Here is a 144,179-nt window from a genome sequence, read left to right as displayed (position 1 = left end):
TTATTCTCTCTGGAGGATTTACAGTTCTGCACACTTGATATTCAATATTTTTACAAGGAATTGGATTGGCTTATTTATTAATTTTTCCCAGGACATGGTTAGACCTCCTGATCTGCAGATTCATGTTTTTTCTGACATATTTGCACTTATTTCTGCTATACCTAAGCTTTAATAGCTAGGTGAGCAAGGGCTCCTTAATTATGCAATTTTTCCATGTTTATTACTACAGATTAAATTTTAGTCAAATTAGGAAAAAAAATTCTGTTGGTGTATTGATTGAAACCACACTAAACAATGAACAATTATATGCCAACAAATTAGACAACCCAGAAGAAATGGATAAATTCCCAGAAACATACAACCTATCAAGACTGAATCAGGAAGAAACAGAAAATCTGAACAGATCAATTACTAGTAAGGAGACTGAATCAGTAATCAAAAACCTTTCAACAAACGAAAGTCCAGGACCAGATGGCTTCACTGATGAATTCTGCCAAATATTTAAAGAGGAATTAATACCTATGCTTCTCAAACTCTTTCAAAAACTGGAAGAGGAGGGAACACTTTCAGACTCATTTCACGAGGCCAGCATTACTCTGATACCAAAACCAGACAAGGACACCACAAGGAAGAAAATTACAGGCCAATATCTCTGATGGACATAGGTGCAAAAATCCTCAACAAAATACTAGCAAACCGAATCCAACGATACATTAAAAGGATCATACACCATGATCAAGTGGGATTTATTCCAGGGATACAAGGATGGCTGAACATCTGCAAGTCAATCAATGTGATACAGCACCAACAAAATCAAGAATAAAAATCACATGATCATCTCAATAGATGCAGAAAAAACATTTGATAAAATTCAACATCCATTTCATGATAAAAACTCTAAACAAAATAGGTATAGAGGGAATGTACCTCAACATAATAAAGGCCATATATGACAAGACCACAGGTAACATCATACCCAATGGTGAAAAGCTAAAAGCTTTTCTTCTAATATCAGGAACAAGACAAGGATGGCCACTCTTACCACTTTTATTCAACATAGTACAGTCATGCGTTGCTTAATGACGAGGATACATTCTGAGAAATGCGTCATTAGGGGATTTCGTTGTGCAAATATCATAGAATGTACCTACACAAACCTAGATGGTACAGCCTACTAGACACCTAGGCTATGTGGTACTAATCTTATAGGACCACTGTCGTATATGCGGTCTATCATTGACCGAAACGTCATTATGCTGCACACAACTGTAGTGGAAGTCCTAGAGCATTCAGGCAAGAAAGATAAATAAATAAAAAGCATCCATATCACAAAGGAAGAAATAAACTGTCTCTATTTGCAGATGACGTGATATTATATATAGAAAACTCTAAAGACTTCACCAAACTCTTAGAACTAATAAACAAATTCAATAAAGCTGCAGGATATAAAATCAATATACAAAAATCTATTGTGTTTCTATACACTAATAATGAACTATCAGAAATAGAAATCAAGAAAACAATACCATTTACAATTACATCAAAAAGAGTAAAATAGCTAGGAATAAATTTAACCAAGGAGGTGAAAGATCTATACACTGAAAACTATAAGACATTGATGAAAGAAATTGAAGACACAAATAAATGGAAAGATATTCTGTGCTCATGGATTAGAAGAATTAATGTTATTAAAATGTGCATACTACCCAAAGCAATCTATAGATTCAACGCAATCCCTGTCAAAATTCCAATGGCATTTTTCATAGAAACAGAAAAAACAATATTAAAACGTGTATGAAACCACAAAAGACCCCAAATAGCCAAACCAGTCTTGAGAAAGGAGAACAAAGCTGGAGGTATCACACTTCCTGATTTCAAACTATATTACAAAGCTATAATAATCAAAACTGTATGGAAGTGGCATAAAAACAGACATATAGATCAATGGAACAGAGAGCCCAGAAATAAACCCACACATATATGGGCAATTAATTTACAACAAAGGAGCCAAGAATACATAATGGGGAAAGGATAGTCTCTTCTATAAATGGTGCTGGGAAAACTGGACAGCCACACGCGGAAGAATGAAACTGGACCGCTATCTTATACCATACACAAAAATTAACTCAAAATGGATGAAAGAGTTAAACACAAGACCTGAAACCATAAAACCCCTAGAAGAAAACATAGGGAGTCAGCTTCTTGACATCATCTTGGCAATGATTTTTTGGATTTGACACCAAAAGCATAGGCAACAAAAGCAAAAATAAACAAGTGGGACTACATCAAACTAAAAAGCTTCTGCACAGCAAAGGAAACCAGCAACAAAATGTTATTTCATCCTACACATATGTTTATATTTTATATGATCAAACTAGCTGTGGAGAAAGGGGTAGGATTAGGGATGGTGGGATGGTGGTGAGAGGGAAGAGGGAGAAAAAGTGTGCAAACAGGAAAAAAGTTGTTGTAGGAAGATGGAAAAATATGTATTGTATGTCAAGTGAAAAAGTAATACATAAAATTTCACTTATGACCTCACTAAGAGTATGTATTAATAGAACAGGTGCACAGACAAAGACTGAATGAGAACGTGGGCAGCTTTTGTCTTGGGCGCCTCTTGTGTTTACACACACGTCAATAAAGTCCTTTCTAACAGCTGAAACTGTGTTGATAATCTGAAGAAGTCTGAATCTCTAATACATTTAAGACAAAACCTTCTACTCTTCACAAATGAAGAAAGGAGACCCAGAGTCTCGCCACTTTTCTATGGCACCCGCTCACTTACAGCAAAAGTGCACTAACAGCCAGCTCTCCTGTCTCCCAGCACAAAGTCCTCATGCAGGACCGCCTATGTCACTCAAGCCTGTTCCATCGACGTGCTGCTCTACGACCGAGTCCATCTCACGAGGAGGGGAAGGCAGACCAAGATTAGCATTATCAAAACTGTGTCGACAGAAAGGCAAATACCGTGTCATCTCACCCAGACGTGGAACCTGAAAGAGCCAAACTCAGAACCAGAGACCAGAATGGTGGTTGCCAGGGGGTGGGGGTGGGGAAATGGGGAGATGCTGGTAAAGGTACAAACTCCCAGTTGTAGGAGGAATAAGTTCTGGGATCCAATGTACACACAGTGACTATACTTAACAATACTGTTTTGCATGCCTGACATTTGCTGAGAGTGGATTTTAAGTGTTCTCACCAGAAAAAAAGAAGGAAACTATGTGAGGTGATGGATGTGCAAATTAACTTGATAGTGGCAATCATTTCACGATGTATTCATATATTAAATCATCATATTGTATGCATTTAAAAAAAATCACATTGTACAACCTAAAAAAAATAAAACAAAAAATAAATAAACCACTCCCCTCCCTCCCCCCATAAAACAGTGTTGACCTGTATGGGGACAGTACAAATCATCAAAATCATTTTCTATAGGCAGCTGGAACACAATTCGAGATTACAGAAAATCAGGCTGCAGGCCAAATTGCAGAGGCCAACATCCCACCCATTTGGAACTAGTGTCACCGCCCCAGACAACACATCTGTCAGGTAGTGGCTTGGAAAAATAACGTGGTTGACATCCTTCAGCGATGAGGAGGCTGATTTTGAGCAAAAGCAAGGAGGTAAAATCACCATTAAGAATAAGGTCAACAAACTATAAGGTGAAGTTTCACATAGTAGAAACTCTGTGCACTCATTAGCTATAACAATTATCCATGTATGTTAAGAGAATAAAGGAAAATTACTATGAGAACCTAAAATTAAACAATGTCCTACGGCCTCTCAAAAAAGGAGTGGATACTGGAACTAAACTTCAGGTTCTCTAATTTCTAACGTAACGACACGGCCATCCACCAGACAACAGCTAGCTTTATGGATGAGAGAGGAGGCCAAGCCATAACTGGTCTTAGGTAGTTGAGCGACTAATAGGAGAAGAAAAAGTAGGAAAGGTAAGATGCATTGAGCAATTTAATCAACAGACCTGGGAATAACGAAGGGGTTCTACTCGAGTAAGAAGTGCGAGTGTACATGGTCTCACTGGAGGTAAAGGAAAACTGTTAGAGGAGGTCATCCAGAGGATATGGCCGCTGATTGACCCTGCAGCTGGACTCAGGCAATCAGAGGCTCCTCCCTGCTCCCCTGTATTGGAATGCACGCTGTGCCTACCGTCCCCACAGTGGGAGCTGTTCCAAGGACGCAGCCTCGAGAGAGCAAGGTGTTGCTGGGAACACCTGGATGGTGTTCGTGACTGAACCCGTTAAGGCCTCTAGATACACTTTAAGGTTGTGGTGGGGGGTGCAGAGATCTACTCGTCCTGCGGCCCCCAAGACAAGCCTTGTAGGTAAGTTCCCTTCCTTACCACACCTGCCACCCACCGACCTGGGGAGTCCGCCTCTTTCTTCCGTCTCTCCCTGCCCTCCGGGTGGTGGGGCTGGTTTCACATTTCACCCGGGAAACTTCCCAGGTTGCAAACCAAAAAACCTAACCCAGTGAGGGCAAAAAGCAGCGGTGCTATATTTGACAAGACTGTGAGAGATCGGTGTAATTTGGGACACAAACTTTTGGACGGACGAGGGCAAGAGACACGAGGCAGCAACTCAACAATCAGGTGTCTTCTCAGAATGACCTCCTCTCCCAAAGAACCATCATCACACAAAGGCTGTTTTAAACACTAATTCAAATTTAGGAACATTTCCAAAAATGCTGACATGATCTGCTTGTATTTCACTGTATTCGTATTTCCAGGGATTATCACAGCTTCTGGTACACGAGAGCCCCTCAAAGTATTTGCTGAAGCAAAGTGTCATGATTAGAAGGTTACGGGGTTTTTTGTTCAAGGTTTTTTTAGTTAGATAAGGTATTCTATTTTTTAAACATGTATATTGAGGTATAACTGATATACGAAGAACTGCATATACTGAATGTGTACAATGTTATAGGTGTGGACACAAGCAAACACTCATGAAACCATCACCAAAATCAAGACAATCAGCGCGTCCAACATCTCCCAAAGTGTCCTTGTGACCTTTTTGTTTTTTTTTCTAGTAAGAACGGTTCACATTAGATCCACTCTCTTAACAAATTCTGAAGTGCACACCACCGTACTGCTGACTACAGGCGCTGTGTTGTACAGCAGATCTCTAGAACTTATTCATCTAGTGTACCTGAAACTTGAACAGGGAGATGTCCAATAGGTAAGGATTAAGAATCAGTTCTTGCCCTCAAGTAGCCCAATATCTGTGGCAGGAGCTCAATACAACTATTATGACATTTTTTTTAATAGCATATCATTTGTGAGTTTAAAATAAAAATCATGCATGTTGTCATTCAAAACTTCTATACTAGCCTCACATTTAACAACTTAACAGGATTAGCAATGATGTTACATCTATTAAAAACCTAGAGCAAATATCATACTTAATGATAAATCTTTGGAAGAAGTACCACTGAACTAATCAACAAGATAAGATGCCCTCAATAATGACTACCATCCAATGTTTTACTGGGAGTTCTAGCTAATGCAATATGAAAAGACAAAAGATAGAAAGAAATAACAGGTGTAGATACTGGAGAATTTGTTACTGTTCAGGAATAAACTTGGTAGGTATGAATCAATAAATAAAAATAGTAGAGATTCTCTATACCAGTAATAACTAACTAGAAAATGTAACAGAAATTATGATAACAATGATGATGACAATGACAACGATGATAGCTGACACAGTGAGCAAACTCTGTGACAGGCGCCACGTTAAATGCTTCTCCTGAGCTTCTCATGGACTCCACACACCACTGCAATGAATTTGTCATCCCCACTTTTTAAATGAGGAAACTGAGTTTTTGAGATGTTAAGTAACAGCTAGAGAGCAGAAAACATAGATTCCAAATTCAGTTCTGATAACAAAGTCCATAATCTTAACCATTTTGTATAGTTCCCTCCCCCTCCAGAAAGCTATGATTCCCTTTCTTTGAGAGTCTATAAAATTCCATCAGCCAATAGAACACCTGCCAGGATCAACACTCGCCTCCTGTCTGTCGGTTACTAAGACAAGAGCCCTCAGGAAACTGGAACTCTCTTAGAGACACGCTTTACCAGCAGCATTCTTCTCTCCATCTTCCAGACCAGACGCAGGTTCCAATGCGTCATTTGTACCCAAGGCAGCCACCTCTGCCCCTTGGAACAGAATGACCTTTTTAAAACTAAAACTGGGGTAGACGATTAGACTTGAGTTCCAAGTGGGATCAAAAAGGATGAATTTTCTCGGAATGAAAGAAAATAAATTAGCTTATTCAAACATCTATAGAGAACCTGCCATCCAAAGGCACCATGCTAACTGTCACAGGGGTTTCAAATTGCTTCTTAGTCCTCTTCCCCTGTGAGTTTATAACCCAGAGGTGATCTTATAGAAAACCATCCTCATGCTCTTTTACAAACAAGTTAGCAGGCGCTTTTAACCCATTGTGTGCTCATTGAGAATATTATTCACACCTGTGGTTTCAGGTACTCCCCATAAAGTGATGATGCTAAATCCAGAGCTTTTCTTAAACTCCATAAGCCAGTATCCAACCATCTACCAAATATCCCACAGACTCCTCACACTCAGCTGATCTAACAATGTAACTCATCGCACCTGCCCGGACCCTCTCTTCCTTCAGTTGAACGTACCTTCTAACTCTCTAATTCCATCTGCCCCCTTGCATCTCCACTTCCACAAGGTGACACTAGTGACAATCAGGATGGCTGCAATTGCCTTTTGATTAGTTTCTCTGTCTTCAGAATGACTTTTTCAAAGGGAGAGATAGACTTTAATCAAGTACTCATTAATAAATGAAAAATTATGACATGTGAAGTACTATGAATAAAATGTCCAATTGCTATCAAAATGGGGTTGGGCTCTGAAGGAGAAACCATAAGGAACAGAAGGAAGAGCGTCACAGGCCAAGAGAACAGCCTTGCAAAATTCACACACACACACACACACACACACACACACACACCATTCAAAAGCCTTCAGTGGCTCCCAATAATGTTTAGAAACAATCTCAATGTAAGAATCATTCCATTGAAAAGCCCTTACTAATAGGTGAGTAGAAGAGAGGAGCTGACATTTTCAGTCAGACGCTTAAGGCCTTCGTTTGACCGTTTTTAAATGCATTACTCCACACTCTATGAGGTAAATGCCATTATTGCCCTATTTTAGGAAGGAGGAAACGGAGGCTGAAAGAGGTGGAATGAGCTGCCTGAAGTCACATTGCCGTTAAAAGATTTAAAGAATAACTCAGAGAAAAGGCAACAACTGAGCAGAGGGGATGGAAAGGAGACGGATTCCAGCAGATGACAAAACCAACAGGAAATAAACGGGATGGACGAATCTTAGTTGAAAATGTTCTATTTTTTTCACAAAGAATTGAAAAGTTCTCAGGAAACAAGACCTACTCTCCGCATCGCCAAGAAGAGGCCACGTCTGGCTCCTTCCGTCCTGCCGCGTCTGGGCTCCCGGCTGAAGAGACCACCCAAGCCAGTGCAGTCACCGGGAGGCCCCCCTCAGGCACACAAAGCTTCCCTGTGACAGGACAAACGGGACAGTCCTGGCTGCCCTCGGGAAAGAAGGACCACCCGCCGTCGGATCCTCGACTGCAACAGGCTTGTGGAAACAAGCACCGAGATCGCCAGCCGTCAAGTCCCAGCCTGATCTGCGAAGGGAAGCCCCCTCGCCTCCCCCCGCACCCCGGGAAGCCGCCCAGGACCCCGGTAGGTCCTCATTCTTAAATCCACCGAAACGGCTTGTTGGGAATTCCTCCGCCCTCACCACCACCACTGCCAGGGAGCACGAGACCGAGACACCGGCAGGTTTGCTTCTTCTGTGTGTTTGCTAACTATCCACCCCGTTTATCTCTGTGCCCACCCCCACTTCTCCACCTTCCCGTTCACGTGAAATACACACGTGTCTTTTATCTGAATATGTTTATACAGCACGTACTGCTGTTTCACGTGCACGTATCTCAATGCATGTACGTGGTATCGCCTATCTCACTATTTCGGTGCCACCTCCTATCCTGTTTTAAAGATCCCATTCATGCCGCTTTGTGTACACTGAATCCACTGCTTTCTATCGATGCCTCACACCCCATTATAAACACCCACATTGTCCCAAGTCTCCAACACCACAGAATGACTGCAACATCCACTCTGGACTTGTGTGAGAATCTCCCTGGGATGTGTGCCCTCGGGGGGGCATTGCTGAGACAGGGTGTGTGTACACACAATTCAGCTGAATAGGGCCCAGTGGATCTCCACAACGAGGCCACCAATCTCAGGGGCAGGTCCCTGAGTAGAAGCCAGTGTGTGAATCATAGCTACTCTGCTTGCTGGCCGTGTGACTTGAGAGATTATCTGACATCTCTTAGCACCATTTTCTCATTTACGAAGTGTGAACAATTACAGCGCCTATCCTATAAAGTGACTATGAGAATTAAATGAGAGAATAATAGACAGTTTGGCTATCATTGATTATCATTTTCTCCCCATCCAGTACGAGATTTGTGATTTCCCAGTGGACTCTGAATCTCACACTGGAAGGTCAGCAGAGCACACAGAAAGAGCAGCAGATTGAGTTTCAGGCCCAAAGAGGCTGCTGTTCTCAGAGCAGGAATCTGAGTGCAGCTGCCTGCTCTGGGCCAGGGCCCCTTCCCTGCAGCAGAACGCCCACGCGGGGTGGGGACTCCACTCAGGCAATCCAGCCTGCGTCCTGGCGTCCAGCTCACAGCTGGTGCTCCCTGGGCCTTATGTGCCACTGCCCTGCACACGCACGGTCCGAGGGCCACGCTGATCTGCCCCTGGAACCTGGAGAAGGCGACCGAATCACAAGGGGTCAGCCCATTCGCAAGCCCGGCAAAGCCCACCCTGTTCCCCGATAATTCTGTGAGGGGAGCAGCCGCGAGGGGCTCCCCTGCGTCAGTCCTTCCAGGAAGATCCAGCCGTGTGTCTGTCGTGAGTGTGGCTGCCACAGCTCGCGCTGCCGTGCGTTCGGGCATCTGTCTCAGCTTTGGAGCCACGTCCCTGACCGAGCACAGTGGGAGCCTGGGACCTGGCCGTTTACCAGCACGTGGGCCTCCTCTGAGGGCAGTCTCTGCCCAGAGCTCCCGTGGGGCTGTCCAGACCTCGTCAGATCCAGTCCTGTCCGAGGCTCTCCCTATCCAGGCCTGCTTCCCCACCCTTGTACCTTTCACAGGCACCCCCCAATAAACCTACTGGACTCCTAACCCCATCCCAGAGTCTGTTCCCAGGAGGACCCACTGGCACTACACGTATTTATACAGTGGCCCCATTACCACGTGACACTCTGACTTTAGGAAGCGACTGCTGGGCTCTGCGATGACACCTGAGGCGTGAACGCCGGGTCTGAACCGTGTGCCAAGGCGCCGGCGGCATCCTCACCCGCCAAGACCACAGAGACCTTCAAGACAAGTGAGGAGCGCTGATCCGCATTATCTGCTTTGCGATGTCACCCAGTGTTTACTGAGTACTAAACATTTATTCTACACAAGCTAATTCTGCTTGGAAGAGTTCCCTTTATTCTTCTATTGATACATGAAAAAATTTTAAATATACTATCAGCTGGGAATGAAGATCAGAGAGGGCGTCAATGTCATTGTAAATTACTTTAACTTTCAGATTTTGTTTAAAGTGCCAAAAGTGTCATATATTATCACAAACTGTCATTTCACACAATTCCTCATCTATGAACGTAAACGGAAGTCAGCTCACAGCCAGGTCTCAGCCAGGCGCAGTTCCGCCCCCAGGGCACATCTCCCCGAAGCTGGCGGTCACGCTGGGAGGGCGCAGGCGCTGCCGGCGTCCAGCAGAAAGAGGGCAGGGACGCTGAGAAATACCCTGCACTGCACAAGACGGCCCCCACAAAGAACTGTGAGGCCCAAAACGTCAGGAGTGGAATCTTTGGTTTAAAATTCTAGAAGAAGTGTTCAGTGTCCTGACCGTCTTATCGAAACCTGAAGTAAAGGAAATATTCCGCCCATAACCGCACAGTGATTGTTTGACATACTAAACAATATCTCCCCACTTCCTCAGAAGAAATGATCTAGAACACTGAATAAAATAGAGTTCACTGCCCCTTGTACAAAGAAGTGGTCTTTTCAAGAACATTTTCCAAACACCATATGCGATGGAAACGCAGGGAGAACGTTCGATGGCCAGGGCTCTGTCTCTATAACCAGAGTCCTCCCGCCACCCTGGTGACACTCTCAGGCGTGAGCGTCCACTGCCGATCTTGTCAGTCAACGTCATCGTTTGATTTTTTTAACGAGCAAGTTTACGCGAATCGTCCTGGTCGTGTTCGGTGAAGCCCGGTGCCCAGCCGGGCACCTATTTCCTTTAATTTATGTGGTTATGTGCTTAAAAAACAACTGCACGTTTAGAATAACTGAAACTTAAACTGGTCCTCTGCAGGCCAAGAGCATAGTATTAAGTTTAGATAGTACATAAATCAACGCCTTGATTTCCTCACGGTGAAAGAATTTAAAAGAAACCCGAAAGACCCCACGTGGCTTCCCTCGGCGGTGGAGGGCGCCCCCACCGTCAGGGGCGGGGAGGACGCCGGCTCCCCGGACGCCCGGGCTCTGACCGGGGCACACGCACCGGCGCCTCCGTCCAGCGCCTCGGAAGCGGGGCGAAACCCCGCGGTTCACCCGGCTCAGGAGCACGCGCGGTGGGCTGTGCGCGCACGGAGAGGGCCCCCTGGGAGGCCGCGCCGAACGCCTCTCAGGACATCGGCCGCACGGAAGCGACGCCCCCGCTTGTCCCCAAGATCGGCGACTGCGCTTGAACGCGCCGAGCTCCTCCGTCCGGTGCCCTCGCCGTGCGGATCCGCGGTTCTGCGCGGGGCGCCGCTCTCCCTCCCGACAGCGCCACCGCCCGTCCCAGAAGTTCAGGTTTCTCCAAGTGCGGGACATCGCCAGCAGACGCAGTAATGTGGATGAATAAAACGGGGACCAAGGAGTCTAAGAACACGAAAGGTCCTCCACCCTCTCGCCCTGCCCCAGACCCCGCTGTTGGCAAATTCCGCCCCCTTTGCAGAGGCCGGGACGCCGGTCCAACTGTGCGCGCCCCGGGACGTTGTGGCCCACAGCTGTCTCTGCAGCGCCCCTAAGTGCCTGTCAACCTGCCCGGCGCACGTGTGTGTGTGTGTGTGTGTGTGTGTGTGTTAGTGCATGTGTGTTACTGTGTTAGTACGTGTTGGTGTGTGTGTTAGTGTGTATTAGCGCACGTGTTTGTGTGTCTCTGTGTGCATGTGTTAGTGCGTGTGTGTTAGTGTGTATCTGCGAGTTTGTTAGTGTGTCTGTGTTAGTGTGTTAATGTGTCTCTTGTGTCAGTGTGTGTTAGTGTGTGTCTGTGTGTCACTGTGTGTTTGTGCATGTTAGAGTGTCTCTGTGTGTTAGTGTGTCTGTGTGTTGGTGTGTGTTGGTGTCTTTTAGTGTCAGTGTATGTCAGTGTGTGTCTGTGTGTTAGTGTGTGACTGTATGCAGGTGTTAGTGTGTTAGTGCGTGCAGGCTGGTGCATGTGTTCCCCTGAGCGCCCGCGCCCGGTCTCGGTCTCCCTGTCGCGAGTCGGGCGGGCCGGGCGGCAGGTGCGGCGGCTCTTACCTGGGCTCCGGCGAGGACGCAGCCGCCGAGCAGCAGCCACCCCCAGGCGCGGGGCGACGCCCCCGGCGCGGACATGGCCGGACCTCGGACCCCAGACCCCGGAGCCGCAGACGCTCCCCGCGCACTCCGCCGGCGTGGGGGGCACCGGGATGCGCGGACCCCGTCCCGCCCGCGGAGCGCGGGTGACCGGCCGGCGCGGCGCCCTGCGCCCGCGCTCCCCGAGCCCCGCCCCGCCGCGCGGCTCCGCCCCCTCCGCCGGCCGGTCCGCGGGGGCGTCCGGAAGGTCCCCCGCGTGCGGACGCGCTGACCACCGCCGCTCGGGACTGGACGGGCAGGGGCTTCTGGAGGCTCCGCGCGCCCTGGACCTGTGGCCGCGCGCCGGACAGTCCTGCGACGCTCCGAGTTTTTTCCGTACCCTGTGACGACGCTGCGCGCGCGTGTGTGTGAGTGCGCGGGTGTGAGTGTGCGTGTGGGTGTGAGTGTGCGTGGGTGAGTGTGTGTGAGAGAGAGATTCAGCAGGAATCTCTGGGTCAAAATTTCCTGGTATCGCTTTGTGAGTTTGGGATCCAGGCATTAAAGAAGGACAGCCGATGGTCTTGAACGGTTTTTTTGTGTATAAACACCTCCGTTTGGGACAAGGCCTCTTCCTCTATTTTTCGTAGAGGCTCGACCATCAGGATGCTGGAGCCCTTGCCTCCCAGACGCCGAGCTGGAGAAGGGTCCGTGCCCGGGTCTGACACGGTCCCTCGGCTCCTCCTGACAGCGAGGACGGAGACCGTCGCCGTCGGCTTGGCTGTGAGCGCCAGAGTGAAGACTGGGCGCGCTTTTAAAACTTAGGATTGTTAGTAGCTGGCCAGCTCTAAAACACCAGAAAGAGACGAATTTTATTTCTGTTTCTGCCTGTCTCCGGGTGTTCACTCCTGTCTCCACTTTAATAGCATTGTTGACGCTGTGTACATGTGTGTACACAATCCCGTGTGCTTCGTGGAAGAAGCGAGATCCGAACCACACAACACACACACACACGTGCACACACCTGCAAAGTCACCACGTAAAGTTTACTTTCCACTTATTCTATCGAAAATTTAAGGGATTTTTTAACTCTTTTTCAAAATAGAACTCTTCATAGTCCCATTATCTAAAATCTTCAGTTTGATTAAATTATTACCTTGTGCACTACCCTACTCAAGGCGAGAATAATGGTAATAGTAATGACACTGACAGATAGCATGGCTTAAGTACCCTATCACATTCCAGATGCTCTTCTAAGTACTCCCCACAGAATTAACTCGTCTTCGCATTGCCTGTGAGATGGCGTCACTTATCCGCTTCGTAGATGAGGACACAGAGGCTGAGCCACCTGCCCCAGGTCCAGATACCCCGTCACTGTGGCGCGTTCGTCCCCTGTTCTCCCGTTTGTGCGGCAGCATCGTTACAACTTGTTTTCCATATTCCTTAGGCCTCACAAAACCAGAGGCCCTTTTCCAGCCATGTTTTCTTTTTGTTTCTCTGTTTGTGCCCTTCCCCCAACTTGAGGATAGTTCACTGTGCATCATGGCAGTGGTTCTGACCGGGGCAGTTTTGTGCCCCAGGGCACATCTGGCAATTTTTGGTTGTGTTGCATTTTTTTTGGTGTGTCACACTACATGTTTCTAGCATGTTAGGTAAAATTAAAAATAATTAAACAAATTGCTGTGATATCATCAAGATATTTGTTACTCCTACCATAAAATATTATAATTGCTTATATTACAGGTAAACTTGGAATAATTAGTTGAGTATTACAAACTGATAACTTTAAAAAACCTTTGTGCAAAGTCAATGGAATGACTTACCTGCCAAATCTCTTTGCAAATGACATCTGAGGATCCTTAAATCAGTGAAGGACAGGTGGCAGCTCTGATCACTCCCCTTCACAAAGGAAAAACAGGATCTTGGTGATAAAGGGACTCAATTTCAAGCAAACTGTAGTCCCACGTAAATTATCTGGTTAGTTCTGGGAAAGTTAGTTTTGTTTTCTGCTGTTATTGAGTTGTTTTTGTTTTTGTCTTTTACAGGTCCACTATGTCACGTACTGAACACTGCATCAGAATGAGCCGGATGCTTGTGAAAATGCAATTCTTGGGCTTTACCGGCTGAATCCCAATCTCCAGGACTGGGGTTCAGGAATCTGCGTTTTCAACAAGCTCCTGGGTGATTCTCACACGAGATAAAGTTTGGGCACCACTGTCTAGACTGACTGGTCCACGTGGCTACTGTGGGCTTCCTGGGCAGCTGTGAGGTCTGTTAGCCCAAGAGGTGTCCTCTTTGAAAAGTGCGTCATCCTCTGCGGTGAAGGGGCGGGTGGTAGGTCAGCAGACCCCCTGCTCTGTAAGGTGGAGATACAGGGACAAGCAGCGCTGATGTCCCCACAGGTGCCGATGGACAGCCTTCTGTGTAGGAGGACACTTTCGTCTTTGTTGTGTGTCCATCTCTGCGTACAGGTGTATTTTCTTGTTTTAACATTGTGCTTCCTCCTCTGTCTTTGTTGTGGAGGACTAAGGACTTGCAGTTGTCTGTCGCTTTCTCGGGCTCCATACTCTTTGCCAAGCTTCTCTTGAGCAGACCACCACTGTCGCTAGAGCCTGATCTGGAGGGCTTTATTCTGGGAGCAAAGATCCTGCTGTCAGCTGCTCTGTGCTTGGGGGAAGGGCAACTAAAATGCTAAAACCAATTAATGAATTTGAAGTTAATTAATCAGTCACCAATGTAAGGTAACTGCCTGGATGATTTAAGTCCTTTCAAGCTTTTGGATCCCAAGCTTGGGTATGGTGGTTGCTGCTGTTGCTGTGTGTTTGTCTGTGTGTGTGTGTCTGTGTGTGTTTGCAGTTCTATCTGCTTTTAACATTCCAGGAATTTCTCAAAAATTTTAGTGTACCAATCTCATTCTTTGATATTTTCCGGTATGATGAAGTTTGATTCGTTGAAAAAATATATATTCATTTCCTCTCATTTCTTTTCTTTTTAAGCATTTTTTGTGTGTGTGTGTGAGGAAGATCAGCCCTGAGCTAACATCCATGCCAATCCTCCTCTTTTTGCTGAGGAAGACCGGCCCTGAGCTAACATCTATTGCCAATCCTCCTCCTTTATTTTCCCAAAGCCCCAGTAGATAGTTGTGTGTCATAGTTGCACATCCTTCTAGTTGCTGTATGTGGGATACCGCCTCAGCATGGCCAGACAAGCGGTTCATTGGTGCGTGCCCAGGATCCGAACCCAGGCTGCCAGTAGCAGAGCTTGAGCACTTAACCGCTAAGCCACGGGCTGGCCCCCCATTTTCTTTCATTTCTATGGGGACTTGAGCAGGAAGTAGAAGTAAATGTCTAGTCTCAGTGCTCCCTCTCTTTCTGGAAGCCTAAGGTAAAATACATATTTAAAATTCTTAGTCACATTTTTTTGTTATAATACATGTTCCAAGAGCAAATTTTGAAAATGCAAAAAAATGACAAAGAGGAGAATAAGAGGCGCCCAAGGTTCCGTTACCTAATCTTTTGTCCACTCACGATTATTTTAAAGCAAAATTGACCTTGTACTGTACATAACATTTTTAAAGGATGAGAAACAGACTCAATAAGAATATTGGGCTGCGTGGGTTTTATTATTTAATTTTCTGTACTTTCTATATGTTTAGTATATGATAAGATAGTCTGGAAGCAAAAGTTATAAAACTATTCTAGAAACAAAAAAATCAACGTGATGACTTTCACTGAGCATGTATTTTTATGTAAATCATTGAATATTGCCTTAAAATAAATTTTTTAATCAAAATTGTTGTTAAAAGGATATGTGTTGGTTTGCGACCTCGGGAGCTGCCCTGATGAAGTTTGAAACCAGCCCCCGATCACGGAGAACAAGGAGAGACTGAAGAAAGAGGCAGACCCCCCCCCAGGTCGGTGGGTGGCAGGTGTGATAAAGAAGGGAACTTACTTATGAGGCTTGTCTTAGGGGCCACAGGATGAGTAGATCTCCACAATCCTCCCAGAATCTTAAAGTTTATCTAGAGGGCTTAACGGGGTTCAGTTACGTACACCGTCCAGATGTTCCCAACAACACCTTGCTCTCTCAAGGCTGCATCCTTGGAAGAGCTCCCACTGTGGGAACGGTGGGCAGAGCATCCATTCCAAGGACAGGGGAGGGGGGAGCCTCCGAATGCCAGGGTCCAGCTCGAGGGTCAACTGGCGGTCACATCCTCTAAGTGACCTCCCCCAACACGATGCTCAAATTTAAGGCTTATTGGGGATATTTAAAAATTGAACCTATTTATAGTCTCAGTGAAGCATTTTTTTTTGCAAACTTGCTCTCATTGGTATTACTTTTTAGAGTCTTGTCCATTTAGCAAAGATGACATATCACTATTGCTTTAACTTTAATTTTTATTTTATTAATCAGGTTGGTTATTGCATAGCTTTATTGGTTGATTGTATCACTTCCTTTCAAAATCTCCTGTTCTTGCCTCTTGAGGGGAGAAATGAATGGCACACAGTCTGAAGCCTGGGTTTGAATTCCAACTCTGCCCCTTCCCAGCCTCGTAACCCGGGCAAATTCTATAATGGCCTTTCTGATCTTAATCTCCTCTGTTGTAAAATGAAGAATATAAGAGTAGGTCCCTCAAAAGTTTGTTGGAAAAGTTAAATGAGTTAACAAACACAAAACACTGAGAACAATGTCTGTCTGTGGAGGTGCTCACTGAGTGTTGGCGTATGGTTAGTGTTGTTTTGTTGATGGCTATTATTATGATTAATGATTTTAGTCCTGTGACCAGAGTCTGTGAACAGGCGAAGGATAGTGGTGAGTCTGGATGTTCCTCATTTATACAGAAAAGCACTGTCTATGTTTAGAACATTACATCTTTTTCTGGTATAAGTACCAAAAGGTTTTCCAGTTTTATTTTCAGGCTAATTTGCACATTTAAACATTTGTAATGTTTACTTGGTGCAGAAGTTTTTAAAAAACTTTTATGTATCTAAATCTATCAAACTTTTCTTCTATAGTTTCTTTCTTAGCTTTTAGGCCAAGAAAGAAATTACATTCTAAAAATTAGAATATCTTTTCACCAGATCTTTTTCTGGTTCTTTTCTACTATTTCATATTTTACATTTAACATTTTAAAGTATTGAATTTTTTTAATGGTGATTTACCAATTTTCCCAAGTACCTAACCTGTTAACACAGCATCATTTATTAAAGAATCTGTGGTTTTAATGGGGAAGATATTTTGAAGGGAGGTAGACAACAGAAGTTTGCTGATGGCTCTGAAATCACAACTTCAACTCCATGTAAGGCTGAGATGCTAGAAGAGGTTTAGAAATTAATAGAGCACCTCTCCATTTTACCCATGATGGAATCCCATTCATCAAACCCCGATGTCAAAGGCCCTATCAGACAGTTCACAATGTTTCTTCTGAGTATCTGACTATTGGATTTGGAATGCTGTAAGAAATTAGGCATCCATAGCTCAGTCCTGTGGGCTTTCTGGTTGGAATTCGGGAAGTAGGCAGAGGGCAGTGGGGAAAAGCCTGACCATTTAAACAAGGGTACTGGTCAGGGTCCCTCAGAGGGGAAACGTGCTCCACAGGAGAGGGCTTCTGTCTGGACCCCAAACTGATGTGCAGTGGCACATATGCAAGTGGTGTGATGCCTGTTTAATCTGGAAGGTTGTGATTAATATAACAACTTGTCTGCACATGGAACATTCTCAAAGATAGACTATATGTTGGGAAACAAGGCAAGCCTCAGTAAATTTAAGAAGATTGAAATCCTATCAAGCATCTTTTCCAACCACAATTCTATGAAACTAGAAGTCAACTACAAGAAAAAGGCTGAGAAAATCACAAATATGTGGAGACTAAACAATATGCTACTGAACAACCATTGGATCAGTGAAGAAATCAAAAAATATCTAGAGACAAACGAAAATGAAAACACATCATACCAACTCTTATGAGATGCAGCAAAAGCAGTACTAAGAGGGAAATTTATAGCAATACAGGCCCACCTTGACAAACAAGAAAAAGCTCAAATAAGTAATCTTAAACTTCACCTAACAGAACTAGAAAAGGAAGACAAATAAAGCCCAAAGTCAGCAGAAGGAAGGAAATAATAAAAATTAAAGCAGAAATAAATAAAATAGAGACTAAAAAAACAGTAGAAAGGATCAATGAAACTAAGAGCTGGTTCTTGGAGAAGATAAACAATATTGACAAACTCTTAGCCAGACTCACTAAGAAAAAAAGAGAGAAGGCTCAAATCAATAAAATTAGAAATGAAAGAGGAGAAATTACAACAGATACCACAGAAATACAAAGGATTATAAGAGAATACTATGAAAAACTATAAGCCAACAAATTGGATAACCTAGAAGAAATGGATATATTCTTAGACTCATACAATCTCCGAAAACTGAATCCAGAAGAAATAGAGAATCTAAATAGACCAAACACAGTAAAGAGATTGAAACAGTAATCAAAAACCTCCCAAAAAGCAAAAGTTCAGGACCATATGGCTTCTCTGGAGAATTTTACCAAACATTCAAAGAATATTTAATACCTATCATTCTCAAACTATTCCAAAAAATCGAAGAAGGCAGAATGCTTCCTAACTCATTCCATGAGGCCAACATTACCCTGATACCAACGCCAGACAATGACAATACAAAGAAGGAAAATTACAGGCCAATATTGCTGATGAACATAGATGCAAAAATACTAACAAAATATTGGCAAATTGAATACAGCAATACATTAAGAGGATCATACACCATGATGAAGTGGGATTTATTCCAGGGATGCAGGGATGGTTCAAATCAATCAATGTGATATACCACATTAACAAAATGAGGAATAAAAATCACATGACCATCTCAATAGATGCAGAGAAAGCATTTGACAAGATCCAACATCCATTTATGATAAAAACTCTCAATAAAATGTATATAGAAGAGGGCCGGCCTAGTGGCATAGTGGTTAAGTTCGTTCACTATGCTTCGGCAGCCTGGGGTTCGTGGGCTTGGTTCCCGGGCACAAACCTATGAACTGCTTATCAAGCCATGCTGTGGCAGGCGTCCCACGTGTAAAGTAGAGGAAGATGGGCACAGATGTTAGCCCAGGCCAATCTCCCTCAGCAAAAAGAGGAGGATTGGCAACAGAAGTTAGCTCAGAGCTAATCTTCCTCACACAAAAAAAACCTACCATGAGATATAACCTTACACCTGTCAGAATGGCTATAATTAACAAGACAAAAAATAACAAATGTTGGAGAAGATGTGGAGAAAAGGGAACCCTCATACACTGCTGGTGGGAATGCACTCTGGTGCGGTCACTATGGAAAACAGTATGAAGATTTCTCAAAAAATTAAAAATAGAAATACTATATGATCCAGCTATCCCATTTCTGGGTATTTATCCAAAGAACATGAAATCAACAACACAAAGAGATTTATGCACCCATATGTTCATTGCAGCATTACTCACAATAGCCAAGGTGTGGAAGCAACCCAAGTGCCCATCAACTGATGAATGGATAAAGAAGATGTTGTATAAATATACAAAGGAATACTACTCAGCCATAATAAAAGACAAAATCATCCCATTTGCAACAACATGGATGGACCTGGAGGGTATGATGTTAAGCAAAATAAGCCAGACAGGGAAAGACAAACACCACGTGATTTCACACATACATGGAAGATAAACAAACACATGTACAAAGAGAGCAGATTAGTGGTCACCAGAGGGGAAGGGGGTGGGGGGAGGGCAAAAGAGGGAAAGGGGCACACATGTATGGTGACAGATAAAAACTAGACTATTGGTGGTGAGCACGATGCAGTCTATACAGAAACTGATAAATAATAATGTACACCTGATATTACACAATGTTATAAACCAATATGACCTCAATAAAATTATTTTTATAAAAAGATTACTATCAGACCAATAAATTCATTTTAGCAACCAGTGTTTTGTCAGGTGGAAGTGAAAATTCCAAACAAATGGAATTACATTATGTTCAGCTGGAAAATGTAACAAGGAAGGAAAGAAGGTGTGATGGTTTAAAAAATATAATAATAATAATAACAACAACTTGTCTCACAATGGTCATGTGAAATTTAGTGAGATAATGACAAAGGCAGAGAAACTTTTATCAGCTGTACAGAATTACGCAAATGACAGTAAGCTTGGTACTTACAGAATACTTTCATATACACTATCACATTCAGTTTACAATTGTTAATATGCAAAGCCTATTATAAAATTTGGAGCTTAAAGGGAAATAATGAAAGGGAAGCAACGGCAAATCTTAAATGTTTCCTACTGAGGATTAAAGAAAATAATTAATAAACTCAAGGCCCCCCTCAGTCAGGATAAAGCCTAAAGAAACTCAAGAAGTTGACAGTTACGTGTTGGGCACCATCCACCTCCTTTCTCTCGAATCGACATTCACCCTGGCTTGTTAAATACCAGTGATTTTCGTCTGATTCTTGAATAATTAGATGAGAACTTTGCCCCAGTAGCTAACACACACCCCACTTAACCTTGCCCTCCAAGACTTCTGCTCTCTGTTCTCTGTTCACATTCTCTATCTGTAGAGGTTTTAAAACATGTCCCCGAAGTTCTCTGAAACTCTTCCCGTTTGAAAGGTGGGGGGTCTATGTCTCCTCGCCTTGACTCTGGGCTCTGCGACTGCCCAGCCTATAAAGTACGGTGGGAGTGAACCCTGGCCTAAGAGACTGGCAGCTTCCACCTCCAGGGACTCACTTTCACTCTGGCCTCCACGCTCTGGGGACGTCCAAGAAGCCGCTGAGAACCCACGTGGAGACAAGGGGGATCTGGGCTCTCAACCTTACTGAGGTCCAGGCTACACCCAGCACAGCCGGCAGCTGAGCAAGAGAGCCGGGTGGGGAATGGGTCCTCCCAGCAGATGCGGCAGAGCAGTGACAGATTCTGAGCTCGTATGCAGTTGTAGTCACCTAAAGCCGTTACGTTTTGGCAAGTGGAGACGTCAGCTCGGTCTTCTGTTCCCACATCTGTCCCTTTTCCAGCCGTCCTGCCCATCCTCATGTCAGCACATTAGCCTCGGTAGAGAATGTCACAGATCTACTAAATGGCTTCTCACCTACTTTCTCATTTCTCCCACAAAGATAACTTCCTAGTAGAATCACATTTTTAAAAGAGATTCTTGTTGAACTAAAGGATTAGTCACATTTCGGGCAGTATGACATGTCTATGGGTGATTTATTTTGAGTCTTTCAGCACCGGGAGCCATATGCTCCCAAGAATGTACCAAATAACGGAAGAGAAACTTAACCTAGATGAGAAAAGGAATGACCCTTTAATTCAGGGATGAATTAGGAAAGAACATGGAAATGTCAGTGTAGTTGTTTCTCTATCTTTAAAACAAAAAAAGTGCGAGAAATCTTGAAGATCATTTGATTAAGACATTTAAGACCTTGAGAGCCATGACAGTTAGTTAGCAATTTATGCTACATAGTTTCTAGACTATGGACTAAAGCTCATTGTACGAAGTAAACACTGGTAAAATCAAAGAAACAGAACATATTATTTTTGCCCTAAAGAATTTATATGACAAAGCAAAATGTCAACATAGACAAAATAATGTCTTACAAACATATCTACAGGCTGCAGAGTAGGGGGTATCAGTCTGAGGCTGAGGTTAACTGAAGAAAGTTTCCAGGAGGTGGAAGGATGTGCAAAGCTTCTTAGGTGTTACAACAGACAAGAGGGCATTTATGTGTTTTGCGTGGCACAAACTCATCAAGAAGCTGGGTATAGTATATAAGTATTATATAATATAACTATGTTATATAATATATCTCAGGAAACAGGAAGGAAACAGGGAAGGTGAGGAGAAGTGGCAGGGGCTGGGAGCCCCTCATTACCTGGCTAAGATATGGACTTTGGAACAGCATGATAGCCAGTTGTCCCCCTACAAAGTAGAGACATTAGAAAGTTTTTATAGGAAAAAGCATTCTGTTTGCTCCATGTAGGGCAGATGCAATGAGGTACCAGGCAGCTGTGTCAGAGGACCATCTGTCACAGTAACTACAACACACCAGGTGCTGTGCTAGGCACTGGAGCTTTGAAGAGAATGATCCTGTCCTGTCTTCCAAGTTCCCAAGAGGGACACAGCCCTGTGTGGGTGAGAGAGGACTTCCAGAGGAAACGGGAACTGAGTGTGAAGATTGGCCACGTGTGTGTCAATGGAGGACCCTGAAGAGGGATTCACACAGAGGGAAAAGCATGTGCAGAGAGTGGGTGTGCGAGCCACACTGGGCTCTGCAGTATGAGCTGTGAGGCGGCGGAAGGGCAGTGGCAAATCCCGAGGACGGAAATGACCAGAAGGAAAATACACAGGAAGGGACAGAGCTGGAGGAAATGTGAAAGAAAACATTAGCAGGACTTGGTCACTGACTGGCACTGGCCGGTAAAAGGGCTGAGGGGATTAAAAACACCTTTTTGCAAGTGTTGGGGGTGGCGTTGGCTGTAAGGGGAGGCGGGAACAGGCACTGTTTGTGCAGGTGAAGATGCTAAACTTAACACTCCATGTCACACTTCACGCAACACTAGCACACAAAGGGAGCAGGTGGGGAGAATGTGGGGTTGGAAGAGAATGTGAGGTTGGAGATGGGGTTGCAGTGATTGCTGAAGGCAGACGGACAGTCCAGGCCCAAGTGGGAGCTGAGACCCTCAGTGGACGACTCACCTGAAGAGACTCAACATATGTGGGAATACAAAAGACTCCCTGTAGAGTCTGTAGACGCACATCCAATATATCCACGCATAGCATAATCCCCTGTGGGAGATCAAAATTGGCCACCCTGAAATATGTCTCTTTACCTTGATTATTTTTTCTGACAGACATTTGACCTCCCCCAAACTGCCTAAAGAATTTAACATAGAAGACCTGTTCCAGAAAGGAGCAACTATCATATGATGGCTGTAATATAATGTAAATAGATGTTACAATAGGAAAGGCACCAACAAGCCCAACTTATCAAAAATTCTGTCTCTTCCTGGCCACATTCTCTAGGTGGCTCTGAAAAGAGTTGCCAGACAAACATTTACATTTATCAGGGAAATCTCCATTTGTAAAGGTATCTCCCTCTCTGTACCAGGAAGAGGGAGGATGACCTCATCTCTAGAAATTTATCAATGTGGAAGGTGAGGCCTTAAATCTGCATAATAACCTTACTCTTGTTTACTGTGCTTTTCTGGTAATCTCCCATAACTGACTCCCCCCACCCCCAACATCTTCCTTTGTCTTTAGCTGAAGATAGTATTTAAGATGAGAATCTCTGCCGTTTTGTTGAGAAACTCAGTTTCCTGGGGTTTCTCCCATGTATATATGTTATTAAACTTGGTATTATTTTCTCCTGCTAACCTGTCTTTTAATTATTTGGCCAGCCAGAAGAACCTTAAGGGAAAGAGCAGAGGGGGATTCTCCCTCTTCCCCAACACCCCTCTATGCCTCCTTCAGACATCTGGATTACAATTAATGAATGAGCATAACATTACTAACCCAGAGCCACTGACTCTCGAATCATATCCAGTTGGTTTCTATTCTGGAACTATGAGGTCGACATTTGTCAAATATTTATTAAGATCTACTATGAAATTTGCTTTTATTTTCTCCACAAAACTTTTTTGCTCGTACAGAAAAGTTTGAGATACAAATACATCTGGTTAAATATTTGTCTAGACATCCAATACCTTCTGATAAAATATCTTGACTAGTTGAATATAACACATATACATCATATTTCCAATAAAACATAACTAGGCTTTAGAAATTAAAGAAACTATTCTTAGCAATTATATATTGAACTTCCACTGACCTAGTTTGAAAAACATTTAGATAAAATAGTTACTGTCTGATTTTTCCATGTCTAAAATAATTTTCCCTAAATCAACATAAATCAACGGGATCTGCATGAAAACTTATAGATAATATAATAAACCTAATTCCAAATTAACCACTAATATAATTTATTCTGAACCATCCCTTAGAGATCTGGGTAATGTTCCTATTTTTACAAGATTACCACGTTAAATTAGACATTTAAAAAAAAGAGATTCTAAGGAGAAATTCAAATAGCTCTTGCTATTCCTGAAAATACAAGAATATCCCATTGCAGAGTAAATAGACATTTCCTTTCATTTTAGTTGGTCTCAAAGATAGGTACTGATGACTAATTTAATAACTGGGCAGGTTTTGTGGTGGGTATTTCTCAGGATATTATAACATCACAAAAGAGAAAAGTCAATTCTAGCACTTCCACATTGAGGAATTTGGATACTACTGTTTAGAATTCGTGTTTTGTTTTGTTTTGTTTGCAGTAAACAAGTGCTCTCCTCGCCTCTGGACGCACAACTACTATAACATCATATTTCCGTAGTAAGCGGTAAACAGCAGCACCATCTGCAAACAAAACAGGTCGGATAACTAAAGGAAGCAGCTTGAGATTTAGGAGGAGAGTAATTTTCCAGGTGATTTACCTGGGGATCTATTGAAATCAAGTTTTATTTTCCGTGGGATTATTAATGAAGGTTTGAGGCTCCAGAGACAGAGAATGTCACTCTAAGGGCTGGAGGGATTGACGGGCGCAGAGGTTTGCAGCCCCTCTACACGCTGGGAAGGAAAGAAAAGCAGCAGGCCTGCCACCGTCTCCTCCGCCAGAGAGGAAAGAAAACCTCAAATATCTGTAAACGTGCTGCGCTGGGGGTGCCCGAGCCCACCGCCTTCCCTGTGGATCGTTTGCTAGCAGGACTTGTGGGCCTCAGAAGCTGTTGTATCCATGGTTAGGGTTCCTTGCAGTGAAAGGGCACAGACCGAGTTCAGCAAAGGGAGACACACGGCCGAAGGTCAGGGACGTCGGGCACAGCCCCCAGGCGTCGCCTCCCAGCGGAGAGCTCTCCCAGCAACGGGGCGCTGCCTCCAGGGGAGCTCCCCGACTCGGTGTCCAGGGTTTTCATTGACTCACCCGCTCCAGCCTCCCCCCCCAAGCAGAAACAGGCATTCCTCACCGATTGCGTTGTTCGCGTGAACTCGGGTCAAACCGAGGCCCGCAAGGCCTCAGGCCTTCGAAACGCTCCTCCCCGGCAGACGTCCCCAGAACGCGGAGCTCGCCGCCCAGGAGCCAGCCGAGGGCCAGTCCTGAGGACCAGGCCTCCTTGGGAAAGCGCGGGACTTCCCGCCGAGTCAACCCCTTCCTGCGCACGGCGATGACCAGAAACGCAGGAAACACACTAACGGTGTTCACTAGGAGTCGAAAGGTGACGGAGAGTCTGTCTCTGTCAAACGTTTTTAGGAGGATGTATCTTGACTATGTAGGTTGTTTATTATAAATAAACAGAATTTACAGATTTATGGGTGATATGGTTTGCTACAAAATGAGGGGTGATCATGCCAATAGTCACTCAATAGGATACGAAGAAGAGATGTTTCATAGCCAAAATTGCTCGCTTTGTTTGAACAACGTCTCTGCGAACATTGCTTAGAAAGAAACTCGTCTGTTGAATCTGCACCCGAAGTGCGTCCTCCCGCGTGAGAGTAGGGCCACGTTAGGAAGCCGTGCTCGGCGGCCTCGGACTTCTCCGGGAAGCCTGGTGCTGGCCTGAGCTTTTGACTCTTTAGTCGAGTTCGGTGCTGGTTAATTCAGGAGAGTCTGATGATCTTCAAGCCTTTGTTGTGTTATCACAAGGGACATAGTCGATGAGACAACTCTTCTCTGCCCAAAGACTCAAGTTGTTCTAGGCATGGATCAAATGGCACCAAATAGAGATAGCAAATAGCAAATAAATTAATTAGTAATATAACAACTTCGGGGAAGAGACGAGTCCCTTTAAATACTGTTAACAGAACGATCTAATTACATCCCCAGACCACAGCCGGTATATAGGTTCTTAAACGGGTTGGAAGTGGGTGGAGCACCGATCAAGGCTGCTACTGAAAACAAACGCTTCCAGCCCGCCGTTACTGGGAGCCAGCCATGAGCCTGTTGGTCCGTTTCCCGCGTGAGGTGTTTGACTCCCCAGCTTCTAGCGTCAGATCCTTGACGAGAACACGGGGGAGAGCTGAGTGGAACAGGGACTCTGCATACAGAAAATCAAGAAACATCACGATTTCATTAAGGACAATGAAGATATATCTGCTCTGGGACTTAGAATACTTCATTCTGACAGGAAAAGAAACTAATATTTTTTAACAAAATGCCTAAGATAGTAAATTCAGTTTTTTCCATGATTTCTATGTCTTAAAAAATGTTAAGAATCAAAGACCCCAAAAATTAATTTTCTATTGTTTGATTTTATTTTTAGGCTGGATGAATAAATTGCTTTCTAGTAATAAATCATATGTATTATTACTATTATTCATTGACTAATAAATATTTACTTTCAACAAATTTCTTCTGATATGTGATATTTGAAGACCAAGAAAAATGTGAGTACCCTCTCAAAGACAGGACTAAAAGCAGCTTGTTCATCTTTCCAACAAATATTTATTGAACATGTACGATGTGCCAGATGCTTTTCTAGGTTGTGGCAATACAGTAGTTTAAAAAAAGTCTTCATTCAAAGACCTTAAAATTTTTCTCATTGGCCGTTTGCAATAAAACATCAATGTTCAGCACACTGTGTTGGAGGTAAGGGAAGAGTGAGTGTAACCACAAGTCGTGACCCCCTCCCGGGTCACACACAGCCCAGACTTGTGGGGAAGTGCTATTCCAGAGTCTACACTTGACAACAAACTGCAAACTAACGTGAGCTCAACTCCATTTATGGACTAGAAATGAAAAGATGCACTTAGCTACCAGCCCTCCAGTGCTTCTGTTATCTTCTGGCATTTAAGAGAGTTAATAAACTGCCATGGTTTCTGCCAACATAACTGGCAGTAATCCACAATTGATTGAGTTAATTAAGCAGAACAATTGTCAAGAGCTAAAAATAATAAGGAAGAATTTTAATGAAACAGTTCATGATGCTATAGAGCAGCACCAAGGTTTGTAGAAAATCTATTTGGAGATTTTCCCTAAGCTGTGTGTGTGTGTGTATGTGTGTGCACACACGTATGCGCTTTCTTTTAATGTATCATTCTATGAAGTACGTATTCCTAACATTCAGAGTAATGGAAAATAAATTATTAGAAATTTACTCCTTTCCAATACCTCGAATGTGTAATACACACTAGTGCTTAAATTCAGATATAATGAAAGCATCTTCACATTATGAACACCCTATTATTATTAATCAGAATCTCTCGATTCTAAGAAGGAGGGGCAAAGATGTTGATGCCAAGGTTGTTTTATTCAATTCAACATAGTCATGTAAGGTTCACATCATCTTCCACGGCTTTCTCACATGTGTGCTCTGTCGCAAGCCATCTGGGCTACAGGACCTTTGAGGCTCACATCCATAAGTGTTACTAGGATCCAGATTCTGGGTTAGGACTCTCTACCCTAGGGTGGGTGCCAGCTGAACATGGCATTTGAAGCTGCTGGGGGTAGAAATATAACCGATCATCAGGGGAAGCAGAAGTTCAGAGACGTGGGAGGTGAATTGGTGTATCTCATCTTCTAGTAGTTTAGCCATGGTCTTTCACAGTTTTCTTTCTAAAGTCATGTTTATTTCACCACTTCTACTTGGCTTTATAGTATGACTCTTATCTCAATATGTCTAATCCAAAATAATTATTACTACTTGGCATTTAAAACCACACGATTCATAAAGATGCATTTTATGCAAAGATAGAAGATTTCAAGAGTTATGGTATCTGTGCACCAACAAAGAGCAGGTAGACAGGGAGATAAATATGACCTAACAGGTTATCCCAAGTCTCGATGGAATGGGACTCATGAGAGGACACAGCAGAAGAAAGAGATCTCACAGCAATGTTTAGGGATGGCATGGAATGTCACCTGACCCGGGACCTTCCTGAAAGTGTGTGTGGAGTTACAGCTTTGATGGTGTTGGAACCGACGCAATTGAAGGGTGAAGTCTCAAGCCATTGTAAGTTCATTCATGACTCCATCCACGACTATAGCTCATTTCCTGAGGAACATGGTGCAGTATTCACGTACTGGCTTTGATGGGAGACCCCTGCACCCAAACCCAGGCTCTGCCCACTGCTGGGATCATCTGTGATGCTGGGATAAATTATATAACTCTTGAGCACCAATTTTCTGCTCTTTGTAAGACAAAGGGGAGAAGAGGGATTCTATATCAGAGGGGCGTTGCAATGATGCAATCAGTGACTAAGACAGATGTGGTCACTCCTCTTCAGAATAGTCAAGTAAAAAGAAGATTATGATACTGTGACATCTTCTGGAAATACTGTTATGATGGTGGAATAAAGAAGCAAAATCACCGAATGTTATATTGCCTCAGTCATTTTCATTATGGAAAATGATCATCTAATTGCAAAGAACAGAGCCACACTTGTAAGGCGGGATAAAATTCTAATGTAATTAAGTGGCTTTTCATTTCCAAGGCCCAGGAACTTTCCCTAAAGAAATCAAAGCAGCAGAGTCAGGAGCTTTAGAGATCAGGAAGGTGGGGCAAAGAGGATAGTAGTGGGGAGACTTTTAGGAGGGTGTACAGTGGTATAAGTCAGGAGCTGACTGTCAGACTGGTTGATGTAATGTGACGTGATGTGATGATGTGATGCAATGATGTGATGTGATTGTGATATGATCTGATGTGATGGTGTGTTGTGATGTGATGATGTGATTGTGATGTGATGACATGATTGTGATGTAATGATATGGTGTGATGTGATGAGATCGTGATATGAGGTGATGTGATGTGATGATGTGATGTGATGGTGTGATGTGATGGTGTGATTGTGATATGATGATGTGATGATGTGATTGTGATGTAATGATATGATGTGATGTGATGTGATGTGGATACCTGAATGTGCGTTTGGAAAAACAGGACTGTTTCTTTAGGATTTAAGACCATAATTTAGCTGTATAATCTAGGGACCCTGTACTCCCCTTAGAGCTTATCTGTAAAATAAAAATATATCTTTTTGCCTCATAGAATGTTTTTTAAAAATAAAATTTAATACTGCATATAAAACTATTTTTAATAATGTAAGGTGCTATCTTTGCAAGCATAAGATTACAGGATGACCATGATGATAATAATTCGAATAACAATCCAGATCTCAAAAAACAGAAAACATTTAGTCAAATTATTGTCTCTTTGTCTATGAAACAATTGAAAAGTAAAAAAGAATTTTTAAAAAAGAGAACATAGACCACAAATTGCCATTTTAACTTAAAATTCTGCCAATTATTAATGATACATTTTTATATAGAGAATATGCATTCTTGAGATTTTGTACCTTACCTGTGATGGGCTAATGACGTGTCCCTCTCATAATTCATATGTAGAAGCCCTAACTCGCGATGTTTTCTGGAGGTAAAGACTTTGGGAGGTGATTAGGTCATGAGGATAGAGCCCTCGTGATGGGGTTAGCCCTTAGAAGAAGGGACACAAGAGAGCTGATCTCTTTCTCTCTTGTGAGGACAAGAAGGTGGCTGTCTGCAACCAGGAAGAGGACCTTTACCAGGAACCAAATCCCCGGCATCCTGACCTTGGACTTCCAGCCTCCAGAACCATGAGAAACAAACGTCTGTTGTGTAAGCCATGCAGCGTGAGGTGTTCTGTTATAGCAGGCAGAGGTGACTAAGACATCGCCGAATAAATTACGCTGATTAGCAGGCTCTCTCTCTGCCTGTCTTGCTCTGTATCTACCTCTCTGTGTCTTTCTCTCTCTCACTAATTTTTACTGATTGCAACGTGCCAAGTGCTGAGCTGAGAGCGTCCTGTGCATCACCTTATTTATGCCGCAAACTCAGTGAGCTATTGATGTGGACGGACCAGATGTGCATGAAGTACAGATGTATTACACGGCTGCGCCACGTCTGTGTCAACACTGTGTCCACAGCATCGGTACCATCACTGTGCGTACCTACATCTAACTCCACCGGTCACAGCACAAACACGACGTGGTGTGTACACACAGCAGTGAGCCGTGTGAGCGTGACCTGTCAGTGGTGCCAGAGGTGACTACCATGATGAACATAAGCCAAAGTCTGACCTTCTCTGGAGGAAGGTAGGAATTGGGACACTGTCTTGTGCCAGATATAGGGAACGAATTAACGACTTGACGATTCAAATGTTTTCTGGGATTTTCTGGATCTGAAGAGACATAAGAACATCAAGAGTGGAGAACAGCAATCTGGCTGCTTAAAATGCTCACAGAAAATGGTGGCAGTGAGAGCCCAAGTTCTGGGCCTCTGAGTGGGGCCCGGTGGGCAGTCTCTGCACGTGTGCCCAGGTGGGAAGAGCTGCTTAGTTCAATAGAAAACACTTCTCTGAAGTTTTTCCTCAGTTTAGCTCTATTGACCTAACCTAGTAATTTTGGCAATAAGTTATCTGTCAAACTTTTTTTTTGTTTTCTGTGTCTAGGTCTTCGTAGGTCTTTTACTATGAAGTTGGGAGAAGCCACATCAAGGCTGAAAGCCTGATTCCCTTTCAAATCCAGGGCCCTACAGAAAAATTTGAGTTAGGAGATGGATTGGTAACATGTGCTTGAAATTAGAACGAATCGCTGCAAAGAAAGAGAGCACACAAAAGAGACTGCAGCGTCCCCTAGCGTTGCTGAAACATCTGGACCTCAGCCAGGCTCTTCCCAGCGATCTCAGAGCTTCCTGCAACACCGTCTACGGGTGGAAATGCTGCACCAATTGCCAAAAAGGTGTGTTGGTTTGAAATCCTATCCATAAAATTATGTAACAATCTTAAAAGTACTAGTTTGAGGCCAAATGGTATCTCATTATTTTAATTTGCATTTCTTTGAATATTAGTAAGGGAACATTTTTTTACATGTTTATTAACCACTCTTACAGCTTGTTTTTTAAATGACCTGTTTGTGTCCTTTGCTCAATAGGTCATTTTAAAAATAATCATAGCACACGTACAACTAAATGAAAGGACAGTTTCTTGGAACAGATTGTTTCCCTGTGTTTTTTAAAGAAAGGTACTAAACACAGGAATTAACACTATCAGTAGTGACTGAAACTTGGAGACGACAAGTACACATAAAACTCCTCCGTCTGGTGTTTTAAAGCACAAGGCCTTTACTTCTGTTCTAAGAAGGGAGAGGAAGAGGTTAGAGGAGATTTTTCAGATGTTCACGCTATTTTTGCTTATGATCTTTTCTTTCAGTCCAAAACACTGAAACAGAATCAGTTTGCTATAAATATATAACAATAGTCTCTCCCTTTGGGGTTATCACCTAAATGCTTCATTGTCTTATGGGACTATATAACTTTTTAGTTTAAATAACAATTCATCTATTTACAAAAAAATTCTCAAAAGAAGGATGTGTGCGAGCGTGCGTGCACATGTGTTTAAAGAAAGCAGCGTTCAGAAGCAGCGCTGAATCAACCGTCTGTTGCAGTAACTCACTGTCTATCGCAGGACTGTTCCTTGTGGGAGAGAGAGTAGAATGGGGGGTGTTCGGGGTTCACCGTCCTGCTTTCCAAGGTCAGGTCACAAAGAGCTTCCATCACGTCTCTCCCAGACCTCCAGAACCCCGTCAGCACTCCTCAGCTGGAAATCTTGAGCCTCCTGCTCTTCTGGATTTCTCCATGTTACCATGCCCACTCTTCCTCGTTTTTCTGACACAAATATGCAAACTTCTCAAATCCACAGGCATGGCCGCTTTTCGAACTGAGACGTCCACCTGTCTCTGTGCACCACTTCAGATCCCCAGGGCCTGGTCCAGCCCCACCTCCTGACAACCAGGCCAGCCCACACGGAACTCCTACTCTGCAGAACTGCTGCTCGACGTGTCTTCTGTGTCCCCGGCTCTCTTGTTTGGGTACATAGCTATTCTTCACACGGATGTCTTCTCTCCCACAGTAAATATTAGGTGGAAACGTGGATCCCCTACTCCCAGCTTCTACGTGAGGGTGCTAGCCAGAGGAAAAGCCTGACCTCTCCCCACGGTCCACTCCACCCTCCTCGCAGACTGGTAGCGTCGTCTTGGCAGATGGACACTCAGCGTGGAGGTCTGTCTGGGTCAGAGCACGCAGACCCCCGAGGCTCAGTGCAGGGCCAGGTGAGGCCCGGGTTCCTCAGGAAGCGACAGTAAACTGTGTTCATCCACACCAGCCCACACACTCACACATGGTGTTCACGTTCAGCTGTTAGCCATCGACATGCTCCCCGTTCATTACTTCAACGGAATGTTGCGTTTCTAGATTGTTTTCCTGGGATCATTTATAGGCCAGAAAAAAGTTAGGTAAAGAGGCTAAACAGAACCATGTTTTCCTATGCTGTACAGTAAGGCTGGAATAACCCAAACTTCAGAGGGTTGTCACTGAATGTTGTGTGAGATTCACAAGAATCCTATTTAAACGTGGAAGCATTCAACTTTTGCAACAATTCTACCAGAAAATTTAAGGAATTCCTTACATCCTAAAGTGCCTTGAGGTCCCTGACGATGTTATTATTTCTCCTTGGCTATGCCTGCTGCTCCTCTAATCTCTGCCTTGTAGCCACATGTGAGTGGTTGAGCACAGATACCAGATTGTCGGAGGAGGTCACCAAGGACGTGACCACCAGTTGACCCTCGAGCTGGACCTGGGCAATCAGAGGCTCACCCCCTCCCCTGTCCTTGGAATGGACACTCTGCCCTCCGTTCCCACAGTGGGAGCTCTTCCAAGGACGCAGCCTTGAGACAGAAGGTGTTGTTGGGACCATCTGGATGGACAGTGTACGTGACTGAACCCCTATTAAAGCTGCTATATAAACTTTAAGATTCTGGCAGAGGGTGTGGAGATCTACTCGTCCTGCAGCCCCCAAGACAAGCCTGGTAAGTAAGTTCCCTTCCTACCTGCTACCACCATTCTGAGGTGTGCACCTCTTTCTTCAGTCTCTCCCTGCCCTCCATGTACTGGGGCTGGATCTGATTTTACCCCGGGAATTCCTGAGATTGTGAACCACCACAGATACACCCTTATTTCACATCCATGCTCTTTAACAAATTTCTGCCCAAGGTCTGAAAATCAATAGGTATACGCTGTACAAATAATAAAAGGAAAATTGTCTTTCTTTAGATGCAAATTACACTTAAAAAGAAGGAAAGAAAAATATTTATCACCTTACAACCTCTAACTACTTACCTTGGTGTAGTTTTCTCACTGATGAATTTCTAGACAACATAACAGCTTTACTGTAAAAAGCGTTGGTACAGAAATTGAGGGATTGGGCCAGCCTAGATCTGCCCATTATGAGAAGGGAAAGAGTGAACTGGTTGGTGCACAGGTGCGGTTCTTGGGCAGAATAAACTAATAACAGTGATAAGTCAGAGCTCCAGGTGTCCCCAGGGGACAGTTATGTGAAGGCAGGGCAAGGAGCTTGGGGTGGAATCCATGCTGGAGGCCCAGCTGTATGACCTGGGGCACACTGACAGCGTGAAGGAACCTCAGAGAATAACGGTGTCCTGTCAACGCTGGGCCAGTAAACCTCAGGTTGAGTAGGCAGCTGGGGCGAACTGTACAGCCATCCAGCAATCTGTAAGTACACAGTAGTATCGAAATTTCCCTGAAATAGCTTAAGTTCTTCCCACCTGTGTCTGATGGTCAACAACTAGGGCAGACAAGGGCCTATAGGCTGAAGAACCCAGCTCTTTGTGAGGGGCAGGGTGATCAGACTCAGGAATGCAGTCAGACGGGCTACCCAAGTCTCCTGTGTCCCTGCTGCAGCCACGTTCTCCGTGCGTCACCTAAACAGTTCCTGCACTGCCTGGGAAGCTGTTTGATTCTCTAAGGTTGTGGATATATGGCATCAAAATAGCTAGTCTATTTCTTCTTTTAAAAATCAAGTACGGTATAAGAAGTTTGGAAAACAGTTTGACAATGTCTTATCGTTTTAAACATATACTTACCACAGGACCTAGCAATCCCACTCCTATGTATTCATCCAAGAGAAAAGAAAACCCATTTCCACAAAGACCTGCATGTGAATGCTTGTGGTGGTTTTATTCCTAACAGGTAAAACTGGAAACAAGCCCACTATACGTCAACAGATGTGTGGATACACACATTGTGGTGTCGCTATACAATGGAATACTATGCAGCAATGAAAAGAAACCCATGCAACGATATGGGTGAACTTCAAGACACGGTACTGAGTGAAAGAAGCCTGACTCTGAAGGCTATAAGCTAAGTCTCTGCCTGCAGCTGCACATCGATAGTTGAGCAGAGATGCTGCCTACACCTTCATCACATCCACGCTCTTTAGAAAATTCCTGCCAGAGGGCTAAGAATCGAGTGACGTGTGCTCTGCAAACACGATTCCACGTAGACGACACCCTGGAGGAAACACGTCAGCAGCTGCCAGGCGCAGGAGACTAGACTACAAGGGGGCACAAGAGAATTTTTTGAGGTGATGGAAATATCCTATATCTTGATTGTGCAAGTCCTTACACAACTATATACATCTATCAAAACTCATAAAACTGTTTACCTAGAAAGTGTCAGTTTTATGGCATATAAATTATACATCAATAAACCTAACTTTAAAAAAAAGGAAAGGCTACTATTGAAATAGTCAGTTATTCAATGTTAGTTTTCATTTAATTAGAATTCTCCTGAGTCAGCTGTTGACCACTCTCCTAAATCTTATTACGGTAAACCAGAACATTTGAACAACTCTTGAATTGCCGCTTAGATTTCAAAGAGCTGTGTTTCTTCTCTTAGGGATTCATTGCTTTCATTTTCTTTTTTCCTGGGTAACCAGTAATTTAAATAAAGCGGTGTGGAGAAAATCAAGTCGACTTCACATGCAGGAACAAGTTGTTTCCGTGTGTCCTGAAGTCTCTTTATTTCCCTATAGCTCCTTTTCCTTTTCCTGAACCGGGGAGAGAGGTGAACTTACACGTCTTCATGACACATTGTCTGCTGTGAATTTTTTTTTTCATTTTATTTTTCAGACATACAGGGTTCCCTTCAAATTTTGTAAAATGTCCGTTTCTAGTATTCTTTTTCTCTGTTTCCTTCAATAATCCCCCTCTTCCATGGCTACCTATTTCTTAAGTTGAATTCTGCCCTCCATTTTACTCTGAAGTTATTTCAGTGTTTACTGAAACTCCTTTTTCATGGAAGGAATTTTTGTGACACTTCTTTGCCAAGTTGCCATAGGTGTTGTGTATAATAGGATATTCCTTTTCTACTGCTGCTAACAAATTATCACACATATAGTGGCTTAAAACAGTGCCCACGTATTCTCTCACCTTTCCTCTGGGCCAGAAATCTGGGTACGGGTTAGCTGGGTCCCCTGGTCAGGGTCTGCACAGGCTGAGACCGAGGTGTTGGCTGGGGCTGTGATTCTCATCGGGAGCTCGGGGTCCTTCCAAGCTTCAGGTTGTTGGCAGGATGCCGTTCCTGCGGTTGCAGGACTGAGGTGCCTGCTTCCTTGCTCACTGTCAGCCGAGGGTCACACTAAGCTCCTACAGGCTGACAACGTGGTCCTCCTACAACACGGCCAGAGGAGAATTTCCCTCACGGGCACATCCAGGCCCTCTTTTAAGGACTTACCTGATCAGGGCAGGTCTACCTAGAAAAATGTCCCTTTTGATTAGCTCACAGTCAACGGATTAGGGATGCTGATCGAAACTGCACACTCACTCGCTGGCCATATCCTATTGCTTAGAGGCAAGTCCCGCCAGGGGAAGGAACTGCTTGTCAGGGTGGGTCACTGAGAGTCATGCCAGCAATTGTAAGAACCGAATGACTGTACTATAGTTACTGTAAAAGACATCCATGGCTGTGTTGTTCTTTTAGATGTAGCAACATATAGATAACTGAGTGTGATTTATTCAAAATTTAAATGCAAATATAGTTATTTTGTATAAAAATACTAAAACTTTGATTAAAAATTCTATATTTTATTACTATCGTGACAAGAGATGCCAGTTTTCCTAATAAATGTTAAAAAGGGTAAAGAAACACTGCTGAGATATTTGCAAGCTCCAAATAGATTTTTTTTAACTAGACCTAATACATTTAGGGGGAAAAGGGAAAAGGAAGTCATATACTCAAGTAAGTGTTTCAAGTAAACTGTATTAATTCTCGCAGTAACCCAGTAAGGTGAGCATTATAACTGTACTGCACAGATGAGGCGCCTGGAATCTGAGAGGATGAACAACTTCCCCAAATCACAGAGCTGGCAGGTGGTGATGAAACTCCTGTCATACATAACTCACAGCTGGGGTTTTTATAAAGCCCCAGACGCAGGGAGAGAAAAGCACCGCTGAATTTCAAATATCACTGTTAATATCAGGCCCTACCTTAATTTATGTACAAGCATCTCATGAATTTAAGGTCTGCATCCTACACCTTTGGACTGCTTCCTCTGTGCCGTAAACTCCCTGCGCGTCTTCACAACTTGATCATAAACCATCCGTAGAAGGGGAACTTGCCAAGGAAGGCACGGCCCCCCGGAAAGCGACACATGCTGTTGACTGCATCCTTGAAGCTGTCCTGCAAATTAGTGGTTAGGGATTCTGTGGCTCATAAGGTCACGTAAGTCACCCACGTTCATCCAGCTGGTGTGGATGAAGTCGAGAAATGCCGACAGCACTGGGAAATTGGTCTGGGATGATTCTTCTCCCTTTGCATTTTCCCGGCGCTGGAGACTGTGGCTCAAGAATGCTGGGTGTGGAACGCCCCCTGCTAAGGGTCTTTTCACGTGGAACGTAAGATCTGTTTTTAATTGCTATAATCTAAATGTGTCGAACTTCACTGTTTTGCCTCTTCAGTGTGCAAATATCTTTCCAATAAGCAGAAAATAATTCCATTTTTGGTTTTATTACTGAAGTTGATTACCTGCAGAAGAACATAGGCTGAATTAATTACTAAATATTCCAGATACTCCAGGAAGCCCTCCGAGTCATGAAAGAAGTCGCTACAGAACTTGGACCTTCAATTGTGCAAACGTACATTTGCTGTGGCTCCTTTGTGTCCCATGGTGACAACAATATTTTGACAAAGAACATCATCTCTGTGTATTGGTCATACTTTTAGTTTTCTGTATATTTTACATTAACCAGTGCCGAGCCATCCTGTGTCTGGCCTGCACACCCAGGAGGCAGTACTGCTCTGCTTTACCACCCCAGGTGCAAGTCGGGACCACGGGCCACAGCCTGCGGCAACTGTTCAACCCAGCCGGCCTCGCGTTCCCCTGCCCTGCCTCGCCTTTCAGAGGATGCTCCAGCGAAGGCTGCGGCCTAGGCTCTCCCTCCCTCTGCTGCTGCCTCCTGACCAAGCCCGGTGTCCCCTGTGGCCCTGCGTGGGCCCTGCCTCTCGTTTCCGGGGGAGTGTGACAGCTTTTCTTTCAGCGGCGTTGATGCTCCGAGTCGTGTCTCGGTCACCTTCATAAAGCAAGACCCCGCACAAGACACAGTACTTCGTGAAGGTGCATTTTCCTCCCGTGAACGCCCCAGACAGCAGCTGCTGACTCGGTGACGTTCCTAAGCACCCAGGCTGCTGTCGACCACGGTTGTTCATGGAGACTCGGTGGCTGTGGTATGAACCGCGGGCACGAGGGGAGGGCCGGTTGCACGCAGGGACGACCGTGTTTCTTGCCTCATCTGCAGTTTCCACCACGTCTTCCCTGTAGGGTGGTGCTGGGCGACGCCGGGCCAGGCGCAGCCGTCAGCGTCTTAACTCTGATGCCCACGACCACGCTGCAAGGTTGCTATTGCTATCCCACTTCATAAACGAGTAAACCGAGGCTCCGTGAGGCTGACTTACGGGCCGCAGGGTTGAGGCAGTGGGAGCTGAGATTGAAACCCCCTCCCCAGCAAGGCTGCCGCTCCCTTATATCATGGCACCTCCTTGAAAAAATGAGAAATTCCAAACCAAGTTTAGCTTAGAAAAGAAGTAGTCAGAAAAAGGAACCATCTTTTTTAATATAAATGTGATTATTAAGTAAACCATATTTTTCTGAGTATTTTCATCATGGTGACTTTAACACCATTCATGTGTTTTATTAAAATGTTTGAACATTGAATATGCCCAATCAATTTTCTATGGGGCTGACATCATGAAAATGGGGGCTGCACGATTATTACTGAAAATATTTTGCTAGAGCTCGAAGGAGACCCAATTCTCACTTCAAGACTGCTTTGGGAAAGACCGAAACGTGGCTACTTGGTGAGATGTAAGTTAAACAAGACTTTTGTTTCCCCAGAAAACAATTTTATATTCATTTCCAATGTGTTTGCTAGCACAATACCATAGATCCGTGGAAGCTGTCTTCAGTAATTTCTCAATCCTCTAGACAGGAACCTGTCAGAGATTAATATAATGGTCAGGGTTTTACCTCTAATTTAAGAAGGAGACGGCACATGGCTTGTGAGGCTGACAGGCTGTCAGAAGAGAAGTCCTGACGGCACCAAAGGAACTTTTACGTCCTTTGTAGCAAAAACTGGTTAGAATCCAAAGAGAGCAGCTAAGCACGGGTCTCTCTGGTCTCTGCAGAGTACCAGGGGCATTACTTCTGTTTGAGAGAAGTGGCTATTATTGAATTTACTGAAACAGAAATAACTTTTCCTTGGAGAAGAGGGTCTTCTTTACATGGCGGTCACTATTTTCAGTAAGTAAAGATCTGCCAACTACATGGGTCAAAAAAGAAAAAAATAACGAAAAAGGAAAACTACCAAAATTTACACAATCATAGATCAGGCTCTGTTTAGAACGTCCCTGGTCTTAACCTCGCAATAAATGCTTGCCCGTGGATTCAGGACTTAGCCTCAGACTTAGGCTCCTCCTTAGCAGGAGCCTAATACAAGTCCAGCAACAATCCTTCAATAATTTGGCTACTTTTTTGCCTTCCTGTATTTTTCCACGTCCTTATGAAATTCTTGAACTTTCATGAAGAGGCCATTAAATTTCCAATAAGTATGCTTATATATATTTTTTACTCATTATAACATTTGCATGAAAGGCCTGGGTGGATCATTTAAAAATTTTTGCTAAATGCTTTTAAATCCACAGAGTGGTGGAACTGGGAAAGAGCAGATGCCTTGCAGAATCGGTTCTGCCTGGGAACCTGGAGTGGCTGCCGAGCTGGCTTCACAATTTAATTAAATTAAACTAAAACAGACCTGAATTCCGTTAGAGCTTCTGTTAGGCACCAAGGAAGGATACTGCTCTATGAGATCAAACATTCTGAATAACTGAGTTTTTCCCCATGTTAATCTGAATTCCTGGTTTTATGTGCATAGACGGCACATTAAAAACAAAGCACACTCTCCAGTCCCCGGGGAAGGAGGCCTCCCGTGCCGCAGGCAGGCACCCACCAAATGTCCCTTACACACTCGGAAGGGGCATGTCCCCTCAGCAGGGCTGGAGAGCTGTAGGGAAGAGAGCCCGCCAGGGCGTGCTCTGACCGTCAGAGACCAAGGAAGAAGGGCTGCGTCCCAGATGGGACCTCGACTTTCACAGGTGACCACAGGAGTGTTTTCTGTCTCCTGACTCTTACTTGCATGTGTGGGTTGGGGAGCAAGTGCAAAAACAACAGGTGACACCCTTGGGGACTCACAGATCAATTCACAGATTGTAAATGAGCTTCTGCTGATCAATTCTTGTGGCAACACGAAACTTCAAACAAGGGCAAGTTTTACAAAGATATTTAATCTTCAATCAGACAAAGCCTATCTGATGAAAACCACGTATTTGCCAGCCTGATTTTATTTATACTTACAAAACACATTAAAATATGGCAGCTAGCTTTTTTATTCACAGATGAACTATTCTAAAATAATATAGATACTAAAATTCCTTCTAAAGCTTACCTGGTTAGTTTTCTTTGTCATATTTTTTAAAGTGCTAGTTTACATTAAAAAGCATAGTATTTCAAGCGATACCATTTAACACTATATTATCTTGGCAAAAATGAATGAAAAACACAGAACAACATAAGGCTAAACATTAACAGCAAGTGCAGCTATCACGATGTGAGATATGGTGACGGGGGCACTGCTAACTCCTCTCAGAAGCATCAGTGTTGGAGTCGCACAGGCTGTGAGGAGCAGGCTCACCCAGGCCACCTGACGGCATTTATTATCTACGTGCGGGAAAGAAAGGAAACCCCAGAACCTACCTGGGCTTCGTGGAGGGCTGAGAAGTCACCCCTGTGCACAAGAGGGAGGAAGTGCTGGAGGCCTGGGCGCCTTGTCACCCTCAGAGGCCAGATCTCCCTCTCCCTACCCTACTGAGCACTCGTGGCTCAGCTCCTCTCTCCACTCTCTTCTCTGTCTCAGCTCACACACAGGCCCTGCTTCTGCTCTTTCTCTGGAAGTCAAAATGACCAAGAAAGAGGATTTGTTTGGCTCCATTGGTCACCATCTAACATGGAGCCCTTCTGTTGGACAGAGCCCTCAACCAGATCCCCTCACAGATCAGCTCTCGGGCTCCATTCATGCGGCCGGGACAGAGAGCTGCTGTGGCATCAAGAAGGGTTAGATCAATCGGGAAGGGTCATGGGCTTGTCCAGAAGAAACTGAAACAGTAGTGCTGGGTCCCCACAGTGCCATGGCCTTGTCTCCAGTTCAGGGAGTCTGCAAAAAAATGTTGTGGAGGACACAGCAAGGAGTCAGGGAGGGTCCTGCCGTCACAGGGCAGCTCCATGTTACTAATGAGGGTTGAAGTGGGATTTCCCTCTGGTGTCTCCCCACAGTTGGAGTTATCCTTCTGCCTTAGCTTCACCTCCCTCCCCGAGCCATTCAGCACAGCCCACAAGAGATGCTTGAAACTGGGTGCTCAAGCTAATCTTTCTTCTCCTTGAAGTTCACGGGGGCACACATCACTTTACAAAGAAGACTGCATCAAGTTTACATCTTAAAAAAAAATAAGATTTTGTAAATAACACAATTCTCTAAAAGTAAAAAAGTAAAAACAAATCTCTTTCTAAATTCACTTCAACACAGCATCCTTCAAATCAGCAAAGCTGTCCTGTTGCTAACTGAACACCATTCTCATCAGAGCACGACACTTACCTCGTCCACAGATGAACCTGCATCAGTCTTTCCCTCACATCTACGGTTCCTGGTTTTATCTCTGTTGCCACCACTGGACTGCAGGCTCCTCGAGGCTGGGAGTGGGGTCTTTCATCTCTGCAGCACCAGTCCCTAGCCAAGAGTACGTGATCCCGACAAGTTTGTTGATTGAATGAGTGCAAGTATGGCCATGCATTTAGGCCATTGGATGTCACAAGGGTGCTAAACCCAAGGTGATCTTCAAAGGAGCAATCGGTGGGGATAGACAGCAGCTTGCAGTGGGTGAGGTGAGGCTACTGTGAGGCAGCGATGACAGAGGCGCCTCCTTCTCAAAGTTCTGTGTAGAGGAAGAGGAGACGGGACGGCTGCACACAGAAGGTGCGGCAGGGCTGTGACTGCGAGTGGAATGTCCACTTGCCAGCGCCTTGGAGGCAAAGAGGGAATCGCACAGAAGCGAAAGTTTACTCCTCGGAGAAAGACCCCTCAGGAGACGGGAGCCTGAGGGACCTGGAGCCTGAGGAAGGAGAGGGCGTAACCCGGGAGGGGAGAAGGAGCCCCTCCTCCTGCGGGATGAGGCCGAGAGGAACACACACAAACTGAGAAACAAACTCATCCGGTCCACACAGCAGATTAACAGCATTGAATAAACATGACTGATGGCACCGTCGAAGAAGCAGGAAACGTCACACGAACCGTAAAACCAACATTTGCTTGGACTCAGGGTTTATCTTATTTTAAAAACAGTATGTTGTTGCTGCTCTGAAAACAGTAAAATTCTTTGTTCATACATATGTGCATATTGTTCTGGTACAATCGCAGGGACTGTCAATTCTCAGTCTGCAATTTTTAAAGTCAGCAAGTGTTGTAGCAAACTTAAAACCTGTAAATCTCATCCACACCATCATTTAGGCATAAAAGTCTCAAAACCATCAGTTTATTCTCTATTGCTATGTAAGTTAATATCTTCTCAATCAAAAAGAGCTTCCATGATACACAATTTAGGTTCCCTCTGGTTAATTAAACTTGGTTGGAAGCAAAACAAAAACCAAAGAAAAAGTGTTTTAGAATCACCCAGCTACTGATCATTCTCCTTGTGAATTTGCACACACACAAACACAGCAATTTGGGAAAATGCTGCGAAATCAAACGAGGACTGAGAGTCGAGGTGACACAAAGCTGAACAGCTGTGGGTTGACTCCTCCAGGGAGGCCTCACTCACCAGGTGGTTCCCACCAGGACAGAGCAGAAGGGCGTTGCTGACACAGTGTTGTGAGGAGCACAAACCTGTCGAGAGGAAGAGCAGGAAACTCTGCTCCTGTGGCAGCCGGACAGCCTGTGCCAGACCTGGATAAGGCAGCTAGCGTCCACCTTCTGTCACAACTGAGGAGCTTGGACTTCTCATCCAGTCTCTTCAGGGTCACCTGTGATTGCATTCCCTTTTGATGGACAGAGGAAGAAGCCATCCTCTGACATTAAGAGTCATCCTGGGAATTCCCACCTATGGGCATTTAGAGATGAACACGGATGGCACAGAACAGGCTCCTACTGGAGGTGATGCGATCAGTCCAGACGCTCCCAGAGGAATCCCCTCCAGACCCGGGCGTCAGAGGAATCCCCCCGGGACCCGGGCATCAGAGGAATCCTGTCTAGACCCAGGCGTCAGAGCGATCCTCTCCAGACCCAGAAGTCAGAGGGGTCCCCCCCGTACCCGGGCATCAGAGAAATCCCGTCTAGACCCAGGCGTCAGAGGAATCCCCCCGGGACCTGGGCGTCAGAGCGATCCCCTCCAGACCTGGGAGTCAGAGGGATCCCCCCGGGACCCGGGCAACAGAGGAATCCCGTCTAGACCCGGGTGTCAGAAGGGTTCCCCCAGGACCCAGGCATGCTCTCCTCGTGCAGCTGGCGCTGGACTCTCCCTCAGAGGAGTTCCTCAGTGACATCACTGGTAGTTGGGCGCCTCAAGTGACATCACTGGAGGGGATGATGACAGTCAGGGTCTGGGGGCTGGAGCTGCCAGACGGGTTTCTCCTGGATGAAGTGGCGAGTTAGCAGCAGCAATGCCCATCAAATTCTCTGTGGAAAAGTCTAGAAGTACCAAGCCCTGCCGCCAACAAGCTAAAAGGCAGTTAATGACGCCTGGACAGTCCTGAACAACCTGGATGCTCAGCAGCACATTCGAGATGAGAAGCTAAAGGCACCGACGGTGGCAACACCAGGGTTGGGCTCGGTTCTTTGCTGCCCAGAAGGTGCTCTGTCCGGAGGACGTCTGTCTGTGTGTAGGGTTGACTATCTGGTGGTACCTCAAGGCATGTTTGCATATTGAACTAATTAAAACTTTCTCTCCCCAGTTATGCTATTGTCTGTTCTAATTTGTTGCAGATAACAGGACTTCAATTAGAAGAAACTGGATTTTTTAAAAATCATTTTTAAAAGTCATGAATAGAGAACTACCTTTCACTTTGACAGAGAAAACACTGGATCAATAATCCAACACAGCATTTAGATATAATTTTTATAAAATTCCATCTGACCTGGGCTTCTGCTTCCGGCCAAGATGAGGTAATGGGGACCAGACTTATCCTCCTGCCTGAAACAATCAAGACAACCAGGTAAAACATGTAGAACCGTGGTGGACAGTGGACATCAGCGAGGACAAGGCAGTAACCCTTGAGGAGAGGAAGCAGTTGAGGGAGCCCTCTTTGTCCCAGGCGAGCCTGGAGGGCGTCTAGGCCGAGGCACGAGGGGCAACTGAGGAGGACCCTGCTCTGCCCCTGGGGCTGCGAGTCGGGGAGACCGAGGCAGCCGAGTTCCTGGGACGGGGTCCTGGCGGGGAGAGCTGCATGTGGAGAGTGCCCCCAGGTCTGCAGGGGAGGGTGCCCCGAAGAGCCCCGACCACACCCCCAGGAGAACCCCGGAGGAGAACCCCCGAGGCCAGGGAGACATGGGACAGGGCAGCACCTCTTCCCCTCGCCTGCTTCCTCTGAATGTAGGGCAGTTGGGTCTCTGAAGGGGAAAGAGAAAAATATTTTAATAGGATAGTAAAAATAAAGGACAAAAAAGACCCTCCCCTTAATCTCATTAAAATCACCATCTTTAAGGTGGGGCTATTCCTACCTACAGTCTAATCTCTCATTTTGTTTGTGTTTTTCGTTGGTTTGTTTCAGAAAAACTACAAAGATAGTATGTACAGACAGTTTCCAGACACCATACACCAGTTTCTCCTATTGATAGCTTACATTTAGTGAGGCAGAAGCGTTACAATAAATGAACCAATACTGATACATTATTATTAATTAAAATCCATAGTTTGAGGTTTCCCTAGTTTTTCTTCATGTCCTTTTCACTCATTTATTCAGCCTCAACTCCACTCCGTCAGTGGTGTACAGACAGCAAATTTATCACACATCCTCTTCCAAATGAAAAGCTTTTAGTGCTACCTTCACTTGAAAAAAGAATTATACTAGTTCTAACTTAAATCTCCATCTGAAAACTACATAATCTAAGATGGACCAAACTCTTGTCAAAGAACAGCTTAGAGATCATGGACGGCTCTGGTGAATACCGGGGACTCGGTTCCCTCCTCCTGGGGTCCCTCCAGGCTCTCTTCTGCCTGGAAGGCAGATCTGGAATCTCAGGATCCAGGGCGTCAGTGGCCTCGTTTTGGCCCGGTCCAGCAATCTCCCTGAAAACGCCTCCTCCCCGAGGGACGAGCAGGGCGGCTCCCAGGGCACCTCTCCAAGAGCCACGTAAGCACAAACCACGTCCTGAAGGTGAGAATTTATAAGGTTGAAGGCTTCTTCCACCGTGTCACATACATTCTGGCAAATTGAAAATTTTAAATGTAACAAGCAGCAAACAACCACCAATCAGGGCCACATTCAAGACGGTCAAGCCAGGATGCATAAGGACATTTGCTACAGTAAAGTTACCCTCTCTTAGCTTTTACCTCCAGTTAAACAAATCAGGAATAGAGATTTAAAAAACCAAAACTTCTTTCAATAGGTGAAGACAGTGGAAAAAATTCCTGGGCAGCAACTGGGGATTTACTCCTATTTTGCACCACATGCCAATCAGCTCAGAACACTTTGTTAGGATCTCTGCCTCATCTTCCTGCTCCTTTCTTTTCGCCTAAGACATCAGGATACAGGTTCTAGACAGAAGTTTTCTTTTAGGCATAAATTAAGAAGAGTAAAATCATACCAAGTATCTTTACCAACCACAATGGAATGAATACAAATCAACAGCAGTAGGAAAACTGGAAAACTCACAAATACGTGAAAATTAAAGAACACACTTGAACAACCAAAAAGTCAGAAGAAATCACAAGAGAAATTAGAAAATATCTTGAGACAAATGAAAATGTAAACACAACATACCAAAACTTATGGGATGCAGTGAAGGCAGGAATAAGAGGGAAGGAAGTTCATAGGTATAAAAGTGTACATTAAAAAAGAAGGTCTCAAATCAATAACTTAAATTTATACCTCAAGGAACTAGAAAAAGAACAAACTAAACCCAAAGTCAGGAGATGGAAGGAAATAAGATTACTGCAAAAGTAAACAAAACAGAGAATAGAAAAAAATCCAACAAAACTAAGAGTTGGTTTTCTGGAAAGATCAAAAAAATTGACAATCTCTTAGCTAGATTAACTAAGAAAAAAAGAGAGAAGACTCAAATAAATAAAACCACAAATGAAAGAAGGGACATTACAAGTGAACCACAGAAATAACAGGATCATGAGACGACTGTGAATAAGTCAGCCAACACATGGGACAGCCTAGGGGACAGACACGCTCCTAGAAACAGTCTACCAAGACTGAGTCACGAAGACTCAGAAAGCCTGAACAGCTCTATAACTGGTGAGATTGAATCAGTAATCGAAAACCTCCGAACAAAGAAAAGCCAGGCCCAGACAGCTTCACTGTGACTTACCAAATATTTAAAGAACTAAGGCCAATCTTTCTCAAACTCTTCCAAAAAATTGAAGAGATGGAAACACTCCCAAACTCATTCTATGAGGCCCAGCATTAGCCTAATGTCAAAGCCAGATAGGACACCACAAGAAAAGAAAACTACAGGCCAATATCCCTGATGAACATAGATGCAAAAATCCTCAACAAAATACTAGCCAACTGAATTCAACAGCACAGTGAAAGGATTAAACACCATGACCGAGTGTGATTTACCCCTGGGATGCAAGGATGGTTCACCATACGAAAATCAATTGAAGTGACACACCCACTAACAGACTGAAGGACAAAAACCACTTGATCAGCTCAATTGATGCAGAAAAAGCATTTGACAATATTGAACACACTTTCATGATAAAAACATTCAACAAGCTAGGAACAGAAGAAAACTACCTCAATATAATAAAGGTCATATATGGACAGTCCACAGCTAATCTCACTCTCAATGGTGAAAGACATTGAGAGCTTTTCCTCTCAAGTCAGGAACAAGACAAGTGTGCCCACTCACCAGTTCTACTCACAATAGTATTGGAAGTCCTAGCCAGAGCAATTAGGCAAGAAGAAAAAACAAAAGGCATCCAAATTGAAAAGGAAGAAGTAAAATGATCTCTGTTTGCAAATGACACGATCTTATATGTAAAAACCCTAAAGAGTACACACACAGAAAATGCTGGAACTAATAAATTCCGCAAAGTTGCAAGATACAAAATCAACAAACAAAAATCAGTTGTGAGGGCTGGCCTGGTGGCATAGTGGTTAAGTTTGTGCGCTCTGCTTCAGTGGCCCAGGGTTCGAGGGTTCTAATGCTGGTTGCAGACCGACACATTACTCATCAAGCCATGCTGTGGCGGAGTCCCACACACAAAACAGAGGAAGATGGGCACAGATGGTAGCTCAGGGCCAATCTTCCTCAGCAAAAAAAGAGGAAGATGGGCAACAGATGTTAGCTCATGGCCAGTCTTCCTCACACACACACACACACAATCAGTTGTGTTTCTATAAACTAACAATGAATAAGCTGAAAAGGAAATTAAGAAAATTCCATTTACAATAGCATCAAAAAGAATAAAACACTTAAGAATAAACCTAACCAAAAGGGGAAAGACTTGTACTCTGAAAACTACAAAACACTGCTGAAAAAAATTAAAGGTGGCACAAAAATGGAAAGATATCCTGTGTTTGTGGATTGGAAGACTTAATATTTTTAAGATGTCCATGTTACTCAAAGCAATCCACAGATTCAACACAATCCCTATCAAAATGCCAATGGCATTTTTTTTCAGAAACAGAAAAATTCATCCTAAAACTCATATGGACTCTCAAGGGATCCCAAATAGCCAAAACAATTTTGAAAAAGAAAAAGTTGGAGATCTCACATTCCCTTATTTCAAAACATATTACAAAGCTACAGGAATCAAAAGTGTGGTACTGGCATACAGACACATAGACCAATAGGATAGCCCAGAAATAAACCCTTACTTATATGGCCAAATGATCTTTGATAAGGGTGCCAAGACCACTCAATGAGGAAAGGACAATCTCTTCAACAAATGGTGTCAGGAAAACTCGATATCCACATGCCAAAGAATGACCTTGGACTCGTATTTTATACCACATACAAAAATTAGCTCAAAATAGGATACAAACCTAAACCTAAGACCTAAAACTATAAAACTCCTAGAAGAAAACTAGAGAAAAGCTTCAAGACATTGGATTTGGCCTGATTTCTTGGATATGACACCACAAGCACAGGCAACAAAAGCAAAAATAAATGGGATTACATCAAACTTAAAAACTCCTGTGCAAAGACACAATCAGCAGAGTGAAAAGGCCACCCATGGAATGGGACAGAATATCAGCAAATCACATACCTGACAAGAGTTAATATCCAGAATATATAAAGAACTCCTACAACTCAACAATAAAAAAATCAAGTAGCCCAATTAAAAAACAGCCAAAGGACTTGAATGGATATTTCTCCAAAGAAGACATACAAATGACCAACAAGCATATGAAAAGATGCTCGACATCACTAATCATCAGAGAAATGTAAATCAAAATTACAATGAGATATCACCATACTCACTAGGATGGCTACTATCAAAATAAGTAAATAGTAAGTGGTGGCAAGGATGTACAGAAATTGGGAATCTTGTGCACTGTTGGTGGATTGTAAAATCGTGCAACCGCTAAGGAAAAACAGTATGGAGTTTCCTCAAAATGTTAAAAAACAGCACCACCATATGATCCAGTAATCCCACTTCTCTGTATTTATCCAAAAGAATTTTTAAAAGTATCTTGAAGATATATTTGCCCTCCCATGTTCACAGCAGCATTATTCATAATAGCCAAGAGGTAGAAGCAACCCAAATGTCCACTGATGATGAGTAAAGAAAATGTGGTACACACATAAAATGGAATATCATTCAACCTTAAAAAAGGAAGGAAATGCTACAACATAGAGGAACCTTGAGGACATTACACTGAGTGGCATAAGCTAGTCACAAAAAGACAAATACCATATGATTCCACTTATAATGAAGAACCTAAAGTAGTTAAATTCATGGAAACAGAAAGCAGAATGGTGGTCACCAGGGGCTGGGGGGACAGGGTACAGTTTCAGTTTTGCAAGATAAAAAGGTCTGGAGACGGACTGTGCAATGGGAGTATAGTTAACACTACCAAACCGCACCACTTAAAAATGGTTAAGATGAGGGCTGGCCTGGTGGCATCATGGTTAAGTTCTCACGCTTTGTTTCAGTGGCCCAAGGTTCACAGGCCTGGATCCCAGGCGCAGACCTACGTGCCACTCATCAAGCCATGCTGTGGCAGCGTCCCACATACAAAATAGAGGAAGACAGGCACAGATGTTAGCTCAGGGCCAATATTCCTCACCAAAAAAAAAAAGGTTAAGATGACAAATTTTATTTTTTACCACAATTTTAAAAATTAGGTTAAAAAAACATAGTTTTGCTAGGCTTTAACCCAGGAATTTTATGAGAAATTAATTTCTGACCCACGAGACTTGTAGGTGAGCAGAACAAAGAACTCTTCCTGCCGAGCACACCCCTGGGTCCAGGTATAACTTTGGCCGGGTGAGTCCAGGAGCTTCAAGGGGCACCCGCAGCTGGGGTCACAGCTCTGCTGGGCTGGGCAGAGCTTCCCGAGCTTCTGAAAGGGAGAGAGAACACACAGTGGGCAACTCTGGGGGCAGGGCCAGGCCTGCGCTCCAAACTCCATCTCCCCTTGTCGTCAATTTCTCAAGCCAATTCAAAACTAAGTGAAGCTGACCCTCGGTTTATTGTAAGTCTTTATTTACAGTATAAGTCTCCAAAAGGTCAAGGCAGTTTTATCTCTTAAATAACATGTCAACCATATAAAACAGCTGGAACCAAAGTAAGGAAATATATACAATATAATACATTAAGTATCTTCAATACTGTTAATTGAATTTTTCATATTAAATTAGAAGAGGCTATTATGATTTACAATGTCGTTTCTTTAATTAAAATTAAACCTATCGAAAGACAATGTACATTTTTTATAAAACCAGCACAGCAGCACTAATAAAGCTGCTATGATTGTAATTTTTATTTTTCTCTAACACACTGCACCCGTGTTACAAAAACAAAGGAGAAGCATTGCACTAGGTCAACACTCGAGGAGAGTGGATGGCCCGAGCCGTTTCACCGTCAGGCTCATTCACAACGGTTTTCATTTGCCAGCGAAGTGAACTTTCTACAGGGAGATGACTTTCCTTGTCAGTTTTGCCCAGCGCTGACGGGTCAAATGCCAGGGAGAAGCTGAGGCCACAAAAACCAACACAACCCTACTATTTAGAAGACCCGGTGAAGGCCAGAGCCAGAAAACCGCTCACTGCTGACCCAGGGAAAAACCAGAGTAGGACATCTTGAAGGAAATTTTGAGTATCTATAAATTTTAAATATTCAACAGACTACAGAGGGGCTTGTAACAGCTTACTCCCCTTATTTTTCTTAGGCTTGGGTTAGAAAAAAGTAAATCCTTTTTATTTTTCAGTAGTTTTAATGGCATCAAAAAGCTTCACATGTATAAATAAGATTTTTACCAACGCAACATGTTTACACAGCCTTCTTGTGCTACTATCAATTACTCTTGGGATTCACAATTTTTCTGAGGAAGAAAGTATTAAGATTTCTCCCTCACTGCTAACTTCTCCGTATGAACGCCCTCCGGCCTGGAAACGGAACTGACGAGAGGCAGCAGCGACCCAGCGCCTCCCCGAGCAGCACAGCATGTGACACAGCTACACGGAGGCCCAGCACGGCCCGGCACCGCTCTGCCGCTCCAGACACACCCAGTTCGCATTTCCCCTTCCTTGTCAGCTTTAAACGCACAGATGCCCTTGCAAGGCAGCAACTCTTGCTGCAGATTATATTATACCCGCATCTTTCTTAGCCACACAATTACCTAAGAGGCAGCAGTACCTTAAAAAATAGTTCTTCGAGTCCTGGGCAAGGAAAACAAAGCCAATAGGACACACCGTTGTCCTGAGCTGTCCCAGCAGAACACTCCAGCCACACATCGTACTGGGACTAAAGCAGAGAAACCAGCACTTACAGTAGGGGACACTCCTTCCACAAGCGTTCAAGACCAGGGGCAGACGTGGGCAGGATACACAAGCCGCAGAGTCTGGGCAGAACACATAAACCGAGAGGCAGAAGAGTGTTTCCTCAAAGCAAGACCCAAACCCCTCGCTCCTGGCACGTGAGCTGATAACGTTGCACGTCTCTCACTCCTGAACAAGCCCTTTACTCGCCTTTGATATCAAAACTAAAATAATCAGTGTTTTGTATGTTTTCAAAAGGCACACCACATGTTTTTCAAAAATGCTTATCATCAGATCAGCCCTAAGCCCTTGGCCAACTTGTTTCCAGTTCAAAACAAACCATGTTTCTAATAAGCACCAAACACCAAACTAACGCTTTCATTCTCCACGGCAAACTTTCCAAAATGTTCCTACTCCGTCTACTTATAGCCTCTGTAAATGGAATGTATTCAGACTCCTTCTTCTTCTTATGTGAAAGTTACAACAGAAATGAGCGATCACAGGAAGCCTAAAAAGAGTGGAACCCCTAAAACTTGATAAATCCCAAATTATCCCTGTTATGGAACGAAGCCAAGAACAGACTTCCAGGGTTACGGAATCTCCTCAAGGACCGTTTAGTACTTCTGATCTCCTTTTAAACAAAGAAAAACGCGATTCAACAAGAAGTTCCTTACTAAGAATATTATATCTCAACATCTCTCAATAGTCAGAACTGGCCTAGAAACTGGCACAGAATGTTAGGAAACAGGGATGTCCACATTAGAAACTTCTTAATTTTATAGAAGTGACTTTCATTGCTGGTTATTTTGAAAAAGACACTTTACCTCCACAAATAACAAGCAAGTGCTTCCGTCTCACCCAGTTCCTGGGATCGGGTCTAATTTATTTTTTATATTTAAAAAAAATCCTTCATTAATAATTTTCCCTTTGGGGATTTAGTCATTGTGGACTCACTCACTAATGTTTCCCTGAAAGTGGGGGAAAACCTAGAATATGAGCATGTGCAGATAAGTACAGCTTACACATGAACTGCACGCAAGTTGTAAACAAGCTTAAAAAATACCTCCCGAAAAAGGCTCAAGTTAATGGCTGTAGCCTCCTGTCACCACAGAGAAGTAAAGACAGAGCTTGAAAAACATCAAACATACTCGAAAACAGGGCAGATGCAGAACATGGCAGGATCCCCAATTTAAGTCAAATTCCTCAATAAAACAAGAACAGATTGTGTCAATCTGTTTAACTGGCCATTAATAGAGTAATTCAGAATCTTTAAAGGTTTCAGAAATTCTGATAATAGGCAGTATCAAATTGTCACATAAGAAACAGAGAACAGACCCGGCAGCTCTACAAATGCTCTCAACGTAAAGCCCGTTTTGCCTGTGACGCAGGACGGTCACAACCTCTGTGACACTGTCTTCTTCGTTAGCAATTCCAGCAACGAGTTTTTCACTCTATCTCCTCATCTCTAACCATACATTAGTCTTCAGCCCTTTGAAATCTGTCAGCTTAAGTGCAAAAACGTTCATGCAACTGCCCAGCCTGCGGACAGCTGATCCTTAGGTAGCAGAGTACAGAGTGCAAAGCCTCGGAGCTTGAACCCTTCAGGGACAGACGGCCCGAGTGCTGCATAACTGAAAGACCTTGGTGTGTGGTGGGGAATGTGATGAAGAAAGAAAATATGTAGCTTGTTTCTGGTCCTTTGTCCCAGCCCCTTCCCTTCACGGTCCATTTCAAAATGTGTGCACGTTTCAGCAGTTCAGACCCAAGCCTGTCCAGTGGTCTGGTACCATCAGGAAATACTTGTCCATTGCTTCACAAAATCGCGTCCTGTACAACTCTGGAGAGACCACAGTTGGCATTTTACCTAAGATTAGGAAAGAGAAAAGGGAGTAGAAAGCTGTTACATAATTGATCGGTTAACTGACTTCAAGACTATGTTCTCTCTTGTAAACTGACACGAAGACACACACACCACAGCCGTCTGAGGAGGGAGGGTGTTCGCTGTGCCACACGACACGGGACAGGTCCTCCCCGGTACAAGTTTCTACTTCAAGAGACAGCTCTTGCCTAGAGATGAGAGATGCATGGGAGCACAGATGGGGCCAGCAGTGCTCCAAGAACTCAGAAGATTCCCAGTGCTGATTAAACACAACCTCTTCTTGAAAACCTCTGGCCTTTTATTTTGAGACCTTCTAGCATTTTAACATAAATTTAAACCCAGTATGTCCCCACCTAAACAATTCCCTTTATTATTTGATCATTTTGGAAATGATGATAAAATCAGAGATAACCACTCGTTTTTTTTAGAATTTAAAGAAATTTATCCATTTTTTAAATGTTAACTGATAAGGAAGACATGAGAATAGTTTAAAGAGTAAACAAAACAAAACTCTGCTCACCTTGTCCTCCTAAAATTCCTGTTGATTTCACAACCATCTCAAGTTTTTTGTCCCATGTAAATGTTCGAATATAATCTGTTGCAGGGGCAATATTAACAGTAAAGCTATGTTAATAAATACAAGCAAATGATAGTAATCACTATGACTATTACTTCTACAACAGGTAACCTTTATTGAGTGCTGACAACATGCCAGGTGCGGTCCAAGGGTTTTCCCCGTATTAATTCATTTAATCCTCACAACAATCTCACAGGGCCTCATTTGTAAGTGGCTTTTTGAATACAGATATTTTTAGTAAAGATGATAAAAATGGAAATGAAGGAACAACAGAGGTACTAGAATTTAAAAACTATTATTTTTGAATTTTCAAATGAAAGTTGGTGAAAACACTCAATAAGCTCTTACTGGACCAGACTCAGTGGCATCTTCAATTTTACTCTGGCTTCCATCATAAGCTGAAGTAAGGCGTCTTACTGACTCACCTATAATCCCAACGACCAGCTCATTGCTCGTGTCATCTCGCCCAACCAGCAAAGAGTAATCAATGATGAGGTGGCTGGAGAGGAAGTGGGAGTCGCTCCGGATGGAAGCTCTCAGCACAGCTTTGGAATGAGAGCGGATGTACAGAGGGTTGTCTCGGACCATCCTGAGGAGATTTTCATCCAGCAGGACTACATCACAACTCTCTTTCCCAGTATCAGTTTTCACATTTCTATTCCTAAGTGAACCCTTCAAATCAAAAACCTAGCAGAAAGAAAATTCTCTGTCATTTATGTGACCTGCTACAAATGATTAATTAATGTAATAAAATTAAAAAGGCTGAAAGATTCCTTGAGGCCACTACCATTATGTAGTTTTTAATTTAATTAAAAACTTAATCCTATTACATAAGCCATTAAAGGCATGCACTGTAATTATATAGTACATAAAAAACATGGCGATATAATCACATCATATGAGATTAATACCAGATACCAGTTACTGAAATATTTCAGAAGTACACTAACCCATTTAATCAATTTTAAGAAACATTAACAAGTAACTCCAAAAATATGTTCCTGGATCATAAAGCAGTTTACAAAACACATGCAAATAGTCTTAGGAAACTTAAAGTTTTGAAAGCAAAACTCTGCAACTTCTCATGGTAGAAGCAACATCTATCTCCAGGAACCTGGGGCAGCAGGCAAAGCATTGCACTCAGACATCAGGGGACTTGGCTACAAGACCCAAGTGTCCCACCTGCAGTGTCTTCCAGAGACCCGGGCTAGTCAGTTCTGACTCGTGAGGACACGAGGAGCTGGTGCCAGAGGGTAACCAGTGACAACATTCAGCACACGGCTGAGTTCAGCTGATGTTTCTCAGAGCAAGACATTCTCAGTGAAGAAAGCCTCGCACTGACTTACATTCCAGCACAAGCTCCTTCTCACCACAGACCGGAAACAGTTCAAGGAACAGCACTTTGAAGAGTCCTGTCCTAGAATCTACACCAACCCGTGTTCTGGGAACAGCTGTGTGACTGTCATAAAGTAATTAATTTCTGCGGGCCTCAGTTTCCTTATCTTTAAAACTGAGGTGGTGGAAGTAGATCTGCCTTCTAATTTTATAATTCTGTATTTCTAGGATATTGGGTATGTTCAAGTTTAGGACCAGTCCACAATATTCCTTTATTCTTTCCTACAAGGTTCAGCAAATCAGAAATTGAGTTTGGCCTATTAACCAAACTCTAATATTTACCATCAAATAAGATGTTATTCCCTGACTATGTCCATGACATTCCTCATGACATTCACGAACCAGAAGTACGCAGGCTTCCAGCAGCTAATGCTTTGCAGAGTCCAATACCCTTACCTGTGCCATCTTTCTCCCGTAGAAAAGATTTTCCATGACAAGCAGATCTAACTTCTTCTCAGTGTTGTTCTGAGAATTCTTATAACCAATTCTGTAAACTCCAAGAATTTTGGCCAATGCAGTAGGCCTCTAATCAAGAAAATATGAAAACAAACTCTTATCAAAAAGGATTATTTGTAATTTAACAAATACCTGGATTATCCATGTAATATCCAAACATGATTTTCTATTAAAATGACCAGGCAGAGGACCTTGAAAGACACTCAAACCCTTGAATCTCAGGAGCAAGTAAGGCAGCAATGCCAATAAAAATATTACATCCTTAACATTCAAACAAGGGATAATCCTTCACAATTTCTCAAATTCATAAATTTTATTATGACATATAATTTCCCCAATAACGTGCAATAAACCATAAATGAAAAAAACAATCCATGTGACTCTTTCACACTCCTACTGGGAGGGTCACTGCTCAGGTACAAGTTGGCAAACCGGGGCCACTGGCTCCCTCTCTTTCTGGGTAAAGGATCTAGACTCTCATTTCTCAAGACACGTTTCCAATTTCTGTCTCAGCAAAATTACCAATGACTAAACGTGCAGCTGTTTTCATCCAGTCTTCACATTTCTAAGTGACTCTTATACATACTCATTAAGTGCTACTTGCCCAAGCTCTCTCAATTCCTCACGGGCAAAGGCAGGAGAGAGTCTGCAATCACTGCCTTCTGCCACACCTCAACAGTGTAACAGACCCAGTCACGTCCTGCCACATCTCACCATGGAGAAAACTGCCATTACACTAACTCTCAGCATGTGAAAAAGCCCAGTTAACTCTGATTACAGACAGAGATCTGGGATCTCTACCTTTTGTTGGACAGCATTTGTGATATACGTGAAGTAGTGTGGTGCAAAGTCGAGGAAAGACTGGACTTCCAGACGAGGCATCTGCTTCAAAATGAACCTATCATCTGAAAGGCAGAAGTTTCACAGGTTTATTCCAGTCACAATGTGCACTGAGGTAATCTAGAACAAATCATCCCAAAGATCCCAAATGATTTGTGTGCTTCATGTTAAAGGGCATTTTCTGAGTCACAGAGAAAATTTTAACCTGTGCACAGTTCTCAAGTGACTGAAAGGCTGGAAGAGCTGCGAGGATTTACACCATCAACAAACCTCTCCCTCGACAGTTCCCCAACTGAGTCACAACCAGAGGGGCTACCTTCTGAAACGACTAAGTAAAATCTTATAAACTCCTTCATTAACAATCCAGTAAGTTACAGTCATGGAACTTCTTATCCAGCAACATCCTTCCTGCTGCATTTCCTCAAATAATCTCGCTTCCAGTAGGTGTGGAGAATGGAATGAGAAATGGTTGCCATCTTCTGGAAACCTCTGTAGGTTAAGATCTTGGCCTTCCTGTTTCTAGGTTAAACATTTCTGTCTTTATTTTTCTCCCATTAGCTCTGAGGTACTCTTCTGAGTTTTCTAGAAGTTCTCTGTTACTATTTACATTTGGAGAACTTGAGACTAGAGCAAGTTCAGTAAGGATCTGATCAACATCTGTCTCTAGTTACACACCATACACGTATATATTCTTTTAAGTATTTTTTGTGTGTGTGTGAGGAAGATCAGCCCTGAGCTAACATCCATGCCAATCCTCCTCTTTTTGCTGAGGAAGACTGGCCCTGAGCTAACATCTGTGCCCATCTTCCTCTACTTTATGTGGGACGCCGCCACAGTACGGCCTGACAAGCGGTACATCTATGTGCGCCCGGGATCCAAACCCCGGCCGCCAGCAGCGGAGCAGGTGCACTTAACCACTACACCACGGGGCCAGCCCCTTAAGTATTTTTATACATCCTCTTAAGCATAAAAAAGAAAAACAGAAAACTGTGTTTGCCGACTGACAGTATCATAATTCCTCAGTTCAAGTAATTCACAAATTATCTGAGGAAAAAGACTGCTCAGTCAGCAAACGAGGAATGAGACGTACCTTCCGTCGCGTAAAAGGCAGCTCCGGATTTGCCTCCTCGGGCCTGCCAGGGTGACGAGTGGGAGAGGGAACGGATGAAGTCCTCCTCACTGCTGCCCAGAATCACCTCTCGCATCTTATGAAACTCTCCCGCATAGTAGAGCCGACAGTAAAACTTGGCGTTAGCGTCGGAAAATTCTATAAACACAAGTGTTAAAAAAAAAGCTTTTATGAATTAGAAATATCTTTTCCTTCTTGCCCAGTCCCCATCCCCACCAGATGCAACCGTTTAATTTTCTCCATGATAGTTTTTCATGTTAGGTCTACATACCATTCATCACAATTCTGCGAAAGTGATCTTCAGGGAGGATTAGAGAGTCTCTTATAACCACCCTCACATATTTACAGAAAAATCAAACATAAAATTAGACCCACTTCTAATTTTATACTGGTTACTGTATTTTCATCATTGTACTTTTACATCTTAAATTTTACTGTCCATGGTATATTCTGGATAAATTTTTGGCACCCATGTGCACACACACAATTCTAGATGTCTTGTCAAGGCTCTGTGGCTCTAGATTATACAGTAAGCAATTATTTAAACATTAGAAAGTAAATCAAATTGTAATTTATATATTTATAAATGAAATTATAATTTCAATTAAATTTATCTATAAATAATGAATATTTTATAAACTAAATCATAGATTAAATAAACCTCATGTCGCCACATGGACTTAATATTCATTTCAAGAAATAGGATACTTATCTAGTATGAAGCTAGAAGCCTCAAATAACAGTTTTCTCAATTACAGTCCCCGTCCCCAAGCCAAGAAAACTTTACTTCATACTTACGAAGTTCCACATGAGGATTTGTGAGTTGTTTCTTTTGTGTATCTCCTCCATCTACCTCATCTAAAAGGTTTAATATCATTAGTAAAGCCAACATTTTAAATAATTATCAGTTCAGGTTATCTGTTCTCTTTCCCCGATGCAACAATATAAACTAGCATGTCAACTGGTTACCCTCGTCAAGTCACTCTCAAGCAAGCATTATGTACACAATTAAACTGTGTAAACTATTACAAATAAAAACATATGTACCTTTTGAAAGATCAATTTTTAGATTAAAAAATAGAGAATTCAGGTTGAAGAATAATTTCCTACATGTACGTGATTCCTATGACAGCACTACACTAACTCAGCTCTGACATCAAGTTTCCATGGCTACCAGTTTTCTGCCCATGTGTGGAACAATGCTTCCCTGATACTCTGAGATGTTTTCTCTCTCATATACTAAGATAGACACGTAATACATAAAATGTACTAGTGTCTACTTCAGAGCTATTTTTTTATATTTGACTGACTTGTCTGGCAAACCTACTGCCAGAGCCACTCTAATTATTATAGATTTGAAATACATTTTAACATCCAGAAGAACAAGTCATCCTGTAAGTTTCACATTTCAAAATTATGTTTTTTGAAGCATCAATGGCTTCCAAGGATCACAGCCCAAAAGCAGCCTACAGAATACTAAACAGACATCTTAATTACTAATGAAAACTTATTGTGCAGTTGCTATTTTTTAAGCTACCAATTCATGACCTAACCAGAGGTCACCAGCCCATTCCTGTAAAGGGCAGATGGTGAGTACGTGACCGAGTCACCAGTACTCAACTTGCCAATACACCGAGAAAGCAGCCCGCCAGGAAGCGAACGAAAGGCTGTGCCTGGGCTCCAATGCAGCTTTACGTACAAAAACAGTCAGCACGGTTCACCCACTCCTGGTCTAACCCCGTACTCAAACACAGTCAGGTAGACACAGTTTTCAAACATCAAAATGAAGGGGGACACCAATAGCCTCCACCTTACAGAGACCAGAAAACAAGGAAACATCTGGGGGGGCACTGGAAAGAAAACATTTGAATATACACCCTGGGTGACAGACGTGTCCCACGTGTGACGCCGAGTCCTCGGTGAACCTCGGAAGACATCGCTTTGGCCACTTTACAGGAATGGAAACTAAAGATTTCTGATTCTACCACACAGGGCGTGGTGGAACGTCATCTGACACCGGGTGGAGCTCCACTCTGCCACCCTGGGGTGTGCAGAGAGAGGGAAGGCCCTGGTTTCAGCAGTAAGAATTCTCTCTTAAGGCTCAAAGGAACAGAGGCAACCACAGTGAGTAAACTGAAGCCTAGGATAAGCGCATTTGGTCTCCTTCAACACACCTGGAGGCTCAGGGCCTTGACTCTCCGTCCCCTCCTTGCCCGGCTGCCCAACCTGGTAGTAAGCACTATCTGCTCCACGTAAGGTCTCTCTCTTCTGGGAAGAGAGGTCAGGGCTTTTCCCTGCTGTCCCTCGGAAGAAGGATAACATTCCAGAAGCCTTTTTGGCTAAAAATAAGAGGTAACATATTAAGTACAGGTCACTGCAAGTGGGAAAATAAAAACGTTCAACTCATTCCTTTGTCAGCAGCAACCATTATATGAGGATAATGAGTATGAGTAACAGTGATAGTTTCATTTGCACAGATTATTATTCCACATGTTTAGGGGTTTTGGGGGCAGTCAAGCACTTATTATGAGAAACATAGAAGAGCAATGCTCAGATAGCTGTATATCAAAATGTGAGACAATATACAGAGAGCCTTTGAAAAATCTTTCCAAAGCAGTCATAATATCTTAAGCAACATGATTATGTTAGGGCTGAGTTCTTATGGTATTACAGTACAGTTAACTAAACTAATAGAAACAGTATTATAGGCTACAAGAATTCAGAGTTAAAGGTAATATCTTTATATCATTTGTGTTCCTACATTTTAACAGCAAAATATAAGGTTTCATTTTTAGCATTTTTCAAAAAATAAGTAGTACAGGATGACCAAAAATATTACTAAAGCTTGCTCTAGACTTTTATTCTTAGTTTTGAGCTTCATCATATCATTAATATATAGGATTCTAATCTTGTACATTTACCATTTACAAAATCCACATCAACTGTCAATCATAAAGGGCTTACTTAGGGTAGCAGACACCAAATGGCCTCTTTAATATCCAATCCCACCTCCTTCCTTGCTAACAGAATTCCACTTTTGTTTGGGGCAGCAATGTGCAGAGCCCCAGGGAATAGTCATGATGTGTATCAGCCCACGGGGACACCGCTGCTCACCACTTCCTCAGTCTCCTCTGCACGGAGGGGCAGCTGTGACACTCAGTTCAAACCAATGAAACTGAAGGGAAGCCTCTGCTTTCCTAACAAAAGGGAACAGCTGCGCTTGTACCTCCCTCTTTCTGCCTCAAATGCAGACATTATAAGTGGAACATTTTTGACCATGAATAAAACTCAAGAGAATCATAGAGAAACTATCACATATTGTCATGACAATGCTGAGTAGCTGAACCAATGCCAGCAACTGCCCACCTGCAGACGTTGCTGATTTAGAAAAATAACCGTCATTTGTTTATTAAGCCCCAATAGTCACTTGAGTTTTCTGTTACTGGTAGTGAACATATGCCTGACAAAGTCAAGGAAACCCAAGTTCAAATCCCAGCTCCCCACTACCTGTATAACCCTGAGAAAACTGCTTAATCTAAGTCTTAACTTTCTTTCTGAAAAATGGGGATACGTCAAATAACTCTTATGTGGTTATTGTGGGGATTAAAGGAGATAATGCAGGAAAAGTTCTTTTCACAAATGACAAAAACATGGCTGTTCTATTTATTAGTTTGTACACTTTACAGTCAAAGCTGCAGCTAGGAAGGCAGGTCCTGCTGCTTCTTGCACAGACCTACGAGCTTCTAGGAGTTTCAAATTCAACTAACTTAAGGTAAGAATAAAAGAAAAGCAAAATATGTATAAAAGAGGATATATAAAAAATTTAAAATCCATATTATATTTCAAAGACCAGAAGTAATAAATCCGTGCCGGATGGCATTTCTTATTTAATGTGTTTTCTTCTCCAAACCACAGTTACAAACACAACTAGTAACTCCTCCTGCACCTGTGCTCTTACTTGGCTGTGGCTCAGCCTCTGCTGCGCGGTTTGGACAGCCTCCACTGAACTCAGGTAACCTCACAGGACTGCCACTCTTCGGTCTGCTGTCGAAGGTACTGAAATGAAACGCAAAGCAAAGTTAGTCCTACACTACTCCAACAGAAAATAGCAAGTACTTCATTCCTACATTAACCTACTCCCCACCGTCCCCACAGTACCAGAAATCTAATTCATAATTTACATAAACACCAGTTAGGACATGGAAGAAGAAGTCTGGAAATGTCTACTGGACTTAGGAAGAAGAGCAGAATGTTAGAACTATAAAAGTGTACAGAAAAATACGTGAAAGCACAGGCTGTTACAGTATTTTTCCAAAGTCCATTAGAGCAATATTAGCACCTCTAAGTCAAACAATTACAGAAAATACCAATTTCATATTTCTCATGCTAGTCACCATGATAATATATAATTCAGAGCAAATTTTATCAGGTTCGTAAAGTTGGAAAACCTAGGTCAGTCAGAATGAAAATAATTAGCCTATGACAATTTCTGTCTAAACATGTAAAATACTGAACATACTAAAAGAACTGGTTTTGGGGGTTTGGTTTTGTTTTTTAACTATTAGGATCTTTAATTATTAAGAAAAGTTCACAAATACTTTAAATTACAAAGTCAAGCAGTAGTTTACTAATTTCACAAGTTACTGTTATTTATATGAAAAGAATAAAGAGAATTACAAATGTTGAAAGCTGAAATCTGTAATATACATTGAACTTCTATGGCAATGATCAGAAAACTGTATGCTAGGGGCTGTTCCAGATCTTCTGCTGTACTTGAGTTTTGTTCTACCAATTCTTGACTAGACATGAATGTCACTGTGTGTACCCTAGAAACATTCATGTGATGACATGCTATAACATAACTGATGTATGAGCATTTAGAAAATGATGACATAGCTACATTAAAACAGATTCTACACAATTATGGATCACCTATTTGTCGGAAGCCCTTCTTCAGCACTGTTCCGCAGAGTTGCTTTGGACAATTCCTCTAAGGCATTTCGGTATTCTTTACAACTTAGGGTAGAAATGGGTTGGAAAATATTAAACAGTAAGCTCTTCTTTTAAAATAAATTTCATGCTTTAGAATAAGCTTTGCATTAGAAAAACACAATCATTTTAAGTGTCCATAATTAAACAAAAACATTTGAGTTAACTAACAAAAGTTATCACGTAGAAGCTTCACGAAGAGGATCAATGTCTTCACAGAGAATAATACAAAACACGACCCACACGCCAACCAGTGTCAATATCCTAAACAAGACTGACGTACTAACATTTAGAGCAAATACCTGTTTAGGATGAGCAGCTAATACAAGTGTATGAAACTGCAGGGTGTACCATGATAGAGAGGAAAGGAACTGGAGAGTGCTTTTCTACTTAAAGGTACTGAATTTTAAGAAAAAAAATTTTATGTTGCATTGTTCAAAAAAATCCAACTCTTGGACTAGTGGTCTGGGAGCTGATTTAGATCAATCAGATGTCAGGGAACAAGAGAAGCATCTTAGAGTCCAAGATATTGAAAAAGGTGACCTTAATTACAACACTTGCTTCCTTTTTTTTTTTTAAAGATTTTATTCATCTATTTTCCCCCCAAAGCCCCAGTAGATAGTTGTATGTCATAGCTACACATCCTTCTAGTTGCTGTCTGTGGGACACAGCCTCAGCATGGCCGGAGAAGCCGAGCGTCGGTGCGCGCCCAGGATCCGAACCCGAGCCTCCAGCAGCGGAGAGCGCGCACTTAACCGCTAAGCCACGGGGCCGGCCCTGCAACACTTGCTTCCTAATAGTACAAAATACATTCTCGAGCTGGTTGACTTTCTTATCTATCAATGTAGTACGACTAAGCAATAAAGCAAGAAGCAAATACTATCTTCATAAAGGCCAAAAGGCAAAGATAAAAAATTTATCATATGGAATCTTCTAAAGGAAAAAAATTCCTCATTATCCAAACAGTAAACTCTAAGCGCCATAAATGCTGAGGCACAGAAATCTATCTTGTTTACCGGTGTAGACCCGATACCTAGTATATACCACATAGTGTAGACATTCGCATATTTTGAATAAGTGAACTCCTTATAACAAATATATAAATAGAAAAATTACAATTTAAATGTCTTCCAATAGAAAAAAAAAATTTTAAAAAATGAAATATCTTAGATTCTACTTAAACGAAGTTCTACCACTGCCAAGATACTATTGAGATTAAAAAGCTTTGTTCTTTTAGACATAATATATGAATATTTTTAAAAAGGGAGTCTTCTTTAGGACATGTGATAACTGTGGGCATGTAAATGGGCTAAGGCATAGGAACAGCATTACTCTAAGTAAGGAAACGACCTGCTGTGTGTGGGAAGCAGGAAAGAAGTGAATGAAGAGCACAGAAAAGATAATCAGATGATATAAGGCAGACATGCTGCAAGTATTACGTCAGTACGTAAGTCGAAGGAAGAGATACATATGATAATACAGAGAATGGTTAGAGGACATAAGGATTATAAATAACTTGCCTAGTCAATTTAGTTATTAGGAGCTTGCTTAAGAACCATCCTGTAATTGTTTGGGTAAAGAGTACATCTTCAGATACAAAGAGAATAAGCTATCATGCCCAAATAATACACACTTTTACTTCTATGTAATCATTTTGCTCTACTCTACATGACAGACCTTAACTGTAAGGCGATTCATAGATACACGTAGAATATCGACAGAACCACAGGTGACAAGGCCCACGAGCCATACCTGAGAGCGAAAGCGATGATGGAGCTGGGCTCCTTCTCACAGACGGCAATGGGCACCCGCTCGTGTTCGCACATCAAGTAGTGTTTGTCTGGATCACTGCTCGAAAGTTTAAATACATAAATGAGAACAAAATTAGCAGAAAATCACATATATAAACCATTAACACATTAGAAGAAAATCTCAGGACAATCTTAAGTTAACTAAATACTGCACAATTATAAGAATATAATTAAGTTGGTTACTAGACTTGCCATAGTGATCATTTCGTAACGTACATAAACATCAAATCACTATGTTGTACACCGGAAACTAATATAATATCGTACATCAACTATACTTCAATCAAAAAAAAGGAATTAAGTAAGCCAAAATGTATGCAGTTCTTGAACCAAACAGCAAAGGAAAATTTATCAGCAGAAAGTTTCTGAAGGCAATTGAAAATTACCAGAATTAGTGTTCAAATCAGAGGGTTCTGGAATAGTCACTCCAGACAAAGCTTTCTATACCGCCAAGACTTTGGGCCATATTTACCTCCAAAAGCATTTACAATGAACAGCAGAAGTGTAAGATTTTGTTCTACTATAAGCATGAAAGAAAAGTCTTCTGGAAATTGTGGAAATGTACCAACAATAAATAATGCAGCCGCTCTCCTATTATCCATGGAAACTCAGCGGTGTGACTCCACTTTAACCCCAATCTTGCTTCCCTGACTTCCACCCTAAACCCTCAAGGACAGCATTCATTCACTCAGGTAACAGCTATTTACTGAGCACCTAAGGTGCCAGAGATACAACAAGAAAAACCACCACTAAGCACCTGACAGGTGCAAGATGTCAACACGAAGCCAAGGAAACAGGCCCCTGGGCGAGCTCACAGGGCACTCTACAAATAAGTACGCTCGCCTTCTGTGACGAGTGCCATGGGGGACCATGAGCACAGAGCACAAAGCTCCAACGTGGGTGGGGCAGGGCGCTCGGGAGGGGCTCACCGAGTTCTCCCAAGAAAGCACGCACAGGAGCTGATGACTAAGAAGAGAGGGAGGGCAAGTGCAAAGGCCTTAAAACAGGTGGGACCATAACTCCGCCAAAAAACAAAGATACTCGAGTCTGAGGCAGAGAAAACAGGGACCTCGCACGCACCGCTTCCACAGCAGGCTGGAGCCTCGCACTGGGAGTCTTTGCGTCTCCTCCTACACTGCAAGGGCTGTGAGCTCTGAGAGCAGTGCCTTTCCTTATTAACTTTGTTTTACGTCCCGGGGCACCAGAGCTGGCAGTCAGTAAGTTTAAATATTGATTGAATAAATAACACATAAGTCAGTTAAGAACAAAGTCCTTGTCAGCAAAGGTCCACCTGTGGATACACTTGTGCCACTGTAACAAGAGCGGCATCTGACGGCAAACAGGTCAACCAGTGGAAGCAAAACAAACTCTCCCAGCCAGCCTCCGCCCGCCCACTCTGAGCGAGCCCAGTACAAACAGGATTACTTGAACACTTGTAACTCACCACCACTACTAGAAAAGCACCATGTCCCAGTAGGCTACTGGGACAGTCCCATCATCCTCATATACGACCACAATATGTTTTTACGATGGATTATGAGATCAAGAGATGGAGCAGTATGTCTTCAAGCATATACACATAAACAATTATTTCAGAAACAGTCATCTTAAGCATTAAGCAACATTAGTTACTGCTTTTTTCATCCACTCATCTACCATATAATAATGTTTACATGTTCTACAAACTACATTATACCAAAAGACATTTCTTTTACTATAATGAAGTGTAATTTAGGATTGAAAAATACATATATACAGTTAAATAAACATATTTAAATATGTAGAGAGTAAATCTACAAAGAGAGATTTTAAAATTAAGTGAAAAAAAACCACCCAACAGCCACTGTCTTTTATAATACTTACAAAGGAAATGGAATAGGGTTATAGCTATTTCCTGGAAGCAGATTTGCAAAGATAGCCTTCATGGTTGATTTTTCCTTCACCTGGCTGTCTGTGGATCCCAGCAAATGTCCATCAAACACATCTAGGATGAAAAATATTCTACTTATACGTTAATATTCAGAAGGAGTAAAAAAAAGTCTAAAGAGTCAGCTTTCTTTCTTTTCCTTTTTGGAACACGGAAACATGCACTCCACAATTACCAATTGCGGCTCTGATCCAGGTATAATGACTATTACAGGCTGAAATAGGAAGCAACAGTGAAGCGTACACAGCACTGACTCCAAGGGCTCATGTTCTCACACAAACATCCTGGAATTGAGACCACCTTAGAATCCACAGTTTCTTACCATCGCAGGGGCCTGCGGCAGCATGACATAATCGCTGCCTAGGCACGCACGAACAGCATGTTGCCAGTTCAACCCAATTACGTGCACTGTGGTATTACATTTGAGTTTAACTGCAATTTAAAAGTTATTTTTAAAGTTTACACTACTGTTAAGTGGTTACTGCTTAAACAGAAAGCAAGGAAAGAGAGAAGCAAGGCATAAATTTGCTATTAGTGAACAAATATTTGTTATTGGAGAAATGGTCGCAATTTCCCTTATCTTTTTACAAGGCAATGATCATGTGCTTTATGGGGCTTAAGAAAGTAATATCCCCAGAAAGTAGATGAAGCTGAATAACATTCTATTACTCAGATATTTACACGTCAACTAGTGCAACCCAAGAAGCGACATGTAAACAGCTGTATCTGAAAGCGCACTTGCCGCAAGTATCACACTTAGAACCCCAAGGTGTGAGAGTGCGCACAGGCCCCTCTCTCCTGGAGGAACAGCAGCGATAGCGACGGGAACCGCACCTTCGGAACTGCTGGCTGCATCTGGCTCGGGGGGCCCTCCCCCTGCCGGCTCCGGCAGGACTTCAGGGGGACTGGGCAACTGGAGATGGGCGGAAGAGGTGGAGCCCTGGCTGGAGACGGCCGTTAAGAAGCGGTCCTCTAGAGAAAAACAAACTTCAGTGAGTCATTTAAAACCATTAAGTCCATTTCTACCGAGCAAGGAATGTTTTTAAAATGCCAACTCATATTTCTACTCCACAAAGCAAAGAATTTCAGCTTCTCCAAAATTACTGAGGCCATTTTAGCACTTATTTTAGAATGGATACAAAAATTCAGACAGGTTAGATGATTGGATCACAACCAGGTCAGAGACAGCTCAGAGACTGCAGCCCAGTCTGACTTCTTCCAATATTCTGTGCACGAGACCATAATGCCTACCTGATATTAGCCCATTCAACTTTAATAGGGAATGAAATTATGACACTATTGGAAAAAAATCACATGCTTCTTCTCAGGGGAAAATTTACCTAATTATAATAGAAAAATGCCAAGAATTATGGGTTGAGCTCTTGTTCTACAAAGATAGTCTAAGTAAATTTCCCTACAAATTTCTAGGATGGCACCAAGTTATTCAATGAAATACTGTGGAAGACAGCTTAAGTCTAGAAAAGATTTTAGTGACAAAAAATTTAAATTAAACTTCGTAAGATTTTTTGCAGTGAAAACTGGGAGTTGACTTTGGAACAACCAAAAGAGAAATTCCATCTCCCTTTTTCTGTTTTGTTCTTCCCCTCACAGCAGCCTTCTCTATTTACTATTTCTACATCCTAACTTACCTTCCTGCAATACACCTTATGATAATCTTAAATGACAGTGCTACAAATGCTCTACAGGTAGGGAAAAAAGTCTATGAACAACTGCACCCAAAAATATTCTCAAAATTAGCAGTTAAAAACAACTTATAGACTAAGAAATGTCTTTATATCCATGGCAGTGATCACCAGACTCAAGGACCAACCTTTTTCTCCATTTTGAAGTCCTGGAGAAACATTCCGCGGAGATGCATCCATTGCACTTATCTGTACAGAATTAAACACTTTGTTCTTAAGGAAACACTAAAATCACATTTAAAAAATTTCTTAACCCAGTGAATCTTAAACTTTTTGGTCTCAGGACCCCTTCAACTTCTTAATAATTATTAAAACACTCAGATAGCTTTTGTTTATGTGGGGTCTACCTTTCAATTTTTACCTTATTAAAAATTAAAACTGACAAAGTTTTAGAATATGCATTTATTAATTCATTTAAAAATAACAATAAACCCATTACATATGAACATAACATTTTTTAATTAAAAAAACAGCTATTTTCAAAAAAAATTGCTAAGAGTGGCACTGTTTTACACCTTTACAAATACTTTAATGTCTAGCTTAATAGGATGGCTAGATTCATCTCTCGCTTCTGCAGTTAACCTGCTGAGCTACACTACTACGATTGAACTATATGAAGAAAATCTAGCCTCACACCGACATGTAGTTGGAGAGGGAAACTTGCAGAACCCTTGAAAGGGTCTTGGACCCCCAGGGTCTCTGAACCACACTGAGAATATTGATCTAAACAGTAGGCTCACTTAGCATTAGAGCATCTAGGAACCACATATGATTATCCATTAGGTCTGGTAACCTTCTGTTATCCATGGGACCTTCTCAAGTCCCATTATCCACAGATAAGGTACAATTAGAATGACCCTAAGCCCTGTGTACAACTTGATCACAAAGTCATTTCTCAGATCACCGCTTACAACATTCTCAGATTTGCTCACATACCAGAGAGACCTCCCCGCCCACCCAGATAAAAGAACCCACCACCCCACTTCCCTCGCAATACTCTCCATTGCCCTTATTTTTTTCCTCAAGCCTTTTTCTCCACTTATTTTTTAAATGTTTAGTAGTCCACTTATTTATTGTCAGTCTCCTCCTCATTAGACAAATGTTCCACGGGGACGCTGACTATGGCCTCTGTTCACACGTGGACACCTGGTACCCAGAACAGACCCCAAAGCACTCAAGAACTAGTTATCAAATGGACGAACAGAAAGGTAGTGCTACAGATCTTCAAATCGACTTTCAACCTTTCAAGAAGATGCTCATCTGTTGAATGGTTCTATGCCTACATACTATAACTAAAGGTCTTACCAACTAGCCTTGAAGTGTCTTCAGTGGGCAACTAGAAAGGCCACTAGCAGTCTGTGCCAGCCACGAGCAGCCCAGACTACTCGACAAACACTAACACACAAATCCTCCTCAGTAGTCCGTATTCTTACTCTCACCTAAACTTTAAGGAAAAGTGATTCCTACACAGTTGTTTATGAGACAAAGAGGAAGAATTCATTTACATATTACAAAATAACACAAGATCTAAGGCACCTGGATCCATCATTCCATGAAAATGACCTCTATAGCATCTACATGACACGATACACTTGACAAAAAGAAAATATTCTCTCAAAAGCCCTCATGATATCAGAATATTAAACCCTTATACTGACAGCAATTCATCTGAAATATGGTTAGCATGGTGGGCAGAATTCTAAGACAGCCCCCAAGAATCCTGCCCCTGGTAGACACACACGCCTCCCAGTTATTCAATCAAACACTAATCTAGATACTGCTATGAAGGGATTTTGAGAGGTATTTAAGGTCCCCAATCCATTAACCTTAAACAAGGGAGATTATCCAGGTAGGCCTGACCTAATCACACAAGACCTTCAAACCTGTGTCTAGAGGTCAGAGAGAATTCAGAAATGGGAAGCAGGAGAAGGATTCGACACACTGTTTTCGGCTTTGAAGATGGAAGGGGCCACATGGCAAGGAATGCAGGCAGCCTCTACGAGTTGAGAATCGCCTCTAGTCAACTGCCAGCAACAAACGGGGGACCTCGGTCCTACAACCACTAGGAACCAAATTCTGCCAACAACCCGGACGAGCCTGGAAGGCACCCTGAGCCTCAGATAACAGCCGTGACCACATTTCAGCTGTAAGACTGCACAGAGAACCCAGTTACCCCATGCCAGACCCCCGACCCACCGTGAGATAATAAATTTGTGTTTTAGGCCACTAAGTTTGTGGTAATTTGTTACACAAAAAGAGAAAACTAACACAGTTAGGAAAGACTAATTAAATCAATGTGTAGAAATAACCCAGTGCAGACCCCTTAACGAAAGCTTCTCAGGACCTTGTGGCACAATGGTAGCACGTCTGACTCCAAGAAAAGCTTCTCACTTAAGCATAGAGATAAAGAACACCCAAAACCGCATAGTAAAATAAACTAGGACTCTATTCTACACTCGAAGTGTCCACAACTTCTTCTCTACAGCACCTATTGCCACCATGACGCAACCCTCACTGACACTAGTGCACAGTAGCTTCTGATAAATGTTTCAAATAAATGACTTATAACATTTTACTTCAGGCTAAGATAAAAAATTAATCTAGGTTATGTCTCCTTGAAACTTCACAACTTCAAAGTGAAAAACCCTGTTTATTAATAAACTATGAATTAAACTACCACTTCTGATGTCATAAATGAAATTAATTACAATACTTATATCAAAGAAATCCCAAAGACAAAACTACATTTTATTACCTTGCTTTCTTCCCCTTGCCTCAGTCTCCCAGGACTTGGAGGAACTGAAGGCCGCTTTCTACCCTTTTCCTGCTGGAAAAGGTCCTGCAACCTACAGTTAAAGTAAAAAAAGAAAAAATACATATGGTTTGTTTCTAATATCCTGAATAGCATTTACAACTTTTCTGCTTACAGCTTTGAAACCACAATAATTAGATTTTCCTATTTCAATTGCAATAGATTTTAAAGTTGTAAATAATTAAGACTAAGTTTTTTGTCTTATTTCTAATCAACCAATAAAGAACTATTACTGTTATGACTACAGTTATAAAAGCAAGTTATCAAAAGAGACAGCATAACATAATGCAAAAAACATGGCTTTAGAGACCAACAGACCTGGGCACACAGCCCCGCTCTGAGAGTTAACAGATACATCACTCGGGCAAATCCCTTAGTTTCTTAAAACTGCAGTTTCCTCCTCTGTACAATGAAGATGGCATTCGCAGTGCAGGACTCAGAAGACCAAATAAAAGCGAACTCCATCTAGTGCTTCCTTAGTGCCCAGCACAGTGTTCAAAACATAAACAATATAATAATCTAACTGAACTTCTAAACAAGCATTAAAGGGAAACAGTCCTCAAAATAAATATTTAAATAAAGGTATAAGATACATATAGTAATGGATTTGAAAGTTCTGGCCTAAAAACCAAGAATCACTTGGTGTTATACTAATTCAGAGATCTTAGATTCAATGAACACACACACTGTAAGTATTTGAAACAGCACTGAAGGCTGTTCTCATCTTTGTTTTATGTTCACAAACTACCTAAAGATTAGTATATATATTTTAAAGGATGAAAAGAGGTGGGGGGTGTAGTGGTGACAGAAAATAAAAGCTTCTACAACTTGAGGGTAAAATGAAACATCCATAATTAATAAAGACATTTAAATTAACAACATTGTGGCAGAGCAAATTCTGCAATAATACTAAACAAACACTGGGCTGCAGAGTCACACCTGTTATTCCAGGCCTGCAGCACCTCACAGAGGCTTTGCTTCTTGGCAATGAGGGACTCCAGGACCGACTGCAGCTGCTGAGGGGTGTCTAGAGAGGAAGACAGGAGCCTTGCCTGCATTTTCTCAATCCAGTTCTTGAACTCGCCTTCTTCCATCTAAAAGGAACACAAACAATTCTGGTAATCTGAGACACACCCTAAAAGGAACTTCTAGTGAGTTAATAGCTAACTTTTGGGTTTCTGTCAAAGAAATGAATTACCTCTTTTTGTGCAAAGATATCTTCCATTTTTTCCTCTCTTGTTTTGCTAAACGTATCAGTTTTCAAAGATGCAAGTCTTTCATCAACAGCAAGATATACTTGTGAAACTCTAATAACATAAACATAAAGAATATTAAACACTTTAGAAAAGCTGAAATCAAATTGTCTAATCTCACATAAATAGAAAAATAGATGTCACACACAAAACTTTAACCATAACATGTTTTATCTAAGTAAGAATCATCTACTTGGGGCCGGCCCAGTGGCGCAAGCGGTTGAGTGCGCGCGCTCCGTGGCGGCGGCCCAGGATTCGCCGGTTCGGATCCCAGGCGCGCACCGACGCACCGCTTGGCAAGCCATGCTGTGGCGGAGTCTCATATAAAGTAGAGGAAGATGGTCACGGATGTTAGGTCAGGGCCAGTCTTCCTCAGAAAAAAAGAGGAGGACTGGCATCAGATGTTAGCTCAGGGCTGATCTTCCTCACAAAAAAAAAAAAAAAATCATCATCTACAGTTTTGTAGAAGAAAAAAGACCTGAAAGGATGTACATCAAAATGTTAACAGTTGTTACGCCTGAGAGGGTTTAAGTTCTTTTCTAATACTTTTATGTATTGACTACATTTTTCTTTTTTTACATCAGGCATATATAACATACAATTAGAAAAATACAGTTATTTATGTTTTCAAAGAAAGCTAAACGAACAAACTTGATATACAAAATAGCTGTAGATTATGGAGAGTACCAAAAAAAAAAAAAAAGATGATCAAAGAAACTAAAACTTACTTTTGGAAGAAGTCCTTCAGATCCTGGAGAAGGGACACTTTTAATGGGGCCTGACGTTTAATGAATATTTTGGGGAGTGGAACACATACTTCAAGAAGCCGAATGGGAGAATAACTGAGAGAAGAAAATACAAGTAACAGTAGAAAAGTGAAAAATATTTTAATATTTTGAATAGAGGTATATCGTGATCATCAACTAAATCTTATGAGCCACAAGAGAGAATAAAGTTTCTATAAAATTGCATTTTAAAAACAATCATAAAAATACTGAAGACAATTTTCAACCATTATAAATATCCTCCCCAATTTTGGAAGAATTTTGTTTTGTTTGTTTTTTCACTGCACTGTGATGTCATCATTTACCCCCCAAGGCTGTCCTCATGTGCTTTAGAAACACAAGACTGGGAAATAAACCTCTATGAATGAGGAGAGGAACTCCTTCCTACAAGGAGCCTAGACACAGGTATTCACACCTTCCCAGCTCCTGAGACTCTCCCAGTCCTTCTTTCCTCTCCGCCTGAGGGTTCATGCTGTCTAGTATACAGCTATAACCCTCCTAGGCCCTACGTTCATGGTTTTAAAAGCTCTTGCTTAAAGAAGGAAATAGGGTCCAATTACAAATATTTCCTGAGGGCCTATTATGTGTCAGATGCTGTTTTAGGTGCTGAGGATACAGCACCAAACAAGAGCCAAAATTCCTGACCTATGAGTCAGGAATACAAGATTTGGGCAATAAACAAAATAAATAAATACCTAAAATATATATCATATCAGATGGGAAGTGCTAAGGAGAAAAATAAAGCAGAAAAGGGAAGCAGAGAGTGCCAGGGGTGAGAGGAGTCAGGGCAGGTGACATCTCAACAAAGACCTGCAGGAAGTAAGGAACAGCAGGCCAGTATCTGGGGAGCAGCACTTCAGAGAGGAAGAGCCTCCTGCCATAACTGAGGCCCAGCCAGGAGGCCAGCAAGGCTGCAGCAGGCAAGCGAGGGGAGCACAGAGGGGTCTGAGCGGCCACAGCACGTAGGCGCTCACAGACCCATAAACACGCTGGCTTTCACGCAGGGTGAGAAACACACCCCTGGAAAGTCTAGCTTATCAGGAGAGGCCGAGCTGATTTCCAGTGAACAGGATCACTGTGACTGCTGTGTTGAGAAGAGGCTGTAGGGGAGACTGGTGAGGCTCCTGCGATGACCCAGTGAGCGTAAGAGGCTCAGTCCAGAGGAGCGGTGGGGCTGGTGAGAACCGTGCAGACCCTGGATGCATTCTGAAGGCAGACCCTGAAGGCTTTCTCAAGTCATTTAACACCACAGTCTAACTACCCATTCTTTGAAGTAGTGACTTTAGCTCTATCCGGAATATCTGATTATCCTTATGCTACTTAATGTCAGCAAAACTTCTGACAAACTCTCAGATGCAAAAGCAGTGGTTAAGAGTAACATCTGCAGCAGCAGATCTCCTAGTTCATCGCATGACCCCATCACTCACTAGCTCTCTAAGCGAGCTATAAGGTCTCCATGTGAGGGTAATAATAACACCTATTTCTTAGGGTAAGGATTAGATAAAACAGTAACCCTGAAAGCTCTTAGCAAAATATGGCCCTCTGAATTTGCAAGGATGAGGGTAGGGAACAACAAACACCACAAATTAATTCATCTAGTACAAAGCCTTCCAGGGAGTCTGTGATTGTGTTCAAGGTCGCTCTGACTTCTCACCTGAAAGACGCCACCATCTGGTTATAGGAGAAATACTGGTGATAATCGTGGTGGATGGAGTGACCACACGGCTCAGCATTGGCTCTACGCGTGTACTGGTACCCATAAAACCTCAGTTCAAGGTATTTGGCAAATGACATGGACCAGGACTCACTGGAAAGAGCAACCACTGGCGTTACCTGAAATTCAGCATAAATCCTTTGTTACCTAATCACGTTTTTTTGAGAACTTTTAAAAAACAATGTATTTTCTTTTCTAGTATAAATCTAATATATTCTGACTGCAGAAAACTGGAAAAACAAAGACAGGTTTGAAGGCGGTGGAGTTAGAGATGGCTGGGGAGAGCAGTGTCACAAGCAACCCCACCGCCATCGTTAACATGCTGGTACTTTCCCTCTACACACAAACACGTACAGCACAGCCAGTGCATCTGTAAATAAAAATGCTTTCCTGTAATTAGTTTCATAACTTTTTATTTTTACTTAGAAATATATCACAAATATTTTCCCACATAAAATCTTCTCGTACAACCTGATTTTTAATGGCCACAGAGCATCCCATTAAAGAGACATATTTAACCAATCCCTACCGATGTGCATTTAAGACATTACATGTTTTTCTTCATTTTGATGATAAGCTGATGAACTTCCTTGTGTGTGTATTTTTTATATATATATATATATATATATATATATATATATATATATATATATATATATATATACCTACAGATATCCATAATTATTTCCTTGGAATAAGTTAATAAAAGTGGGAATTGGTAGGTCAAAGGGCACGAACATTTATATGGTCTTTGATACTTTTTGCCACACTGTCTTCCAAAACAGGTGCACTGGTTTACACAACCTCCAACAGTATCTGCAAATACCAATTTCCCCACTTTCTTACCAATCTCAGAATTATAAAACTTTGAAATGTGATTTCTTAAAAAACAAACAAACAATGTACTTCACTGGTTTTATTTACACTTCTTTGACTACTAGCAAGTAAAATTTATTTGCACGTCTACTGGCCACTTGTGTTAAATTGCTTTGTCATGCCTTTTGCCCATTTTTCTATTATCGCGGCTTATATAAATTTAATATTAAGTACACTAATGTCTGGGCCTATTTGTTATAACTTTTTTTGACACACAGAGAAGTTTTTCATTTTTCTGTAACAAAAACTGTTTACCTTTTCCTTTCTAACACAACCTCAAAAGCGGAAGTTTTTGTTTTAAAATAAAGTGCATACACCAAAGTATGTAAGATATAAAGATCAAACAAGATATGCATTTAGTTCACTGGGCAATCTACAGAAGTTCACAAATTCCACAAAACGAAACATTACCAGCTGGCTAACAGGAACTAAAGTCCTATAAGAACAATTATAAGAAGTTAAGACTTGGGGCCAGCCCGTGGCTTAGCAGCTGAGTGCGCACGCTCCGCTACTGGTAGCCTGGGTTCGGATCCTGGGCGCACACCAACACACCGCTTCTCCAGCCATGCTGAGGCGGCGTCCCACATACAGCAACTAGAAGGATGTGCAACTATGACATACAACTACCTACTGGGGCTTTGGGGAAAAGGAGGAGGAGGACTGGCAATAGATGTTAGCTCAGGGCCAGTCTTTCTCAGCAAAAAGAGGAGGATTGGCATGGATGTTAGCTCAGGGCTGATCTTCCTCACAAAAAAAAAAAAAAAAAAAGTTAAGACTGATAATTGTAAGAAATGATTTCCTGGCTGTATGTTTCTACCGCAGAAGGACCTAACTTTGATTTTGCCCTCCTCAACCACTGATATTGATGTAGGTCACACTATTATTTTATCTGTAATTCTCATATGTGCCTTCCAAAAGTACACTTCAAAATAAGCCAATTAAGATAACAATGAAGTTAAATTTCACACATACGCACTGCAAACAATTTGAATAAAAAGTATATATTATAAACATAATGTTGGTACCAAATATTTCCTCCAGAGTTAGAAAAGAAAAAACAGAAGAAATAAAACACATGGTCCTTTTGTCAAGAATGTACATGAAAACCAACAAAGACCAACTTAAACATGGTCTCACCTGTATCTCTTAAGACAGAAACGTTGACATAGGCTCAGACCCACACAAACATCCTGGCACATGAACTGTGCCACAAGTCTGTCTCCTCTCCTGGAGGACAGGAGACATACCTTGACTTTTTTCATTCCTAGGGCCTAGCACAGTACCATGCACATAGATGGCACCAAATAAGTGTTTGTTGAATGAATAAACATAACTGAGAACTGTCAAGACACAATCTCCATATGTTTTACTAGACAAGGTACCTAATTTTATATAATGACTGATAAATCCTAAAATGGAATCAAGAAACAAACATTAAACAGAACATACAGCATTGGAAGGTAAAATAAATACGAGCCCAATGACAAATAACAAAATCCAAAATAATACAGACTACCCTCTCCCAGCAAAAAGAACTAGACAAATAAAGAAATAAATGATATTATATGAAATACTATAGCAACAGAGTACATTTACCTGTTTGCAGACTCTGCACCAGGAATAGGTGAGAATTGTATGTTGATATCCAGGTACTGGAGAATCCAGCTCCTTCAGGATTATCTGCACACAGCCTTGGCCGTGGACAAAGCGCCGAATGTGATGCACCATGGGGGTATCACAGAACATGCTAGGACACTGGTAAGAAGGCCTTCGACAAAACAAAAGTCCTCATGTTAGCCATGGAACCCAGGAGTCACGTGTAATGAACACTGGCTGATCAGAACCACTGCCGAGAGCACAGCACCCTCTCTGGAGTAAGAACAACAATGGACCATCTGTGAGGGTACCACTGGTACCGCTCGGAGCATGCAGCTGAACACCCTGTCTTCAACTACAGCATGGGGACAGTTTCCACTTGTTAAGCACCTTCTATCTGCCGGGGACTTTTAAACACCATCTCGTTTTACCTATTTAAACTCTGACATTTCTGGAGCTTGTTATTCCCTATCAAGGGGTGGTAAAGATTAAATTATTACTCTTTGTTGTATAAGCGGCAGGTGACAGCACTAAGACTTAAACCGAGGTCCTATGCTTCTCTTGCCTCTCGTCTGAATCACTGTAAAAACAGACATCCTAAAAGAAAGTCTTAGGGATGGCAGAGTAATTAGACGGGCAAAGATCTGAGGAATGAGCTGGATAAGGCACCTCAGGTTGGATATTAAACAGATTACCTCTTGGTATGGTCCACTCTGACATGTGGTGTGAACATGAAGGCCACATAACAATACTCCAACTCACGCTGATGTTTTAGGGTGAAATTCTGGACATCAAAAAAGCATAAATGGAACATAAGGAGAAAATCTGATCTTACCTGAAACAGTATCTCTCCAAAAATATTCCTAATGTAAGATCATTCTTTCCATAAAATTCCATTGTTACAATCCTAAAAGAAGAAAACATTTCTCAGTAACCTATCGTAAGAATTACCACACAGTAAAGACATTTCATGAGACTACAAACTGATTACCTGTCAGATGTGCGTATAAGACAGTACTGAAGCGGGTAATATTCTTGTTGTTCTAGAACAGGTCTTACCCCATCTGATAAAATGGGTTTGGACTAGCCACACTACAGCATCTTATCCACTCCCAGTCCATCAGTGTCTTACGAAACTGTTTAATCAGGATGCATAAACTATAACATTAATGAGCAACCCTGACCTGAGTTAGAAAGAAGTAAACGTTTCCTTCACAAAGCCTTCAGCCCTGTCAACGTACAGTGGGACTCGGTCTCCTGCTCTCCACTCCACTCACTACTGAGCATGGAGAACAGCAGCTCATCTTCTTCCACAACAGCCAATTCTCTAACTTACCAATGCCCACAAATAGGAGAGTGTGGCTATATCCCTCTTGAAACCCACCTTGTACTCAAGCCTTGACCTCAGGAGTCCATCAACTCCCAGAGAAAATTCCTATGGCCCCCTGCCCCAAGTCAGCCTTGAGAGCTCTGCCGACTCTAGACAAACTCCTGATCTCACTGGGAGGAGTAAGTGTTTCCAGGGTTCAAAATTAAAAGACGGGCACATTTTGTCATGGAAACAGTGTTCCAAAAACCAGCAGTTATGTTCCATAGTACTTTTAAAACTAAAGGTAAATCAAATTATGTAATAACTAGGCTTTTGTGACTATCATTTGAAACAAATAATTTACAACATTATAAATTGTTTCTATCAATCCACTTAGAAGTTTTAGAAAAAACTTAAGGGAAAAGACCGACTGCTTTTATGAAAATGGTGCCTAAAGAAAAACTTGCCTAAATTGTACGTTACCATCAAAATGCTTAAAACTAGCTTTTATGTATCAACTTTCTTGCTTTTATAATTACAAATTTCCTTTCAACCCTCACATCCTTTTCATTCTTACTTAAGGTACTCTCATTTACTTCTACCCATGAACAAACATAAATTTCACATTTAATCCACACATTTACTATCAATTCATATATGACAGCAGCATGCCATGTACCTAAAAACAGATCCTAATACTTGCATTTTTTTTTAAAAGCTGGAATTCTGCTCTTAAATGCAACAGTGCAGGGGGAAAGGAACCCTACCAAGGACTGACACAGGCACCGGGAGCATTGCTGGACTGGGCAGAAGAGCTGCTGAAGAGCACACACAGCCGCTGGTGGTGCACAGGGTTCAGACAGTCCACCTGGGAGAGAAGGGGGGGTGAGCTCCCGCGGTCGGCACACGCACGCTGCTCAAACCCAACTCACCCCACTCGACCTTCACAGCCTCCCACCACCACTGCAGGGGTTCTGGGCAAGATTTAAAACTACAAGAAACTACATACAAGGAAGAAGAGCAGTTAGTTTTTGAAGTAAAACAATCCAAAAAGTTTAAGTTAAACTTAAAAATACAAACAGATTTTTAAATAGTTTGTTTTCTAAATACTCTTTATTTTTATAAAACTGCATTAAATTATTTTGGAAGTAAATAGTTAATTAAATATGAAAGTCTGAACTGATGGCTGGATATAACATCAGTCTGAGACATCCAGAAATCTAAATTCTAAGGTATTTATTTGCTTGCACTTTATACCTGTTTTTGATCATTACCAAGGTAACACCAGCCCTCTGCAGAAATTCAAATAGTGCAGAGGTATATGAAGAAGTTCATGAAGGCTGTCCTCCTCTGAGGCCGCCTTGCCTCCCAGATTGACAAATCTGACTGTATGGTTAAAAACCAGGGTCTCTTTTTGCTAGCTTATACACATGCACACAACACCACCCACACAGGGAGACAGAGGTGATGTTTTTATAAAAATGGGATGGTGCTACATATATTAAAACACAACTTGCTTTTTAACTCTTGAAAATACATCATGGGCTCCATCTGGGTCATTAAATGAGATCCCACTCACCCTTTTTTACAGCAAACCATTAGAAACAACGTTTCAGTAAACACCCTTTACATACACTCTTACAAGATGTAAGCATCCTTATATAAAATGCTTGCTTACCTCTGCAGGAACGGTTATAAAATAGGAATCCTGAATCAAAGGTATATACATGCTCATGTAAATTAAAGAGACCTCCCCAACACTTTTTCTAAATTCACATAAATGTATGTAAACATAAATTTACATAAAATTTACTATAGGCATTTTTCCACAGCTCATTAACCATGGCTCTTATCACTTTCCTTTTTGCCAATCTCACAGGTAAAAAATGGTGGACCGTTATTATTTAGCCTTCCCTAACAGGGAAACCGAACATCTTTTTATTCAACAACTGCATTTCCTCACCTAGAAATGGATTTGTTCATTAGTTTTATTACCACCATTATCAATAATGCCTCCATGAATAGATCTTCCTTAATTTGCCCTCAACTTCTGTTTAAAAAGTAAAGAAAAAGGGCACTGTTATAGTTAAATAATATGTGAAGTGTTTCATGTTAAAAAATAAATACGGGCAGGCCCGGTGGCATAGCCATTAAGTTTGTGCGCTTCATCTCCGTGGCCCGGGGTTCGCAGGTTAGGATCCCAGAGGTGGACCTATGCACCACTCATCAAGCCATGCTGTGGCAGCGTCCCATATAAAGTAGAGGAAGATAGACACAGATGTTAGCCCAGGGCCAATCATCCCCAGCTAAAAAGAGGAGGATTGGCATGGATGTTAGCTCAGGGCTAATCTTCCCCCCCCCACACACACACACAAAATAAATAAATAAATGAATGAATCTAACACTTTGTAAAAGCACATCCATGTCCTACAATAAGCTTCCATCTCTCACTCTCCCCTTCACTACCATTAAAAGGATCAAGGACACACCACATCCAAGTCTTCCTGCCAGAAATTTAAGCAGCTCCACGTCCTCTACCTCAGAGCTCTTCCTAGGTTACTGTTAGCTCAGCCCGAAACCCTCAAACTCAGCTGCATTACATTATACTCCTACTTCATGCATTTAAAGCAACATATAAGCTGACAGACCTAAAATAAAAAGAGCATAGGACAGTTAATAAGTCTGCACCGATTTGTCACACTGACTTCTTCCCCTGCCACCACAGAGCTTTTCAACACCTTCCCAATGACACAAGCACCCTGGGCCTCGCTCACCTTTGTCGACCACACCGCATCACTTGGCATCAGCCCTTTCTCTTCGTCGCCCTCAGTTCTGCTTCCTGATTTGCCACTTGAAGAACCTGACACATCCCTTGAATGAGCAAAAGGGTCTGAACCGTTGTGCTGAATTCTCCCTCCTCTGGCCCGATAATCGGCCAGCATTCTGCCCAAGCTCTGGCTGTCACCCAGATGCTCGGCAATCCTGGTGCTCACCAGCTCGTGCGAGGGCAGCACTTGAATGGACTTGGCCTGAACACTTCCGTTCAGGCCCTGGAGGCCGGAAAGGTCTCTCAGCAGCTGCTTCTTCCGCCTGCTCTCCATTTCTTTGAAGTCTTTATTGAGCAGAGGAGACCAGTAAACCTGCTCTGCGAAATAATCTCGGGGAGAGCATCTCATCCCCTTTTCAGTTAAAAGGAAGGGCTCCCGAAATGTGATGACTGGAGAGATACAGAGGATTACATCTTTTAATTCCTGTTTAAAGGCCAAGGAGTAAGTCTTCCGTTTATCCTCAGAAGAGGTAACTTCCTCAGTAACATACAATCCAGTGTCGTCCTGCAGAGGGTCTCTAAAGGCTCTCATCTGGCTTTTGGCATCCTGCAGCTCATCCGTCTGCTGCACAGTCTCTGGCTGCTCACTGCCTATGGCATCCTGTTGGTCGTCCACATGCAGTGGCAACAATGATTCTGGGACCGACGGAAAGAGAGCACAGGGGACGCCCGCCGGGCAGGCTGCTGCGGCATACTCCTGATGCTTCACCGAGGTGACATCCTGGGAAACACCTTTAAGTTCCTGGTCACCCTTCTCAAACACAGTCCTTGATTCCAGCAAACTGCTCTCACCAGAGGGCAGACGCTCCGGAGGGACGTCAGGCTCCCAGGAGAGGGGACTTCCACTGAGCTGCTCTTGTGCAGCCCCTTCATCCTCCTGTCCCTCAATCAGAGAATGGAAGGAACGATTTTGTGTTAACGTAGGAGGCATAGCAAATTCATCCATGAGGAAGGAGATTTCTAGTTGAGAATGATAAGCTACACAGATCATAAATACGAGGATCTCCTTAACTCGAGCCAGCTCATAATCAGAGCCTCCTCTAAGCTTGATTGTACAGCCCAGGTGCTGTGGACAGCCTTCAAAAAACATGAGTGTCTTGGTTTGTTCTACAAATAAACAGAAAATTAAGAAGACTTAGGTGGCGTTCCAGAAGTCTAGACAGAATCAATTCACTGTCAACACCTACAAGAGGAAACCCTGAAGTGAGGAAGACCACAGTTGCTGTTCTCATCTCACCATTTCTAACAGACACTCCCATGGAGCAAACAGCGCAGCGCCAAAGAGCTGCCTCCTTCCTGTAGGCGCCCGGCTTAGGAGAATCGAGCAAGATCACTCACCATTAGGCAGCTGAAACATCTGCATATAAAATTTGTGACAGGTGCCCAGGTGGGGCTTTGTAAGCAACTGGTCCATCGACATCACTAAATCACCTTGGGTCATCCGACCGATTCGTTCTAAAACTTGCTAGAAAAACACAGAAAAGCAGTATATTACAAAATTAGACAGAAAAGAATAAAATTCTCAGCAAATTTAATCTGAAAAAGTAATGGGAAAATTTAAAAATAACCCTCACAATGAATTTCCTTAATTTTAATAATTGACTTTTTTTCCTGGATTTCTAGCTTTTTTCCTAGATTTTCTAGATTCTAGATTAGTCTACACATAGTTACTTAGTAATCAATGTGCCCCCTGAAATAAACCATACTCATCTTAACAACATTATCAACAAGAATGTAAGCATCAGGCACTGGCACAAGACACCGCTGGGAGGCAGGGATGGGGGCGGAAGACAGCTTCCTAGAACTGGCTGCTCTACTGAAGAGGGTAACTTTTCAAGGCAGAGAACACTTGCTGCTTGTGCAATTACCCAAACCAAAGGAAGGCTCAACAAATACTACTTATTACCTAATGTCTATCACACCTTTGTCTCTTAAACACCTAGGGTGAGTGTTACATAATTAACCACACTTTCTGCCAGCCTGAATAATGAAATAGCTGCCGTGCCTCCTGTCCTATTCCAATATATATGGCGCAGCACAGAAACAGATAAATAATCAAAGATCCCTGCATATCTACCACACATGCATATACATTTAAAAGCTGTGAATTTTTAAAAATGATATAGAATAGAAAAATAAGAACACTTACTGATTTGACATTAATGACCAAAGTGATGCCATGCTCCAGTAACATGTCCTGGGCAATCCGAGACACTGTTTTCTCAACCAGAACCAACGTGGGTCGAACATCGACTATTCGCTGAACATAATTCTTCAAGAATTCCCTTTCCTAAGTAAGATAAGTCAGAAATATTATACCTGCTACAATTCACGATCTAGGCATACTAAAATATCAGGACAGTCTGACTGTTAATATCAATCTCAGCCTCAGTTTCCTCCGTCCACAAATAAGTCTGTAAGTAAATTAATTCAAATACAACCAAGAATATCACTCATCATTCTAAACGGTTAATTATGCTGAAAAGAGTTTCAGGAGAAATTCCATTCTGCGACTCACTAATTTTACTTTGAAAGATTTTCAGTTCTTAACGACCTATAATATAAGCCAAGAATTTAATTAGCTAGCTCTCAGAGGTTAAAGAAAACAAGAACAAAAAATCCCTAACCTCACAGCTCCCGAATTGAAAGCAATTCTAAGCGTTTTTAATATGGTTAGGGTTCCCCTTTACATTCTGAAACCAACCAGAGTCTCTCTTCTGGGCATTTAATAAATAACTCTCTCACAGACGCCATTTCAGCTACTTCCTCATTTCAATCTCCCAACAGATCACATTCTACCTAGAACAGCTGTAGTTAAAAATTAAAACATAATGCTTAACACAATTTCATGACGAAGGCTTATTTTCAAAGCAAAAGAATATTGTAAACAGCACCAGAGTTTAAACAACACAACTCATTAACTGCTTCCTAAGTTCTGGGCTCAGACAGGATGACCTAGCGTGTGAGTGTGCGTGTCACTTCTGCTCCACACATCCAAAGGTCGCGGTCACAGCCAGTGCCACCTGCCACGGATGAGCCCACGCCCTGCAGTGAACCTGCCCTGTCACCAAGTTTATTTCTTCTCACCTTTCTCTGTTTTACTGATAGAAACTGTACATTTTCAAATTCTCCCATTATTAACAAAATGGAATTTTTTTTCCTGAAATGTGTTAATTTCCTACTCTGCTTACTAAATTGTAATTTAATGGCATTTAAAATTATTTTATTTGTGCAGCTCCCATAAAGTATAACTAGAATAAGTTGATTCTTTTCAAGTTTCCGGCCTCAGGAACAGAGATGACAAACACATTTCCTCTCAGTTCCAGCTCCAATCAACTATCATGATTGGACGTGAAGCACCATGTTAAAAGGAGGCCTGGGCCAGGCTCAGCAAGGAAGAGGACGAGGAGGCAGGCCACAAGCAGGGACGGAGCAGCCGCAGACCAGCAGACCCAGCTGGCCGATGTCTCCTTGCCCTGCCTCTTATGTTCCTTTTTCTGACTATCTCTACCTTTCAGCTTCCTCTCTGATTGGTTATTCCACACTGGCTGCACCAAAGAAAAAGGAGGAAAATCCAAATAAGTTGATGCTTTCTATCAATTCAAACTAAAAATTTTAATATGGAGGTAAAGGTATAATAAAACGATGTTTAAAGCACTGGTGAACAAGATGCTTTAGGTTATAGGAATTAAATCATGTTTCTTAAGTACATATCTGCCCAGAGCACACTTCTCTACCATGAAAAGACTTTAGTCTGTGGACTTGACTGCAAGAATGGAGTTAAAATAAAGTGGATAAATTTAGGTATAACTTTTTATAAATAAATATGTGGATTTCAATTACGCAGTTCACCAATTCCAAGACATATAATTTTACACATTTTAACATCTCTGCAATCAGGATGTGTCTTACAATCAACGTGTGTGATCTAATCCCATGAAAGTCTTCTGCTAACATTCTGGGATATCAAGGAAACCCCCAGCATCAAAGTATCTTAGATACAATAACTGTTTCCCCTTATTTCTTATTTCAGTTCTGCACTGAAAAGTCACAGTAAATCAGAGGTACAAAGAATGGTCTAGATCCAGTCAAAACCCCTCATTTTTACTGATACGTAGTTGAATTTCAAAGAGGAAACAGCCCCAAAAAAACAGAGTTCATGAAGCAACAGAGCACTTTCATCAAGCACTGTGCCTTCATGATCGCGCCGTTCTTCCGTGGGCGTCTGAATCCAGGACAGACTTACTGCTCCCACCACTCTGGGAAAAATGCGCCTGTCACCTCTGCATTTTCAAGTGATGCTTTTCCTAAATGCTTCTGGAACCAGGTATAAGGGTTCCTGCTATAATACAATATATACACTCCTGAAAACCTCCCATTTTGAACAACCGCAAATTAAAATTAACAGCACTTAACAGGATAAAAGGGGTTGGGGCAGAAAACTTAAAACCTATGCAGCTTCATATCCAGAGCACTAACAAAAACAAAAATTGGTACCTTGAGAGAGAACTTGGACAGCCCAGACAGGCAGCTCAGCAGAGCTGGAGGCGGCTTCAAGGGAAACGTAAAAGGTAAAAAAGAACTACCATAGTCCAGCTGGAAACGGAGCTCTGAGCAGTGCGGCTGGCAGAGCCGTCCCTCCCAGGCCGGGGCCCATCTCGCTGCGGGGAGAGCCCTTCCAGCAGGAGCTCATGTTTAATTTCTTAAAATAGAGCCAAAAGGGTTCCCGCCTGTGTAGCAGCAGAGCTGACACTGTTTCTCTTTCCAGCTGAGAGTTATAATCCTACTGCAGCTATTCTGGGCCCCTTACTTAAGAAAAACCACATGGAAACCAACGTAACTTCCATCTGACATTATTCCTATTTACCCACTGTGTATAAGCTCATTGTTGTTCTAGAAACATGTGTTTTAGTAGAATAAACTGCATTAAAAACTGGGTGCTACCACTAGGAACCTGACAAGTTAGAGAAATCCTTAAAGTCAATCAATGACCCAAGCAGGAAAAGAAACCAGGGTTTGGATTTTCACTTTTTCTTCCATATAGTCCCAAAAAGTCATGTGTTTCCCTTTTTTTTTTTTTTTTTTTGTGAGGAAGATCAGCCCTGAGCTAACATCCGTGCTAATCCTCCTCTTTTTGCTGAGGAAGACCGGCTCTGAGCTAACATCTATTGCCAATCCTCCTCCTTTTTTTTTTCCCCAAAGCCCCAGTAGATAGTTGTGTGTCATAGGTGCACATCCTTCTAGTTGCTGTATGTGGGACTAGGCGTCAGCATGGCCGGAGAAGCGGTGCGTCAATGCGCGCCCGTGATCCGAACCTGGGCCGCCAGTAGCGGAGCTCGAGCACTTAACCACTAAGCCACAGGGCCAGCCCCATGTGTTTCCTTTAACACTTTGAAACTCTAAAATAAGGAGTGAATGAGGCTTTGGTAAGCTTCTAAAGTATAACACATAAAAATATCTTTTATAATAAATTTCTTAAATGAAACAAATTTCTTAGCTTGTTCAATTTAATCAGCTGGAATGCGTTATGCTAATTAAGAGTTTGCAAGCATTACAATACACAAATAATCCCTCCAGATTACTGTTTCGGTAAGAAGGTCTTACCTGAAGCACGATGGGGTCAATGCAGGTAAACTTAGTTTCTTCTCTGTAGAGATACTCAACGGAACACTTCAACAGAAGAATCCTGGGGTTTTTAATGCAAGAATTCATCTACAAAAAAACAGTCTGTTAAAGACTTTAAAGTTTGCACTTTATAGACATCCTTTAAAAATAACTTTAAATTCATACTATTCATAATTCCTCTTAGATATTCTCATTATATTAGTATTAAAATAGTCTTATTTAGTTATCTTGTGGTATTCTCTTATATTTTTCAAAGCAAATAATTAGTTCAGAGCAATGCAAAATTCTTCAAAAATTGGCTTTGTTTCACTAATGCTATTTTAATCTAGTCCTCTATTTGTTGTTAGCGCCATTGAGTTGATTCCAACTCCTAGCAACCCTGTGTACAGCGGAGCGGAACCCTGCTTGGTCTGTTTGCCCATCCTCTCACCTTCTGGTGCTATATCAGACAATGCTCCATTGCTATTCACCAATTTTACACGGCCAATTTTTCTGGAAGTGGGTGGCCCCACGTCCTTCTTCCGAGTCTGTCTGAGTCTGGAAGACTCTGATGAAACCTGTCCACCATGGGTGACCCTGTTGGTATTTGAAATCCCGGTGGCATAGCTTTCAGCATCACAGCAACACGCAGCCGCCACAGGATGACAACCAACAGACGGGTGCTATGGTTCCCAGACCCGGACACGAACCCAGGCCATGAGGTGAGAGCACCAGATCTTAACCACTAGACCACCTGGCTTGGTCCTCTTTATTCTATTTTTTTATTTCTAATGTTGCAAGAAGAGATATCAAGTCCTAGGCAGAAGGGAAAGGGACTATTTCACAAACTCTCAGAGGTCAGCAACTCAGAAAGCATAATTTAACCATTTAAAAATTAAAGAAGGGTAGAGGAGGGAAAAAAGAATTAAAACACTTCCTAAATATATTTCTAACAGAATAAATTTCCAAGAAGTCGTAAATTGGCAAGCCAAATCAGGTAATAAGAAGTTAAAAAAGCTAACTTTAAAGCACCTCCAGAAACGGAGACTCAAACAATATACGCTGACCACGCAACTAAAGCCACAGGCCCAGGAGCCTGACTCCCACAGTCGAGGTTTCAGACCCCAACCAAGCTTACAGAACTCAAGCCGGCAAATGGTCCTGAGAACAGGGACACACCAGCTGAGGAACGACATCCAGGGCTCTTTTAGCAACCACACATTAAAGACTATCTCTAAACACAGTCAGCTGGGCAAGACAGTCATTCACACATGTGTTTCTACCACACCCACAAACAACGTTCAGTTCCAGAGACGAGCACAACGTATTTACCTCCTAATTCAAACAAAGATCACTTAATTTGGTTTAAAGCACTACTTTGATGGGTAATATGCTGTTTTCGTAAGACTCTGTAGAAATACTAACTTTGCATCATTGCTATGAAATAATAGCAAATCCAAGCACACTTTATGTGGTCACTAACAATTTTCAGGAGGCTTAATGTCTTACAAAAAAAGTATTATTAGTCTCCACTTAGAAAAGAGTGCAAACAAGACTGTAGTTCATCCATCTAGTCCCTCAGGCTAGAAATCTGTGAGCTCTTGCTACAACCAGATCAGCATCCCCAGACGTGGGGCTAGGATACCTCTATTTTCAGTAAGTTCCCCTAGTGATTCTGAAGCATAGCAAGGTTTGAGTCACTGCTCTAGATCAATGGATTCTCAAAACAGAGGGCGAGCAAACGACACTGGAAACCCCCAGAGTGGCTACTTTCATAGCAGTCCCACCCTCCCCCACCCCCCATGCTCCCAAGCCTCCTCAATGAGTCTCTAGTGGCTGACCCCGGAATCTGCATGTTTAACAAGGCCCACAGGTGATCCTGATGTACACTGCACTTGGAGAATCAATAGCCTTCAGAATCAAGACCAAGACCCTTAATGGGGTACAAAGCCTTTGCCTACTTCCTCCAGCCTCATCTCCTGCCATTTCCCATCCTGCACCTTAGGATCTCAGACCTTCCTTAATATGACAGGTTATTTCACCCCACTCCTTTGTGTCAGTGCTACAAAGAGGTCTCAGGACTGAAGGCAGAGATAGACAGAAGGTGAGAAGATAACAGAATACCAGTGACAGTTCTGGGCTCAGCCCTAGAAGAAAGAACAGAGTTGTAAAAGACTAGCCCTCTGGAAGGACTCCAGTCTGTTGGGGAAACCCTGTCTCCCTGAAATGTGGCAGGGTCAGGGGAGAAATGCTACCAGTGCCGTATCATATGTTGGTCTAGAAGCCTGACCCTCCCTCCCTCTTTCTTCTTCTGTCTGACAAATTCCCATCATCAAATCCCAATCATCATCAGCTCTGGGAGACCCTCCCAGAGCCTCCGAACTTTCACCCTATGGCAGACGCTGCCAGTTGCCCCTCAACGCCCATTCTCCTTTTCTTCCACGATCAGGATACCCCAATTATTGGCTTAACACACGGTCACAGTTTGCCAGACTGCACTGTTGAAGCGAATCACATTACCTTTTTATGTGCAATATTCTTGGTACAAACAAACCCACTGACAACCATAGAATCAAACTTCTTTCCACCTGGGATCTGACGAAATAAGAAAATAAAATTCAGTGATACATCCTTAGAATCCAGTCAGATGGATGCTATTATTTCTTTCCATTTTTTTATGTTAACTATTATGTAATCAAATAAGAACCACGAGTTTCACAATACAGGTCTTCCTTCCCATCAATAATCAATGGTCAAGACTGTCTATCTTCACACCTCTCACTCTCTAACATACCATCTGGTACTCTAATAAACTCACGTGACCAAACAAACCACTATTAAGTTAAATATCACAGGCAAAAAACATATACAAGATTCCATTGCAGTAAATAAAGCAACTACCCACTGCTTTTCCTCAGAACAGGCACAGTCATCTGTGGGAACAGGCCTTCCCACAGACGACGTGTCAAAAAGAGGAAGCAGGAAAGGAAGAAACTGTATTTGTTTGGGTTTCCAATTCATTCCCCACCAACTCACCCCTTCCATTCACCTCTCACTTCCTACGAGTGGCTTCCATGACTCCTAAGTGCACTGCTAACAAACAGCAAGAGAAAAACCTCCCCTCCTCACCTAGCACCCTCACCTAGCACCCTCGCAGTAATGACTCTCTTAGATCACCATTAAGCAGCAAAGTACTCCCAGCCCCCCCTCGTCAGCTCCCAGCATTAGGGAAGCATTAGCAGAGCTCACTTTTTTTTTTTTTTTTGGTGAGCAAGATCAGCCCTGAGCTAACATCCGTGTCAATCCTCCTCTTTTTGCTGAGGAAGGCTGACCCTGAGCTAACATCTATTGCCAATCCTCCTCATTTTTTTCCCCCCAAAGCCCCAGTAGATAGTTGTATGTCATAGTTGCACATCCTTCTAGTTGCTGTATGTGGGACGCGGCCTCAGCATGGCCGGAAAAGCGGTGCGTCCGTGCGCACCCGGGATCCGAACCTGGCCCGCCAGTAGTGGAGCTCGTGCACTTAACCACTAAGCCACGGGGCCGGCCACCAGAGCTCACTTTTTTGATGTGGACAAACTGACGGATGTCCATGTCGTCATCCCGGTTCTTGACATCAGGTCGGACTGTCTGAACGACCTGGCAGACCAGTGATACGATGACGTCCCTCCAAGATGGTGACAATGACTCACTATGGAGCAACTGTTGGAGCAGTGCCATCATGTGGTTATGATTAGCTGAACTACAAAAATGTTGCAAGGAAGAAGTTTGCATAGTTAATACTGCCAGAGACAATAATTCTGAAGATGCAACAAGCAGTCTACAAAGAAATAAGCATATGAATTATGGCTCACAGATAAATCTTCTAGGTCAAATTTATTCTTTCAGTATTTCAGCACCGTAATGATTCTGCACATAAATGAAATCTGCAAATATCTTCAATTAAGCTGACCCCTTTAATGCAATGCAATTTTAGCACATAAATTACAATGGGGACAGATAAGTACAGATTAGGACTCTCTTGTTTTATAAGAAATTTCATCAGAACAGGCTTTACTTCCTAAGTAATCTTAGTATTTTTGACTTTATAAGGAAGAAGAATTATGCATATGCCTATCCAGTCACTGAATATTACAAACATATAAAATCACATCCAAACGCCCCTGTCTTACAGCAGCCTCTCCATGGCCTGCTTCTCTCCATTCTCCTCCCGCAGCAGCTCCAGGCTGTTATGGTGCCAGCCCAAGGGCGTGAAAGGCAGCTCTTTAGACTTCTCCTCAACTCGACGATTAAACAAGGATTCTAAGTATAAAATAAGAAATTATACTTCATTGTCGTGTTGTATACTTTCTATTCATAGATTTAGAAATTGCCGATTTCCCTTTTTAAATTTTTTAGGTTGGCCAACTCAAATTGTTGGTGTAAAAAGACAGGGACATGGATAAATACATAAATAAAGGAAGCCTGAATTAGATCACGAATAGTCCCAACAGCCAAAATCAGAGACAGAACTGTGAAAAGCAAATTTATCTACATAAGCAACTAGGACTCTCAAGCCAATAATTATAAATACAGCTTCTGAAAAGCGAACTAAAACGAGATTTTTACACTGTTTTTTCATTTATTTGGGGACTAACAAAGGAGGGGGTTAATTTTCCGTATAAAATCACAACTGAAAACTGCATTGCACAGAAATCTGAACGCTGACAGAACAACATGTGACGGTGTGGGCACTGAACTTCAGAGAAAAGCTCAGTTCTGCCACATCTCAAACAGTGTAGAAGTCTGTTCAGACAATCCTTAATGGTGTTTCTTTTTCAACACTGGAACAAAGGCTTTTTTTTTAACAAAACTTAGTTCTAAGTCAGACCCAAAAATAAACTATAAAGAAATATTCAAACACGATAAATAACAATTTACATAAAATTTTGTAAAATCCTTAAATTTTTAGAAAGAATAAAAATGGATCAAGACAAAAAATTAATAGATAATATTAAATGCTTTGCAAAAAAAGATGCTCACTAAACAACTGCTGAAAATGTGATTGAACGGAAAGAAAACAGGTAGGAAATGCTTACAAAAATTCTCTAATCTTTCCCCTCTTAAAGCAAATCAACCATCAGTCCAGCAGACGACAGTGAGGCATGTGTCCGTGACATGGCAGTTTCAACAACTGCACATTTCAGTTATGTGAATGGCTGGTCTACAAACTTCTAGCTGAACTAGGTGCTCGGAGGTAAATTTAGAAACACTGCTAAGTTATGAGATCAGCTGCAAGTGGCCTCCCTTATACCAGCTTGCCCGACCTGTTCTCTTTCATTGGAAACTCTCCCATTATCTGAGGTCTAAGCCACAGAGTCTCATGGACTAATTAAGAACGTCTTTACTGTATCCTAACCTAAGTAGGAAGGGGTAAGAAAAGGTTTGTATTCTTCTGTCGCCAAGAAATGGATCAACAAAGTTAGTTCTTTATCCCCTTCTGCCTATCCCTCTTCTCACCTCCACAAGGCAAGCAGCATCCTAATTGGATGAGATCTGCCTGTGAGCTTTTTTGACAAGTTCAACAATCCATGATGATATGCATATCAATACTTAATATTATTTCATGATATGGGAAAGCATAAACTATTTATGCCTTTAAAAGAATAAAATTCAAATTCTATTTAAAAGATTTTAAACAACTACTTTTCAGATCAGAGACATTCTTCTCTCAAACCAAGTCCAAGTTTATACTCTTGGTTTCCAACATTCTCAGAGTTACTACACATACTAAAAACGGTGTTCCCATGATACTAGCATCTTTAGTACCCATTCCGCACCAATCAATGTGTTAGGCCCTAAGCATATCCCCATGTACAAAAGAGACACCATCCCAGGTACAGCTTTTGATAAAATTACCTTTGATGAAGGCGTCACTTATCGAGAGCTGCTGTCCTCCGTTGTCAGTAATCAAGTACTCTGCATACCAGGGAGAGAGCAGAGAGGAGGAAGGAAAGGAAACTTATGACTGTGACCTGCAGTATAATTACACAGAGAACACACCCACACACAGAGTATTAACTCAGACTACACCCATCACTGCTCGGCCAATTCAAGAAAGCTTCAGCCTAAAATGCCTGTTTACACTTGTTCCGCACACTTCATGCTAAACGTAACAGACTTACATTAATAACTCAACAGAACCCTGAAACAGTAATGTCAGATAATCTTTAACCGATCATTTTTCCCTTATCAAAACTGAACTGGTTTATGACAATTGAGGTCTTCAGTAGTTTGCATGACAAGCCTAAAAAGTTACACTATTTTTCTCCTGTATAACTGTATTATTTAGCAAATAATGACTTTGTCTATACAGAAGAGTTCACAGATAGTGAAGCCACCTGATAAAACAATATAGGGTTTATTTCAGAATATAAGCTATAAAACAAATTAATACAAAAGTGACACTGGCAGGGAATAAAAATGTAACTCATCGGGATTTTTATCAGTTTTTGAATTAGAGTTTTAGTTTTTCAAAAATTCTAACCAAACACTGCCAAATTGTTGCCATAAGATAACTGCTGAACACACTCAGAATGTGTCCTTTTAAAACTTTTAGAATATTAAATATTTTTCTTACAAGTGAAACTCATTCTTTACTTCCCCAGGAACTTTTCTCTAGGTCTGTGACCAAGCGCAGCTCAAGTGGGTTCTTTCTACCATGCAAATTAAACCACAATGCACTTTAAGCCCTTTAAGGTAAAGGTTCTCCACAAAATTCTTTCCAAGTAGATTTCATTTATAAACAAAGGGGCTTCAAACGTCAATGTGTTTATAAGCCAATACGCTCATCCTTCGAACAAGAAAGCACAGAAAAAACTTTACTTCAAAACTTTAAGTGTGCCATGCCAAATACAACACAATCACATGCTACCCTTCACTTCCACCCTCCCTCACAGAATGAGAGATGCCAGTCCCGGCTCCTTCAACTAACGCCCGGGCTTTACAAGCCTTACACTTCACACAAAGCTTAAGTAGATACACATAAAAATTCCAGAAGTAATGGACTGTCCCCATTTCACTAGGAAAAAATTCAAACATACAGAAAATCCTGTACACCGTCCACCTAGATTCAACATTGTTAACGACTTGCTATATCTGATTTCTCTCTACATACACGTATGCTTTTTTCCTGCCCATTTGAAGTTACACGCCTCATGACACTTTACTGCTAACACTTCAGAATGCCTCTCTTAAAAACATGGGCGTTCTTCTCACAGCCACAACACCATTTACATACTTAAGAAACTGACAATGTCTTAATAGATCATCAAATTCATACACATTCAAATTTATCTAACTGTCCCCAAAATGCTTTAATAAATGTTTTTCTTCCTCAAACCTGGATCTAAAAAGGTTCTCTTCATTCTCTTCTATCTAAGGCAGACCTCCTACCTTTTTTCTTTTTCATGAATATTGACTTCTGAAAGCAACCAGGCCACACGTTCTGTGGAGCGTCCCACACCCTGGACTTTACTGACTGTTCCCGCTTGGTGCTGTTTAACATGCTCCCATAGCTCACGTTCTCCTTTAAGTGGGAAGTCGATCTAGAGGCTTGTAGAAGCCACTTTTTCACTTTCTTCACTAGCTTCTACTCACCGACCTTCCATGAACGGTTCAGAATCCTGCTTGCAACACATAATAAAATATATTTTAATTGTACAACTCTCTAAGACCAATAGTGAAAAATTAATCAAACCAGAAGATCACACTGTCTCAGTTTTACAAGTTTCTGCAAATAAGGGGTTTGCTTACATAAGAAGTAAAAAGGCAGATTTTTTAAAGTACAGATACTTCAACCAATTTTATAAATCCAAATTTCCTCAACCTTAGAAGACAGAGGATGATCCCTGAGAAAAGGTTTAATAACTATTACCTTTAACTTCAACGGAGAGATAAAAACCACCCATTCCCATTTGTATTTTAAGAGGAACGAGAGCCAGAGGCAGGAGAAGGCTATTACTCTTTCATTTCATTGCGAGATCACTCTGAGGATCTTGCCGTTCTTGTAATCAGTGCTCACCTTAACCATAACACAGAAAAAATAAATTATTGCATTTCAACTTCACAAGAAAAATAAAAAAGAATAATTCTTGTTAGTATGCTAAAAACTAACAAGAGAGAACTGTGAAAGCCAGAACATTTATTAAGGGATTTATCAAATCCTTAAATTATAGCCTCTCAAGGTTGCAAACGACCTAGGAGTCAATCTAATAATTACCTCCTTTCCAATGCTGGAACCTCCTCTACTACACGCTTACTGAGTAGGCTCAAAGATTCCTGACACTCCTCACAATCCTTTCACAGCTCTAGATCTAGACTTTTCATTTCATAGATTCAGAATTAAAAGGAAACTTAGATGTCACCAAGCCGACCTAGCCTCTCAGCTGGTGTAGGCATCCATCCTCAACAAGCCTGGAAGGTGGGCCTAAGACACCAGGGACACGGCCAGTGCACAGCAGCAACACTCCCTGCTCCCAGCTCCTCCTTCAGCCGTGCACAAACAAATATCATTTCTTTCAGATACTCCAGGTACCCAAGGGCAACACCACATAAACTATTAAGAATGGCTCTCTCCACCATAGTAACAGGAAACTTTTTAAGCCAAATTACATTATTTTCTGTTTAATTGTGTTAGATTTCATCTGGTTAGTCTCAGTCTACTGCTTAAGAAAATAAATATCTTTAAATTCCAGTTCTCTTATCCAACATGCTAGCTATTCTTTCATATTTTAATGATTTGTGAACCTGAAAAATATCAAAAATGCTGACCAAAAAAGTTGTTGTAACAACAGTGAATATAGACTGACAAAGCCCTACAGCATAATCGAGGACCATTTTCCTTCCTGTTGACATCAAATTATTAATTACTCTTTCAATATATGGCACAACCATTAAACAGACTACAAATCCATGTACTATAAAAATAGTGGCATTACTGAGCTCTCACGGTTGCCAAATACACTAAGCTCTTTATGTGTTTTTTACATAAAGAGGCTCATAGACTCCAGAGCCTATGCTCTTAACAAGTAAACATGACCACTGCCTACAACCACCTCTTTAACAGACGTCAAGTGCAAAACCGTCCTGTGCCCATACTGAGACACCATCAAAGGTCTCATCAACATTAAAGACAACAGTATCCATCAGTCTCCTGATCCACCATCTCACATCACCATCAAAGACGGAAACAGGGTTGTTTTGGTACAACTTATTTTAGTTAACCACGCCGGGCCTAGTCACCGACAATCCCTTTTCTAGATACCACAGTACATTCTTTCATTAAATTTCGCTACAATTTTTCCACCTTCCAATGTCGCATCAAGAACCTATCTTTTAAAAGAGTTTTAATGCATCTTTGACTATAGTCATCTAGATCCTCTCCTATTCTCCACAATCCTTCAAAGATAGCAAACTCTGGACCCATGATCACAGCCCCAAATTCTTTTAATAATCTGGTATAGAGTTTGCCTGAACTTGGCAACAGACTTATTTAAAACAACCAGGCATTTTCTATCTCTTCATTATCTTGGACTTCACTTTCCTCTTAACCAGGTGTGTTCTTTCCTTATAAGATTACCTTGACAAAAAAGGATAAGATTACCTCTAAAAAAAACACTTCAATTAATATATCGACTTCCCCAAATAACTGGCCTAATTTTTCTTTCTTTCTTTGCATCACAATTTTTAAAATCTTTTCTAAGATATCCTTGGCATTTACTCCACCCTTCAGTGCAATCTGGACTTGTGCTATCCTGTCATTTTTCTTAAAAGTGCTGGCCCCTCTTTCAGGTTCATCCTTCCATGAAGGTTGCCTCTCTCAACTTTCGTGGATGATCTTTTGAACGGTTGAGATCAGAGGCTCCAGAGGAGTCATGATATTTTCAGCAGCAGGTGCCTCTCCTTTAGTTTTTCTTAGAGACACAACTTGCAGTTGTCCTGTAAAAGGTCCTGGTGAAGCCTTGTACTCCACCCCTCTCCCGACACTATGAGTCAGGTTCCAGAAGTCAACGTCTGACTGTCTATCTCTGGCTATTATGAATTCCATGATGACAGGCCACTTTCTTCATGATTTTCAAAACTTCCTTAACTTTCCAAGAGGTGAAATTACCAGCAAGTCAAAAATGTATTTCGCACTCTACTCTCAGCAAAATGGAACTGACAACAGGTGTGTCCAGAGAACAGCTATTCTCTGTCGTGGCAGACCCTGCTCCAGCCACACCTGTAACTGACATCACAAGAGCATCACCCAGTACCCTCCATGCACCACAGATAGCAGGCCCATCTCACACGAGTGTCACGTCTGCTTCACTTTCCCTTCATACTCACCCAAATGTTCTCCACCATTTTTCCAACTTCTGTTTTGAGGATTGCTATAAAGATGTGTATTTACCCATGTTCAACACTAGTCAAGTCTCCTCTTTTCCCACACTCTCTAAATTTCTATTTTTAAATAAGATACCCTTTTATTACTATAACTCTTAAATGCCATGTTACTACATCTTGGTGATACAGTCATCCATCACTTAACGACAGGGCTATGTTCTGAGAAACGTGTTATTAGGCGATTTCGTTGTTGTGTGAACGTCGTAGAGCGTACTAAAGGGGAACAAAATTTACCACCCCAAAATGTGTGTCTTTAACATGGGGACTATTTTAGGCTGATTATTTTTAAGAAACAAAAGACTCAGAAAGTTTTTCTTGTTATCTCCTTCTTAACTCTGTAAAAGAATTCAAATAAAAAAAGCCTGTCTTGGGGCCGGCCCAGTGGCATAGTGGTTAAGTTTGTGAGCTCCACTTTCCTGGCCCAAGGTTTGTGGGTTCGGATCCTGGGTGCGGACCTATGCACCACTCATCAAGCCACACTGTGGCAGTGTCCCACATACAAAATAGAGGAAGATGGGCATGGATGTCAGCTCAGGGCCAATCTTCCTCACTTGAAAAAAAAAAGGTTTAAAAAAAAACAAAAAAAAAAAAACCAGAAACCTGCCTCAGGAAGCGAGCTATCACCTTAGCATAATGTGAACTATGTGGTAGACAGGGAGGAAACCAGAAAAGCCTGCTTGTTGGGCTCCCCTCTGTGTTCTTCCATTTCTTTGCGGCCAAACACTTGTTTTCCAAACCTTTGCTCCTTTTCACCTACTTGTGAATTCATTCTTTCCGTTTCAAGTCCCTGAGTCTCCCCACCCCCAACACCTTCTTTGTCTTTAGCTGAGGATGGTATTTAAGGGGAGGGCTTCGACCACTTGGTGAGTTACTAGGTTTCCCTGGGTTTCTCCCACGTATACACGTTATTAAACTTTTGTTTGTTTTTCTCCTGTTAATCTGTCTAATGTCAATTTAATTCTTAGACCAGCCAGAAGAACCTAGAGGGTAGAAGAAAATTTCTTCCTCCCCTACAGTACTTACACAAACCTAGATGGTATAGCCTACTCCACACCTAGGCTGTATGGTGTTAATCTATGAGACCACTGTCGAATATGTGGTCGGTCGCTGACTGAAATGTTGTTATGTGGCACATGACTGTAAAGGCTAATATTGACAATTATGAGAAATCTGTTGCAGAAATGTGAATCTGTTTCCAATTATCTTAGCATAGATGTTTAAATTCAAAAGCTTCTCTTTTCTGATCATATTTTTAGGCTCAAACTAGGAAGCAGCAAAGAATTCCGCAAGTATTTCAGATCTAAGTGCAGAGACAATTCAACTTCAGAGAGCTAAATGTTAAAAATTCAAACTCCAGGTGAAATCATGGAATAAACGGCTTCCTCTTTATAATAATGATTTTTCAGTTACTATAACATAATGAAAACCCACATTTATTTACTTGTGCATTTTTTACTAATTTACTTTTACATAATGGCACTACACTAAAATTTAAAATTTTAGCCCTAAGCTAAACCTCATCATCCATTAAAAAGAAGCATTTGATTTCTTATGTACTGTTACATTAGATTTTAGTAATGGTTTATTTTTCCTTTTATATCAAATGTCTTTTGAATATGGTCATTATTATTTTTGAGTCAGTAGACTAAAAGCTCAAATAAGATAGCTAAAAATAATGAATTCATTTTGTATTAATTAGAGAAGAAAATTCTTTTATAAATACAGCATATACATAATAAGCATTTTACATTATAGTAGAAAGATATTTTGGAATGTGTGAAAGTTTTTCCCCCAATCTAGTTAAAGCATCTGAAAAGATGTAGTGAAATACTATGCTACTGGGTAATAGCATAAGCAAATAGGCTTTAAAATGTTAACTGAAGAAAGAGAAACGAACAGAGCAGAACATCCATGGCATCAATATGAAGAACTGCCACCTTGGAAGTTGCACATTATGCTAAGGGAAGAGCAGTCAGATGTATTCCTTCAAAGACTGCACCCTTTAAACTGGATGCGCTGGTACTGAGGGAGAAAACTAGAAATAAAAGGAACCAGCCAAAAAAAGTGTAGGGAGGAGGTGTGGGGAAAATGAGAAAGGGTGGAACAAAGCCCACCCCAGCACCCTCAGCCATGTGGGACAGAGGAAGCCAGAGGACAGGCAGGCGTCCGGTCCTGAGGCCCACGCTGAAGCCTGTGTTTGGACTCCGGATGGTGACCGCCTCCTACCTTTCTGGTCAGCAGGGTGAGGGGACACATGTGGGTACTTGGAGGGCTTCTTGATGTGGAAGTTCACGTTGTCCAGCTCCACGTTCAAGCTGATGGAGGCAGCTGAGTCACTGTCCACTGTGGACTGGAAACTGCTGACTGACGTGCGCTTGCTAGGACTGGCAGAGTCTTTTAGTGTTGGGGAGGGGAAGAGATATGGGGGGGGAGTAAAAATGGGTTTCATCAGGGTATTGGAGGAAAGGAGAAAAATGTTTTTTTAATATACAAGCCCAATGTGCAATACCAAAATGGATACAGTATTTTCATGTACTTCTGTATAGACTTAATGAAGTTTGAACAAGTTAAATATAAGATGAATTTTTTAAATGAAGAAATATATTGGAAGTTCTGCAGAGAGAAAGTCTGATATCACAGTGAAGAGGTGAGAAAGTTGTCGGCTGCGATATTAGCTCAGTTATTTTTAAGCTGCTGCAAACTAGAGACTACAGCAAAATCTGGAAACACCACTAGCCTACGAAGTTGGTTTTTTAAGAAAATACTGTATCTAAGACAAGGATTGCCAGCAGATGTTCACATTTAGTTGGAACCATAAATCTTAAAGTAGGATTGTTTCAACCAAACAAAACACTCATTTTATCATATGTACACAGTAATGGTTCATAAAAACTAAAATGTTAGGAAGTTAAACTCACTAGTCAAATTATCGTCACCTTCTTCAGCAATCTGTTCTGTGTCACTGTCATCAAACTTTATGTCTTTAAACCAGGATGGCTCAGAGTGTCCTTCCACAGAGTTCACTGAGTCACTGTCTGGAGAGGGGGTCTCGGAGAAGTCTGTACTCTGAAAGGGTCAAGACAGGATCCCAGCAGTTGACCTCAATGGCAACAATGTTGAGCTGTCACACTACAAATAAATTCTAGTCCAATATTTCTACAAAGCAAACCACTGAATAAATTTATATAAAAATAAGCAAGTTAATAGAAACTAAGTAGTAAACTAGTATCATGCTGACAATTCCACTCTTAAAATTATAATTTTCATTAATCAGCAGGCTTAGGGAGCACATTATGAACAAAACATAATATACAGATTTTTTACAGGGTTTTATTTCATCCTTTAGTCCTGAGAGTGAAGATGGCTGAGAATTTCCTCTAACCTTGTGCCAAGGCTAGGACACATCCTGGGAAACCCTGTCAGATGTTCACAAATAACCCCACACCAGGCTTTTGAGTTCTTCATCTTTTCTAACCATTGAGTTTCCAATTTTAGTTCATAACGGTGTTACTATTATATACATCAAATTAACATAAACCAAAAGTGAAAGTATATCTTTTTTTAAAGTTCTGTCTTCAAATAATTTTCACTTCCCTAATTAAAGTAAAAAAAACAGAATATTCATCATTTTATCATTGTTATACAATTTAATACTGACAAAGAATAAAAATCTATTTCAGCAGTGACATTCAACTTTTCAATCATTTTGTTACATGTATTTCCTCTTAGTCCTAAAAACACAGACACAGTCAAACTGAAAACCACTGACGGTAAACGACAAGCAGCTACAAGACCACAAGGCCAAGCTAAAGAAAAGCCACGCCAACTGGATTTTTTTATTCCAATAGGTTTTTCATCATCGCTACCTACCAAGTAAAAACGTTTTAACTTTCCTCAAACAGCAGGGAACACATGCTAGAAAAATGTATCTTTGGATAATTCAACTACTTTTTATTCCCGCTGAAGACAGACTTCACACCAGCCTGCTCTCTGCTGGCAGCGGTGGCGCTGGGCACTACCTGCAGGGGTCTGTAGAGTGCATACTCGTCCCGGAAGAGCTGGTCATGGTGGCTGACACAGTCCAGCCACCGTCCGTCCACCATCGCTTGTCCAATCGCTATAGCTTGAGCCCTGAATCAAGACCAACAAAAACGAAACTTTTAAAGTCAGTCAATAATTTTACAGGTAGAAAATAAGACACAAACCGAATTTTTTTCCCTTCTAATCAGAGTTGGAATTTCAAATGGTCCTTGGATAGGTGAGGGATAAAGCAAGAGAGACTTGAAGCTAAATTAAAAGATTCTCCCAGGCCCCACAGTAAAGGAGAACCTACTGGTGAGGCAGTCCTAAAGAAACCTAACTTTAATTACAACAAGCGTTTCATCAGATACTCGATGCACGTGTACTGACCCCTGGTGCCCCCTGGAGGAGTGAAAACACTCTTGAGAAGAGTGCGGCTCCTGCCCCCAAGGAGCTTACAGTCTTGACGAGAAGACAACACTCAACAGTACGGATACAGATATAAAAGGTACGTGTGTATCACATGAAACACACTTACTAGCACATTGCATTTATGCAGCATTTCACAATTTATAAAGCACTTTAGCCCATGTTATTTCATTTCATCCTCATGGCTTCTTCACAGAACCACATAGTTTCCTCATTTTGGAACTGAGAGGTCCAAGTCTCAGAGACTGAATAACCTGACTAAAAGTACAAAGCCAAAAAGACATATAAATAAAACTGGAACCCAGGGCTTCACAGCTTAAAGCTGCTCTCCCCTCTTCCTACATACTTGTTTCTTCCCACAAGGGAGGAGGAGCTAACCTAAGCAAGCAGAGAAGCCAAGGGACACGTCACCTTGAAAGGCAACAGGATCTGCGTCTCTTTTTTAGAAACGACTGTGAGGCAGGCTAGGCCACTCCGGGGTGGCTATGCACCCCACCCTCAAGGCTGCAACGTGCAGACGAGGGAGGAGCAGCAGGGGAGTCCACCGTGGTCTTCAGCTCTCGCTGCGTTGCCCAGTCCTGCCTAACTAGAGAGCTCTGTGTTTTGGGAATTACCACACAGCTCTGCTTTAATAAATAAGGTAAACCGGGACCCCATTCAGCTCCTTGCATCTGTTCTCCACTGGCGAAAACCCGGAAGACAGGAGGGTTGAGTAATCAGTATCCCAAACATCAAATGCAGAAAACAGCACCCTACTCACAAAGAAATTTGCTCCCCTTGTGTCTACAACGATATGTCCTCATTAAAAATAAAGTAATAATTAGGGCCCAAGTGGTTAAAGTTCCACACACTCTGCTTCAGCAGCCTGGGTGCGCGGGTTTGCATCTTGGGCGCCTGGGTTCAAGGGTTGGGATCCCAGGCACGGACCTACTCCACTCACCAGCCATGCTGTGGCAGGGTGCCATGCACGAAATAGAGGAAAACTGGCACAGCTGTTAGCTCAGGGGGAATCTTCCTCAGCAAAAAATAAATAAATAAATAGTAATAAATAATATCAAAAAGCCTTCTTAAGATCACATTACCTTGTAGCAATGTGTCCATTTCGGATTAACCAGTTGACCAGCTCCTTTCCTACAATGCAGTTGGGATGCGTCCGCAGCCAGTAGCGGTGGTCCTGGAACTCCATGCCACTGCTGTGATGGCAGATTTTCCTCCACAGGTCCTTTAACTGAACACTGTCCTGAAGCACATCACGAGCAAGTAATTACTCCCGAGAAGGACACTATATACCTTTTCAGATTCTTTGCTGTGATTTTTTGATTCATAAAAGGAAATTCAATTCAGATGTCTTTCTCGTAGCTCACTTACACGATTTAACAGAAACGACACGTGCATGGGGAACAGCTTGAACTCAGCTCATCTAACTCCAAACGTAACTTTTTCTCTTGAAAACCAACTATCCCAAATAATGTTTTCAGTCAACGGCACAGATCATCAGTCTCCTAGTTGTCTAAGTACAAGTTCCATACTCCCTGCTGGAGAGGGGGCAGGGAGAGAACAGCCACCACACTAACCTACAGGGATTGCTTCCAGCACCCTTCCAGGTCCCCACCATTCTCACCTGGACTCAACCGCCAGGCCCATTTTCCTAGAGAAAGGCCTTCAGTGAATCACTCCCTGCTCAAAAAAAACTTCCAACATTGCTCAGCGCCTGCAGGTTCAAATCTAAACTTGCAGAGACTAAATCCATACCTTCCCCCAGGTAGCCCAAAATCCATTTCCAATCTCACTGCCCACAGACTCCAACTTCATCTCCCCCAACCCTCCCAGTTAATACATCCTGCTTTGGTCCCCGGAAAATGCCACACTTATTCTCACCTCTCTACCTTTCCTCAGATCTGCTGTCCTCACAATCCATTCTACCCTTCAAGGTCCAGTCCATGCCTTTCAGTTTAAGCCTTTCCTGACTCCCTCACTACTAATGACCTTGCTATTTTTTATTTAAGTTTTACTTCTTTTACTATTAAGGACCTGCCCATCGAACTCACTTCTACCTTGTGAATTGTAAGCTTGAGGACAGAAGCCATATCTTCCACTTCTTTCAGTCACTCTTGGAACTGAACACAGTATTTTACACATAAATTCAATAAACAACTGATTATTATCTCATACAAACATAGGATGAAATGTCTGAAAAGTATTCCATGTGTATGAGAAACATGTTTCAAAGTTTAAACAGCAATCTTAAGCTCTCTTGGTATGGAGGCACCTGAATTCTGATCTTGCCAGATGAAAGGGGTCAACAAAACTTTAATGCAATATACGAGCATGGAATGCTTGACCAATTTCTCTCAAGTGATCCTAATAAAAACTTAAGCTAATTATTTCCTCTATTTAATTTACATGCTAACTGGCTATTTCACTTGTGTGTTTCTTAAAAAAAAAAAAAAAAATCAGTATGCTAAACATTCTTTATGCTCAAAACTAGCAATGGGTCAAAGATACTGGACCAGTACCAGAAGAATTTTGCGTTCATCCTCGGTGGTCTCTGTCCTAACGTATGTTCGGTTAGCTTGGGGACTGACAGATGTCTCATATGAAGGTACCATGGGAGAACCAGATCGATCCAGTGACAGGGTAGTAATACTGGCTGATCTGGAAATAAAAAGTGAAAACAGTTGTCAATTCTTCATCAATAAATAGAATTACAGTGAAAACTCATTTTTAAATAAATGCTTATTTGCCAACGTTAAGGGTACTTTTAAAAGTAGTTGCAATGGTTATGTATGATATGATCTCTGGGGGAAGCTAGGAGAAGAGTATCCAGAAATTCTCTGTACTATATTCCCAACTTCTGTGTTTGTCTAAAATTATTTCAAAATATGTTTAAAAGAAAGCTGTTATAGAAAGATTACAGGAAAACAATTACAGATGTAGTTCATTTTTGAGTAATATTTCAAAGGAAATAGATACAAACTCTTCTTGTTAAAATGCTGAATGAAAATTAGTGTGCTTTTTGTTGATGAACGTAAAGAATCACGGACAACGCAGAAATAATCTTACAGATCAGCGACGGGAAACCATGGCCGACAGGCCAAACAGTTTTTGCATAAGCAGTGAATGAAGGGTGTTTTGTTAGTTGAACATCTATATGTTCTGGTGACAAGAAACACTAACTTTGAATCCCAACTAAGCAAAAGGTTATCGTCCCAAAAAAGAATTCCTTCCTTCTCAATAGTAGATCTACACTAAAAATATTGTCCTCAATTATTAATATATTTTGAATATGATCAATAAAAAAATGAGTGGGAAATCGTTTCCTCTCTTGTTATATAAGTACTGACAGAATATCCTTAATTGGCCTCTTGGCATGGTTACCAGATAAATAATTTCTAAGTGGAACATCAATAGCACCAAGCAAGCTTTTATTTATAAAAAATTTTTAGCTAGAAATTTAGTTAGCTTCTACCCAGAAAAAATGAAACCCAAGTTTAGCTTCTGTATAAAGGATAAAAGCAGGAGCATCTATGAAGCATTAGACACTACATAGCACACAGGGCAGGGCCATGTTTGTACACGTGTTCTCCCTCATTTGATCCTCACAGCATCCTGTGGGGCAGGCACGACCAGGTCCATTCCCACAGGTAAAGAAGTCAAGAATCAGAGATTAAATACTTGTCTAAGGTAACTCAACTAATAAACAACAGGGCTGCCAATCAAAATCAGGTCTCAAGTGAAAAACTATGCTCTCCCCAGCATGAAGATAAAGATACTCCTAAAATAATTTAAGAAATTATTCACGGGGCCGGCCCCGTGGCGTAGCGGTTAAGTGCACATGCTCCGCAGCTGGCGGCCCAGGGTCGGATCCCGGGTGTGCACTGATGCACCACTTCTCCAGCCATGTTGGAGGCGGCGTCCCACATACAGCAACTAGAAGGATGTGCAACTATGACATACAACTATCCACTGCGGCTTTGGGGAGAAAAAGGAAAAAAAAGGAGGAGCATTGGCAATAGATGTTAACTCAGGGCCGGCCTTCCTCAGCAAAAAGAGGAGGATTGGCATGGATGTTAGCTCAGGGCTGATCTTCCTCACACACACACACACACAAAAAAAAACAACAAAAAAAAAGAAATTATTCACAAGTTTCTAACAGGTTTAGCAAAAAGTCATTCTTAATAGGTAGCAAGAAACCACCAATATCAAATAAATATAGTCTATAAACAAGATCTTTTAAAATAATTAGTTATTCATTTCTTGGCATATTCTTTTAGTGAGAAGTTGCCAATATGTCTTATTCAACTAATTAAAATCTCTTTTCCAATGTGTGCATTATCCATGCATTCTGCTTCTCTAACATTCTAAGCATCCCTCCACATATTCTGATATAGTGGACAAAATGTAAAGGAAAATTAGTCAATTTTGTTGTCGATGTTCTAATAAGTAGGCAAGAGTGGTAAGAATGTTGACTAACACTTTATTTAGAGACAGTACTCACTGATGAAATTACATCTTTCCTAAAGACTCACATCTACCTGAGCATTCACCCAAAGCACACAGAGATACACTGTAAATGCACACAGTCATCCCCACGTTTGTGTACATGCCAACAGGAGTCCTGTAACTGCCCATCCTTTGAAACACTGTCTCTTGACGCCACATCCCTCTGCTGCATTTCCCTCCTTCACTTGACAGCAAAACTCCTGTCTCCAATTCTTCCATTCTCCCTTGAACCCTGAACAACCCACTGAAATTGCCTATCAGGGTTACCAATGTTACTGTTATGTCCAGTGGTCAGTTCTCACTCTTCATCTTACTGGAAAAGATCAGCAGGTAACTCCTCCTTCCTTGAAAGACTTCCTTCAGTTGGCTACTAAGACAACACACTCTCATAAGTTGCCTCTCACCTCATCACTGGTCTCTCCTTCTCAGTCTCCTTTTCTGGTTCCTCTTTATTTCTCCAATTTCAATCCTTGGTCCTTATTTCCTCGCTTGCCTCACTCACTCTTCTGATGATCTCCATCCAGGTTCACAGCTTTAAATACCATCCACATGATGACAACACCCAAGTTTCTATCTCCAGCTCGTAACTCTGTCCTGAACTCCACACTCGTATATCCAGCCGTCTAGTTGACACTGCACTTGGATGTCTAGAAAGTATCTCAAATTCAACACGTCCAAAACCAAACTGTTCCTCCCAGCCTTCCCCATCTCAGTAGAGAGCAATTCCACCCTTCCAATGCTCAGACCAAAAACCTGAGTCATCTTTTATATCCAACTGGTTAGCAAATCCTGTTAGCTCTACAATCAAAATATACCTAGTATCTCACCGTTTCTCATCCACCTCACTTCTACTACTCTGATCTAAGTCAATTCTCCTGCCCGGATTATTGCACCAGCTTTCTGAATGAATATCACATAAAAATCCCCTCAGGCTTTTGGCAGGAGGAGGGGAAAAGGAACCATTTTGAAATAGCCAGAGCATTTTCTTCTCAACAAGTCTGCCCTCAGAAGAAACTCTTCTACCAGAGCCTAACCAGCTGCAGTTATATCAGAGCCTCATCTACCTGGGGAAGGAGAATACCCAACTCCAACTGTAGCCTTCCACTTGGAGGAAGGCAACCCACGAATCCAGTGTCCTCCAGCCATCCTGTCCCACCTACAAGGGGAAACAGTGAGAAGCACTTGTCAAGCTCACAGTCAGAGGTGCAGGCTCACTAAGACTGAGACCTAATCACAGGAGAGAAGGCTGCCCCTCCCTCCACACCTCACCAACTGCACTCCTCAAGGCATGTTTACTACAGTTCCTTTCACCCAGTACACCATGTCCACCTGGCAACCAAAAATTATAACGAATACTGAAAGGCAAAAACACATTTTGAAGACAACGAACAAGTATCAGAACTAGAGTCAGATATGGCAGGAATGTTGGAGTTATCACACCAGGAATTTTTTAAAACTATGATTGATATGCTAAGGGCTTTAATGGAACAAGTAGACAACATGCAAGAATAGATATGTAATGTAAGCAGACAGATGAAAATTCTAAGAAGAAATCAAAAAGAAATGCTAGAGGTCAAAAATACTGTAATAGAAATGACAAATGCCTCTGACGGGCTCATCCCCAAGCCCAGATGGGCTCACTGGTGAATTCTATCAAATATTTAAGAAAGAAATTTTACCAATTCTCTGCAATCTCTTTCAAAAGATAAAAGCAGAGGGAATACTTTGTGACTCATTCTATGAGGTCAGAATTACCCTAATGCTAAAACCAGACAAAGACATTACAAGAAAAGAAAACTACAGACCAATATCTCTCATGAACACAGATGCAAAAATCCTCAACAAACTTTTAGCAATCCAATGCAACAACGTATAGAAAGAATTATACACCAAGACCAAGCGATATTTATCTCAAATATGAAACGCTGGTTTAAGATTTGAATATCAATTAATGTAATCACACTACACCAACCATCCCACCAACAGGCTGAAGAAGAAAAATTACATGATCATATCAATAGATGCAGAAAAAGCATCTGACAAAATCCAACAATGATTCACGATAAAAACTCACAGTAAATTAGGATTAGAGGGGAACTTCCTGAACTTGATAAAGAGCATCTACAAAAAACCTACAACTAACCGAACACTTGATGAGAAACTCAAAGCTTTCTCAATAAAATCAGGAACAAGCAACGATGTCCCATCTCACCACTGCCTTTCAACATTATACTAGAAGTTCTACCTAATGCAATAAGACAAGAAAAGGAAATAAAAGGGATACAGCTCAGGCAAGAAGAAATAAAACTGTCTTTGTTCACAGATGGCATGACCATCTATGTAAAAATCCCAAAGAATTGACAAAACAAAACTCCTAGAACTAATAAACAATTATACCAAGGTTGCAGAATACAGGTTAATATACAAAAGACAATCACTTTCCTATATACCAGCAATGAACAACAGAAATTTAAAATTAAAACACATCACCAGAGTGACGTCAGCATCATGGCAGAGTGAGCTTCCCCCATTGAACTCTCCCCCTCTAAGACACAACAAAAAGGACATTCATATTCCTACAGAAACTATTCACACAATGCAGGGGATGTCTGAAGCACCCAGGCAGCCATACACCCAAGGACTGAGGTGCTGGAATCCCCAGAGTAAGTGGAAGGAGGTAAGAGAAGCTCCCTTCCTTCCTGAAGGACTGCAACCCAGAGACTGAGACCACGTGGCTCTCGGAGGAGGGGGAGGGGCGGCTTGCCACGTAAAAACTCGCGATCTCCAAGACCCCTCATAGCCCATGGGGATCCCCGTATGGAGGGAGCGTAACTGTTGCAAGGGTACTTTCCACAAGCTAGCCCATCAGGAGAGCAGAGAGGACAGCGAGACAGGATGACTCTGAGATCGGGGAGGCAAAGGTAAGCGCCCCTCCTCCACCCAGCCCACCTGACCGGTCCTACAGCACAGTGGTGCCTCAGCTCAGCCGCATCCCCAGAGGCAGCAGCCCACAGGTGCCAGGGCCCCACCAGAAGGGGTAGTGAGGCCACGCCCCAACTCCACAGGCAGCAGCCCCCAGGTGCCCGGGCCCGACCAGCAGCGGGATGAGCCTACGCCGCTGCACCAGAGGCAGCGGCAGCTCAGGCCCCACCATGCCACAGCCCCAGCTGCTCCAGCTGGACCAAGCCATGGCCTCAGCTTCCCCGGCTCGACAGTGCCACAGCCCCAGCTCCTTCGGCTGGACCAAGCCCTGCCCCCAGCTCCTTCGGCTAGACCACCCCCCCTCCCCCTGGCTCCAGATGCTTCAGCTTGGCCTGTGCTCAGGCTCCAGCTGACTTGGCGCCAGCAACTTTGGCCCACCACACTCCAGTTCCAGCTTCCCTGGCCCAGCGGCAATCCAGCTCCTCCTTCTTCGGCCCGGCGCACTCCAGTTCCAGCTTCTTCGGCGCAGCGCACTCCAGTTCCAGCTTCTTCGGCCCAGCGCACTCCAGTTGTAGCTTCTTTGGCCAAGCGGAGCTCTAGCTCCTCCTTCTTCGGCCCAGTGCACTCCAGTACCAGCTTCTTTGGCCCAGCGGGGCTCCAGCTCCTCCTTCTTCAGCCCAGCGCACTCCAGTTCCAGCTTCTTCGACCCAGCGCATTCAGTTCCAGCTTCTTTGGCCCAGCAGTGATCCAGCTCTTCCTTCTTCAGCCCAGCGCGCTCCAGTTCCAGCTTCGTCAGCCCAGCAGCGCTCCAGCTCCTGCTTCTTCGGTCCAGTACACTCCAGTTCCCACTACTTCAGCCCAGCGGCACTCCAGCTCCTCCTCTTTCGGCCCAGTGCACTCCTGTTCCAGCTTCTTCAGCCCAGCGGCGCTAGAGCTACTGCTTCTTCGGCCAAGCACACTCCAGTTCCAGCTTCTCTGAACCAGTGGCGCTCCAGCTCAGCCTTCTTCAGCCCAGTGAACTCAAATTCCAGCTTCTTCAGACGAGCGGCGCTCCAGCTCCTGCTCCTTTGGCCCAGTGGCACTTCAGCTGCAGCTGCTGCAACCCACCCACACCCAAGCCCCAGCTGCTTCGGCCTAGCTGCGCTCCAGTCTCAGCTGTTCCCACACTTCCCCCCACAGCAGCCTCCACTCAGCCATGCCTTAGATCAGCCAGGGGCTGAGGAGAGTGCCCATGGATTGAGGCGAGCCAGAATACACAGCCCTTGACCCCCACCCAGCGGCAGCAAGAGGAAACTGCGACCATATATTTTCACTATGAGGAAAAGTAAGCCAACACCGACAGGCACCGACAGGAAAATTACAAGCACCCAAAAGTCCACCCAGAAAGCACAGAAATGTATAACCTTAATGACAGAGAATTCAAAATAGCCATCATAAAAAAGATTAATGAAATACAAAAAACAGAGACAGACAATTCAATGAAATCAGGAGTTTCTTCACAAATGAGATTGAAACTATAAAAAAAAAACAATCAGAAAACTTAGAGATGAAAAACACAATAGAGGAGATGAAGACAAATCTGGAAGCCTTAAGCACCAGAGCTGACAATATGGAGGAAAGAATTAGCAATATTGAGGACAGCAATGCAGAAATGCTCCAGATGAAGGAGGAAAGAAAACTAAGACTAAAAAGAAATGAAGAAACTCTCCGAGAAATATCCGACTCAATTAGGAAATCCAACATAAGGATTATAGATATTCCAGAGGGAGAAGAGAGGGAAAAAGGAGGAGAGAACTTGTTCAAAGAAATAATATCTGAGAACTTCCCAAACCTGGGGAAGGAGCTGGAAACACCAGTGAATAAAATCAATAGATCTCCTAAATATATCAACATGAAAAGACCCTTTCCAAGGAATATAGTAGTAAAGCTGGCAAAAGTCAAGGACAGAGAAAAAATATTAAGGGAAGCTAGACAAAAAAAAAATAACATACAAAGGATTTCTTATCAGTCTCTCAGCCGATTTCTCGACAGACACTTTACGGCCTAGGAGAGAGTGGAACGATATATTCAAAACTCTGAAGGACAAAAACTTTCAGCCAAGAATACTCTATCCAGCAAAAATATCCTTCAGATATGATGGAGAAATAATAACTATACCAGATAAATGAAAGCTAAGGGAGCATTGCCACAAGACCCCCACTACAAGAAGTGCTCAAGAAGGCCCTCATCCCTGAGGAAAAAAAGAGAAAGGGGATTCAAAGTTTTGAACGAGGAGGAAAATAGGTTGACAAAACCAGACAAATTGCAGTCCCCTATCAAAATAGAGTAGCAAACACTTAATTATAAAACCAAAGATCAAGGGAAGGTAAGCACCAAGCATAAACATATCCTCATCATGTTAAACACGAACTCACAACACAAGAAGGAATAAGATGTGACAACAATAACTTAGAAGGGGGAGAAGAAAGGGACTGAATCGACTTAGACTAAGGGAATAAGAGGCCATCAAAAAATGGACTATCACATCCACGAGATTTTTTTATACAAACCTCATGGTAACCAATAACCAAATAATCAGAACAGAATCACACACGATAAAGAGAGAGAAAACTAAGAGAACCCCCATACAGAACTACCAAACTGAATTGGTAGTCCGAAACACATGGGATGAGAAACAGAAGAAATGCAAAAGAACTGGAAAAAGAGTTATAAAATAACAACAACAAGCCCCCATATATCAATAATTACCCTAAATGCAAATGGACTGAACTCTCTATTCAAAAGACACAGAGTGGTGGGATGGATTAAAAAACAAGACCCAACAATATGCTGCCTCCAGGAAATACATCTCAGCTCTAAAGACAAACACAGGCTTAGAGTGAAAGGATGGAAAACAACACTCCAAGCTAATGGCAAACAAAAGAAAGCAGGTGCTGCCATACTTATATCAGACAAAGCTGACTTCAAGATAAAACAGGTAATAAGAGACAAAGAGCGGCAATATATAATGATAAAAAGGACACTCCACCAAGAAGACATATCACTTTTAAATATATATGCACCCAATACAGGAGCACCAAGGTACATAAAGCAACTATTAACAAACCTAAAAGGAGATATTAACAACAACACAATAATAGTAGGGGATCTTAATACCCCATTCTCATCAACGGAGAGATCATCCAGACAGAAAATCAATAAGGAAATAATGGACTTACATGAAAAATTTGATGAGATGGACTTAACAGATATACATATATATATCACTCCATCCAAACACAGCCGATTACACATTCTTCTCAAGCGTGCATGGAACATTCTCAAGAATAGACCATATGCTGGGAAACAAGGCATGCTTATATAAATTTAGGAAGATTAAAATCATAACAAGCATCTTTTCAGACCATAATGTCATGAAGTTAGAAATCAACTACAAGGGAAAAACCGGGAAAGTGACAAAGCTGTGGAGACTCAACAACATGCTACTAAACAACCAATGGATCATTGATGAAATTAAAAGAGAAATCAAATCATATCTGGAGACAAATGAAAATGAAAATACACTGTACCAACTCATATGGGATGCAGCAAAAGCGGTCCTGAGAGGCAAACTCATAGCAATACAGGGCCACCTTAACAAACAAGAAAAAGCCCAAATAAGCGACCTCAAACTACGCCTAACAGAATTAGAAAAAGAAGAACAAACAAAGCCTAAAGTCAGCAGAAGGAGGGAAATAATAAAAATCAGAGCAGAAACAAATGAAATTGAAATAAAAAAAAAAACAGTAGAAAGGATCAATGAAACAAAGAGCTGGTTCTTTGAGAAGATAAACAAAAGTGACAAACCCTTAGCCAGACTCACCAAGAAAAAAAGAGAGAAGGCTCAAATAAATAAAATTAGAAATGAAAAAGGAGAAATTACAACAGATACCACAGAAATACAAAAGATTATAAGAGAATACTTTGAAAAACTATATGCCAACAAATTGGACAATCTAGAAGAAATGGATAAATTCTTAGACTCACACAACCTCCCAAAACTGAATCAAGAAGAAATAGAGAACCTGAATAGGCCAATCAAAAGTAAAGAGATTGAAACAGTAATCAAAAACCTCGCAAAAAATAAAAGTCCAGGACCAGATGGCTTCTCTGGAGAATTTTACCAAACCTTCAAAGAAGACTTAATACCTATCCTTCTCAAACTATTCCAAAAAATAGAGGAAGATGGAACACTCCCCAACACATTTTATGAGGCCAGCGTAACCCTGATATCAAAGCCTGGCAAAGACAATACTAAGAAGGAAACCTACAGACCAATATCTCTGATGAACATAGATGCAAAAATCCTCAACGAAATATTGTCAAACCAAATACAGCAATACATTAAAAAGATCACACACCATGATCAAGTGGGATTTATACCAGGGACACGAGGATGGTTCAACATCCGCAAATCAATCAATGTGATACACCACATTAACAAAACGAGGAATAAAAACCATATGATCATCTCAATAGATGCAGAGAAGGCTTCTGACAAGATCCAATATCCACTTATGATAAAAACTCTCAACGAAATGGGTACAGAAGGAAAGTACCCTAACAATAATAAAGGCCATATACGACAAACCCACAGCCAACATCATACTCAATGGGGAAAAACTGAAAGCCATCCCTCTGAAAACAGGAACAAGACAAGGGTGCCCACTCTCACCACTCTTATTCAACACAGTACGGGAGGGTCTGCCAGAGCAATTAGGCAAAAAAAAAAGGAATCCAAATAGGCAACGAAGAAGTGAAACTCTCGCTGTTTGCAGATGACATGATCTTATATATAGAAAACCCTACAGAATCCATTGCAAAATTATTAGAAATAATCAACAACTACAGCCAAGTGGCAGGGTACAAAATCAGTTTACAGAAATCAGTTGCATTTCTATATACCAACAACGAACTAACAGAAAGAGAACTCAAGAAGACAATCCCATTTACAATTGCAACAAAAAGAATAAAATATCTAGGAGTAAATTTAACCAAGGAAGTGAAAGACCTATACAATGAAAACTATAAGATATTATTGAGTGAAATCAATGATGACATAAAGAAATGGAAAAATATTCCATGCACTTGGACTGGAAGAATAAACATAGTTAAAGTGTCCAGACTACCTAAAGCAATCTACAGATTCAATGCAATCCCAATCAGAATCCCAAGGACATTCTTCACAGAAATAGAACAAAAAATACTAACATTCACATGGGGGAACAAAAGACCCCGTATAGCTAAAGTAATCCTGAAAAAGAAGAACAAGGCTGGAGGCATCACAATCCCCGCCTTCAAAACATACTACAAAGTGATAGTAATTAAAATAGCATGGTACTGCTCCAAAAACAGACACACAGATCAATGGAACAGAATTGAAGGTCCAGAAATAAAACCTCATATCTATGGGCAGCTAATCTTTGACAAAGGAGCTGAGGACACACAGTGGAGAAAGGAAAGTCTCTTCAATAAATGGTGCTGGGAAAACTGGACAGCCACGTGCAAAAGAATGAAAGAAGACTATCTTCTTTCGCCATACACAAAAATTAACTTAAAATGGATCAAAGACCTGAAGGTGAGACCTGAAACTATAAAACTCCTGGAGGAAAATATAGGTAGTACATTACTCGTCACCTGCCATACAGGGATCTTTTTGAATTCCATGTCTACTCAGACAAGGGAAACAAAAGAAAAAATTAAAAAGTGGGACTTCATCAGATTAAAGAGCTTCTACAAAGGCAAATGAAACTAGGATCAAAATGAATAGGGACCACCAGCTGGGAAAAAATATTTGCAAACCATGTATCTGACAAGGGATTAATCTCCATAATATATAAAGAACTCACACAACTGAATAACAAAAAAACAAAAAACCTGATCAAAAAGTGCGCAGAGGAAATGAACAGACGCTTCTCCAAAGATATACAGATGGCCAATAGACACATGAAAAGATGCTCAACATCACTAATCATCAGGGAAATGCAAATCAAAACCACACTCAGGTATCATCTTATACCCGTCAGAATTGCTATAATCACCAAGACAAAAAACAACAAATGCTGGAGAGGCTGTGGAGAAATGGCAACCCTAATCCACTGCTGGTGGTTATGCAAATTGGTGCAGCCTCTATGGAAAACAGTATGGAGATTCCTCAAAAAATTAAAAATAGAAATACCTTATGATCCAGCTATCCCATGACTGGGTATCTACCCAACGAACCTGAAATCAACAATCCAAAGAGGCTATGCACCACTATGTTCATCGCAGCATTATTCACTATAGCCAAGTCATTGAAGCAACCCAAGTGTCCCTCGACTGATGATTGGATAAAGAAGATGTGGTATATATATACCATGGATTACTACTCAGCCATAAAAAAAGACAAATTCGTCCCATTTGCAACAACATGGATGGACCTGGAGGGTATTATGTTAAGTGAAATAAGCCAGAAAGACAAAGACAAACACCACGTGATTTCATTCATTTGTGGAAGATAAACCAACAAATGGACAGATAGAACTGTTTGGTGGTTACCAGGGGCTAGGGGGAGGGGGGTGGGCACAAGTGGTGGAGGGATGCACTTATATGGTGACTGACAAACAATAATGCACAACAAAAATTTCACAATAAAAAAAATAAAAAAATAAACACATCACCATTTACTTTAGCATCCAAAAAAATGAAATACTCAGGTATAAATCTAACAAAATGTGTATAAGATCTATATGAGGAAAACTACCAAACTCTGATCAAAGATATCAAAGAAGAACTAAATAAATGGAGAGATATTTCATGTTCATGGATAAGAAGATACAATAGTGTCAAGATGTCAGTTCTTCCCAAATTGATCTATAGATTCAACACAATCCCAATCAAAACCGCAACAAGCTATTTTGTGGACACTAACAAATCGATTCTAAAGTTTATACGGAGAGGCAAAAGCCCTAGAATAGCCAACACAATATTGAAGGAGAACAAAGTCGGAGGACTGACACAACCCAACTTCAAGACTTACTATGAAGCTACAGTAACTGAGACAGTGTGAAAGAATAAACAAAGAGACCAATGGAACAGAATAGAAAGCCAGGAAAGAGACACCCATAAAATACAGTCAACTCATTCTTGACAAAGGAGCACAGGCAATACAACAGAGCAAAGATAGTCTTTTCAACTAATCGTCCTGGAACAACTGGACATCCACGTGTAAAAACATGAATCTAGACACAGACTTTGTACCCTTCACAAAAAATAACTCAAATGGATCACAGACTTAAATGTAAAACATAAAACTATAAAACTCCCGGAAGACAACATAGGAGAAAATCTAGATGACCTTGGTATGATGATGACTTTTTAGTTATACCACCAAAGGTACAATCCATGAAAAAAATAACTGATAAGCTGGAATTCTTTAAAATTAAGAACTTCTGCTCTGTGAAAGACAGTATCAAGAGAATTAGAAGACAAGCCACAAACTGGGAGAAAATATTTGCACAAGAAACATCTGGTAAAGGACTTATACAAAATATACAAAGAACTCTTAAAACTCAACAATAAGGAAACAGCCTGATTTTAAAATGGGCCAAAGATCCAGGCAGACACCTCACCAAAGAAGATATATAGATGGCAAGGAAGCACAGGAAAATGTATTCAAAATCATGTCATTAGGGAATTGCAAATTAAAACAATGAGATAGCACTACACACCTATTAGAATGGCCAAAATCCAGAACACTGACAACATCAAATGCTGGCGAGGATGTGGAACAATAGGAACATTCATTGCTGGTGGGAATGCAAAATGGTACAGCCACTTTGGAAGACAGTTTGGCAGTTTCTTACACAACTAAACTCACTCTTAACCATAGGATCCAGCAATCACACTCCTTGGTATTTACCCAAATGAACTGAAAACATGTCTACATGAAAACTTGCACATATATGTTTATACCAGCCTTATTCTAACTGCCAAAACTTGGAAGCAACCAAGATGTACTTCAGAAGGTGAGTGGACAAATAAACTGTGGTACATCCAGACAATGGAATATTATTCAGCGCTAAAAAGAAGTGAGCTATCAAGCCAGAAAAGACATGGAGAAAACTAAAATGCCTATTATTAAGTGAAAGAAACCAATGTGAAAAGGCTATATACAGTACAATTCCAACTATATGACATTCTGAAAAAGGCAAAACCACAGGGACATTAAAAAGATCAGTGGTTGCCAGGGGTTGGCGGGGAGGGAGGCATAAATAAGCAGAGCACAGAGGACTATTAAGGCAGTCCAACTACTCTGTACTGTACTACAGTGGTGAATACGTTGTCCTTTTACGTTTGCTCAAACCCAGAGCGTGTACAGCACCGAGAGTGAACCCTGACATAAACTATGAACGTTGGGTGATAATGACGTGTCAATGCTGGTTCACCAGTTGTAACAAATGTACTACTCTGGTGCGAGGATGCTGATAGTGGGAGAGTGTGTGTGTGGAGGGATATACGGGAAATCTGTACTTTCTGCTCAATTTTGCTGTGAACCTAAAACTGCTCTACATCACCATGTCTGCAACTGACTCTCGAATGGTTCAGTATTATACAAAAAGTTAGGAAGCAAGTGGGCAAAATGTAAATTAGTGAACCCTAAGGAAGACTACATGAAAAGTTATTTTACTATTCTTGCAACTTTTCTGCAAGTTTGAAATTTTTTCAAAATAATTAAAAATTTTAAAACATAAAAAAAAGTAAAACTCTCCAAGACTTCCCATCTCATTCTGAGTAAATGACAGAGTCCTCAGAATTAACTGTAAGAAGGTGCACAGGACTCCTTGTTATTCCTTGCCAGGTGTGCTTCCTCTCGGGAACCTGCTATGCCCTGTTTCCCTGGTACACTCTTCCACACAACGTCCACACGGCTCATCCCCTCACACCCTTCAGGTCCTTGCTCAGATGTCACCTTCTCAGTGAAGTCTATCTAACGCGCCAGTCTCCACCCCATTCCTTTCTTGTGCTTTAAGTTTCTGTCTGTGATTCACTGCTGCACTCAAAGTACCTAGTTTGCAGGTACTTAACAATCACTTGTTTAAAGAACAAACTGAAAGTACACTAAACCATGGTGATTCAGACGTCCAGTTCTTCAGGTTTACAACCACTTGCTCACCACTTGGCTTGTAACAATGAGAGCATTTTCAGTAGGGAAGTGTAAATGTTGGTAAAAGTCTGGGAAGTTGAAAAGGGAGGAGGAAGTGAGCAGGTGCAGAACAGTTATTTGAAGGAATACTATTTCAAAGAATTTGGCCTGAGAAGAAATTGAGAATATAGGAAATGTAGAGGCGAAACAAAAAGGAAGGGTTTGTGTTTCTTTTTAACAGGTGACCCAAGTTTGTTTAAAAGCTGATGGTAAGGGTCAGCAGAGAGAGGCAGAGGTAACATCAACAGGGTAACTGAGAAAAAACGGGATGGAATGGGATCCAGAATACAAATGGAGAATCCAAGGTGGAAAAGAGAAAAAGGATGAGCTGCGAATGTCATCAGGTGGGTAAGTGATGGTAAGAGCCGAGCATGCTCCCATCTGTTAGCTCCTCTTAACAGAAAGTGAGGTCACTGTTAAGCCAGAAGAAAGGAGGGTGAAGGTTCCTAGATCTGAAGCCAGTAGAGAAGAAGAGGAAAGAGCCACTGAGAGAATGCAAGTGACAGCTGACTAGCAAAAGGAAATGAGAGTTTAATTCAGCTTTTAGAGCTAAGAAACTGTGTAACAATCAATCCCATCCATTTCATCTCTTTGTTCTTCTCAATACTAGGAAAAGAATGAAAAATCAGACACACAACACAGTGTTTTCATTTCGCAGTTTACCTGTTTCGAGCAGGAGATTTCCCAGCATCCTCTTGAACAGATACAAGTCTTGCTGAAAGAGCAGTATTTGAGGAGTCTGGATGAATCAAACTACAAAGAACACAGGAAAATGCTGAGGTGATCTGGGACAGTTACACACAAATCCAATTTCAATGAAGTGCTTTAACATTTAAAAGCAGACTATTTTTTCCCTGCAGTGAGATGATGAGTCATTTTTATTTTCTCTCTTTAGTTAAGGTGGAAATAGAACGGTTTTTATCTTACGTATATCAAATGCCAAAAGACTGATAGAGTTTATTAAGCATATGGAATGCCAATAAAATAATAAAACTGGTTAAATGGTTGACTTACAGAACTCCTTCTCACACCACATATATAAGACTGAGGTGATTTTGGGGGAAAATCCTGAGTTCAAATATTTCATTCTCAGTCCCCATAACTCCCTGGAATAGCACCAGAGTCAGACAAACCTACGTCCAAGTGCAGACCGCTCTACTTCTCACTAGCTGTGTGACCTTGGGCACACTACTTAATCTCTCTGCACCTCACCATCCACATCTGTTAAAAGGAGAAGGGAGTACCTACCACAGAAATATGATGGCTAAAAGAGAATGAACGTTAAACAATTAGCACAGAACCTAAAATTACTGCACCTTAGACATCTATCCTACATCTCTCAGAAAGCTTTCAACCTGGTTTGTCTTATTAAATCACACTTGCCAATTCTGGGCTCACACAACAGGGCCAGGCACTGCTAACTAAAGTGAGTAAAAACTGAAGAATCTCTGTATTTTTTTGTTTGTTTTATTAAATGTAGAATTGCTCTTTAAAATTCATAACCTATCTATAAGGTATAAAGAATCATGATGCCACCAACACCAATGCACCCACCGAGCCATTTAAGAACACGACCACTGACTTGGATGTGCCTGCGCTCCCACCCAATTCCACTCTCCACCCTGCCCTCAAGGAAACTGCTCCTGTCAATTTTACATCTATCATTCTCTTTTCTTTGAGTTCACATGCTTGCATCCCTAGACACTGTATTTGTTTTGTACACTTTTGAACTTTATATACATAGAATAATCACTGGATATACTCCACATTATGTCCCTGAGATTCATACATGTTGAACATAGCAGTAATTCATTCATTTTTCACTCCTATTTAAATTCATCAGTTATATACTATCTCCTCACACCCTTAAGGGGTAATTGAGAAAATAACTTATCAGAAAGATGTTAGTTAAAACTCTAAGCACTATGCCATGGCCAGATTTGGTATTACACATAAGAAAATTATTAACCTAAAGAAAACAATCAGAAACTGATGAACTGAGGATTCTAACTGAACCAATCTAGGTAACGTCCAAGAATGAGTGAGTTTCATCTCCAACAGCAGGCAGTGCCACACATTTAGACTTATGGAAGAATGTGAAATGTTCCTGGGGAAGGAAAAAAAAACCCAATTTCATTTACCAATGTTATGAATACAAATCTTATGAGCATCCTCCTTCTCAAAGAAGGCTACATTCGAAATTATGAATCTCAATAATGTCTGTTGCCTATGCAATAAATACTATCAAGATCTCATTTGTGCCATACTCTGTTGTTGGTGTAGAACAAGGAACAAGGACAGAAAGTCTCTCCTCTTGTAGAACTAACATTCTAATTAAGCAACAGCATCACTATCCACAAACATCTTCTGTGATCCTTCTGGAGGCAAGCCAAGGAAAAAGGAGAAAATGGTGAATTTGTAGGAAACAATTCAGAGAAGGTAAATGTTAACTAAAAGCACTCATGTCACAAGACTATCAGTATTTCTCAAATATAAATAAAATTATATTCAGGTGACAGTACCTTTGCCAGGCAAAATCATCTTCTAAAAAGATGTTCCGGCTGGCTTTTCTACTCCCAACAGGTGTGCGGGGCTCACTCGGATCAAGTACAGACACAGAGGCAGCAGAATCTGAAAGAGCATTCAAGTCCTCCCCAATGGAATTACTGTCTGTGGAATGAGCGTAATTTAAGGCGATTTTTCTACAGTACGTGCAAGCTCGGAGGTCCCCTAGGAGGAAAAAAAAAATAAGTAAAAGATAACAGTGACATATTACTAAACAGAACACATTAAATCCTTGGGTTAATAGTTAATCTAACAACAGGGAACTGTCTTCAAGTAAAGACTATCAATAAAGACATTTTAACAAGTGAAATAATTTTGTTAGCTCTGTTATATATTTGAAAAACCTTCATTATGATACATTCATCCAGGTATCCAAATTACCTCAAATATTTATAACAAGTTAAGAAAATATGACTCAATGTACTAGAAAAAAACTCTGCTTAAAAGAGTATTTTTCAGAGTTCTAAAAGTGAAATAAGGCATCTATCAGAGTCAGTAGGTTCAAGAAAAAAATTTTAATAGAGTATATAAACCAATACACATAGAAACTACATATTTTCCCTAGGCAACAAGTAAGGAGGAAAAAATGTTATTTAGGTCTCGATTGTGAAGCCCTGAGGAGTGGCCTCCACAAGGAGGCACAGTTTTAAAAACTAATAGCAAATGGGCTTACAGACAACATGAAATATGGGGGGAAAACTATAAGAGAAATTCTTATAGTGAAAGTTAGGATGGAACTGTTGTATTTTTTTTTAAGATGCAGTCCAGCCCAAATGTAAGTTTTCATTTCTACCCTGTTTTTCTGTACCAATTTTTTTGTGATTCTATAACATTTTAGTGTACTAAAAAAGGACGTAAGATAATTAAACTTTACTAATAACACGTTATTTTACAATTCTCCCTTTTTTTGCCATTAGAAAACTTAAGTGACACGGAACAAAAGACTTCTAAAAGTTAACTGCACTGTATTTTTACCATAATTACTACCAAGTACAATAAATGGCCTTTTATTTTTTCATTTTAAGATAACTATTATATAGTACTCAGTTTTTAATAAACTATAAATTTAATTTATGAATGAATTATGCATGTATTTTAAGCAAAATTAAATATTGCTTGTGGCATCACTCATTTCTGACACCACAATTCAACAGATGAAATTTATTAAAAGTGTAAAGAAAAACATATCCACTTCAATCAGGACTGAAAGTAAGAAGTGAACTCCAGTGCAGGGTGAATGCGAGTGCTAGGACACCCAGCCAGTGGCTGCCAAAGAAGTGCAGCAAGGAAGTGACAAGCCTTTCTCAAGCTGCCACAACAAAGGCTTGGTTCGTTTCTTACACTGTAAGGAAATCTCCCTTAACCAGGCAGCTATTAGAACAAAAATGATCAGATCAACAAAGAGAAGAGCCAAGCCTGATCAGAAAAGTTTTCTTCTCATGAAGAAACTGCATCAGCCAAGGCCCACCGAGTACATGTGATGGGGCACCAAGACTGAGGGGACAGCCCTGCTAGCAAACAGCTCAGGCCACTGGAGGCCTGGAGGCCTGAGCTGACAGACACACATGTAATTAAAAGGTTGCGTGTAGAAACAACTAAGTGCCCATCGAGGGAAGAATGGATAAAGAAGATGTGGTATATGTACACAACGGAATACTACTCCGCTATAAAAAAAAAAAAAAGATGAAATCTTGCCATTTGCAACAACATGGATGGACCCTGAGAGTATTATGCTAAGTGAAATAAGTCAGATGGAGAAAGTCAAACATCATATGATCTCACTCATGAGTAGAAGATACAAACAACAGCAAACACACACAAAAACTGAGAGATTAGATTGGTGGTTACCAGAGGGGAAGGGGGGAGGGGGGAGGGCAAAAGGGGTGCCAGGGCACATATGTGTGGTGATGGATGGCAATTAGTCTTCAGGTGGTGAACACGAGGTAGCCTACATACAAACTGAAATACAATGACGTACACCTAAAATTTATATAATGTTATAAATCAGTGTTACCTCGATAAAAAAAAAATTTTTTTTAAAAAAGGGTGGCTGACAGATGCAGAGATATGACTGCTACACCACCAGTAACAACGAGCTAACACTCGCTGACCCCTTTCTCTGTGCCAGATGTTATTCTAGGTGTTCTACATGCACTCAGGGCCACAGAACACAACTGTGTCCAGCATACGTTATCCCATCTGCAACGGTTAATTTTGTGTCAACTTGGCAAGACTGGTAGTTTGGTCAAACAAGAGTCTAGTTGTTTTTGTGAAGGTTTTTCTAGATATGACTAATATTTACAATCCCTTGACTTTAAGTAGATTATCCTCCATAATGTGGATGGGCCTCATCCAATCATTTGAAAGCCTTAAGAGCAAAGACTGAGGATTCCAGAAGGAAAAGGATTCCGACTCAAGTCTTTGAGATTCCAGCCTGCTGGCCTGCCCTCAGAATTTCACACTTGCCTGCTCCCATAATCACTTGAGCCAATTCCTTAAAATAAATCTCTCTCTGCATATAAATGTGGGGCGGGGGGAGTGTAACTACCCTATTAGTTCTGACTCCCTAGAGAACCCTGACTAATACAAATTTTTGTACCAAGAGTGGTTCTAGAGCAACAGGATCATAAGGATGCGTTTTCTGAATTGGTTCCTGGGTTTCTGGAACTGGTTCTCTAATCGATTAGATTTAAAGACATTAAAGACTCTATTTCCAGTAGTAACTCTCGGACTTAAAGCCATTTACAGACCCAGAATTCCTCAAATGAGGGGAGGCCGAGTCCCCTTACGGAAGAACCCTACTCCACTGCCCAAAACTTACACTGCTCATCTTTCTACCAACCTTCCCCAAAGGGCCCTACAGCCTTTCACCCGTACACCCGTACCCTTCACTGAGAAGAAGCAGATGGTCAAACTTCTGGGTAATTAGTGGACATTGGCTCTGAATGGACACTAATTCCAGGAGACTCTAAACGTTACTGTGGTCTACCCGTCAGCACAGGGGCTTATAGAGCGCAGGTGATCAACAGAATTCTAGCTCAGGCCCACCTTACAGAGGGTTCAGTGGGCTCCTGAACCATCCTGTGACTGTTCCCCAGTTCTAGAACATATAATTGGAACACACATACCAGCAACTGGCAGAATCTCTACATCAGCTCCCTGACCTGTGAAGTGAGGGCTATTATGGTAGTTCTGGCCTCCAGAATTGTGAGACAATAAATTTGTTAATCTAAGCCACTTGGCTTGTGCTATTTCGTCATGGCAGCCCGAGGAAGCTAATACACCAACCACATTAACTATCCTGAGGGTAGGGGGCTCTGAAAGGGTTTTAGACAGGGGAACACCTGACATGATCAAATTATCATTAACAAAGACTACTGACTAGAATATGAAAAGTGAATTAGAGGCAGGGAAAAACTAAAGGTAAAACAGTCTTTTAAAGACTGTAGCCAAAATTTGGATAAAAGATAATTCAGGTCTGAACTCTGTAGCAGTTTAGGTGAAAAAAACAGTGAATAAAGCCAAGAGGAAGACCTGTATGATAATAAAAATAACATGAGAGAGACGCTAAGAGTGTTCTCTTTTTGGTAACTTCTGCCCCCTTCCACTCCCAAATCACTGTATAAATCCACACACCATTGTTTAGTTTTTTCTGCTTCATCAAATTTAAAATTTCTGTACTGCTGAAATTTATGGGAGAATATGAGTAAGATGCAATTTGTCAAAGTGCAGCACCCATCACTCAAGGAGGGTGTGCATGTGTAAAACGAAAACTTTCACAGTAATGTCAACTAGTAACCATCTTGTCTAGGGGGTTGTATGCTCCTGTACAGGCTTCGCTAGCATCAGCAATGCACTGCCCTACACTCTGGTTATTTATGAGCATCCCCACCTACTTTATTATTCAACTATAAAGTCCTTAAAAGCAAAGCTGTATCTCCCTTTTCTCACACACAAAGCCCAAGATAAAAACTGGCTCAACACTGGTCCCATATTACAACTATTTTATGGTTATAACCTTTAAAAATTGTGAAACTGTTCACAAAACGCATTCACCTGTATAGCCCATAAATTTTCCTGGGATTTCCTGATTACAGCAGCGACTGCAGAAAATCTGCCCGCACAGCCGGCAGTGGTGCCTGCGCCTGAAGGTGGTGAACTTCTCGCTGCAGTCGTAGCACTCCTTACACTGGCTGTCCGGCATCCAGTATTGCTTCAGGTCACTGTCCTGCAACCGCAGAAATGCACAAAGGCCCCCTGAAAACACTGAGCATCAAGATGAACGGCAAATGCAGCACTAACCAAAACCCTAGACTACTTCTGCAGAAATCAACAAGATATTTCTAAAATTCATATGAGAATGCAAAGGACCAAAATGACCAAAACAATCTTGAAGAAGAACAAAGGTGCAGACTCACATTACCAGCCATCAAGACTCTCTCTAAAGCTACAACGGTTTTAGCCCGTCTTAGTGCAAGGACAGGAAACAATGGAGCTACGGAAGAGAGAAGAGAGCCCTGGCACACCCTCTCACATACCCGGGGGCTTCCGACACCATTTATAAGGCGTCGGGGAAGGACAGTCTTTTCAAAAAGGTGCTGGGTCCAACTGGACATCCATGAGAAGAAAATGGAGCCTGACCCCTATACCTCACACCAATAACAAAGCTTCCTAAAGGAGTCATGGGAGAATATTTACTGACCTCCGACTAGATCAATACTTCTTAAACATTACACAAAAAGCACTAGCCACAAAAGGGAAAAGAACTGGTAGATTAAAATTAAGAACTTAGGGGCCGGCCAGCGGTGCAGCGGTTAAGTGAGCGCACTCTGCTTCAGCAACCCGGGGTTCATGGGTTCAGATGCCGGGAGTGGACTGACGCACCACTTATCAAGCCATGCTGTGGTCGCGTCCCATATAAAATAGAGGAAGATGGGCACGGATGTTAGCCCAAGGCCAGTCTTCCTCAGCAAAAAGAGGAGGACTGGCATCAGATGTTAGTTCAGGGCTAGTCTTCCCCACACACAAAAAAATTTTTTTTTAAATTAAAATAAAAAAATTAAATAAAATTAAGAACTTACATGTAAAAATACAGTGTTCATAGCTGGAGTCAGAACACACTAACTGAGCTTTCTTTCAAGTGGGATTATTCCATTTCAGCGAGGACACACGACCCCCACACAAGTGCACAAGAAGTTCTCTTCTAACACTCCAGACAGTACCTGGCTTTTCCCCTCCATGATTTCCTTGAGGCGTTTTAATACTGTGCTGAGGCTTCGAAGCTGAACAGCCGCGCGAGGGTCATGGCCTCCAAAGGCAGGTTCTGCTTTCCTCCTTGTGTCTGAGTCAGATTCACCAAAAAAAAAAACAAAGCAACCTTAATAGTCTCCAGTACAGAAGCAAAGTGCCTCTTATTTTTAGCATATACTTATGTTCTCCCAGCCAGTGATATCGATTGAGAGTTAAAACTGGTCTTTATAGAGGGAAGAGGCTGTTGAAAGTGTTTATTACCATGTAAAACGCTGCCTCATGAGCAAGTAAGGGCTGCCTAAGACAAGCACTCTCTGAGCCCACTGATGGTCGTGAGGCCTGGGAGGGGCGCATCACTTACACCGCCCCAAATTCATTAGTGATTTCTTGGAACCTTTGGTCCCAAGCCATAATAAACACCTGCTAGAAATTTAACAGAAGAAAAAGCAACCCCAGTGAGTTAACCTAGCTTAGTCTCTACGGCCAAAAAGGTCAACAACAGAGTTCACAATTCAGTTCAGTCTGTGGACCCCATATCCAAAGTCTCATGGAGTGGATCATTGGAAAGGAATTTAATAGCCCAGTCCCCAAAGAGTATGACAGACTTCAGAACATCCAGGATGGTAATTTACCCACAGACTTTCCTTCTCAAATGTCCAAGCAGATTAAAACTGCCAAGTAATTGCTAGAACTCCTGTCCTACCCTTCCCTGCCACTCCCCACCCTGCAGCTCCAACTGAAAGAGATCATTTATGCGTGAAATAGCAACACTGAAGCCAGTACTACCAATAATAAAACAAGCCCAAATTCTAGCTTTGTGGCCAGAATGGGGTGTGCCCACCAAAGCTGTCACATCTTATTTCCTGATTTTAGAGCAAGATTACAACTAAAGTCTCTGGCTATTCCTAGCTCCCAGCAGCTATGAAACCTAAGGATGAAGTGGAGGTGGCTTGACAAAAAGGATGAACATCCCTATTAGCTTAAACTCATCAACCTAAAACCTACGGCAAAGCAGGATGAAAAATACCCCACCCTAAATCTTTCTCAAACTCACTTATTTGCTAGACTTGTTTTAGGTGTTCTTTGTTTTGGTTAGGTGGGAAAGAAAGGATTACAAAGAAATGAGAGGTTGGTACCTAAATCTAAGTTGACAAAGAACTTCCCAAGATAATTTAATTACAGAAATAATTAGCTAAACTGCACCCGTATTAGAAAACTTTATCTTTTCATAAATAGCAATGTCCTAATTTCAGCAGATACCTCAGATGTGTTGTTACTAGAGTAAAAACGTATTAGAATGACAAAATTTTTCTTGGGTATCACAATGTAAAGCAACTCTCCATGATTTATGAGTTGAAAAAAGAGACAGATGAAGCTGTTAGCATCGCAGCGGCCATGCGCCCAAGCACAGGCAACAACAAGCTATGAAGCCCCTTGCATTCAGCCACCTGGGAGTGCAAGAGGTACTATGACACCATCTTCTAGAAAAGGAAGAGCAAGACTGTGCCTGGAACTAACAGACGCACGGATCGCAAATGAGGAAGACAGAGACCTGAGAGGAAATCTGGGCTAGCAACTGCCCTTAGGCAAATAACCTTAGTTGTTTCTCCTGTAAAATGGACATTAGAAAATTACATGCCTTTCCAAGGTCACAGAGCTAGTAGACTGTGGAATTTCAGCCTTTTGGCAGGAAAACGAACTTGACTGGTCACACAGTCCCAGGCTTTTGAAGCTCAAATGCCTCCAGCAGCCAAGGCAGAAGCAGACAATCAAGCGGACGTGATACAGACAAGAAGGAATGGCGGGACTGCAGCAAACCCGACACCACAAGCTCCACCGACACGTCAATTCAAGTTTATCACAACTCCAAGGCAAGCTTTGGTGGGCTGTCAGTGTGTAAGCCCTAAAAGACCAGATTCTAGTCCAACTCCTCAATTTTCCTACGCTGAATTAAGAACAGCTCCCTCAACAAAAACAGAAGTGCTGCCACGAGTCAGGTTCAAGAGCTAAGGAGAGGTCACTGAGGTGAAAGGTGGCGGGGGGGGGGGGGGGGGGGTTGGACTCCTCCTTCCATCCGTGTGGAGTAAAAGGGAGCTCATTTCTCCTCTCCCTCGCCCGCTCCGACTCTTCCTTCCAGGTGGCTGCCATGACGCAGGCTGGGGCTCACCGCCCAGGAAACGTGCAGGAGGGCTGCAGCCAGCTCTGCTCCAGCCCTCAGGAGAAGCTCTTCTTCTGCCTGGTTTCTCCTCTCCTCTGACCCACTAGGAGGAGATTCTGAGACAAGTCTCAACTAGCAATAAAACATCCCTCTGCCAACCACCATCACCTGGGCCTGCCAATTTCTCACGGGAAGACTGGCCAGACCAGACAAGATCTGGTGTTCAGAGACACCTGATTTCCAACACTGCACGCCTCCCTCCACTACGCCACCTCTCAGCGCCTTTCTTCTACACCCTGACTTGTGCAAACCACTGCACTGAGCTCCACCATCTAATGGAAATAAAACAACTCACTTCATCTAGTCTCTCAGTTCAGGCACTGACCCCAGCCTAGGCTCATCAGAAGAGCATGAAAATGATGGCGGTGAGCATGTAGCAGACCCGGACACAGAACAATCAGGCAAGTGGAGCTCAGCGTATCCAGCCACACTGACAGTCTGCACCCAACAAGGACCAAAGGCCACGAGAAGCAGCAGCCCACAAATGGCGCTGAGGAAGCTCTGCAGCCAGGGGCATGCACATGACAGTACACGAGCCATCCATGAACAGACAGAGAATTCAGTCACAAAGCTGAAACTAACCTGTGTTCTGGGGACGCTGCAAACTGTTCTCTGCTGAAACCCAAGCAGTAATTAATCAAAACACAGTCAAGAGATCTCTGCCTCGCCTAAACTAAAGTTTAATAAAATGTTTAAGAATTTCTTTTAGGTATCCACAAATTCTTTCACTACCTAGATAAGTTTCCTTAATTCTGAAGAGGCTCTGTCTATTTCAAATAGCAGAAAAGTTAAGTCAACAAACAACCTGGGAAACACGACTGTGGGAAAATCTGACAGAGGGGAATGAAACACGAACACGTCTTACCCAACACAGCTGAAGACCGCCGAGGGAGCTCCTCAGGAAGCTGCTTTTTATAAGGCGTAGGTGACCTCACAGACTGTGTCCTGGAAGGGAGCTGAGGGCTGGTCCAGCCTCCACCCAGAAACTGCTGCTCTCCCTCTACTCTCTCTGTAGCAAAGGAAAGTTGGAATTACTTGAAAACCAAGACTCAGAGCTCAGCAAAAAGAAAGGAAATAGACAAGATTTTTCAGGAAAGAATGTATACCTACAATAATGCATAAGTAAAAATTAGGGTTTTTTAAAAAAAAGACAGAAGTTCAAAGAAGGTGGCAAAATTACAGGCCACAATCACATCCTTGGTATATGTGATCTTCAGTTTGTTTTACTTTTCATCAGAAATGTTTTGAGCATATTAAAGGAAATAGAATGCAAGTTTCACATGAAGGTAGGGATTGTTGTTCTGTTTATGGGGTGGATCCCTTGCACTATTAAAATAACGCCCAGTGGACAGTAGCTATTCAATAAACATTTGCTAAATAAATAAATAAATAATCATCTTATGATGGCTAAATGTAATGTGGTATCCTGGATGGAATTCTGGAACAAGAAAAGGACATTAGGTAGAAATTGAAGAAATATGAATAAAATACATACTTTAGTTCTTAATAATGTATCAGTAATGGTTCCTTAATTGTAATAAATGTACCATACTAAGATGTTAATAATAGGAGAAACTGAGAGTGGGAGTATATGAACACTCTCTGTATTATTTTCCCAATTTCTCTATAAATCTAAAACTATTCTAAAAAAATAAAGTTTTTTGGTTTTTTTAAAAAAATATTACTGCCTTAAAAACGGACTAACAGTAGTTTTTATAAAGCTTTAAATACGACTACTAATGAAAGTCAGTTAATACTACTGAAATTTCTACTGAGTTAATTAAACTATTAACCCCCCAAATTCCTTACAACAAGAGGGATTACTTTCTAACACATTTCAAATAATACAGCTAAACAGAAAGCAAAAGATGTAGGCCAAGTTTTTTTAAGTCTTCTTCTAGGTAAAAAATACATTACTTAAGAGGCCAGTCCAGTGGCACAAGCGGTTAAGTGCGCACGCTCCGCAGCGGCGGCCCGGGGTTCGCCGGTTCGGATCCCAGGCAGGCACCGACACACCGCTTGGCAAGTTATGCTGTGGCGGCATCCCATATAAAGTAGAGGAAGATGCACATGGATGTTAGCCCAGGGCCGGTCTTCCTCAGCAAAAAAAGAGGAGGATTGGCAGACGTTAGCTCAGGGCTGATCTTCCTCACAAAAAAAAAAAATATGTATTACTTAAAAAGAGCTCATTTAAAACTCTCTTTTCACTTGATGTCATTACAGGTACACCCTAATCTTATGGGTTTCAGTTAACAACGCACTGCTGACAGATTTTGATTTTTCAAAAAAACTAGGAACCTTTCCTCCCATGTCGTGGTCCTCGAGTTTCACTGTTTAATTAAATTTTAATTAATTAAATCAATATTTAATTAAAATCTTTTGGCTATTAATCCTTAAAAGAACAAAGTCCAGTCAGTCAACTTAAGAAAACTAAAATATATGAAGAAAGGGAAAAAAAAGAATGCAAGAACACTAACTTCTCTTTAAAAAGACACCTTTTAGTTTTCAATTCAGATCTTTAGTTACCAATAACTAATAAGATGACAGTGAAAATTCTAGCTTTCTCTTCTTAAGCAGTAAACCCCAGTGACCTATGACTAAAGCTATCTCCTTGTTAACATTTCACTTTTTTGCAAAGACACAGCATGAAAGTTGAACGAGATAATTTCATAGACTCAAAATTGTTCGTAGACTCAAAATTGTAGGTTCTCTGATCTTGAGGACTAAGTCTTACCTTTGTTAAATCGAAAGAGATTTACAAAAGAACTGTACGCTGATTTAAAAGGAGGTTCGTCCTGATCAGGAGTCAAAGGTTTAAAGTGTGTGAGATGAGAAGGACTAGTAGGAGATCGAGGCAAATCATTAGCAGACTCCAACGTTGGGGAAGTCTTATCATCTGTGGCCATTTCATGAGTCTAAAATAACAAAAGAAATAAGCAAAAGATATAAGTTCCTCAGGAAGCCCAGAACAGCTTCCAAACAGCTTCCAAATACCTAGAAATCTGACTCTGAAAATTCAGACCCATGAAAACCAAGAATAAATAAATCTAGTTCAGCATATACTCCAAATTAAGACTGGAAAACACTGCAGCCCTGGTCATACGGAAGTCTCAATCATCCGAAACCATGACGATACAGCCAATCTAACGTTCACCAGTACTCTTCAAATTACAAAAATATCAACATTATTAAAAACTTGGAGATAAGGCATAAATGTGAGCAGATCAAAAGAAAAAAAGCATTTTCAAATAATTTATATCTTTTCCATTTTAAAATTTTTTTGGAAAAAGACACGTAACCGCTTTTTAAAGTTATAGAGAGGGGCTAGCTCTGTGGCCTAGTGGTTAAGTTCGGCGCACTCCACTTCGGCGGCCTGGGTTTGGTTCCCCTGCACAGATCTACACCACTCATCAGCCAGGCTGTGGCAGCAACCCACATACAAAATAGAGGAAGATTGGTACAGATGTTAGCTCAGGGCAAATCTTCCTCAGCACAAAAAAAAAAAAGTTATGGGGAAAACTGGTTTTACAAAAGCATATAAATTCCTCAAAGTTTTATTTTACTCAATTTTTTCTTTTATAAAATATAAAAAATAAATATGTGTAAGAAAATGAAATGAAATAGTCACTCCTTAATGACACTTTTCTACAACCTCAAAAAATGACCTCAGACTATGCCTCCTCACCTATGAGAACCACCAAAACAACAAGCTGTTCCCCATCACCCTTCCTCCTAGGAACATGAACCTGGGTTTTCTCCTTTTAAGCCTAAACTCACATAGACATTAAAATGAAGATCTTAAAGGGCTTTTTTTTTTTAAATAACCAAAAGTTATAATGCAACCAAAGCAGTAAAGCTAACCACATCACCAGACGGAGGCTACAGAAAAATGCTGATGTCTATTTTCTCCCATATTGACTACTACTTCAAATAAAAAAGAACCATGAATTACAAATAATTCTAGTCATTAAAATGCTATAGTTTATAATCTAACCCATACTTAGAGGACATTACACTCATAAAATTCTTTTCATTTTCAAAATCATATCTACCATCTCATTTTATTTTTACAGACACCCTGGAAGGCGCACAGAGCTAGCCTTACTACTACATTTTACCTGCGAGGCAATCAATGTACACTGAACCTGAAAAGCTTCCTTGAGGGTCACACAGCTAGTCAGTGGTAGAGCTGTAACCAGACCCCAAGTGTCACCACAGAATTATTCTCTAGAGTAAAATTATTTTTGTAGCTCTTCAGACTTCCAATTCTAGCCTATGTGAATTCTAACTACTCAAGACGTTGCCTCATTAATACTTTAATTGGTTAATAAATTAATTAACCAAAGCAGAAATGAAACCACTGACCTGAACATGATTTTGGCAACAAATGTTTATGGGGTTGGGGGAAGAAGAGAAAGAGGAAGGAGAAGAGGAAGGAGCAGGGTAAGGGGGGGATGAGGGGGAAGAGGAAGAAGGAGAGGGGGGAGGAAGGATAATTCCTTCTCAAGTGTCACCACAATTCACATTCCAGCATAAAGGGTTGGAAAATAAGCTGGTGACTGATCAAGTGTAACCTCAAAAAGCCAAAAAAGGGGGGAGAACAAGCACTGGAGAAAGAACAATGTCATGGCAGTAACAACCCTCAGGCCTTGGAAAACAGCCTACATTCTACTTTGGCACAAGTAGCGTCAGAAGCAGAGTTAGCAACCGCCTGAGGAGTCGCAGCATCACTTCTAGGGGTCATCTGCGAAGGAAACTTATTAGGCTTTGGAGATGATAAAAATTACCATGCAAGCGCTCAGCAAGTGTAGCCTCTGAAACATAAATGCAATCCCATCAAGTTAACCTTCGTAATTACATAGTGATCCCGCGACCCTGAAAACACTACCTTACAACTCAGCTTGGTGACCGTGACATAAACCAGGACTCTTTCCCGACAGGTACTGAGAATACCAACCTGCACATCAAAGACCTCCAATATGCCCGCGCTCGGCCCCGCCCCCTGAAGACCACCGGTACCTGCAAACCACGGAACACCGCCTTGTGGGCCGAGCCAGTCAAAAGGCTAACCGGGAATTAAAATTTAGAAAACAAGCATGATGCAAATCATGCATATCAAAATTTCAGCCGATGGACAAACCCTAGTATCAGTCATTTCTGACCACAAGTTTTTAAAAATACTCAAAACATATCTAATAATGCAGGACAGCTGAGCGTCAGAAATGTCAGTTTCCACCACCAAGGAGTTTTTGCTCAATTTCTGACAGACATACAGACAGATGAAGGTTTTCTAAACGAAGAGCACGCGCGACCCGCGTTTCTCTCCCGGAAAGAAGAAACAGGAGCCCGGGAAACCGTCTCGTCACGAATCCAAACCGCCCGAAAAACAGTGTTCTGCCGGGACACCAGAATCGGGAGCCCGAGAGGAGCCTCGGTAACCACAACCGGGGCAGGCGTCACCGGGCGGCCCTCCGGACCCGCGGGTCAGCTCGGGACCCCCAGACTAGCAGCCGCCCCGCGGACTCCCGCGCCCTGTCCCCGCGGGCCTCGGAGGACCGCCTCCTCCCCGCACCGTCCTCCCGGACCCCGTCCACCCGCGCCCGCCCCGTCGGGACACCGGGAACAAGGGGCCGCACCGCGCAGCCCGCGCTCCCGCCGCACACCTCCCCGCCTCCCCGCGCCCGGTCCCACGCCGGCCTCCCCGCCTCCCCGCGCCGGGCTCCCACACCGGCCGCCCCACGCCCCGCGCCGGCATCCACACCCCCCTCCCGCCTCCCCGCCTCCCCGCGCCGCCTCCTCACCCCGCCCGCCGCGGCCCCGGGCCCTCCGCGCCGCCCGCCCCCGCTCGGGCCAGGACGCCGGCCGCACCAGCGCCCGGGACTCGCCGCCGGCGGGCGGGGCCGGAAGCTCAGCAGCTGACCCGGTGGACGCGCCCCCCGCTCCCCCCGAGGCCCCGCCCCGCTCCCTCCCCTCCAATCCGCAGCGCTCCCGGCGCCGGCTCCGGTCCTCCCCCTCCGCACGACGTCCGGATCAGACGCTCAGGCAGAAGGAGTCGAGCCCAGAGAGAGTCGTCCTCCACGCCTTGGCCGAGGTGGGGCCGTCTCCGCCTTCCTAAAGGAAGCCGCGGCGGCCTCTCGCGTGAGCGTCACGCGTGCTGGGTCACCGGACGGGTCGGGCTGCCCGCGTTACCGTATGTGTTGGATGATGCGCCCACTCGTAATGTATCCCCGCGCCCTGACATCCGCTCGTGGAACAGAAAGCAGGGCTGATGGGAGAAGAGGCTCCGCCGATAACTACCACGTGACCGCGAGCGAACGACTAACTCGCATCTGCAATGAGTCCAGCCTTAGTACCCGCGTCATAGATAGTTTTTGGAGATTAAGTTGACATTGCAGGTGCGCTCTGGGCGCCTGTCTGCGCCCGTCAGTGACCGGAGTGAGCGACGCGGGCCCCAGAGCCAGTCGTCCCGTCCAGTTCTGTGCGGCAAAGACGGCGAACCTGCCCCGCGCCCTGTCGCCCAGCCTGGCCGGCTGGTGCATCACCCTGTCCTGCGGCGAGCGTGGGGCCTGGGCGGAAGAAAACGCTCACGCCTGCTGCCCGCAACTGTGGGGCTGGCGGGGTGGTGGGAAGGGAGAGGAAACCCAGAGTGAGGCGTATTTTCACTGGATTCTGCAGGCCCTCGTCCTTATCTCGGCTTAAAAGGCAAAACGCTTGTTATTTTACTCTCAAAACGAGTTTACTTGGGAATAGTCAAAAGAATTGCAATTTGGGACGTGCACGCTGTGATGAACCTTAGGCAAATCTGGAAAAGAAGGGAGGGGAGCTGCTTTTATTGAGAAAAGGGGGAGAGGGAGGGGCTGTTCTAAAGGAAAGCCCATTGGGGGAAAGTGACAGTTCAGGGCGGCAAGGGCTTCTCATTGGCAGAGCTGCAGCGTTTCTCACTGGCTGCACTGCAGCGTTTCTCATTGGCTGGGCTGTTGCTGGGCTGGGAGAGAAATCTTCCTCAGTAGTAGAGTAGTTGTACTTCATGTTTGGTGTAATTGACAATGTGTGATGGGGTGAGAGCTGCCGCTGCAGGCCTCCTGATCTAGTTTAGTTGAGGTTTCTGTTATTAATTTCCACCTTCCAGGGTTTTAGGAAATCCCTACCCAGTTTCCCTTGAGTTGGTCTTCTCTGCTGCTGCTGGAGAGCAGCATTGGAGCCTGGAGGCTGGTTCCTACAAATCCCGGTCACTGTCCCCAGCAGGCACAGTAGTGGTCCCAGGATGGTGGTTGGCTTCCACTCCCATTGCTCACTGCTGCTTTTCCAACTGTCCAGCTATTGGGTGTAACCCCCCCTCCCCCATGTACCTGCATCCACACTTGCCCTGGCCTGCCCACCCTCACCTCTGGGACAAAGGGGCCTCTTCTCCCCAGCCCACCTCTCCCCTCTCCTGTGGGCTGGCCCCATATCCTCAACCTCCCCTCTTCCAGTGGCTCTTCCTCCTCAGCTCAGAAATGCTCATGTCTCTGCCTTCCTAAAAAAAGACGAGCAAAGAAGGCCCCGCTTGTAATTGGCCCACCAGATGTTAATATTTCATAAACATACAATGAAATATTATGGAAATTGGTAAAAGAAACCTGAACTAAACTGGATCAGGAGGCCTGCACAGGGAGCTCTCCAAAGAGGAAGAGACTGAGACTTGCATCTCAACAGGAAGTACAACTACTTTGCTACTGAGGGAAGCCTTCTCTCCCCACCTGGCAATGGCCCAGCCAATCAGAAATGCCACAGCTCAGCCAATGAGAAGCCGTTGCCGCCCTGAACTGTCACTCTCCCCCAATGGACTTTCTTTAGAGCAGCCCCTCCCTCTCCTCCTTCTTCTCTATAAAAGCAGTTTCCCTCCTTTCTTTTCCAGATTTGCCTGTGGTTCACCATTGCGTGCACATCCTCAATTGCAATTCTTTTGGCTATTCCCAAGTAAACTCATTTTGAGGATAAAAATAACAGGAGAATTTGCTTTTTAAGTTGACAGTATAAATTAGACCTAGAGATCATATGAACAGGATAGCCCATTCAAGACCCTAGAGCATATAGAAACTCCTATGCTGAGGCATATTAAAAATTTAAAGATTTTATTTGAGCAGAAATCTATTTGAACAGGGTAGTGCCAGACTGGAAGTGGTTAAGAGCACTCTACCCACGGGAGCTGGAGAAAGCCTTTATAGAGAAGATGCCATTAGACTGAGAGGGCTCCAACGCCTTAGTAGCCTACATGAGCAAACCAAAACCTAAGCCTGCAGTGCCTCCAGGGGATGAATTTGAAACCTAAAGGCAACCAATCACAAACAGCCAGCTGGGCTTTCCCAAATAGGGCATTCACTTCAGCTATAGCCATTCAGCTAACTTCCTTGCTTTGCTTCCGCCTCTTCTCTGTAAAAGTCTTTCCCCAGGTCCTGTCAGTGGACCACCACTAACCACTTCGCATTCAGTGATGCCCAATTCTTGCTCAAATAAACTCTTAAAATTTTTAATATGCCTCAGCTTATCTTTTAACAGTATCAGTATGGACTCGTGGGGTTTTTCCAATGTTATATTCATTACTGGCACTATTCATTGTGATGGTCAAGTTGTCCCTGCTTTTCCCAGTGAGAGCCCCTTGGAGCTGGCTCCTGCATCCACTTGACACACCTCCATCACTCTTTGAGCACTTCCTTACTTTCTGACCCAGTAAGATATACCAGGCTCATCTTGAAGTATCCTTGCCACAGGCCTAGAATCAGTCAGTTCTCTAAGGAGCTCTGGTTCCCTTTAGCAAGGAATGCAAAGATGTTTTTAAAAATCATGTAATTCAGTTCTCGCTAGGAAGTAATGAAACTGGCACTCTCTTACACTGCGTGTGAAAACCCTAGAAGAAGGTACATCCCTCCTAGAAGATGATTTAATGGGTCTAACAAGCACCTTAAAAATGTTTATACTCCTTGATCCAACAACTCCAGTTCTAGCAATCTAGCCTAAGGAACTGATTCAAGTGTAAAATAAAGTCTAAATATGTTTGTCACAGTTATTTAAACAAGTAAAAGATAAATAAATAAATAGGAAACAAATTTCTAACCAACACAAACAACATGAAAGTAATACAATTAAATGATGGACAATTATGCAGTCATCAAAAATTATGCTTATTAAGACTTTATAAAGCATTCTGCTTCACTTCAAATTGATCTTTTAGAAAAAGTTTTCTTGTCTCCATTCTCCATCTCCCATTCACGCTTCAATCTCCTATAGTATGGCTTGTATCAGAATCATCCTGATAGAATTATTCTTAAAGTCATTCATGAGGTCCTCCTACTTTCGCCAAAATTATTTTCAGGCCATGTCTTCCTCAACTTCTCTTTAGTACTCCTTCCATTTTGGAAAATTTCTCTTCCTTTGGGCCCCATCAGACTCTGCTGATTCTTCTACTACCTGCCAGAGAGTGCTCCTCATTTTCTTTTGGGGGCTCCTTTTCCTCCACCTAGCTCTTAAAGATGTTAAGTGTTCCACAGAGTTCTTGCTGAGGGAGACATTTCTCCTCACTCTGTACCTCTAGATGATCTCATACTCTCTACGGCATCAACCACTGTCAATATATGCTTGTAGTAGTTTGCTAGGGCTGCCATAACAAAATGCCACAGATGGGGTGGCTTAAACAACAGAAATTCATTTTCTCACAGTTCTGGAGGCTGGAAGTCCAAGACCAAGGTGCCAGCAGGATTAGTTTCTTCTGAGTCTGCTCTCCTTGGCTTGCAAATGGCCATCCTATTGCTGCCTCTTCACATGTTCATCCCTCTGTGCACAGATACCCTGTGTGTACAAATTTCCTCTTCTGATAAGGACACCCATATGACCCAATTTAACCTTAATTACCTCTTTAAAGGTCCTGTCTCCAGATACAGTCACATTCTGAGGGGTTAGAGCTTCAACATACGAATTTGAGGGAGAATTAAACACAATTAAGCCCATAACAATCCTGAAGATTCCCAGATTTCTCTCTCCAGCCCAGACACCCCTCCTGAACCCCAGATACACGTGGTTAACTGCCCCCTGAACATCTATCTTACTGTCGCATATGCATCTCAAACTTAACTCACGTTTAACTTATTATCTCAGCCATTAAATCTGTGACTCTGTCTACATCCCTTCCTTGTTGAAGGGCACACTGTCACACAAAACCCAAATCCAGAAATCACTGTTTTCTCCCCCATAATCTTCACAGCCAATGAATTTCAATGAACCAAATTTCCAGGAGGTAGAATGAACTGTTCATTCTACCGCATTTTTTTTAATCATCAAAATGAAAATACAAATGCCTTAGAACATTTATGAGAATCCCCTGTTATCCGGATGAGTGTCTCATAACCAAATACGGACAGAAATTTCATGGCCATGTTTCTATTTCTGTTTACAACAGTATTGGGGGCCAGATAATATTAAAATATTCAGTTTTCTATTGGCCAAATGAAAGACAAATGATGTCAAAGCATGCAATATTAACCAAACAGAGGAAAATGGTGTGCTAAATGAATCCTCACATGGCATCCAAGAGGCAAGCTAAGCTCAAAAGAACCAGCACACAAGGAGTGAGCTTCGTGTTCACATTTCAAGCAGTAATTTAATTTCAGCCAAACATCAAATGTTACATTTAATTAATGTTGTTAATGGCAATGTATTGTTTTATAGCTTAGTCATTTAGTCTATGCGTTTGTTATACTATAGAGGTATAAGAGCTATCAGCGTAAGAAGCATATATCTAGTTTTATGCATATATAGAGAGAGTAATATTATAAGTCAATTCTAGGGATCTACAAAAAGATACTCTCAGTGAAAGAGTAGCCCCTGTACTACTGGCTTAGGAGACACTGTTTTAGATCTGAGACTCCCTTAGGTGTCACCCTTTCTCCCAAACTGGCTTAGAGCCAAGTTAGTAGCCCATTTCTAGCAGCGTTTAGGATTTGACGGAATACGTTTTGTGATTAAACTCACCTTGGTTCTGTATAATTTCCTATATTTAACCTCTCTTTTCTTCATTTTCCTCACCTATATTCAATGTCTTTTATGGTGCTATATTGTAAGTATCTCGAAGGCTGCCCTAAATGCTTTCTGGAACAAGAATGAATGTGAATAATTTGAGTAGTGGGCAAGGGGTAATAAACCATATCATATGGAGTCAATTTACAACCTCAGGTGACTTTGAGTCTCATATTCGACATGAAAATACAAGTTCATACAACTCTATAATCACTTCTACAGGAATAAGTAGAGATGACTGCTACTTTCCTTTAATCCGCCTCAAAAATCAGCAAGCTCGACGCTGTGTATTCTTCCCTGCTGTCTTTTCCCTTGGGAAGAATACCAGTGCCCTCTGGTGTCCAAAACGCACTTTGCGTCGTGCCCTTCATATCAGTTTATCTTCCAAGGGTAATTGTAATAACCCAATGCTAGAGATCATTTTAAAAATAAATTTGGGGGCGTTGAATCCTGGGCAGCAATATACAAGCACGCTATCATTCTACAAATCACAATCTAAAATACCCCTCCCTCCTCGCCCCCGCCATATTTTCAAGAGTCAGGAATACACAAAAAATAATTCCCCACAGGAGACAGAATTTCTTTTAAAGCCACTGTTTTCTAAGGCTTCACATCTTTAGTCCAGCTTCACTGGAATCCAGATAATAATCCCCTCATTATCCTTACCTAATGCAAATGACAACTGGGTTTATTTACGGTATGTAGTAATAGTCGGAATTACAGGTACAGACGCTCTAAAGACCTGGTCACCACCTGCGTGGTGGCAGGAATTGTTTACTGTGGCATGCCTGCTTGTGTAGATGACAACCTCCTGGAAATTAATAAAATAAACCTTCACTAAATTGGAGTCAGGCAGGCCTGTAGGGGGAACTCTCAAGCCCTATCATCGCTTGCACCTGGGACAGGAAGCACAACTACTTTACTCCTGAAGGAAGAGTTCTCTCCTCACCTGGGCAACAGCCCAACCAATCAGAAACGCTGCAGCTCAGCCAATAAGAAATGCCATGGCTCAGCCAATCAGAAACTCTGAAGCTCAGCCAATGAGAAACACCATAGCGCAGCCAATGAGAAACGCTGCAGCTCAGCCAATGAGAAGCCATGCCACCCTGAACTGTCACTTTCCCCCAATGGACTTTCCTTTAGAACAGCCCCTCCTTCTCCCCCTTCTTCCCTATAAAAGCAGCTCCCCTTCCTTGTTGGTTGGATTTGCCTGTGGTTCACCACAGCATGCATATCCCAAATTGCAATTCTTTTGGCTATTCCCAAGTAAACTCGTTTCAAGGGTAAATTAACAGGTGAATTTGCCTTTTAAGTTGACACCCCGTTGCGACCTAGCTGCCCCCAGACACCCCACCGCGCCCCACGGTGGCGGCAGCGCCCTTCCTTCTGCCCCAGGCGCGACCGGGCTCCGGCTCGTCCAGGGCGCGGACAAGGGGATGGACCTGGAAACCCTCTTGCTGACGGCCAGGCCCTAGGTCGCTGCAAAGCCCGGCGCACCCACCGGCGTTGGTCTCGGCCCACCCCCGGAGCCCGGGGAGCGGGCCCGAGTCTAGGGGGCGCTGCAGCCCCTTCCCCGTCGCGAGCGCAGGGAAGACTAACCCACAGTTTCGCCCCAGCGGTCGGGGACCCGTCCCTGACCTCTGGCCCCGCCCACCTTGGAGAGGCCGGCTCGCGGGATTGGCGGCGTGGCGGGGGCGGGGCCGGAGGTGGGCGTGGCGGGGGCCGGGCCGGGAGGTGGGCTGAGGGGGAGGCCGGCGCGCGGGATTGGCGGCGTGGCGGGGGCGGGGCCGGAAGGCGGGCCGAGGGGGCGATCGCCGGCGGACAAAAGCCGGGCGGAGGAGAAGCGCTGCCCGCCGGCAGGTGCGGGTTCCTGGGCAGGCGGCGTGTGGAGCCGGGACGGCCTGTGCCCCACTGGGATTGTGGTGCGCGCCTGCGGGCTGGAGTGCGTGGGCGGCCGGGGCGGGTCCTCGCCGCGTGGCTCCCGCAGGTCCGTGGGCTGAGGGGGGCCGGGCGGAGGAGGCGGGGCGGGTGCGCAGGCCGCGGCGGGGCTCGCCGGTCGCGGGGAGGCCGCCGCCGCGGCGAGAAGCCGGGCTGCGCGGGCGGAGAGTGCCGGGCCGCTGCTGGGGCGGGGCGGGGACCGGGCCAGCCGGGTCGCGGGTCGGTGCACGACGGCCGCGGGGAGCTGTGCGGCCGGGACCCGCCGTCCCCCGAGGACCTCCCCGCCCGGAAGATCTCCCCCCTCCGGAGGACCTCTGCCCCCCGAAAGGCGCCTGAGGACCCGACCCCGCCCTCTGTCCATTGGGCGCGCCCAGCGCCGTCCCTGGAACCGGACAGACTGGGCGTCCCACGGACACAGCGTGCTCACGTCAGGTCTCTGCTCTGCTCCGCCGTTTTAGGAGAGAAACCGCGCTCGGCCGAGGCCGCGGGAGTGAGGGGTCGGGCGATTGCGAGCTGTGGAGGTGAGTGAGCGCGGCCCCCCTCCCGCGCTGTCTTCCATCCCAGGCGTCCCGGGGGTCCTGGAGGTTCTGGAGGTCCCGGGGGTCTGGAGGGAGGCGGAGGCGCCACGAGGGAGCCGGGCGGGGGTGTTCCCAACAGTCAGGTGCAGGCGCTTCCTTGTTTGTCAGTCCAGCGTCTTCTCCGCAAGAGACTAATTTTTGCCCAGAAATGATTGTAGTTTATGAACTCAGCTGAAAAAAAATGTGGCTAAAATATGGGGTTCACGAAAATCAAATTAAACAGGGTGAGCATCTCTTTTTTCTTAAACTGCTCTATGAGTCCAGGTTTAGTTTCTGGAACTGCACAGGTGTGTCAGGAAATTGAAATGCAGCTGCTTTCGCACCAAATGAACCGGCCTGTTGGAAAAGTCCTTCCTTCCGAAGTCAGGGTTTGGGTAGACAGAAAATCTGAGGTAGAGGGCAGAGAAGAGACTCCAGTGGGGCTTAGAGCCCACCCCATGGAATTCAAATCTAGAAGAAATAAAATATCCTGCATCGCAGTAAGCCAGGGTTTACAATAAAACTTTACTTTCTTAGAATTTTAATGGATAAGTAATGTGAGGAAAATCTGAAATTTTTCAGTTATGCATTATGAGATATAGAAAGATTACTACAGAAAATGATTGCTTCAACTGAGAAGAAACTAATTAACTAAAAAGTCGTGTCACTCAGCATTGAAATTTCAAGTGTGGTGCATGACCTATTAACTGTAGTCGCCATCAAGGAAAAATAGCCAAGTCATGACTCTTGCATAATACTGTGTAGGAATATGGCCTGGGAAATGTGCTATCAAGACCAAGATAAGTTTGCTGCCTCTTGTTTTGTTTTGTTTTGTTTTAACTACAAAGATAGATGTGGCAGTGGGGTCAGCATGACTGAATCACATACTTTAAGCTGTACTGTAAATTACACTCGAAATTACAGACGGGTAGTAATTGACTCATCCACACCAGTTTGCTCACTTCTTTTATTCACATTGAGTTCCAGATGGTTCCCCAATCATGGTCTAGCGTGCCTCCTAAACACCAATAAGCAGGATTCTAGAATTGCAATTTGGGAAGTGAAGATGGGTCTGGGGTTAGGAGTAGATCCTGGCTTGTCACAAGGAACTGAGGCTTACAGGCATGCCTTTTTTTATTTAAAGGCCAAATTACTTTAGCTCAGCTTTTCAAGAGATACTGTTTACAGGCCTCTTACCTAATAATCTTTAAGTCAGTTCTTCTGACTTTTCCAGTCCTCAGCTCTAACTTAAGGGAATAAAGGCAATTTGCAGTTATGTTGCTGGAAAAAAAAAGTTTACATTAGAGCACTTGTAAGGGAACAGCTACCTTCAGCAATCTTAGGGACCTCCTCTGTCTCTCGGGAGACACGAGTGGGACATGGTCTTCCTTCAAGCCTCAGAGTTTTGCTTCTTCCGAAGGGTGCACCTTGCCCTTTCTAGGAATCAGATCAATTTGTATTTGCTACCCCAAGCCCCCAGGAAGATGTCTTTTCCTGAAACAATTCTGTTTCCCCATCCCACTCATTGGCAGCTTATGTTTGCCCATGAGCAGCCGGAAGAACCGTCCAGGAGTTGGGACACTGAGGAACAGGACAGGGACATGCTTGTGTTCTTGTATAGACAGACTTCTCTAACTGAGAAATCAGTTTTGTATTTAGTGTGACATCCCCAGGATCCTCTGTTGTCTCTAGGAAAACATAGGTCCTCCAGGAATTCGTCATCTTTCACTTTTATTTTATTTTTTTTGTGAGGAAGATCAGCCCTGTGCTAAAATCTGCTAGTCCTCCTCTTTTTTTTTTTTTGCTGAGGAAGACTGGCCCTGGGCTAACATCCATGCCCATCTTCCTCCACTTTATATGGGACGCTGCCACAGCATGGCTTGCCAAGCCGTGCGTCGGTGCGCGCCCGGGATCCAAACCAGCAAACCCTGGGCCACCGCAGCAGAGCGCGCACGCTTAACCGCTTGCGCCACCGGGCCGGCCCCCGTCTTTCACTTTTAAACTTAAAGTTTCCCTAAACATGGGTCACAAGAACTTGTCGAATCTTCTCAAGGGTAGTTATTTTAACCAAAACACCCTCTTAGAAGAGGAAAATGAGGAATTGGCTAGAAGTTTTCAAATAAACATGATATTGTGGAAATAATCTCATAAGACAAACCAGCAGTCAAGAATAATGATTCATCATTAAGGGCATGTTACAGGGTCAGGCTCCCTCACACTCTCGCCAGGTGGCCTTGGGAAAGCAATTTTTTTCTTATCCAAGTAAAATGGAAAAATAATTTCCATCTTATGGGGTTGTTGTGAGGGCTGATTCAGAAACCACATGTGAAGCTTGTAACACATGCTCTATACAGAGAACGTGCCCAGTCCTAACAGTAAATGTAATGGTTAGTATTAGCCTTTTTAGTTAGTATTAGCAGCCAAATTGCTTGTATTTTGTTTTTACACTATAATGAAATAAATGACAAGACATATGTCTTATCTTTTTTTTTTTAAAGCTTTGTTGAAGTCAAAATGTCTCAAAAAATCCATGGCGGTTCTGTAGTAGAGATGCAAGGAGATGAAATGACACGAATCATTTGGGAGTTGATTAAAGAAAAACTCATTTTTCCGTATGTGGATTTGGACCTGCACAGGTAAATGAATTACTCTTCCAAGTGGCAAACTCAAAAAGCGTAATCTAAGTGATTTCAGGGTATGACTAGCTTTTTACATAGATAGAGTTGTATCTTGCGAATAAAGCTTTTGGGGAGGGATGCCTAAATGTATGTAAATGAATCTTCTATTTTAATTCTAACATATTGCTAGAAAAGCTGGACTTTTCATTCTTCATAAGAGAAGAACTTTGATGCGAACAAAGTGCTCCTCGGGTCTTTCCAAGCCTGTACTTCCGGTGAGGGTTTTATGGGTGATAAGTCAGCGGCGAGAGAAGCGCGAGGTGCTATTTGTGGGAGGGAAAGTAGCAGAGGTCCTTCCTCCACCAACACAGTTTTGTCCTCTGAGCTCTGTTTTCTGTGGTCTGCTTCACTAGTCAGTGGACTTTTCCCTTTTCCTTCCTGCCCTCTGCCCGCTTCCTGAATTGTTAGCACAGAGAGAACACTTGAAGTTATTTAATCCAATGCCACCTTTTAGAAGTTCCTTTAAACCATCTTGTCCCAAAGAGTTGAGCCTTTGTTTGCCCTGTGTTTAAGTGTTTGGAGACAGACATGAAAGTCTCTACAGAAGTCTCTCATTTTTTCCCTGT

General features: G+C 42.5%; 2 protein-coding genes across 12 annotated transcripts in view; one reads left to right on the top strand and one right to left on the bottom strand.

Annotated features, from left to right (window-relative positions):
* Window positions 1-49,415: 49,415 nt before the first annotated feature.
* PIKFYVE (phosphoinositide kinase, FYVE-type zinc finger containing) lies at window positions 49,416-133,624 on the bottom strand. Of its 10 annotated transcripts, none has more exons than XM_058549728.1 (42): window positions 133,581-133,622; window positions 130,126-130,306; window positions 128,257-128,400; window positions 125,146-125,264; window positions 123,980-124,151; window positions 119,881-120,088; window positions 118,022-118,111; window positions 103,227-103,365; window positions 101,793-101,950; window positions 100,281-100,392; window positions 99,198-99,327; window positions 98,488-98,655; window positions 91,735-91,794; window positions 90,009-90,138; window positions 89,398-89,578; window positions 88,357-88,431; window positions 85,837-85,944; window positions 82,382-82,522; window positions 81,571-81,697; window positions 80,180-81,339; window positions 78,173-78,273; window positions 76,932-77,003; window positions 76,097-76,268; window positions 73,565-73,743; window positions 71,854-71,967; window positions 71,071-71,179; window positions 70,812-70,966; window positions 69,816-69,906; window positions 67,189-67,249; window positions 66,192-66,329; window positions 65,294-65,414; window positions 63,372-63,467; window positions 61,563-61,646; window positions 60,577-60,686; window positions 58,805-58,969; window positions 57,429-57,488; window positions 56,592-56,768; window positions 55,463-55,566; window positions 54,602-54,730; window positions 53,236-53,497; window positions 52,754-52,828; window positions 49,416-52,218 (listed from the first exon to the last, which is right to left on the bottom strand). In XM_058549728.1, exons 2-42 carry the CDS (start codon window positions 130,295-130,297, stop codon window positions 52,103-52,105), a joined length of 6,285 nt encoding a protein of 2,094 aa, XP_058405711.1. In that variant the 5' UTR covers window positions 130,298-130,306; window positions 133,581-133,622; the 3' UTR covers window positions 49,416-52,102. The 10 variants fall into 10 exon arrangements, with proteins under 10 accessions (XP_058405711.1, XP_058405708.1, XP_058405710.1 ...); XM_058549725.1 differs by having other exon boundaries at window positions 99,180-99,327; window positions 133,581-133,621; XM_058549727.1 differs by having other exon boundaries at window positions 60,589-60,686; window positions 99,180-99,327; window positions 133,581-133,621.
* Window positions 133,625-140,281: 6,657 nt separating this feature from the next.
* IDH1 (isocitrate dehydrogenase (NADP(+)) 1) overlaps window positions 140,282-144,179 on the top strand; it is a 15,634-nt gene continuing 11,736 nt past the window's right edge. Inside the window, exons 1-3 of one of the 2 annotated variants that reach the window (XM_058549723.1) lie at window positions 140,282-140,427; window positions 140,837-140,899; window positions 143,434-143,571. In XM_058549723.1, the coding sequence (XP_058405706.1) occupies window positions 143,450-143,571 (122 nt within the window). In that variant the 5' untranslated portion in view covers window positions 140,282-140,427; window positions 140,837-140,899; window positions 143,434-143,449. The remainder of the gene's footprint in view (window positions 140,428-140,836; window positions 140,900-143,433; window positions 143,572-144,179) is intronic. The other variant, XM_058549724.1, reaches the window with a different exon arrangement.

The sequence above is a fragment of the Diceros bicornis genome, chromosome 10 (genome assembly GCF_020826845.1).
Source record: "Diceros bicornis minor isolate mBicDic1 chromosome 10, mDicBic1.mat.cur, whole genome shotgun sequence".
NCBI lineage: Eukaryota > Metazoa > Chordata > Mammalia > Perissodactyla > Rhinocerotidae > Diceros > Diceros bicornis.
Note: the sequence above shows the minus strand (reverse complement) of the source record. Positions and strands in the feature narration are given on the sequence as shown.

Coding starts and splice junctions, on each gene's coding strand:
- PIKFYVE (XM_058549725.1), bottom strand. CDS start 130,297: ATGGCCACAGATGATAAGACTTCCCCAACGTTGGAGTCTGCTAATGAT. Junction 76,269..76,931: donor TTGGAGAGATACTGTTTCAG/GTAAGATCAGAT, acceptor GTTTTGTCGAAG/GCCTTCTTACCAGTGTCCTA. Junction 65,415..66,191: donor TGCAGCCAGCAGTTCCGAAG/GTGCGGTTCCCG, acceptor TTTTCATCCTAG/ATGTGTTTGATGGACATTTG.